The following is a 144,179-nucleotide window of genomic DNA, read 5'->3' on the forward strand; positions in this document are numbered from 1 at the left end:
AGGTCTCTGACCCCACTGGTCAACCTAGAAGTCCATCAGTTTTTCCTTCCCCCTGGAAAGGAATGTATTTTTACAAAACATCATTCTTTGTTTATATTACAATGTGTGAGAAAGCTCCAGTAGAAAATACAAAACATAAAAAGACTGAAAAATCAGGACGACAGATGACAGCCCCTCTGAGAGAACAGAGTATATCTGCATTTGGTTTTATTCTCACAAATTCTTGCTAAAATGCAGAGAACTCTTGAAGGAAACAGTGCTACTTGGGGTTTGCATTGACTTCCTGAAGATCCAACTCAAATTTCTTGACACTGAGGAAACCTGCAAAATTCTGTTTTTTCTGTAATGCAGTAATGAGAAAGAATTATTTAAGTAACTTCCAGGCATTGATGTTTGGTTTCTCTGCTTTCAGATCATCTTTTAACCTTTATTATCTCTTCTTTCCCACAGTCTTCAATCCATCTTGTTTGTAGTTAAAATTTCACACTTTTTCACTGATTCACTTCTGAATGCCAAATGGAAGACTGTGAAACTGTGATGAGCTTATGCAAGTTTTTGGTCAACTTGAACCCTGTGATGTAAGCTGTCTGCAGCAGAGCCTGGCTGCTGGATTTGAAGGGAGCTACACTCTTTTCATGAAGTGTAGTCAGATGCAGAAGTGTTGTTCTGCTTGGAGGGTGGGCTGGGGAATCTGTTTCTAGCTGACACCCCAATTCTGTTCAGTTGGGAAAAGGAAGATTCTGTAAGAGTGGAGGAAAGGTGAGTTTTACAGTAGTAGTGTATCCTGAAGAGTTAATCTAATATGGTCTCTAACGATCACGGGGATAGGAAAACTCTGAGAGGGGAAGGAAAGCACTAACAGAAAAAGACTGCAAACTTTTGTCATCCTGATACTATGCCCTGCCTCTGCTGCCCCATGGACTCAGTCCTGATATCTCTGGTGCTTCACAGGATGGCACCAAGGCTGAAAGACTCATGTTGGCAGCGTGAAGTGGCTCTGTCTGGTTGGGCACTGACTTTCAGCTCATAAATCACATCTGTTTCTTGACACCAGCCCAGCTCAGACAAAGACACTTTTTCAAATCAAACTGAAGGCTTATTCTTTTTGAGGAATGTGTACTTTGTGCTCTAAAGGAAGTGATTGCAAAGAAAATTTTCTGTGTCTAATACTGAAGATTTTTCTCCATTTGTGCCCAAATACAGCCCATGTACAGAAAGGTTCCAATGGCAGTTATAAAGATTAAAGTGTATTTTTGTCAGATTTCTCAGACCCAGGAGTATTCACAGGACAAATTCACTTTCTGATTTATGAATGAGCAGATCTTTATCTTTTCTTATGTACTGCATGCTCACTTTGGGAATGAGCTGCTCCCTGCAGTCTGGCCCTGAATCCCACAGTGTGTGGGTGAAAGTTTCCATCACTTGTTTCTCAGCTGAATCTTGCCCTGGATTCCTAAGGTGGCAAGGCATTCACATCCTGGGCTCAGGTGCTTTTCATCTGGGACACAAAAATGAACATGCAAAGTTTAGTTTGGGATATTTAGCTAGAAGGTACTAAGGGCATTATTCCAAGGGGTAGGTTAGGAAATACAGTCAACCAAACTAACGTTTCAGGTACTTGGTTTAAATGTACACTTACAGCTGCTTCCTTACTAAAAAGTAATGTTGTAAGGCTGTTTTTCACCATGCTGTGCCTTACCAAAGGATAATGCTCTCCCTTTTTATCTATTCACTCTTCTTAACACTTGTCACTGGAGTGCCCATTGTCACGGGCACCATGCAGGATAGCAGCTGCTGGTAGCAGTGCAGGAGCTGGAACAAACAGCTGTGCCATTAATCATCACCCTGAGACATTTTGAGGGGGGGTTCATTCGTTTTTCTTAGAGACAGCATTTTTGTGGTGGCACACTTGGGCACAAACAAGGCCTGGACGTCTTGTTATACATGTGCTACCAACATAGAATGGAGCACACAGAAGTCCTGTGATGAGTTTATAAAAACTGGTTGAACCTACTTTGGCCTGCAGAGACATGCTCCATGTCCCTTTCTACACAATGAAATCTGGGTAAATGCTGATTTGAAGGGAGTGATTTACACTCTTAATCTCCTGTTATTGGCCAGGGAAAGTTAACTTGCGTTACCTTTCTGCAATATAAGTCACTGGCTGGTTTGTCTCCTTTTGGTTACAGGTTAGTTGCTGAATTCACTGTAGGTGACAGGTCACTGATGTAGTTGTGGGAAGCTGGGCAAGAAGCATCCAATTACCTTGGGTAATTCCCTCTGGAAGCATTGCCAAAGCTTTACAGGCAGCCTTACTTGCACACCAGTGATGTGCATTGCAGCTCTCTGATTTGCTCTGTGCCTCTTGCAAAAATCTCTGAGACCTTGGGAGGCTTCCAGGTAAAGGTGTTTCCCACTGTCTAAGGACTGGATTTGGTTGTCTGAGGACTAGGTGGGTTGAACAAACTTTTACTTTCCCACTCTTGCTGGCACAAAGCACACTGCTCTCCCAGCTGAGGGGTGCAAAGCAGTGAGGTGCTGGAAGGTGGAGAAAATCTTCTTGTTGCATTCAATGAACATAACCACAGAACAGAAAGACTTACAGAAGAACAGTTTGTACCTTGAGTAGGTCCTTTAGTTTTCCTTTTATTTTTCTTCCAGATCATCAATGGAGGACAGGAATTATTCCTTTGTCAGTGGAATTCTCTGAGGTTTTTCCTTTCTAATAAAATATTATGAAGTCACTGCTGTAGGTTTGCAGCTGACCTTTGTGCAAGTGCTGACTGTGGCTGGGTACACTGGCCTCTGGTGTCCCTCTGTCCTCTACACTGTCTGTCAGCTCTTCTAATGGCATAGAAGCCATCAGTGTTTAAAGGAGGAACAGCAGTTTTTTGTTTCTCAATGAAGTGGGGAAAGATGATTCTGGTGAGAAAAAAGTGGCACATGGTAACAAAAAAACAACCAAAAAAGCATTGCTTTTAGGAGATGAGGAAGAATATAAAAGACTCTATTAAACCTCACCTTTAGAATTTCTAACTACAGTTAGAAATAGATGTATGTAGGATGCTTATCTCAGCACCAAAAAACTTCCTGTCTCCAAGTTTGCTACTTGATGATTTGGCCTGGTGACTTTAACATCTTATTTGCAGTTTTTGTAATAATGCCATACAATCCAATTCAATATCTTTGCTTTAGTCTTTCTTGGATTGCATACTTTTAAAATCTCCAGTTAATTAACAAAAGGGAAGTGATATAAATGTCATTTGAATTGGTTAATACTTACAGTGACTAATGCTCACTTACTGTGGTTTGCCAAAGAGAAATGAGAGGAAAAACCTGAAGGGATTTCTACGGCACTTTCCATGTTGAAAGATCACTTTCCAGGGCGTGTTCCCCTGCAGACTTATTCCCCAGGCCTCCCATTAGTGGCACATATTGTCCTGTTGTCACAGATGGATATCTCATTTCAGATATGCAAATTTACATTTGCACAACCTGTGTGTGTAGGAAGTTTCAGCCCAGCACGTCCTCTCTACAGTTTTTTATCCTCAAGGTGCATCTCATTACAGACACCATGGGAGATTTTGAATTATTGCAACAGTACAAGCAGCGTAAAGTCCTGCTGGAAGAGCATTTGTCACATTTTTACGAGTGCTCATAACAACCTGGCTGCTTCATTTAATGCTAAACCTCTAATGACAACTGAAAAAGACTTAAAGTAGGTCCATTATGCTGCTAGTGTTTGCTTAAATGTAAGAATTCTTGCACTTAAAATGTCCTGAGTTCTTCTAATACCTTGAATTCTTGCCAGCTCCCAAGAGTTTTGATCATAGAGTTATTAAAGTCCTCAGGGGGTTTTGTGTTGGTTGGTTGGTTGGTTGGTGGGTTTCTTCCATCAAGAGTGTGTTAGGTTTTATCCTTTTAATGAAGAATATTTTCTTAATGTGTTCCAAGTTTTTCTCCATGTGCCTTCATCTTCCTGTGAATTCTTTCAAAGGCAGAGCAGTTACAGAGTATGTGTTGTATCCTGGAGATCTGGCCCTGGTTCCCACATCCCTCGATGTCCTAGGTTGGGTCCAAACATGAATAGAAAAAGGTCTTTGATGTGAGGAAGGCTGAGGACATGTTCTTGTAAAACACAGGTCACTTTGGAATAGCAGATTTCTGTCAAGCCCAGATTGCTTGACTTAAAACATCTTTTCTGGCTTAAAACAGTTTTTCTGTCTCTGTTTTTTGCCTTGTTTACAGGAGCCCCTGATAGCTGTGAGCAGGTTGGAGTGGTTGGAAACAGCCTCCTCAAAGCCCTCACCAAGAGCCCAAGCAGCAGGGCACTTTTGGGGCTGGCTGGAGTTGTCTGGGCTAGCAATAAAGAAAGACTCTGAAAATGGGGACAAGCAAGAGAATGCTTGAAGCAGCCAAGGGAACCCTGCAGAGAGAGAGGAAAAATTACCCTGGCAGATGTCTTCCTTAACAGGAGCTGGGCAAGACTGCCCTTTCTAGGGCCTCCAAATGCCTCTCGCAGAAATCAAGAGGCGATAACCAAGGTCCAGAAAAGGGTATAAGAGAGTAAGAAAGTCAGTGATCTCAGCTGTGTTATGCAAAAGAACCTGTAAGAGTCAAGATGGAAGGGATGTGGTGATGTGGTTTCCTTGGGAAAAGAGCAGGCCTCTTGGAAAGAGGGAAGTACAAGGAAGCTGGTTTGGGCAACTGTGCTTTAAAGCTCCTGACAGGAAAGTCCCTATAACGTAACCGTGTAGTTCTGAAAACCTGCACTGATTGCAGCACTTGCCTTGAGAGGACCTGTGTCCAGAGCTGCTCTGACAGGCTTCCTGACACAGCCACTCCACAGCTTTAATTAACAGCTGTGTAAATCAATCTTGATTGGTTTGTGTTTGGCAATCACAAATAAACAGGTATTTCTGGGTATTTTTAAGCTGGTCTTCCGGTACTACGTGACAAAATCCTGGCTGTGTTAATAATGTACTGAGTAGTCCAAGTAATCACATGTTCTGTATGTCAAGTATGACAGTAAAGCCTTCATGAGTTCTCTTGGACAACTTAAACTTCACCACTTCATGTTATTTAGTTCTTTTTTTCTCTTTTCTTTATAAAGTTTGGATTATTTGTTTTAGATCTTCCTGAGGAAGCAAATAGAACACAAAAAAGCAGCTTCCCATTTTCTAAATAGTTGTTTTTTAATTTTATACAATTTTAAACCATGTTTCAACTGAATTAATGAATAGTTTCGGCCAACCTAAAACTGCATTTTAATGAAAATTTTAAGTCACAGGTTTTTCTCCCCCCTGCTTCTATTCTTGTCTTTTACTTTCGAGATTCAGAAAATGTCACATATTCCTCTATCATGGTTGCCAAGACATAGTATCTTTTTCTCCTCTTTCTGAATTAAGTATTTTTAAAGTGCAAGCCCTCAATTTTTAGTATTGGAAGGTATTTTCATGTTCAGGCTGTGGATTTTGGCTCCAGCAATTTTCCTTTTCCAAATCTTCTTTGGGATCTATCGTCTTGGGGCAATTCTCAGCCCAGCTGGGAGAAGTGGAGAAGCACTGACTTGCATAGAAGTGATGAGGGTCAGGCTCAGTTTCAGCGTAGTTGTATGATCACTCTAGTGCTGAAAAGTTGCTGATAGCTTTTCTTGGTGAAAATTTTGGGATGTTAAACACATCTGTGTCTAACATGTGTTTAACATTCTTGCGTTACATTAATTAATTACATTAATTAATTAATCACATTGCTACTTTTTGTAATCAGGTTTCTGTTTGTCTGCAAATGACACTTGGTGGTCTCAGTCCCTTGAAGGAGGTAGTGTAAAATCCTTTCTTCCCACCTTTGTAGACGTTTTTCAGAAATCCACACTTCTGGACTACTTTAAGGATCAGAAACATCTTAATCAAAATGTTTCTGCTGTTTTGTTTATTATGCCTAAAGGCAAATAGAAATTTAAACTAGAAGAGAAACAGGGCTGTAAGAAAGCAAATATAATAGAACTTAGAGCCCAGCTTGGCAGACAGCTTTTAACTTTTTTTTAAAATTTCCTCTTTTTACTATATGGTGTGTTGACTCTGGCTGGATGCCAGGTGCCCACCAAAGCTGTTCTATCACTCCACTCCTCAGCAAGGTGAATAAGGAAGGGCTCAGAGCTGAAGATAAGGATATGGAGAGATTACTCACCAATTGCCAACACAGGCAAAACAGATTAAACTTGAGGAAATTCACTGCTAAATTTTTTAGCCATCAAATCAAGGTAGGATAATGACAGGTAAGATCAAATCTTAAAACACTTTCCCCCCATACCTCCCTTCTTCCTGGGCTTAACTTTACTCCTTATTTTCTGTACCTCCATCCTCCAGCACTTCAGGGGATGAAAATGGAGGTTTTGGTCAGTTCAACACATGTAACCTCTGCTGCTCCTTCCTCCTCAGGGAGAAAACTCCTCGCACTGTCTCCCTCCTCCAGCGTGAGCTCCTCTCTCCATGGGGCCACGGGTCCTTCCAGGATCCTGCTGCTGTGTGGGCTTCCCAAAGGGTCACAGCCTCCCTGGACATCCACGTGTTCTGACGTGGGGCCCTTCAGGCGCTGCAGGTGGATCTCTGCTCCCGCATGGGCTGCGGGGCCACAGTTGCCTCACCACGGGCTGCACTTTGGGCTGCAGGGGAATCTCTGCTCTGGCACCTGGAGCAGGTCCTGCCCCTCCTTCTGCACTGACCTTGGGGTCTGCAGAGTGGTTTCATATATCCATCCTCCATATACTCATTCTTCTCTCTGGCTGCAGTTGCATGGGGTTTTTTCCCCCCTTCCTAAATACATTATCCCAGAGATGATACCACTGCCAGTGATGGGCCCAGCCTTGTCCACTGAGTCCTTCCTTGGAGCCAGCTGGCATCGGAAGATTCTAGCAGAGAATCCACCACTGGTGTCTACCCACTACTAAAACCCTGGCATGCAAATCCATTGAAAGACCATTTTTTCATTCTTCTTTCCAGTTAAAGGCTTTGCCATCACATTTGAGAGGTTCATTTCTGTGAAAAGGTGGTTGGCTACCCCAAGGGACTGTAGACAGAGTACAGTTAACTTTGCAGAGAGAAATCTGACCTCAGAACACCAGATATTTATCTGCTATGTGTAGGTAGCAGGAAGCAATCAGCACTGCTGGGATGGCTTCCAGGATGCTCATGACAGGTGCACCAGGTCTCCCCATCATCTGCACTTTTGATAGGTGGGAAGTTCATTTCTCTCAACAGGCACGCGTCCATAATTGCATCAAAGTAATGTCATTCAATGGTGTTTCTAGGTCTGTAATTTATGAAGTGCCACCTATAATTAGTGATAACTGGTTTCTTCTCAGATAACAATTTTTTGCCAGTCATGCAAGCACTGAACTGCCTGAAATGACTGGATTGCATCACAGCCTCTAAAGCTCCAGAGATATTGAGCAAGTTATCTCGGGAACTTTTGTGCTTGGGACTTATTACGCATTTACTCATCAGAGATTATGCAATGATCAAATCCCCGTATTTGGCCATGTTCCGTTCAGCTACTGCCTTCTCATGCCCTTTGCTTTATCAAAGGAGTCCTAAACCTTTGGGAATTACAGAAGGGAATTTCCCTTTATCTGGTTCTGTGTTTCCTGGATGAATAGCTGTATTGCTGTGAGGCTTTATTTACATCAATTCAGAAAAGGTACTAATATGCAATAAAACAATATCTCTTTGTGAGGATGAAAATCATGGAAACTGTTGTTACCAATGATTAACAACCGTCAGTATGTTTCTCGTCTTATTGTGGGGCACAGGTAAAGATATTGACAGTGTCTGGCATTCAATTTCTTTGTTTTAATCTTTCATGTTTAATGTTAGACCTAAACCCATAAAGTGACAATAATCAAGTGGTTAATAATGATAAAATTCCTTCTGTCTTTCCCTTCAAAAGTCCATGAAGTATTTTAACCCTTGCGTGAAACCAGGTGGACTGCTCCTGTGCTTTTCCATGATGGGGAGAATGATGTGGTAAGCCCATCCCCTCCCCCTCCAAATTTTTTGCCCTGTATGGAGATGTTTATCAAGGTTGAATTATTAAGTCCTCTTCCACACTTCAGACTTTCAGCAGGTATTTCTGTGAGTAAAAGTCCTTGGGGATATAAGAGAGGAAGCATATTTTCAGGATGCAGCAGCTTGGTGACCAGAGAAAGCTGCCTCTGGCTGTAGCTTTGCAGATAGTGTCTGAGAGCAGTTTGACTCCCCAGCTCTTTAACATTCCCAAACTGCTCAGAACTGTCAGTTCCCCAGTATCACCTGGGAAAAGGCTCAGTTTTCCCTGATGCATTTCTTCTTCCACAGGTCTGACTGGATGGCTCTGCAGCACCGGCACCTAGGCTGTCTTTGCCTCACCTTTTGTTATACACACAGGAGGGGTTTGAGCCTGTTTTCTCTGGCCCCTGGAACAATGGGAGAGGAAGTTTATGAGAGGATGAACACTTTGTCAGTCTGTGTTTTGCTGCTCTACCTTACTATGACTGAAGTTGTTGTGAGGGGATCTGAGGAGGGACAACAGGAGGGAGGGAAGCTGAGAACCTTACATCAAAGTCAAGTCAGGAAAACCAGTCAGGGAACTAAAATAAAACCAAACAGCTAAATGTGAAAAACCCAGAAAAAATAATGTAGAGTTGACTGTGGCTTGGGAAGGAACCCAGTCATGCTCAGGGAAGGGCCACATCCAGCTTGAGTATCTGCAAGGGTATTCAAACTAGGCTTTCACATCCCTTCCTGGGAAACCTGTCCCAGTGCCTCAGCCCCTTGCTGTGGAGAAGGGACTTCCCTATGTCTGATGGGAATTTCCCTTTTCACAGCTTGTGGCTGATGCCTCTCATGCTTTGGCTGTGCCCCCTGAGGAGACTCTGGGCACAGCCCTCTCTACACAGGTCCCAGGGAAATGATGGCCTCCCTTGACCTGGTGGCCCCCTCAATGTAAAGCCTTTGAACTGCAGTAGTATTAAGACACTAAGCACATTTATATGGCACCTGCAACTGACCCAGGAGGAGGTTTGGAGGTGCCACTGGCCACCCTGGGCCTGGCAGCCTCATCTCTTGGCTGTGTGGCAGTCTCTGGCCAGCCCACATGGCCCCACTTGGTCACACAGGTGCTGAAGGAAACCAGGTTGAAAGTTTGGTTGGGTCACGGTAGACAACAGTCACTGTCCCCTCATTCCCAAGGAATAATGAAAAACACCTCCCTGGAACATATAAACACCTCCCTGTTTTTATATATTTTTTGCCTTCCATTTGCATTAGAGATTTGTGAAGGTAAAGACTGCTAAGATACAGTTACGTGTCATATCACAACCAGCAGAGCTTTCTTCAGCTGTTTGTGTTAAAACTTTTTAGATTGTTTTAACTACTTTGTGCAAATAAACAGAAGGTACTTTGTATACACCAAGTACAAAACAAAGTGACAGCAGTCCTGAAGTTGGGGCTGTCCTCGTGGCTCTTGTTCTAAATCTAAATCTTAACCTAATTTCCTAAATTAAGCAAAACATGAGATAAAAGGAACATCATGAGCATGAGTCCAGCTGTGACGGGCACATCGCCAGCCATGGTCAGTTGTGGGAACCACTGGTGTGATGAAAACTGCCTGAGGGAAGGACTACAGGGTGTCAAAGCTCAGATGAGAAGATTCTGTCCAAAAAGCACTGAACTGAAGAAGCAGAGCTGTAGAGCCACAAGGAAGACATGAGATGCAAAGCCACCTCCATCTGGATAACAGCATGGCCCAGGAACTGGCATATGAAATGCCAAAGTTGGGTATAGGTGTAATAGATTTGGGATCCATAAAATCTGCAATTAAAAAAAAAAACCAAACCCTATCATTCTATTCAGCTAGTTTGAGGCACTGCCTAATGCTGACAGAGTCTTTAAAGCAGTGCAGAGACAGCTGCATACTGAGAGCACTGATCTTTTTGTACTCTTGTGGCATTTCACCATGATCCCTATAACAGTTCCAAAAAGCTGCATACATGAGGGCACAGGTTCTTTGTTGCCTCCTCCTCATCCTTTGGCCAGTGGCTGTGGCTCTGCAGAGAAGCACATCCAGTATATATGATGCCACGCACACTTCAAGGTTGCACATACATACCTCAGCCACATGAGATTCCCTCAATTCTCACTATTACGTAGAGAAATTAATTTCTCTGAGTAACAATCTGTTCTAGAGTTCAAGCTGTTTCCATTTCTACAAAGAAATAATAGGAACTCACCCTTTGAGAGAGGTACTGGCACTCTGTGGAGGATAGAAGGCATGTAATTATGCATTGCCTATGACTGTCCATGAGCTCCACCTTAAGAGAAGCCACCCAAAGCTCAGGTTACTCTATAAGCACCTGGAGCTGGCAGCAGCTCCTGTGTACACCAGCTGGCCAGGACATGGCCTGCAGCCATCACAGTCGTTTCACACAGATCCCTAAACAGAATGGGAAAGTACCATCCTTCAGCAGCAGCTCAAGCAGTGTCCTTGGAGTGCTGACAGAGCCTCTCCCTGGTGGTTTCTCTAGAGCTGTGAGAGGCAATTTTAAGATTTTGTGTATTTTTGTTGAATGTTTAGGAGTCACAGTACTCTGATACTGTTGGGGAAAGCAACAAACTACAGCTATTGTTTATGGAGCACATTAATGCACTCTAGAAAGCACAGATTTGGAGAATATTGGCCCCATTTCAAGTTAGTTTCAAGCTCACTCTGTTTCAGATGAAATAGTTGAGATGTGTAATAAACTGTCAGGAAGTCATGGCAGGGAAAATATGGTTAAGGAAACGAAATAAACCCATTTTCATGAATACTCAATGGTCCTTGCCAATACTACAGTCCAGAGCTCAGAAAATAGCAATCTGCAAATCCTGATGTTACTGAGTTGGTCAACCAGGAAATATTAATGGAGTGCTTTGGTGTTGGTGCAGCTTGTGATGCAGCTCCTGTGAGCTTGCTGCACTGAAATGAATCTTTTTGGCTCAGCCCACCTCCCTCTGCCCCCAGGTTAGGTTTATTAACCCAGAGCACAGTAGACACACAGTTTCTCTATGTAACATTTAAAGTTACCTACATTTGATTTTCCTCATTTCACAACCCACACTCCTACCCCTAAAACAACGCATGCTTCACCCACAGAACCATTACCTCATAGCCTTTTATTTCCGTTTCTTTTTGGACTGAATCCTTTAAGCGACTTACAAAAAAAAAAAAAAAGAAGAAAATATTCCCCAGCACACTGTTATCTCTGATTGTAGCACCCGGAAGGAATGCTGGGGCCAAATGGGGCACGATGGAATTTGCTGTGGAGAAACCCGCTGATGACAGTGGAACCCGCCCCTGTGTGAATTTCCGCGGCTCCTGCCACCCCTTTATAAGCAGGTGGAGGTGCGCCAGGGCTGGCAGAGCAGCAGGCAGGCACTCACTGGAGCACAGCTGTGTGTGGAGAGGGAATGACTGGCTGCAGCAGCAAGAGTATGGTCCTGGTCTCCCTGCTGGGGCTCCTGGCACTGCTCCTGTGGGGCACCTCTGAAGGTGAGTGACCTTGAGTATTCTGCTCTGGGAAGGGCTCCAGTGCTGCTCACAGCTGGCAGCAGGATGAGGCTGAGCTGGAAGGGAATGGTTTCAGCAAAATGGGCTGTCTCATCCCGCTCCTCTGTCATGAGGGAGCTGCATGGTTGGGGTTGAACAGGGACTGCCATAGACAGCAGGGCAGTGTGGGCCAAATGGGTTTCATTTACTTTGTTTTGTCCTTCATTCCAGCACAAAGCAACCAGGATTGCTGCCTGTCCTACACCAAAGCGCGTCTCCCTCGGTGGGCCCTGAAGGGTTACACTGAACAGCTCTCCAGTGAGGTCTGCGACATCCCTGCCATCATGTAAGTTACTTTCTGAATTTCTGCTGGTTTTTCTGACATCTATTTACCTTGGGATGCCTCTCTGGGCTAAAAAAAGATTTGAATCTTTTAAGTGTGATTTTTCCTGCCTTTTCAAAAAGCTAAATTAACTGAATATATTGTAAATCACACCTGTAGACAAAACACACAAGCTCTAGTTGATAGGGACTGCTAAACCAAGGGCTATCATACAATGTAAATAATAAATCTGCCTCTTTAGGAATCAGCTGTGCAAACAAAGACAGCTCCAGCTAAGGGCCACTCTGGCCAACACAGTGTTCCCTTGCCAAAACCTGTGAACAGACACATAAGTGACAAGATTTCTTCTAATTCACAGGGATCAGATTTTTTTTCTTACAAGGTTTTGGCCTTGTAAGAAACAGATTTTGATCTGTCATCTTAGCTTGACAGCAGCTACTCTCCTTAATTTTACAAATTGTTTCTGGCATCCAGCAAAGGTCTTTGCCTAAATAGATCAAATAAATTGAACACAATTTTATGGTGCAAAAAACGATCCCTGAGACTGAAGTAGCTATTACATTTAACTTTCTTTTCCTTCATTTAATACTGGAGGAATTTAGAGCATTCCATATCTAATTGGTGTTTACAAAAGCAGTTTCTATTGGTCATTATATAGAGTAAATGCACTCTCCATAGTAATTACTGCAGGGATTTCTGATTTCTTTATCATTATTTCTTTTCCAGTTTCCACACTGCCAGTGGGCTGAAGGCCTGTGTAAATCCTAAGGAAGGCTGGGTGAAGAGACATCTCCTTTTCCTGAGGTAGGAATCGAAACTTCTAATTAACACCAGGCTGATGAATCCAGGGCATGCATGAAAGCCTGTCTCTTACATCTCCTGAATGCCTCTTTTGACAGCACTGGTGAACACATTTGTCTTTTCATTTCCTGACAGACTTAGCTATTCCCTTCTGGAGTCTTCTCAGGGACAGTCAGGTCATATGTCCCTTCTTCCACCTGAGCTATACTCTCAGGGAAGAAGAGAAAACTAAAATTGAGGTCACTATTTATATGTGTTCTCTCTTTCTTTTAACAGCCACAAGCTCAAGAAGATGTCAGCCTGACATGGTTTCCAGCAAGGAGTTAACACAGACATGGCTGAAGAAGCACTGGGTTGAGGCTCTCAGCTGAGACGGTTTGTGCACTGTTGTGTGCTCACTCACCTCCAACTCCGACTTCTTTGGGACTGATGAACTTCTTGAGTTGATTCACATTGCTCTTCTGTTTTGCTTGAGTTAAGCATTTTTTAAAAGTTTCTTTTTTTACTAATATGTGTATGTTACTGGTATTTTTACTAATATGTGTATGAGTACTGTTTAGCAAGGTCTACCTTGAGCTGTTGTACAGTGTGTGAATTTTATTAAGTTTATTGCATGTTGTTTTTGTTTTCTTCAGCGCGTGTAAAGCAGGTTATTTATTCTGTTTATTTTGTTATTGTCTTGTGACAAAATGTTTCCTTTAAGCTGTAGTTAGCATTAACTATTGAACTATTGTTAAACGAAGTCTGTTTGTAGAAAAAAAAAGATAATTGGAGATTAAAAAAAAAAATTATAAAATCAGAACTCTCTGTGATATGTTTATTTCTTTTTAATTGAAAATGTGACTTGCCCTTGAAATTAATTCCTTTATTTAAGAGCCTCCAGCTGAAACAATTGCACAGGTGTGTTGACATCTGTTTAAGCCATTTTCCACCTTGCTCACTATGCTTGCCCTAGGGGTAGCTATGACCTCCATAGGATATAATTCCTTCCCCACCCACAGAGACCTGCTATATATCAAGTTTTTGTTTAGCATGAAGACTTAGCTTCATCTTAATCAGACTTGAGAGGACTCCTTTTGCCAGTTTGCCCATTTATTCAGGAGGATCCTTACACAGCTTACTGGGCAAGCTTCTAGCTTACCCACCAAGGAGGATTCATTGTGGTAACACAGTCTGCTCTCAACTTAAAGGGCTTTCTCTAGAAGAGAAACTTGCAGTTTCCTCCCCTTTTTGTGTTTGCCTATAGTATCCTACGGCTTCCAGCATAATGAGATTTTCCTGATGCAGGAGCTCTTGATGGAGGTTTTCCTGATTCCTGATAAAATAATGAGCCCTCAAGGGTGCAGGTGGGCTAGGGAAGACTGCTCAGCTTTTTATGCACTATTACCTGGCCCATGTGGACTTCAGGGATGTGACCATGTAGGGTGTGCAGGTGAAGTCCTCTCACTGTCAGCACCAGAGTCTCATGGATAAATGTACACCTTGCCTTTTAATACCTTCTAGTCATAGAAATACAAGCACTAACTTTAATTTAAACTTAAATGCAAAGTATTTTTGTTGCCCTTGAGAGAGGATATAAGAGATACCGGGTTTTTTAAATGGTGTTCATATGTGTAAGGCTGTTATCTTCTGGTTTCAACACCTGCTAGAACTTAAAAAATCTGCTTGCGGCTCTACAAATCTGGGAACTGTCAGTTCCCTGTGGGCAAAGCTCTGAAGGAGCAAGGTATCTAAAGGAGCAAAATTAATTAGCCTAGATTTCCTTCAGGTGGATTCCTGACATTGAGAACATAATGTATTCTCCCAGGAGAAGTAGTTTCCCAGCTTGTTCCCCCGGCATTCCCCTAACTCCTGGGCAGAGGTGCAGAGCTCTGTCTCATACCTGCTAGCACTGGTATGGGCTGTTTGGGCTCAGAGAGTTCATAGGCTAAATCAGGTACCAAAAAATGGTACAGACATGATGAATGGGTCTGTGTTAAAAGTGCTGGAAGGTGAGGTTCCCCAAGCCTACCCTGGGAACTGGTGTTAGGAAACAGAGCTGTAAAGAACTTGGTGCAGAAAAGCCTGGAGTCCAAGGGCTGAATTCAAAGCAGGGGAGCAAAATAAAGAAGTGAAGACCAGTGTGTGGAGTTCTGTGGGTGGCTCTTTGCTCCCAGTTCAGGCCTCTTTAAAGTTTTGTATTACTTCTGTAACTCACCCTTCCTCTGGTCATCCATGGTTCCATTGCTACAAAACCCCACAGGCTTCATCCACAGAGCTATGACTTGAGGGATTTCTTTTTAGTTCCTCTTATTCTGGTTGATTTTTTTTATAATCAACCCCTTGGGGAGAAAAAAGATATTGAACATACTGGTTTCTATGCTCAATATCAGAAATATGCTCAGTGATTCTTGTGCTAACTGTAGTATTTCTATTGAATCCTATTTGTGTTTATCCTTTCTGTGTGCTTTTTTGTTGTTTTTTTTAATAAACTTTTTTTGCTTTTTCAATTCCTTTTTTTTTTTACCATGAAGCAATCTCACACCTTTCCGAGTCAGGAATTGCAGCTTTTTATTGTGTTAGGATCTTTGACAGAAAAATTTCTGTCTGTATATGGAATCATAATTAGATTTACCCATTCCTATTTTTTTTAATCCCACTCCAGCAAAAAACAACAAAGTAACTTATAAAAAAGCAAATAGAAAATCTGATGATTTAATTTTGGCATTAAAATATAAAACCTGCCACATTTCATCTGCTGGAGAAGTACTAACAAGTTGTTTATTGCATTTCTCTTCAATTGATGGTAGGTAGCTTCCATTAGTTGAAGACTGTTTTATTCCTTCCTTGTCTCCCGATTTTTCCACCTAGAGGGGAAAAACACAAAGGGGGTTGTAAAGCCCCTGCAAATCCAAGAGACAAATGGGTGAACAGCCTTGTCCTGCAGTGCACAGCTTCCAAGTATATCTGAAACCCAAGCTTCACTGGGTGTGCTTAGTGACAGTGACACTTGCACCCCCCCACAGGGATGTGGATAACTGGTCAGTAATTTTCAGTTAGCAACGAGCCCACGTGCAGCCTAACTTCACTCCTGCTGAACTGGAATGCACCATTCAGCTGCAATTTTGTTGAGAATTGAACCGGGGAACTCAAGAACCGCAAAGGGCTTCAAGCTTATGACACTGTCACTTGATTCTAGCGGCATCCACCCAGTTGGATAAACATCAAAACAATAGAAATGGATCAATTGTAACAAACCTTCTGGATGCTGAGTTCAGCTGTGTTACACCCTGGCAGTCTTGCTCCAAGTATCAGGCTACAGGGAACATCCTTTGCCAAAAAATGAATCATAAAAGAAGCTTTTAGTCTTCAGAATAAACCCACTGCAGTGTGCATGCTAAGTACATTAAGTAATCATAGCCGTACAACTGTACGTAAATGAAAAGTATGAATTATGTTCCCATGATCTTGTGGTTGCTCTATTCCGGGAGGTGTCAGCCTTAACTGAGAAGTATTGCAGTCCTAAGTCTGTAAAGGCTTTTGAATTGCGCTGTTTATTCTTTCTGTGCTGTCAGGTGCAGACAGCTTCCAGCCAAAGCCCTCCTAGAGCTGCTGGAACATTCAAATGTGATATACAATAGCTACAGTCCTGTGGCTGCTATAGTACATTAGCCATAGAGTATTGCTCATAGACCTACCACTGCAAATAAACCCAGGCACTTGTTTAATAGTGTTTTAGCTTTCTTAAATTTCTAGCATTATTCAAAGATTATGCACTACAAAATGTATATTAAATGTAAAAGCAGCAGATGAAATTTAGAATACTGTATGAGTAAAAAGCAAATATGCCACAGGAAAAATAGAGACTAAAATACTATTTTTAATTTCTGTTTTTAAATTTACAACAGCATTTCTATAGTTTTGCTTCCATGACTTCATATATACCCCCAAAATAAAGTAATAATTTTACCTGTAAGCACCTGCATTTACATTTCCATGCTCCTGAAATTTTCTTGCTCCCTGCCTTTAAACTGAAAACTCTCTTATTTTTTACACTTTCGTTGTATCAAGGAAAAAATTTATAATCCGGGTTGAAACTCCCTGAAAAAACAGACACTCTCTAAATAGTGCCCAGGTATGGAATGTGCTGGATATACTTACAAGGCTCTATGAGAGGGATTTCATCCACCTTTGTGGCTACACAAGTGATGTACAAAAGTGACAAGAAAGACATTGCACATGGCAGTTTCTCTGAGACTGATACTGCCAGCAAAGGGATGTGAGCATCCAAGGAGAAAGAGCTACACCTATTCTCAGAAGTGGCGGCTCATGCAAGTGGGAGTTGACTTTGTATAGGAATCTGTTCTACAGATTAAAAGTCGCATCACAGGTTCTGTTAAATTTAGTTCTTTCCCAAGTCTTAATATTCATGAGGTGCAATCAATTCAGATTCATTAAACATATAATTAATTTCTACACATATAAATTTAAAAACCCAACCCCTTGATTAAATTTGTTTGTATCCAATGCATTTCAGCATACCAGGTTTTCATGATACCCCTCCTGAAGTATTTTGATTTACCTAAAAATCTAAGCCTCATAATGATTATTTTTTCTAGCCCTCAAAAATAACCTAGTCAAACCACTGGAAAACTAATGATGGAGAACATCTCAACAGAGCACAAAATATTTTTAATTTCTTAACCAAACTTCAGGTACAGTGATTCAAACTGTAACTGTCTTCTCCCCTGGCCACATGCCCACAAGCCAAGGCAAAACACTTACGTGTAGGCAGAGATTTTATGAGTAGGATGGTCTAGTACAAATACTTGACTCTTTCTATGTCTTTTGGATAATAAAATTTAATCAAAACATACACTGTTTTTGAAGGAGCTTGGTTTGCAAGGGGATAAACTCTGTACCAAAAATCGATTTAAATATGGAGGTGTCAGCAGACAGCATCATTAGGTACCCAGGGCAGAGAAACATTACAAATCTTTTAGGAGCTACAGCCTCAGACTTGTGGGGGAGCAGACAGCGATGCACCAACTGATCAAGCCATCTGATTAGAGTGTGCCAGTGGAGATGTGTTCAAGTAAGTGGTCCAATTGGCAGTGAAATTGTCAATTACAGTGTCAAGATTAAAATAGTAGTTCAATATCCTTGCAGCGTCATTGGTCAGGCACAAAGCCAGTGATAACTCTGTAAACATTCAAAGTAGGCAAATGGGAAATTGAGAATGACAAATTTACTATGGCAGGTAAATCAGAGCTGTAGAGTGGTCAGTGTACAGAGTCACTTCAACTGTTGACTCACATATGAATTGTATTTCATTTACGAATAAGAATTGTTACACAGCTGTGTTTAGGGAACGCAAATCAAAATGCTCACATAAAAATTTGTCATGCATATCTGAAAAATAGTAATGTTTTGGCTCTATGTCCTACTACAGTGATTTCTTTTTTTGTCAAACGTACATTTAATAGAGCAGTTTCAAAAAGATGATTGGGTGTTCCTGTGAACATCTGAACGTTTTGTGTTGTTATGACTAGGAATAAATGGTCAAAATGTCTTTCAGAGATGATGCAAATCTCAGATATCTGAGACATCTGCAAATCTCAAAGACTTCCTCACTCTACAGCATTCCCCAAAATGGTACAAGAGTAGGCAAAAATGTTTCATGAATATGCAAGTGCATAGTGCTGTATTACTGCTAATTACAATTAATGGTTGATGTACATGCACCTTGTTTTGCACATCCATACAAAGAACATCAAAATGATGGTAAAGAAGAGAGGAAAATGTAGTAGGACTACCACACTTAGTGAAGGAACATAGAATCATAGAATGGTTTGGGTTGGAAGGGACCTTAAAGATCATCCAGTTTCCACTCTCCTGACGTGGGCAGGGACACCTTCCACTAGACCAAGTTGCTCAAAGACACACTCAACCCCAACCAACCTGGCTTTGAAACAGATATGGAAAACAGAACTGCTTAAGTGAAATGTTTAATAAATTTCAGAAGTACAGATAATAAATATGAAATCACAAATTAGTTATTTTTGCTTTTTTAAAAAAATTATTACAAACAATGGTTAGATGAACAAACTTCTGCTTCAGTGAGGTCATGTTTTATAAAACAAAGTGGCTTTCACTACTTATATTTTCCAGTTCTATTGCAGACTTACTAGAAATCTTGTTATTTGTCAGCAGTTTTTTGCTGCCTCCTGACTCATGGTTTGACCCAATTGTGCATTATGTACATGTAGAAGAGCTCCTCTCTTTTCCTCACTGGGTGCATCTGGAAAACTCACCGACCGCAGAACACTTGCATTATTACCCGACACAGTCGGCTGCGCCGTCTTGATGGGATGATGAGGAGCTCAACCTAAAGGTCTTCAGCCCCCATGGTCTGGGCCATGGAAAAAAAGATTAAAGGCATTTCTGAGTTCTCAGAAACGGTAAGATAAATATATCTCATTGGGGTTTTTGCACTGAGGAGTTTTTTCTTGTCAGGTTAACTCATAAACTTGGCAAGGTTAAGAGGAAAGTCATGAAGAGCGGACAGCAAGGAAAAATTTGTTTCAGCTAAGTGAAAATTTGACCGAAGCAAGTAAGGATATATGGAACTCCCTGAGTGCATGGGATTTGCAAGCAGTTTGTCAGAGAGGGAAAATGGAACGGTAAGGATGAGAACTGCTGTTCCTTTCTGCTACTTGTTATTACCTCACTGTGTGTGAACATCACAAGCAGCTATTCGTGTGAACAGAAATTTGTGGGTGACACACTTTCTTGGCAAATTGCAACTAGTAAATTTTTTTTAATTCTAGATTTTTAAATTAATGAAAACAGCCATGCAAAGAGGAAAAACAATCCTTGGGAAAGAGAACGCTGTTCTACAATGCATTGTAGAACAGCTCTTACCTAGCAAAAGGCAAACTCCCAGAACATAATGTCCCTTATATAAGTAATCCTTTAAACATTTTTCATGGCTGTGGTATCATAATTAGCATTGAAAATAACAGAGCATAAGTGAGAAGGAGCTCTAGCAATGCACTGAGTCTGTTTGGGTAAGAGGAACTAGAATATGCCAGAATAAAACAACCTTGGGAGAAAAAAAGTCATGCAAATCTGTTTAATTCACCAAACGAGGAACTGTCAGAGAACAATTCTTCTGCATTCCACAGACCTGACAATTATGAGAAGGGACAAAACACAAAAACTCCCCTTGGTAAAAATACACTTCACCCACTACTGGTGTAACAGGAATAGGAAGTGGCTTTCTACATCTTTCCCTCAACTCAGACTACTCTTGGGCTGCCCTTTCTGATTGAGTTCAGCACACCACAGGCTGACCTACTTCAGAACAAGTGGGTCATGATGCAACTTTAAACCAGAAAGCCTAAACCCCACTTTTCTCTGCAAGTATATTTGAGTCAGAAACACTTCCTCCATCCTATCCTTAGGATGGTACATTGGCTCAAGAGGATTTTTCAGAACCTGAGCCAGCAGGAAGAACCCAGGGCTCTCCAAAGGAAGATCTTCATTGTAGCTGCACTGATTTGCTTCACATTGTCTGACAGAGTTCCCTTCAGCACTGTAGATAAATCTACACTGAAGCCTTTCAAAGCCTCTCGAATACAGACCAATGACTTCTATAGTATCTTAACTTTCCGCCTCTCCTGGAAGCTGCTGTCATAAGCAAAAATGCACAGGGAGCAACTGATATATAAATTATTTTTCCAGGCTGATATCATCAATACTTTTGATCTTTGTACATGAAAGCTGATTATCTCATCCTGGATGTCTCAGCATTTAATTTTTCTTTCCAGTGTAGATATTTTTGAACTCCCTACAGTATGAACTCTTTGAAGCTGGCCTTTCATGACTCAGAGGCTGCGTGCACGCTTTAGACACTTAAAAAATAGCAGGGCAACAATTTTGCCCCAGCAGTCTGAAAATATTCCTTCTAAAAGTATGCACTAGTTGCTTCTTTCCATGAACTTGAAGAACGGTTGCATTTCTCAGTCAAAGTTTAATGGCATGGACAGGAGCTCAGCCTGCTGTATCACCAGAATCCCTCTTATCTAGTCTCCAAGTAGCAATGGAGTACCAAGTCCCTCCATCCACTCCCTCCCCACAGTTTTCCCCTTTTCTGCCTAAAGCCTCCTCAGATAATCCTACCTGTGCTGCAGCTCTGTATCTGTTTTGTCAGAAGGACACACTGTTGTCACTGAATATGTATTTTGCACCCAAGCCTTTCCTGGGCAGCAGTGTGGGAGAAGCTTTGTCTCAGCACAGTGTTAGCTCCTTGCCCCCACTCAGGTGGTCAGCAGTTTTTTCCAGGGACTGTACAGGAGTGGAGCAAACAGGGCCATGACACCAGTGCCTCTCTGGGTTGGCCTGGAGGGCAGGCACAGGGCTTAGAGGGATTGACCTCTGCCATGACTCCACTGCTCCCTAATCTTATGCTTAGAGAAGCAAGGAAAGAGTGACAGCTGAGGCCTGATTTATCATCTTCCCAGTGTCATAACTCTATCCTAATAACAGGCAATGGCAAATTGTGAGGCGTCTGTGCTCAGATAAGGATTTGGAGCAAGAAAGTGAGGAGAAAACATACTGATCAACAGGTATCGATGTCATGGAGCCTTGCAGTCTTTCCACTTCCCTCCTCTGTTTTGACTGTTTTGTTTAAATATTACTAAAACAATTAAAGGTAGCGCTCCCACTTCATGTTAAGTAATACTGAAGGTAGCAGAATGGCTGCACGAACCTGTCTTTATGATGAACAAATTAAGTTTTAAGGTAAGAAGCACTGCCCATGCCACAGTTGTTTGTCCATGTCATTTAAGTTAAACAAACAGAAAAATATTTATATTCTGAATTTATAATTTAAATATTATGCTAAACAAATACAAAAGCCTGTTAAGAAACTGGAGACCACCAAGATTTGAGGTTGTTCAAAAAGTTATTTTTGAATAGGGTTGGTCCAAGTAAGTCAATTCAGTTGGAAAGTTATTTGGATTGTTTTCAATAAAAATATTTCTTATCTGCCTCAAGACTTTCCACATACAAACAAGACAAAAGATTTAAAACAAACACATGGGAATGAAAAACTCAGAGACCATTTTGTCCCCCAGCCGTGTCCTGAAGTAAGTCGGGAATTGGCCATTGTATTTTATTTCCTGGCTTTCAAAAAACCAAAGGACTGTCTTCAAAGTGAAGCTGTAGGGAGCCATATGGGTGTTTTTGGAAAAGTCACGTATTGTTAAACAGAGTGGAGCTGTCTTGTATCGATCCATTGTCAACAATGTGGGCTATGAGATCGGCTAAATGAGAATGTGTTTACTGCTTCCCCCTATCGATGCTCTACCGCGTCAGTATCAAAAATCAAGCACAAACCTTGACTCAAATTTTTCGTGCTATTAATGCATTATCTTCTAAGGATTCCATGTTGATTATCTCTTTTCAATTACGTTTTTCCTTCTCTTCTTGATGAAATGCACATCCAAAGAAAGGCAGTGAAACTGATGCGGGGTCTGGAGCACAGGCCTGCGAGCAGCAGCAGAGGGAGCTGGGGGTGTTCAGCTGGGGACAAGGACACTGGGGGGACATTTTCACTTCCCCAGCTCCCTGGAAGGAGGATGTGGCGAGGTGGGGTCGGTCTCTTCTCCTGCGTAACAAGTGACAGGACGAGAGGAAATGGCCTCAGGTTGTGCCAGGGGATGGCTTAGACTGGATATGAAGATTTGCTCACCGTTCCTGGCAGTGATCTAAAGGCGTGTGGCCCTTGGGGACACGGTGTCGAGGTGACCATGGTGGTGCTGGGTTCACGGTTGGTCTCTATTGTTAAAGGCCTTCCCCAGCCTTAACGATTCCGTGATTCTAAACTGAACTTTCATAGTTGTGCTTCAGTCCTGAGTATCTCTTAAAAAACTAAACTGATTAGGTTTCACTTTTTTCTTTTTAATTTAATTAATCGTTGCCCACTTTCCTTAGTAAGTAACTATTCACTTTCCAAAAAGCTTTCATACATTTGCTACACGGTTACTAGTGGCTCTTTGGCACTCCCAATTTTATAGTTTTTCAGCGCGCTCCGTTCTCGATCCGCCCCTCTCCTCTGAGTGGCGCAGCCCAGAAGCCCTGGCAGCTCCGTGTGGGTGAGGCAGCGCCAGCACCGCGGCCGTACCGCAGCCCCGGGGCGGCCCGGCGGCGCGGCCATTGCGGGCGCCCCGCGCAGCGCCGTGCGGCCCGCAGCCGCGCATGCGCCGCCGCGCCGTTGCCATGGCTGCGGGCGGACGCGCGGGGCCGGCCCGGCGGTGGCGGCCATGGCGCTGAGGCGGCTGCTGCTGCGCTACTTCCCGCCGGGTGCGGAGCGGGGCGGCCGGGGCGCTCCGGGTGCTGCGGGGGGCCTGGGGGTGTGGGGCGTGCGGCGGGGCCCTGAGGGCCATGGCGGGTCCCCTCAGCCCGGCCCGGGCGGCTCCAAGGCGCGCCTGCCGCCCGCTGGAGCGGAGGTGCCGCTCTTTGTCCCGGTGCCTGGGTGAGAGGCGGCGGCTGGAAGCGGCTCGTGGCCCGTCGCGGCTGTAATTAGTGACTGACTTAAAGTCAAGGCAGTCTTACTCACATCACAGTAAGGAGTTTAAAAAGTCCACAGTGACTGTAGCTGACACGAAAAAAAAAAAATGTATTTGTGTTTTTAAATGGCTGTCTCGCAAAAAAAGTTGCCACTCTGCAGCTACCTGAAAGGAGGCTGGAGCCAGGTGAGGGTCGGGCCCTTCTGCCGGGTAGCCAGTGAGAGGATGGGAGGACATAGGCTTTAGCTGTGCCAGGGGAGGTTTAGGTTGGATACTAGGAAGAAATTCTTTACAGAAACAGTGAGAAGGGCTGCCCAGGGAGGCGGTGGAGCCACGATCACTGAGGTGTTTAAGGACCGGCACTCAGTGCCAGGGTTTGGTTGACAAGCGGATATTTGGTCGTGGGTTGGACTTCGAGATCTCAGAGGCTTTTTCCAACCTAGCTGGTGCTAATTCTTATTTTTTGTCCTTGATTCATGAATTTTCTGAGCGGAGCCATGCTTTGAAAAGCGGTGCTGTCATTGCCAGTACACGACTGTCACGGTGTATCATGTACTCGGGTGACTCAATGAAGTTTCGGAAGTGGAACAAGCTGGAGATGGCCAGCTCAGGAAGTGTATTGGAAAAAAGGATCTTCCTTTCAAATTAAATACTTTTCCTATGAACTTCATAAAATGAAGAATGACACAGAAGTTCATCTAAATTATCCTTTCCCACAGCAAATCAAGGAGCAGCTGAGCCCTTTATCAGCTGTTTCAAAACAGGAAGCCATGTGGGTAAACATTTTAATACTTCAGTGCAGTGGAAGTTGCAGAGGTGCCAGAGCAAACCTAGAAATGTAAAGTGTGGTATGATTTTTGATACATTACTGCACTCAAGCTTTTGCAAACACTAGAATAAATGTAACAGATTTTGTAAAACATGTTTTCCAGAGTTCTTGGAACATCAGGCTACAGCAAGTATCTTCAGAACAGCTTCTTTGAAATTAATGCTGAGGAAATCATGCAAAAAGATGCTGGAAAAAAGAGCGTGTTCGTTTCCAAGATAGAAAAAAACTCAGAAATAATATTGTTTAATATCTTTTTTCATATAAGCACGTCAGAGTTCTTCATGACCATGCTTACTCTCAGCAACAGCTAACCTCCTTCCAGACCAAGAGCTGGCATTGGGTCTCCTGAAGTCAGTGGAGCTATAAAAGTGCTGCTGTCTACAGTGCATGTTATAAAACTCCAGGAGTCTAATTATGACCTGTTTATCACTTGTTTTTGAAGGAATTATTTTCGAATATGTAGAAGGTGGTGAGTCAAAGACCAGATCCATAGATCTGCTTGATCTTAGACCGGAGTAAGTATGATATTACTTCAGATAACAGCACACTCTACATTTTTATAGCATGTTCATGTACAGCATATTTGACTGTATTAGACATAATTGAGATCAGCTATTATGTAGAGCCTATGTGCTCTACTCAGCCAGCTCTGGTAGGAAGGGCTTCAGAAAAATAACAAAATGCCAGCATTAAATAACACTGCCCAAATCTGTGGAGTTTGTTAGGCAGAAAGACATGAAATAATATGCTTGTCTTAATACTAGTGTTGATATGGAAGAGGCCTTGCATGTAAACCCAAGTCAGTAGACAGTGTAAGCTGGATATGCAGGATGAAAAATCCCAATTAAAAAACTATTAAGTTTTGTCTACCTGAGGCCGCCCAGTATCGTGCTGTGGGTAAAACCTGCCAAGTCTCTTTGTGAAAGAAATAAGTTGTCTGGTACTACTGATTACTGGTATTATATGTATACTGGTATTATATACAGGAGTATAGACACTGACAGGATACTAATTTATGGGATGTGGTGGCTCCCATTTAGAAGACTAATGCAGAAAATCCCCTTTAGGCTTGAATAATTCCCATACTAACAGAAATGCTTGGCTTTCTCGCTGAACTGATGTATGAGTGTATTGTGATTTGACTGCTGGGTATTGTCAACCCTTAGTTTCTCACTGAGAGGCAGAAATCAGTAGTTATCTGATGACATGGAAAGACGATCCGGTTGCACAGCCCAGCTGTGCCCCCCTTGCTGGGGGCTCCACGGACACTGGACCACGTGGTAGTTACTGTCACAACTAAGAGTTTGTAGAAACAGCCAGAGATTCCTGAAGCCACAGCCAGAGATAAATTTAAGACTTTTCATATATATTTTATTTTGTTACTACTCCATAGGCAATTTGTTTGGAATTTATGAAATTCCAGTTTAATTGAGACATTTAAACTGACAGTTTGGGAGAGACATCTCCCATGCCTGATCCTCCATGGAAATCGTTTAAAAAGATAAATTTCTTGCCAAGATACAATTTTTAAAAGTTGAATTTTACTGTAACTTCAGTAAGAGAGGGAAGGATGTATAAAAACCAAGAATGATTCATCCTTATTTCTTTAGGCCTTTACAGAATGAAATAAATACCTCCCATTTAATTGTTTACTTCAGTTTTTCAGCACGTAAATAATATTCTTGGGTTTAAATTCATAATTATTGCCAGAGGATGGAATGGGATGGGTTTGTGTTTGGGGTATTTCTTGAGTTTGTTTTCATTCTTTTCTCATAATTAGCACAGATGTTACTGCCTTAGTAGAAGAAATCCAAAAAAGAGAACCTCTCATCACAGCTTCCTGCTTGGATCATGTCATACATCTAGTACAAAGATTGCAGGAGAAGCTAGGGGAAAAACAGATTCACAAATTCTCTCTTTTTAAGGTCAGAGACATCTTTAAAAAAATTTGGGGGGGGAGTGGGGGTGGGAGGGGTGAACTTGTGATACTGTGAGTATGTTTTTACTGCTGTGTATTGTACTCCATGACTGATTTCTTGGAACTTTTCAATCTTTGCACTTTTGGAGTAACTGAGTCTGGCCTGTTTTTTCTGCCAGGAATTCCCCCAAAAAGGCTGAAGTATAACTGTTCCTAGGCATTGTTTTTACAGGCTTATGCACTAGGGTGTGTTTTGGATGGGAAGAAATCAGCCTTTTATTTGTCAAATAAGAGTTTGAGGGCCAGCAACACCCATAGTTACATTTAAACAAAACCTGTAAACATGCCCCAAGTAAATTAGCTGTTGGAAAGGACCAAAATATTTTCATACATGTGCCTACTTGTTCCTCATTTTGTGAAAATTATGGGATTTATGCTATTATTTTATGGGGTTTAATGCTACATGCAGTTGTCATTACAAATCCTGGTTTTCGTTACTTTCTGTCATTACTGTTATCTTTGAATGTTGATAAATTGAGCTTTGGCTTACAGACAGCACTTGAGATACTATTTCAAACAAATAGGATTTTTAAGAACAATGATTGCAGAGACCTTTCAGAGCTCCAAATCCAGGACTGAGTCTGTCAGATGAGAATAGGCTTAATTGTATTTAATTGTGGAAATGAAAATTTCTTCCAGAGATTGCATGCTACAATCTGACAGAGTTGAACGCTGTGCCTTTTTTGTGTCAGCAGATGGCAATGTGTAGCTGTTAAACAGTGTTGGTCAGTGCTATGGTATTTATTGTTACCTTAAATTAAAAGAGAAAAAGAAGAAGTTTTGTGTTGGTTTGTTCAGCTAAAAAACCCTTATGTGTTTCTAGGTATCACTTTGGTTCTTTTGACCAACAATACTCATCTGGGTGAATTCTGCAAAAATATGTGTATTTAACCTTGGAAACAGAGCTATGTAGCAAGGCATCTTAAATTTAAAAAGTTTCTCTTCCAAGTTATGCTCTCAACTGAGATAATGCCTCTTTCAAAAGCTTTAAAAATTGTTTGTTCGTAACAGAGACTGGCAAATCTTCAAATGCTTGTTCAAACTTGAGTGTAATTAATCTGTTTGTTCATTGTTGGGTGTAGTGCTGTGTCTGAGCTTCTGTATTTGGAAATAATAGAAGCAGGCAAATCCAATCAGTGCTGGCTTATTTCCTTCACTCAAGAGTGGCTAGAAGTGTGTGAAAAGAACTTTTTTGATATTTCAGTTTCATTTAAGGCTTCTAAACGAAGCACAAGTGCCAGGTCCTTCTGAGATACTAATAAAATATAGGGATTGGTGGGTGTGAGATTTTTTTTCTTTTCCCTCAAAAAAATGTTCCGTGTGTGCATTGTTTGGAAATGAATGGTTTTTATTCCTGTTGCACTGGAGTTTAATCTGAAACAAGTGTATAAACTCATCTTTTTGTTATTTCCAGTAATTGTGGTGATGGTGATGTGTTGGGCACCCTGCAGAGAAATGGGCTTTTACAGCAGTTTCTCAGGTTTTAAACTATTCCATGGCATGCTGTAGTGATTTGCAGGTTTTAATCTCAGGTACAGCTGTAGTAGATTTTACAGAACTGAGATGTATTTTTTCTAATATTGCCTTAGGGTTTGACTATTGTATGATTTGCACAGGCAGTTCTTGCTGGCTCAGAGTTCTGTGGATGAAGCAACTGCAGCACTGGGCACTGGAAGAACAGAATTAGTCTCATAATCTGAAATGACATAAAAACCCATCTCATTTTCCTCCCTTTTTTCATAATTTCAAAATACCTTTGTTGCTCAGAGCTGCCTGCATGTAGTCCTAAAAAATGTTATGGGTGAGATTTCCATAAATTTCCATAATTATTGATTCTCCATATGCAGATGGATATTGTGGCTCTCTTTTAAAAACACAATATTTTTGTCATTTCCACATCTTGATTGCTCATTCCCACTTCTGTAGCTGAAAGTGCAACTTGTGTTGCTTTCTCTAGAGAGCAGAAATTGCTGTTTGTGTAACATAAAATACATTTTCTGTTTCTCTCTCCCTCTCAGTCCTTCACTTATCAATTGTTATTTCCAGCTTGATGAGTCCCTACTCTTATGAGCAGAAAATCTATGAGGCTTTCTCATTTTCCTTTTGGAGACAGGCAGCTTGGAAAACTTGAGATAAGAAGAAGAAGTTGAAGTTCTGGTAATCTGTCAGTGATTAAATTTAACTGTTCATAAACAGTTTCTTCTTCATTCTTCACTACAGAAAAGACCTAGTAAACTGCTGGGGTATTTTTAACATCCCTTTACTCCACTGTCAGCAATTGCTGTGATTTCCCAGTTTATGATTTTATTATGCTTCAGACTTGAGGAGAGGGCAGCTTGTAATAGGTGAAATTGTTCAAGTGCAAACCATGTTTTACAGCAGCCAGTTTATTCAAACACCAACCAGATTATAATTTTTTGGTTCTTTTTAAAGTATCATGCCATGGTGACTTCCACTGCAGTATCTGAAAATATTTTCACCTCTGTTTAGTAAACCTTAATATGTATTATAGCTATAGGCTCATTCATATGAGTGATCCCGATTAAAGCACTGTTAGCGAAGAGTGCCCTCCACAACCTCTACAATACATACAGATTTTAAAGTTGAAATTCTGTCTTGGAATTTTGTCTGGCTGAGTATCTTTGTTATGGTTTTGCACACCTTGTCATAACCTCATAGGACAGACTGCAGCTTATATCTCTTCCTGTTTTCTATAACAAAGTCACGTGCCAGCTGGAAGCATCCCATACCCTAAAAGTCTCAAATTGAACTGGATTTCCTGGTTCGATGGCTAAGGCTTAATATTAGTTGGGATTTCTTTCATCAGTGATCTTGCAGTCATGGTCTCCTCTTCTGTTTTCTCCCATTCAGCTCTGGTCTAGGGTTGCCTTGCTGGTTTTGGAGAAGGTGAAGAAAATGCAAACATGGGAGAAAAACCAGTTCATTCAAATAATGCATAAAATCGAAATCAATACTGTACAACATCTTCAGTGATCACCTGATGATTAATGTGGGATTTCTTCTCCTCTAACAGGAGGAGGAGAAAAAAATTAATCTGTTGAAATATTTTGAGCAATTTTATTTATTTTGGTAGGATCAAGTGTTTTTCCTCTCATTGCCCCCACTTCTATTTCAGGTGCTTAGAACACACATATTGCCTCTGACTAATGTGGCATTTAACAAATCTGGTTCCCGGTAAGTTGCTTTCAAAGTCAGAGTATGTAACCATTAATTGAAGTTTTGTACTTGTAAATTAAATGGTAAGGAAACTTCAGTGCTCTTATCTTGCTGCAAAAAGAATTCAGCTCTGCTGCTTATAAGCAGCTTTAGGCGTAATTGGGGATTATTTTCAGGCCTCTGGGTAAACCAGTGGGAGATGCAAAAAAGTAGCAGGTGAGATTCAATTTATGTAATTTTTTTTTCTTCTACAGCCATAGTCTGTTGACAATTACCATATTACAGGGAGAAGCATCTTTATGGCAATAAACTAAATATTGCTAAAAGCTAAATGAGTCTTTGACATAAACTCATTTGGGAGTTTCACTGTAGTGAAAGTGTAGCTTTCATGTTAATTGATTTCACTGTGGACATATGTCTTATGATATTTTCCTTCATGTCTTGAAAGCAGTAGCATACTTTCTAGTTGAAATACATGAAAGAATAGAAAAAAGATGTTTTTATGAATAAGATGTAAAAAAAGAAAGAAAAAAGGGACCTCTGTGGTCATAAATCTGTCTTTTTGAAAGAAAGAGGAGATTTAGGGTCTGAAACAATGCTAACTAAAATCCGTGGAAATAAATAATTTGGCTGTGGATCAGGAGCACTAAGATATTTGCTGTATTCAGAAATGAATTTCTCTTTGCTTTAGCTTTATAACTGGAAGCTATGACAGAACCTGCAAACTGTGGGATACAGCATCGGGAGAAGAGCTGCGTTCGCTGGAGGGACACAGAAACGTTGTCTATGCAATAGCTTTCAATAACCCCTATGGGTAAATAAGTTTCCTCTGAGATTCTTCATAATTGCTAATACTGTTATTTTGCAAATGCTCTAACAAAGAATAGACTATTTCAAATGCTAAGAGTTCAACTTCTGAGTTTGTAGGGTTCAGCTGTAGCTAATCACTATAGGATGTCACTGTCATTATTTGGACGAGAGATCCATTCAAAGATGTTTTCTGCTATCACTTTTTAAAATTAAATTTAGAAATTCTAACCAAAAATTTAATTCGGTATTCAGTCTTGAAAAAATATAAATGAGTCAGTTGAATATATTGAAACACAGTTTATTTCAGTAATATATCCATGACCAGATTGTGTTCTGAATGTTAATCATTCTCTTCTGCCTCCATGTAGTAGTTGTATATGATGTGAGATATAAGTACTTATGACAATCTGTGTTGCTTCAGTTAAGGATAAAGAAGTGGATTTCTCCATTTGCCATTACAAATTCAATATTATTTAGGACGTGATTTAGAAATGTCACAGCTTTTGAGTAATTTTTGTAAAATCCACAAGGTGCTGCTGTGTGAACGTCAGATATTAATTTTTTGCACCTTTTGTTTTCCCCAGTAACTGTTTGCCCTAGGTTGGAATTTCTGCCTGTTAGGTGAAGGGAATTACATGTTAGCTACTGAAGTTTCATTGTCATTGGCTTCCTGAGGAAGCTGTCACGTGTGAGAAAACCATTTTTTCTGTAAAGTAAGATAAATTAATTCTTATTTTTGTATTGAATCACATTAGATGTCCCATTTATCAGTTGAACAATACACAATTAACGTCAGGAAATAAATGTTAAAAGATTTTTCTTACACTATTTGAAACTTCATCTCTTTCTTCTGTATGAAAAGGAAAACTTAGACCCTTCTGTGTCAATGTCTTATATTCTGATATTATGCTTTACTTTAGAAAAGCATTTAATGAAGTTTATTTATGTAGCTTGGTGAAACTAATGACAAAAGTCTGTGCAAAGATCAATAAATAGACTGTAACACGAAAGTGGAGAAGCAACATACAGCAAGACAAAACGTGATGAGAACTTTGAACTACTTCTGTATTAAAAATTTGATAAAAACCACTTTTTTTTCTGCTTATCTTTAGGTTTTAGTACAGTGCCCCATGGTACATTTTCTGGAGACTTCACTTTAGTCTTGCTCTAACTGCAGATGGTCACCACACTTCCACTGACTTCAGTGGGAGTGGAGTTCAACTTCTGAAATTTGGGTGAACTGCATTTATAATTGTTGATAAACAGATGTTATCTGATGAAATGATATAATTTCCTAATAAATCTGTAAGTGCAGCACAACATCATCCCTATAGTAGGTCAGTCATCAGCTGTGAATGTGCTAATAGATAGGCACAGTAGCTCTCTTAGAAACTCACTGTGTCTGCTAATTTTTTGCCTTGCTGTAATTCGTGTTTGTGAAATCCTGCTGCAGGATCTTGTGCATGGGAGCTTCCAAGGCTGGCTGTTGTTTCTCTGGATTCTCTGTCTCTGGAGTCAGAGGGTTTTCTACATAAAAATTATAGGATTTTTTTTTCTGTTTAGTGACAAGATTGCCACTGGATCTTTTGATAAAACCTGCAAACTGTGGAGTACAGAAACAGGAAAATGTTTTTATACCTTCAGAGGACATAGTGCAGAAATAGTGAGTAGTGATGGATGTTTCTTATTCCTTTATGTTTCCTCACACTATCGTTGATGACTGTGAGTTCCAGCTCCCTGTGAACTCCCACTGGAAGGCACAGTTATTGTGGCACATCTCTTCATACATCCAGGTCTTGTTAACATTTCTGCACTACAAGGGAAGACAGTCTGACAGTTCTTGAGATAGAATAAACCCTCATACACAGTTTGAAAATATATTTTAATCTTTACTTTCTTCCAATTTCCCTTGTCTGTTAAATGTTAAAACATTGAAAAATACCATATCAATTGGAATTTTCAGTTTATTGTACATGCTTTTTGTTTGATTACATATCACATGTTTTTCTAGCTGTCTTCATTGCCTCATATTTGAAGAACTAAATACACAAGAACAGCATTGCTTGTGTTGTTGTCTTTCACACAGAGATCTGTACTGCATGTACAGAACTGACTGGGGCTGTAGAGGAATGAATTTCTGAAATGTAAAGTGTGTTAACTGGGAATATGTGGGATGCTGAAATGTCAAAGATCTATGAAATTAAAACAGTTTAAGTGTAAAAATGCTTGGTTTCCTCTCTCATGCACTAGGACCGATATCAGCAATAGCAGGTACCTTGATGCACAAATTTCAGCTTAAAAGATCAGGGCAATGACACTAAAACTCTGAATTTCAATGATAAATGGGTGTTTTGGCATTTTTAAAAATAGCTGTACAATCACTGTTCAATGAGATATTGCTGTGAATTGTTTCTGGAAAAAAGTATTGAATTTAATTGCAGATTGAATGGCCTTAACTAGAGCAAGAAAATGGTGGTTTACCATATTGGGATCTGGGGTTTATTTCAGTGTATTTTTGATTCTCTGGATACTCTAAATTACCCCTTATAATGGAGAACATGTTTGTTCATTGAGAAAGGCTGCCGTGATTTCGCTTCCACAAGTCAGTCAGGTAAATGTTTAAAGGCCTCTCCATTTTTTCTGACTTCTTAGGGGTTATATTAGACCTGGAGTGTTATGAGTTATGCTGACAGGTAATTAGAAGAAGATAATTGCCATCAGGAGATGATGTGTTTCTCTGAATCAGACCTGTTTCTGAAAGGCCATTATTGCCTCTGATACATTGCTGGCAAGGGCATGCCCATAGCTACTCACGATGAAAAAGCTGAGCTACTGTTTTCCTTTTTTCATGGCACCTGCTATTCTTTATTTGCAGAGCAATCACACTGGATAATTACAGAGAATGGGAGGATGACTAGATGATTTTTTAATGTGAAAAATGAATTAAAGTAGTTGTTGAGCTTTTGTTCTTGCTTTTTCTTAAATATGATGTTGTGGCGATGCCCTTGGCAAGTGACATCGATAATGACACCTGATAGGGCAAGAGCCCACAGAGTGTGTTTGTGCGTACACAGAACTGTTTGGATGATCTTTGCCCCAGTCTCATCAAGCAACAGAGAAAACCTGCCAAATGATATTGCTAGGGAGGACTGTCAGACTGGACAGTAATTGGAGGGTTTCAAAGAGAATTTGGAAGTAAAGAAAACAAAGCATGTGCTTGCAAGGTGTCCATTTGGTTTGAGTACTTATCCAGTTATGTGGTAAGGATTTGTTGCTGTTCTAGTAAGCTGTTGGAAGAATTCCTCAAGTTTTCTGTATGCCATAAAATATTATCAGTCCTTTTTCTTATTTAAAAATATTAATCCTGACCCTTGCTTTATTTTTTTTTTTTTTTAGAAAATATGTGTAAGTGGATTCCTTTGAACTTTTTCTATCCAATGTTTCTCGCTACAGGTATGTTTATCATTTAATCCTCAGAGCACACTGTTGGCAACTGGAAGCATGGATACCACTGCCAAATTATGGGACGTAGAGAAAGGAGAAGAAGTAGCCACTTTAAATGTATGTTTGCATTATGTTTTCGAAGGTGTTCCTTGCTATCTTAGTTTGCCAGCTGAGATAAATAACAGTGTAACCATTACAACTGTTTCAAACCTTGCAGTTTCCTTTACCAGGTGATCCCATTGTGACTGCAGTCACAAAACAGAATAAGAAAACTTGAAGGGAATGAGAAAGCTATGGTATTTCATGAGTCCAATTTATCAAAAGACAGATTTTCTCATTGCAGTGACATTACTGCTATAGATTAGAATCACTTCCATCACTTGTTAGAGCCTGCTGCTCCACTGTCAGTTGTGACCTCCTCTGTGTGGAGGAGGTAAACCTGAGGAGAGGACAGCCATCCAGTCACCTCTAGATTGTCATCTCTCTGTGCTCTGCATGGCTTGCTGGCATTCCCCAGGGTCAGATTGGCCTTTGCTGCTTCAATGCATTTCTCTCACATAAATCCTAAATCATATGTAGTGAATACGCTTCCTGCTTGAGTGGTGTGCCTGAATTTTTGTAGTTGTTGGGATATTGACTATTCCACAGTCAGGTACATCTTTCTGTCAAAATTGTGATACACTGGAGAAGACAGTAAATAAAATAATGATGAGTTATGGAAGGATTATGCTGCTAAAAAAAGACTACATGTTCAACTATATTAATGGAAAGGTAATAATTTTTATTCTCATACTCCTTTTTAAAAATTCTCTCAGGGGCACTCAGCAGAAATTATTGCTCTGTCTTTCAATACCACTGGAGACAGGATCATCACTGGCTCCTTTGACCATACAGTCGCAGTATGGGATGTTGGCACTGGCAGGTACTAAAGCACTAATAAATATAATTTTGCATTGTATGATTTTGGGACAAATTAAATAAAAAATGTTGAGCTACACCTTACAGAGCTTGTATTTAATTTAGAGTATATATTCCTTCATTTTGTGATTTGTTACTCCTGCTCTCTTTGTTCTTTTGTAAAGGAATGCTGCTCATGAAATACTTTTGTATGTATTCTTTGGTTTAAATTTCTATCTTATGAGCACTAAAGAGGCAGAAAGAATGGACAGATCCTGTGCTTGTTCCTGGTGAATTCTCCAGACAGGAATATATTTTATCAACATGGAAACTCTTGACTTGCAAGGTGTCTAGGATTTCTAGACTCCTTAGGCAGAAAGTATATTTTATGTTATAGAAAATTATTCTGGTTATGTTATCTTTAAAAACTATAGAGGGTGTATTTTTCCTTCTCACCATCCTTTGTCGATGTAAATTTAACATGAATTCTCCCTTGACTGTAGAGAACAAAATCTCTTGATTAAGATGCCAACAAATAATAATGCAACAGGTAAATGTGAACTTGTATAATACTGACAAATCCACTTGTTTTTTCGGTGGGAAATTCAGGGTAAGTAAATTATCACCCTGATTACTGACAAAGTAATTTGTGAAGATAACCATTCTATTTTGTTTACGGGGTTGTGCCTTTTTTTTTTTTTTTTTTTTTTTTTTTTTTTTTTTTTGTGAGAGCAGGGGGAATATCTCTGAAATTTATATCTAAAAGGAAAGTGTGTGTATAGTGATATCTTGGGATAATAGACAATATATATGAAAGTGAGACTGTGGGATTTATAAGTAGTGTACACATAGTATATCATTTAAAGCTTGATATTACAATCTTTGAGTTTATTCGACACCAAAACTCATTCAGCAAATTAACCTTTGAATTCAGCTTCCTTCGGTCTGATGTTCTTGCAAATATTTTTGTTTGAAAACAACTTTTTCAGCTTATTGTCTGAGCCTTCAGTAAAATCAAAGGGCGGGGGGAATTTTCGTGTTGCATTTATTTTTCTATGAAATCAATATGGACTTTACATCAGGGCCAATACCAGGAATATGAAGGAGAAGTTTCTCACTGGCAGCTCTGGGGATTAGCTAGTGGGCAATAGAATTGTTCCAAGGCCAGCAGTCAGCCTTTCAGATGGCACTTGGGCATGAATACCTTGAGGAATAGTGGAAAGTTGCAATCAGAAAGACTGTGAGCAAATCATAATTTACTGTTTACGGGTTCAGGTAGATTTACAAAAATCTTGGAGGTTTTGTGTGCTTGTTTTTCACCATGTGAATTTGATGAGGTGTACAGCTTTCCAAATTTGAGTTTCTTGTGATTCTGCTGGCTGACCCTGCTGAGCACATATGTTCCTGAGTTTTATTCTGGGTAGGTGTCCTGAACTGCCCTGAGGGAAGTTGATATAGGGATAAGAAATCTGAACAAAGTTCAAGATTTTCTTCATAAAATATTACGATTAAAAAGAAAAAAAAAAAGGGCGAAGAGGGAAACACACTTTTGTAATCCAGGTCTGTATTTCCATGGCAGATACAGTCTGTTATAATTCAGTTGATGGTGTCTGCAGAGCTTCATTTGGCAAATCAACAGCCCAGCCCTGTATCTTGGGTCAGGGGTGCTGGACACCAGCGTGCTGAGAGAGAAGCAGTTTCTCATTTGCATTTCTAGTCAAATACTAGAGCATCCATAGATCAAATTTCACTTGGAAACTGAAGGCTAAGAAAATACTATCATGACTAAAGCTGATTGCTTTTAATAACTAACTTAAGTGGGATTTTTATGGCACTTCATAAGCCTGTCTTCTGTGTTCTTTCTGTGTATCTGATGATGGTTTCTGTGAGATTTTCTCCGCTTTGTTTTTCTGTTTCTTGATCAGATTTTTCTGTCAAAGCTTGAAGCCCACATTGCCTTTTTGAAAATTGAAAGTTTAAGCTTTCAGCTTTTAAATTAAAACTTTTTTCTAGGTATTACTAGGTATTTTGGGCATTAGGTATTACAGTAACAGCAGTCTTGATGGCCAAATAATGTGTTCATAAAATTAAGTTTTCCTCTGTTATCTACTTGTTGATTTTTGGTTTTACCTTAAAAAAAATCTACACAATTACAACAATGTAGACCTCACAGTGTTAGAAAGTAAAAGGAGTAATTCTGTAAAATGCTAAGAATGTAATCAAGTTTCTGTTATTATAAACAAATAGCAAATTCAAATGCTCAGGAAATTTTCTTTGCTGTTCATTTAGCACATATATTAATTTTGCTACCCTTATATGTCTTGTGCAAGAAATAAAAACATTGCAGTCACCTAAACTCATCTAGTTGTTTTTCTAGTCCTTAGTTTATCTGTTATTTACAGTCTGCTTCTATTGATGATGCAGTGATATTAACATTATGATAATAACCCAGTTGGCTAATCCTTTAATACATGTATATCTCAATTAATCTCTTTTAGGCTTTGTTGCCTTATAGGCCATTAATTAATAGGAAGCGGTATTGGCTAATCGTAACCTCTCTACTCAGATAAAGCTGAAGAATTTAATGGGACTTGTATTGCCAGTCTTGTGCAGCAAGAAGTTCAGGATTAGTGAGGATTAGAAATCATATTTCAGTTGGGCTGTCATTTGCCTGTTATTTGGGAACATACTCGCATTAAGTACCTGATTAACTTCCATTTGATCTTCAGTGGATTTTATAAAAGGTTTAGATTATATGGAGTTTTAAAGATGTACTGTTTGCAGTTCATTGAAGTAGGATAATGGGAGAGTAATGTGGAAAAGCTTGCTGTATATGCTTGGCATGTAGACGAATACAAGGAATCTGTCACTGGTACTGAAAATCATCACATTTCACTGGAAATATATTCACTAAAATATTTTTGAAAGAGAAGGGAGGAATTTTCCATTTTAGTCCTTACTGCCTCTTTTTGCCGTAGATAGGAAATGGAATTGATGTAGTGCTAAATGAGCTGCACCACTCCATTTACTTGCTTTAGTGGTGAAGACTTTACACCTTATCTATACCATTTTCTAAACTTATAATTTATATGTGTGCATAAAAATACACACTATAAATGTAAATGATTATTTTAAATTTTATTTTTTTGGTAGGTTGTTACATACTTTAATAGGCCACCGAGGAGAGATTAGCAGTGCCCAGTTCAACTGGGACTGTTCTCTCATTGTCACTGGATCAATGGACAAAACATGCATGGTAAGCTGGTTGAATAGGTAGTGAATACAGCTACTTGACATATAAAATGTATTTTTTTTAAATTGAAGAGCATTATTTTAAAGTAGTACCTACAATGAGTTAGAGAATTTGTAACTAAATGTAAAACCTATAATCTTACTCATTTCAATGAAGTCTAGTTAAGTCTTGTTTAATCAATACACTGAGCTAAAAAATGAATAGGACTTCATTAACTCAACTACAGAGTGACTCATTATTGATTTGTGTTCGGCTTACATGTCAACATCAGAAAGGGCCTCTATGAGTCACTTTATCAATCAGCTAGGTCTCTATAAGGTAAATTAGTCCAGAGAAGTGATCAGTGCCCTGTTTGTGTGTGCAGCTGTGGGACGCTGTGACAGGGACACACATAGCGACACTGGCAGCGCACAGCAAGGAGGTGCTGGACGTGTGCTTCGACTACGCCGGGCAGCGCATTGCAACCGCCTCTGCTGACGGTGAGTCAGGGAGGGATCTGCAGCAGCAAACACCTTTGTCCTTTCCCTTTGGCTCTGCTTTGAACATAGCTTGATGAAGAGGAGGACTGGATTCAAAACTATAGATCAAGCAATGTTTGTTGCATTACAGAAATTGGGCTTTAAACTTTAAAAGTTTTCTCCAGTGACAAAGTTCTTACTCTCGTACTTCAATCACCTCCATGTGTCTTTCCCCTTCAACTTCAAACTTGGCAGGAAATATTTCACTTGTGGCTGGGAATATATTTTAAATGTGTATGTAATTAGATTTTGAGGGGGTTGATATGGTGGCTCAGATTTAGGCTTAAATGAAAAATGAAGTTGGAATTTTACTGGTGGATTTGCTAGCAGGCTTTTCTAATGCACAGCAAGAGGTAGTGAAAGAAGCAATTTTGTTTTGTTATTGGCATGCAGTAGTTTTGCATGTTTACTATTTTTCCAGGAATCACAATAAATAGTTTTCTGTATTCACCTGATCAGTTATTTATATTATACTGCATAATGACAATACAGTATTAGTTTTAGATACACATTTCCAGAAACAGGATACCAGACTGGATGGGGAGGACTATTTGGATCTATTTTCCCGTACTTGCTATGTTAAGACAAAAGACAGTGTAAAAAGCTTCCTGATATTAAATCATTACCTTATTAAATTATTATAGATTATGAAATAAAATGAAATGTACATGCATTCTGAAATAACAGGCTTCAGTAAGCTGTGTTCTATGAGGACCTTTGTATTCATATTTTAGGAATTTTCCAGGAGAATCCATTTCTGATTAGTAAAGGAAGTCAGTCTTTTCCAACTTGATTACAGATTTTTTTTAGCATGCTCTACCCGTGGAGGAAACTCTGTGGAGTTTGCTTCTATTTCTTCCAAAATTAAACCTGAGGATGCGTTCCTTCTGACCTTATTGAAATGTTCTTACTGAAATGGGTGCTTAAGCATAACAATCACATATGGCTCCTACTGCAACAGGGTCAGCAAGAGTCTATAATGCAGGAACGAAACAGTGCATTGCAAAGCTAGAAGGGCATGAAGATGAAATCTCAAAGGTAAGTTGTGTGTGGTTTGCACCTTTTTAATCTATGTGTGACCTCCAATCCATCACTAATTCCATGATGCAGGAATACTGGTAATCATTATACCACCGCATTCTTTAATATTTAAGATTGACAAGTCTGGCTAAGAAGTTATCTTTACTAAAAGAACATTCCTTGTGGCTAAAAGCTATCAATGACCACTTCTGAGCTAAGACAATACTGGATGTGCTACTCCTGTGGGTTCCAAGTGCCAGCTCTGTACTGTCCTGTCATTACCATTTGATTCCTTAGAATGGTGGCAGCCACTTAAGTCCATCCCTCCAAGGGGTGGACACCTGGCTTTGTTGATATTGAAATGACTGTTTCCTTAGCTCTTTTCCTGAATCAGTTGGGTCTGTACACCCACTTGGTCAAGAACAGGGGAGGAAAGAGGGAGATGCTCTTTGAGTGTTCTTTCAGTGTCATATTGTTAACAGAGCTCCTGTCTGACCTGTCCTAAACCTGTGTTATTCTGCCATTGGAGTCCCACATTCTCTGACAGAATGAGCACCAGGTCTTTAATCTCCTGTTGATATCTTGAGGCTGTTGCCTCTAAGACTTTTACCATCACCCCTATTCCTTGCTTCTACCAGATGTGCTCCTCTTTTCACTTTGTCATTTCCCTGCACACCTGATTTATGGAATGGAACAGAAAAAACATATTTCTGTGGAAAAAAACATGGAGAATCTTATTTTCAAAAGATATAAGGGATCTTATATCTTTTATATTTATATAAAATATTTATTTTTATATTTATCTTTGTATTTCCAAATCCCTTGCATAAAGGATTTGGAAATTCAAAGTCTATTTCAAGAATCACTTGGTCATGAGGAGTGTGCTCATGTGCTTTGCCTATCTGGCGCAATTTTGAACACTAAGGTTCTGTTTCAAATACATTTTGTTGCTTCCAACATTGTACATATTTTTCAAAGTTTGTTATTTACTGCTTGCAGCTTTTCATTATTCTTTTAAATAGATAATCTTCCTAGCTTCCAAGCTAGTGTGCTTTGTTTGTACTGCTTTTTTGGATGTATTTTGACTTTGAAATATTAATATTTTGAATCTCGGATGGTTCTTAACGAACAAACCTTAAATGCTTTCTTTCTGATGATTTGTCTATATAATCATTTTGCTGAGAGAATAGTAAGTTCAGAAGGATTGGTCCCAATCCTGAGGACACTCTGAACCCCTGCTGCCAGGAGGGTGGGTTAGAGACAGCTTCCATCAGGGCCTTAGTACTGGCATCATTTCAGTGCTGGAGGAGAGAATCTGCTCCTCTGGGGGCACGTGGAAAAGGCCATATATTTCTGCAGAGATTCTATGGTATGAGATGTGACCACTTAGGAATGTTATTACTTGAAAATTGGATTTCTGGGGAGCAGACATTTTGCCCTCAGTGATTAAGCAATTTTGAGTTATATAATAAACTGGTATTGTCTGGTTAGTGCTCGAAAAATGTACCTGATTGTCTGGAAATGCATGCAGTTATGGCAGTGATTGTTTAACAAATATGAAGACTTACTATAAAATTAATTGTTTCCTGTGCAGATTCTGATACCACAGAGATGTATGTTATTTAATGTAGAACTCTATAAAATATGTATACATTTTACATTGGAATGATGACATTTAAATAAAGCTGCTACATTTGCTACCAATTCTGATTTTGGTGCTTGATGTTTGGAAGTTATGATCCTGTAGTATGGTCATGGTATGTAAGGCCTTTGTAAAATACACAAAGTTTTCAGCCACAGAAGTTTGCCAGCATGACTCTAGTGGAATACTCTCCTTGATTTTGGCTAAAAAAATGGATTGCAAGACTTGCTGCTTTCTATTTTCATCTTTCAATCACTTTGATATGCTTCCTTCTCTAGGCATACTGACTTGCTAAGTAACATAACTCATTTCCCTATTTTTTAAAGGTGTGTTTCAACCCTAAAGGCAATTGCATACTAACAGCCAGTTCTGATAAAACAGCTCGACTCTGGGATGCTGCTACTGGACACTGCCTTCAGATATTAGAGGGTCATGCTGATGAGATCTTCTCCTGTGCTTTTAATTACGAAGGTGATACAATCATTACAGGTAACTAATATATTCTGTTTTGCTTTACTTTTTTTTTTTTTTTTTTTGAGAGACATCTGAAATCTTGCTACAGCAAAACAAAAATAGTCTGAAATCTTTCCTGGGGCCAAATGCAGGTACCAGCAGTGACTTGCAATATAGTCAAGAAAATCTAGAACTTCACTTGAGAACTGAGATTTAAGACCATATGGCCATGATCAAGTTTGTGCAAAGGCACGGGCATGCCCTCCCATCTCTTCAGTGGGCACTTACCAGCACCAGAGCAGTGACTAAGCCATTTTCTCACAATGCACTGCTATGAGAGAGGTGTGGATGAACAAAAGGCAAAGGTTTCTAAATGGGAGCACACCTTTTGTGTATTTGGTACTGAACTCTGATCAGGTTTCCTTCATTTCAGTCATGGGATGCAGCTAAAAATATTGCCTTAGATTCTGCTGCCTGTTGCTAGTTGTGGAGAAAAAAAAAAAAGCATGTGTCTTCTGGGTACACTGTGATGTAGGTATTAACAAAAATGGATAGACTGTGTGATACAACTAAATGATTCTTTCACAATGTGTGTTTATTCCTAGGGAGCAAGGATAACTCCTGTAGAATCTGGCACTGACTGAAGAAAAGGAAGGATCCAGTTTGATGTATGCCTGCCTACTTTGTGAGTTTCAGAGTTAATAAAGTCAGACTTTCAGATGTGTTTTCTTTTTGTCTTTGTTCACCTTCTGTTGAAGTAGAACAGTTATCTAGATTTGGTAGGTTTGACTTACATATGGCATCGTAGAACTGCGGAAGTTGGAAGGGACCACTGGAGATTATCTAGTACAACAGCCTGCCCTGCTCAGAACCCTGTCATCCAAGCAGGCTGCCCAGGACTGACCTGGGTTTGAATATCTCCAAGGATGAAGACTCCACAGTTTCTCTGCACAACCTGCTTAGTGTTTGATCACTTGCATAGTAAAGAAGAAAAGTAGGGGTTTTTTTCTTCCATCTTACCTTTAATGGAATAGTTCCTTATATTTCAACTAGTGCATGTTGCCTCTTCACTGAGTAGCGCTAAGAAGAATCAGGTCTGTTATTTCAGTCACCAGAGAGAAATCATTATTAGTGAGAATGAATGCATAGGATAGCTCAATTTCTTTATGTGTAATTTTTTACTAGTAACCTCTTCAATAAAAAAACCAATAGACCATTATAGTAATCGCAGTTGTGAAAGGAATGTTGGTATGCGCATGCTTTGGGGACTTTTGTATTATTTTTTTGTGTGTGTGTAATAAAGTATTGAATTAAAATGCCAGTTTTGATTTTTGTAATACAATGCCCCATTCATATTGCTGGAGAAAACCAGCAGCCAGTTTTGAGCTGCCTTGCTATTAACTATTACATGGATGGTGCAGTTAAACTCCCCTCTCATACTTGCCCACGTCTTTCCATTCAATCCATTCCTTTCTGCTCAGTCCTCATTCTTTTATTTTGAACTGAGTTAAAAAAAAATATCAGTGGTGAGTTCAGCTTGGAATCCTAGCCCAGTGGTTAAGCCCAGCATGAAGAAACTGCTTACCAAGGATTGGGGGGCCAAGGATCCCGACATAAACTGAGAAGTGGATGAGAAACTCCGGCAAGTTATTTATTAGCATACAATGGTCTTTTAGCCAGGCTTACCTCTCCCAGAAATTGCCAATAGGTTTCACCTGTGCAGAGCTTGCTCCACTTCCAGAGAGCATCTGGAAGTGCAGTTGCTCTTTGCAGGCATAGTGAAGGAGCAGAACTGACTGGTCTCCTCCAGCAGACTTGAAAGTAGGATGAAGAGGCAAAGAAGGAGAAAGGAAGTGTAAAGCAGAGAATGAACTTGGAGGTATTTTGTTTATATTCTATATCTCTGGGTGACTGTGGACTTCTAAATGTTGTTAAATTTAGTAGGAAATTACTAAAGCTGCTGTGTTGTGACTACCTCTGAGTGCTTGCCAGCATCCTTGTGTGTAAATGAAGAAACAAAAGTGCCTGTCATCACTTGGCAGATTTCCTGGTTATTTCAAGTAGTGCTGTGCTGTGGGGAAGTGAGTAGAGAGTTGCAGATGATTTAAAATGAAATGTTCACCAGTAGACAAAGTGGCTGATCCAAATGTCTCTGTAATGCCTGTGGTGCTTCCTGGGTTTTTGTGCAAAACCTTTGGATGTCAAAAATGTATCTCAGTAAGTTGGAATTGGAAGGGCCAAGAAGGGCAGTGCTGTTCTGTGTTGGTTTAGAATTGCCCAATGTCCCTAGATTGATGGACATCTGTGATCTGGGAGATTTCCAGCTGACAAAAATGGAGGAAAATTATTATAATGAGATGTACACGGTTATTGCTATGTAGTTAAAAACTGAAATTTGACTTGCTGTGGGCTATCACAAAGTAGAAAATATTCTTTGGACTGCGATTAGGAACTAGATTCTCCCCCTACGCCCTTTAATCTTTTAGTTTAGTTTTATTCCTGTTGCCTCTTCCTTTATGATTTTTTTCTTATACTATGCTAGTGAGTCAGATGTCTGTAATAGCTTTTGGCTTAAAGTTCTTGTCCTATTTTTGCAAGAAATTGTGAGTTGAGGTTTCATACAGTAAGCATTGGACTGGCAGGCCATCTGAATTCTATTTCTGATTCTTCCTAGATTCTTGAGTGTGTAGAAGTGCTTTTCAGGCTAAGTTATCTAAATTTCCTGCTCATATGTGAAATATTTTCACATCTGGTGTGGTTCACAGCACTTCTGGAAAGGGTACTGGCTTGGCACCTTGTAAGAGCTTCAGTAGTACTCTAGTTACTCTCTGTGAATGCTTTGATGTTCGGTTCTTTGCACCTTGGTTTACCCATATGTGGATTTAATAAATTATAGAGATATGTATTAGGAATGTATTTCATAAATGTATCTATCTTCCTGAAACCATTCTGTGCGTCTGGAAGCAGCTTTATCCCTTTCTTCGATTCCACTTTAGTCCCTCAGCCAAAATGGTGAATGTGTAGGTTCTACCTCTATTACCTGCACTTTTAAAATCTGCATCCCTTTTACTATCCAAGTGCTACTTTGATCACTGTGTGGTTGGAGTGAGATGTAACTTTCAACATTACCCTGAAATGCTGACAAACTTGGCTCCCTGTGACCTTACTGGAAAGGATTACCTTAGGAGAGCCCTGAAGTGCTTTAGTAGGGCTCATCACTGTAAAAACTTATTTGCTGTATTCTTTCTGTCCTTTAGATCTTAGAAATCTTTTCAGAATAAACCTCTGTGAATATGCAATTATGTTTTTCTGGGAAAGAAGTTTGTGTCACGTAACTGCTCTAGGACAGAACATACATTTCACAAGGCTGGGGATTTCCATGTAGGCACATGATATGTACTTGGACTTGTGACGTGTGAGATGCAAATTCTTTCTGAATAGGTGATGACAGTAATACACCCACTCATGTTTCAAAAGTGGCATTTTGTGTGAATTCCATTTTTTGTCTCCTTCAGTGGATTCACTCACATTTCCTGGGTAGTTAGTGAAAGGATGTGGAAATATATCCTGCTTCTATTTTCCAGTTTGCTGCACTTCACTGTCTAATTCTCAGCTGAAGCTGGGAGGAGGATGCAATACTATCAGCCAGCCCTGTCTTCACTGGAAATTGTTTTACTGAGTTTGATAGTCCAGCTTGTGTAATATAACTGTCTGTCCTGCTAAATGCTGCACAGCTGCAGGTTGCCTTCTGAGGGCCTGTTCCTTGTGATGACTGGGGTCAGAGTGGGTTGGGAAAACTGAAATTGTGGCATTATAGGTCTGCTCGTATGTGGCAAAGGCTTAGGAATGGCTCTGACTCAAATTCTTAAATTGGCTAGTATGGATTTGCTTTCCTTCTGAGCTGCATTTTCTTTTTTATTTAAGTAGGTCATGTGGGTTCTTTATTTCAATGGACTGGTGGGTTTTTCCCTCTGTCATTTTGAAATGTAGTCCAGGACTCACAGTGACATTCCCGTGCTTGTCTGTCATGCAGCTCTGCATGAAACAGGGCAAGAGCAACTGTAAAACTGGCCTCTTTAGAAAAGTTACCCATTGAATTTTACAGGTCACTATTTTTATCACAGACCATAAATAGTTAATTTACTTGACAGTAAAAATCTTCAGAGGTATGAACAAAATTGAGGTATAGTTTTTCAGCTTCTAGTAACCTCAACATGAAAAGAACAACCCTAAACACAGCAACATTAAAAATGACGTTTTAAAATATCTCATTCAAATACAGAATTGCTTTTTGAAGAGTAGCAGATCTACGGGCCAAATGTTGCTCTTCATTATGTGGGTGGTAGAATCAACCCTGGGGTGGTAATCACCTGCCCCTGAAGCCACCTCCAGGAAGGGGAGCACTGCAGCTGTGGCTGTGATGGTCAGGGCATCCCCCAAGACATCTCCTGCAAGAGATGTGTGTACAAGTCTTACACCCTCTCATTTGGTAACTTCTCATCTCTTTTTGTTTGCTTTGAATCTGGATCATATGATTTTAATTTGTTGTATCCTAGTATCTATCAGGAAAGATAGTGAGCAACCACCTCTGATGTGGTTAAAAACCTGCATCATGCTCACGTAGATTTTCACTTAACGCTGTATGTTGTTCCCATTAAGGTGTATTTAATACCCACTTTTTAAAAAAATGAAAAAACATTAAGAATGGACAAGTGCTTTTCTTATTTAGTCAGGGAAGTGATGGTTTCCTTTTCTGTGTAGCAGTAGGAACACCTGAGGTATCTAGGCAATATTGCAGTAAATGCCCCTGCAAACTTACACAAGGAGAGGAAACTCCTGAACTTGTGTCTCCCCACCCTCTTGCTCACTTTTGCAGGTACTGAAAGCAGCCAGCGTGAGCACTAATAGAGGTTTGTACATTGGGAATTATTCTGGGCAATCAGGGTATCACTTCTCTTTATTGTGATGCTAAGAATGTTATGTTTAGCCTTTTATCTCTTGAATGAATTGTGGAATCCAAGTAGCTTTGGCACTGAGGTAAGACCTGGACCTTGCTCTGGCTTGTTTTGGTCAGAGCCATAGATCAGATTTGTCATTGAGAAGCAGGGTTTAAGAAGCTCCAGGGATGGCAGGCAAATATTTAATAGGTCAAAAAATCCATTGCTCATTTGTGAACTTTTTAGGAAGACAAAGAGGACACACATTATAACATAAATTTATTTCTGAATAAATTGCAACATTAAGAACTACTGTACAGAGAAACTGCATCACACTGTTACAACTCTGTCATGATATTTGTGCTTTGTAAACATTTATTCTATCACAACAAAAAATTGTATACTGACAACTAACTGCATTTGGTTTAAAAATAAATACACTTTCCCATTTATTAACTCAAACAAAGCACTTTAATTCTATAATTCTCGGTGCTTTTCATTAGCTCTCAGCCTCAGAAATGCTGAGCATTCAGAGTTGCCACTCATGTTAGCGGGAGTTACAGATGCTCAGGAGTTCTTAGGGGCTGGCCCAGTGACTCCAGTTGTGTTCAGTGTTTGCAATAAATTGGCCTTTATTTTAACTGTCTAGCGATCTCTCCTGTTGTTTTACTGCAGAGTAGATTGAGAAATACTCACGTTATATAATGTTCCACATTAGATTTTGATTCACTAACAGTTTGTATTTTGTAACAAATAAGTGATGCAATCATGCAAGTTCTGTAATGGTTTTAAAGATAAAACTGAGAATATGGCTCTTTTTCATAAATTATTTAAAACTACTTCAAAATTTTTAAAAATATTTAGTGCAAAAGGATAGGTTTTTTTTCAAGAAATATTACAGAAGCATATACTGTTATATGGAAAATAAAACTTCTCTTAAATATTTTTTCTGGGAAAAGCAGGCAGGTATTCTATTCCTCTATTTGGGTAGGAGAGATGAAAAGTAAGTATGTTCAAAAAAACAAATTGCAGAAGAGCTGTGATGTCACAAGTTGGTTTTACCTTTAAATTCACACGCGGTCTCTTTGGCAGAGTCGAGAGAATGTATTCCTAAGTGCATGATAGCAACAGATCATCTCAACAGGACAACAGCAGAGTATATCTTGTCAACAATTATAGAAATGTTATAGGAATGTGAACTCTCACATGTATTCCAAACAGTTATCTTCAAAATGAACACATACGTCTGCTGAAATTTTAACAAACATTTTGCTTTCTTTAAGTTAAAAAAATTAACATTGAGAGGTTTAGGACAAGATGGTGCTCTTTTCAGATATGCGTTTCTTCACCTCATTAACAATTTATTCGATTACACTAAAATTAAAATAGTACTTTTTTCACTGCTTTTAACTGATATGTAGATTGTTACATAGTGCTTTCAACAGAAGCACTTTAGGTAACAATTGTACTATCATGGTTCCCTTTTGCCAAGCAGGGACACTGAGGCACAGAGGTGAAATGACTCGCCCAAGGTCACAGGGCTGGGGCAGGACAGGGCTTGAGAACTGCCCTGGCTCACAGAGCTGTGTGCAGGAATCTACCAGGTGTAGCTGTACTGAACTGCACTGCTTCCCAGGGAAAAGGAATCAGTTTAAGGATAGTAACTGAGAGACTGGGTTTTATTTCTTTGGGAAGGTTACAGGAATCAGGAACAGCTATGGAAGAGAAATAAAGACATGGGAAGAAACTCAAATATGTTTTCAGCAGCTTTTTATTGTGTTGTCTAACTGCAAAGGTGTTAAGTGTTCAAAAGCTTTTATCCCTTAGGAGATTACGGGGATTTCAAAAACCCATACATATTACTTATCGAGGGACAAGGGTGTCTCTAGGCATTCTGAAACACTCTCTGCTTCTAACAGTTAAACTGTACAAGTATCAATGTTCTTTTAAAACCGAATGTTAGGGTACTATCCCATTTTACCTGACTGAATTAATCAAATCAATGAAAATTGAATATATTAGATAATTAAGCCTTTACTGTGTAGTTCGTTAATTCAGAAGGCTAAAAATCCATCCCCTCATAGTACAGTGCATCACTAGAGCACAACACGTTGAGTCCCTCATGACACAGAAAGACACAATAAATTCGGGTTCACTTTGCTCCTGGGTCAGTTGTGGCACGGACTTGTGCTGTTCTTGTAGAGTTTGTACATCTTTGCACATTTTATTCAGTGATGTTCAGAAATCAGAGCATTACACAAACCACTGCCTATTTAAACTGGAATAAAACAGAAAAGCTGAACCAGCCAACTTTGTTAACCCAATTCAAGCAGCCAATCAAACAGGCTGGGTGTGATCTCTCTGCCCTCCTCGCTGAGCTTGCAGTACTGCACCACGGCTTGGAAGATATCCCCCACCTTCCAGGACTTCCTCTGGACCAACTGCACCACATCTAGAAACTAAATAAAAATAATCACAATCAGATACACTTGGGATTTGGCAAACATTTCCTAAGGTTTTATGGAGTGCATACACACAAACCCTTGTTAGCCCACCCTTTGTAAATACACGGCTGTATCACGGAGTGGACACCAGTCAGTGCACAGCAACATCAACATTCTTGCTATTTATAAAAACTTCATTTCTCAACTTCCATAGCTCCCCAAAGACTGATGGGCTCTCATGACATTTTCTAAATTAACTGCTTCTGTCAATTATTTCTTATTTATTGCAATGAAAGTGAAAACAGACAAAGTCAGTTTGATAAAGGGTTACTATTTGCCATGATATCAACGATTCATTGTCAAAATAATGGAAGTGTGATTATCCATCTTAAAAAAATATTTTTGCATTACCACTAGCTATATTTTACTTTATGTTTAATTTTCTGTATTTCCATATATACATCCCACAGTATTTTAAATATTCAAATAGTACTGGTGAGAGGGAATTCTGTGTAAAATTTTGTCACATGAAGACATTTATCACAGTTGTGTTTTAAACATAGATAGTATCTGTATTTGTCTTTTTTTTTTAATTTCCAGAGAAATCAGAGGTAAAATATATGTTCTTAAGCAGCTGTAAAAAAAAAAAAAAAATCCTGAGTTTTGTCCACTTGGTACTTAATAATGGGCTTCACCATGGGTCATCCATCTGGTCCCTTTTTCTTCTGAAGCACATAAATGAAAATCAAAGCTTTTCACTTCTTTTCATTTCACAATAATCAGTTTGCTCCTTCAGTTTCCAGTTTTAAGCACAAAAGAAAAGATTGTGTCTCTAGTTAGTGTAGCTGTTTGCTACTTCCATACGGCAGCCTAAACTTTTAATATGTATTTTAATGTTATTTAATAGGCACGTGATTTCCAAGAACGCTGTTGTAGGCAGGATGTGCTTCATTATTCTCTAGTGTTTTTTTGCAATTGAATTAACTGTTTGCCAAAGCACATGGGTAAAGCTGACAGCTGTTTCTTTAATTAGATGCAATTTGGACTGTTGCTGTTGAATGCATTTTAAATTATGTTTATGATTCCCAAATGCATGTACTCAAGAAAATCAAACAATATCTCTGCTACTCAAAATGATCTTCCCATAAGAGACCAAAATACTGATTTGTAATACTTTTTTCATTAATTGACTTAAATACTAACATGTTTTTAAGTCTTAAAGCTTAAGCTCCCTTGCTGATCTGGGAAATGGGTCTCTTTTGGTCTTTCCTGAAATGCTGTGGTTGGTATGTGGTGGGGTTTACAAATACCAGCTATCATTCAGGAATAGAAAGAGTTTGCACTTCTTGTGGCTGTTTTGGACTAACACCTCAGGAGGTTTCTCAGTGATCTGTGTCTGTCCACTCTCTCTGGAAAGAGACTTCTGCTCTCAAAAGCTGTATCCCCAGCTGGAGCAATTTATGAACAGCCAGGCACAAGTTCAGACTGAACTGAGGCTGCTGTAATTGGTGTTACAGGCAAGGCAGAACTAGCATAAGGACAGAAAATCTTTAGTCCAAAAACTGTCTCACATTATAGTGACCAAGTAGCAGAACATTGTACATGTGATGTCTACACACAAATGTGTTTTATTGTTATTTTTTAAACCTTTGTACTTAAACTCCATGTAAACCATGTGCAGCCTTTCAAATGCAGCCACATAACGGACTCTGTTAATTCTGCCCTGGGCATTAGTATTTAGTATATTGTTGATACACTAGACAGAACAGAACATATCATTGATATGAAAAAATGAACAGATAGAGACTTTGGAGAAGGTCTCATGGTGATATTTTCTTATGCCATAGATAATCTACTACATATTGCACATACCTTAAGTTCTGACACACCTGTCCTCTCATTCCTTTCTCTCATAAACAGTAGTGCTGTCATCTTGCTGTAACGAAGATGTTTTTGCATCTTCTTTTAGGCTCAATAACTTCAATAAATCACAACTGCTACATTTATGTAGACATTAATAGTATGCTCAATTCTGTAAACACTACCTTTTCAATTCTGTTTTCCTGAGATTTCTTAAAATAGATAGTTGGAATTCCAAGTTCAGAAGCAGCTATCCACTGCAGGGTGGCTCGCAGCTCCACATCAGGGCACTCTGGTTCCAGATCAAAGTTTATCACCAGGAGGTCCTTTTGACAGTTGGCTGTTCCCACTGAAAGCTCAGATGTAGTTTCTGGAAAAAGAATCTCACCAGTTACTGTGCAATTACTAGTGTTATCTTCAAACTGTATGATTTAATTGATATGGTTCAACTTACCCTCAGTGTTTTCTGTCTGTTCTTTAAGGAAAACTTTTTCTTCTACTAATTCACTTAGAAACAAAAAACAACAAAGCTTATTAGTCATACTTAGGAACAGTCTACAACATTGCTTCATGATGAATAAACTTCTCCCTCAATGCAAGACCTAGAAAACTGCAAGAAAAAGGTTACATAGGATGAAACAACAAAATGCTGAATATATTTCATTATTTAATCTGTGAATCAGGAAAAACTGAATTGCAGCATTTTTCTGTAGCAGAATGAAGTACCTGTATTAGTTATGTCATGTACTACATTTCACCAGGATCCATGTATCTTTACAGTTCACATTATGACAAGCAAACGACATTATGGTAAGACACAGCAAGTCTCATGACCTGGGTGGAAATGCTGAATTTCCAATGTCTGTATTTTGCTGCGACAATTTGATGATGTCACTGACTTCAGAAGTTCCCGTGTTTAGTACGTGATGTACAGTGTGTATGTTTGTGCAGTGGGTGTGTCCTGGCTGCATAATGACATTCACCAGCTGGCAGCTTGTACCAGGATCTTTAGGCAGGATGTACTCGCACATCTCTTGATAATTGAATTGCACATTCAGTAGAAACATTCCCAGAAACAATAGGTAAGTTGTACTGTGGGACAAATTATTATTGTTTTTATTATTGGAAAGAATGCTATTGAGTTTTTTAAATTGCTTTTAACTGATCCTTATTTGTTTGACCTTCCTTGGTATTGCAGTAGAGTTTTGATAATATTTGAAGTTATTCAAAGAAGAGGATTCAATGAGAGCAAACTGATACCACAGAGAACTGTCTTTTAGACAGGCTGGTTGATGGATCTGTGTTCTGAAGAGATCCACCTGACCGGGTTTTTTGGTCATTTTTCACTGTCTGGTGCCCTCACTCTGCACAGACACCTGCATGTGCTTTTTTCTGAAACCATGGGCAGGCACAGCAGCAGGTGCAAAGCAGGGCTTGGCACAGTTTTGGTGGCATAAATGATTTGCAGTTGAAATCGGACTAAACATCAAGTCTCACTTCAGTGACTACTTACTTAATCATAGGAGAAGATGGCACGTTCTCCTGATAAATTTCCAGGTCCATAATGCCAAGACTGCTAGTTGTACTGCTGTTGCCATTGCTGACGAAGTAAAAGTTTAAGTATTAGTGCCAAGCTGTGCTGAACATGTCTCCATACATCTTCTAAAAATTTATTTCTGTACAAAGCAAAGCGGGGAGGAGCCCTGTTCCATAAAATCAATCGTGCCCAGCAAGTGGTTCCCTGAATGAAGCACATTAGTTGGCTCAAAGTAATGAGGCTTTTATTAAAATAGTGCTAGATTGAGCATGTATCAAGTGCATCAATGCATCAAGTGATGCTGTAAATTGGAGGAAAAAAAAAGTGGACTCTCTTGTTGTGCAATGAACACTTGGCCTCAAACAAAAACTGAGTCTACCTGAGCCCTTGAAAAGAAGGACTAGCAGGTACAGAGATGCCCTGCAAGAAACCTGCAAAGATCCAGCTTCCTCTGAACTCGGGGAGTTCAAGCAAGGCACTGGCTGCCAATCATACACTTACCTGTAGGGTGAGTCCACACTGGTAACCAGCAGCAGTTTCAGTGTATTACATCATACCCCAAATAGTATTTGGGATCTGATGGAACCCACAGGCACAGAGATGGCCCCTCATGTTTCTGACTACCCTGAAAGACTGAGATTTTAACCAAAGCCAGTGCTCACTGGGACCACAAATACACAGAACTATTCTCTTTGGCTTCTTCACGAGGATGAAGTAGCAGACTTGAGGATATTTGGAAAAAATATTACCAGTTCACTTTATAACATCATTATAAATGTGACAGTGAATGTTTATGCAGATATTGTAATAGTCTCATGGACAGGTTGTGAATTTGCTGGCTGCAAGTCAATTACCTTGAACAAATTCTGTGTGGCAAGTCACGGTGAACCACTTAGTTTTTACTGAAAAACCAACTAACAGTATTTCCCCCTATGTTAGAAGGATTGATTAGACAGTTTGTTTCCCCATCAGGGTGTTCTGAGACATTGTCAGCATGCCATGCATTCAGACTTGCTGTGGCAATTTCTGTTCCAGTGCAGAGCTGAAAGGTGCAATACTTCAGCTCTCTCAGACCAAGGACTTTGTTAAAGGCTGATACTGTAATAACAGGATGAATGTTCAGCTGCACTGACAGCCATGTTTTGTGCAGTAATTTCAGCCAGCTAACTGAACTCTGCACTCTGACAGAGACTCTTTCTTTTCCCTGCTTCATTACCATAATGTCTTCCCTCCTTGTCATCTTAATACTCAAGAGAAAGATGTAATTACTTGATAATATTTTAAAACATAGTCTAAGAGCATGTGAAGGAAAAACCTTACTCAATTTGATGCTGTAAAGGGGCTGAAGTCAAATTACCATTGCTCTATATGAACTCCAAGGACTAAATAACACTTTCAAACATTTGTCCTGACTTGAATTGGAACAAAATCAGCACATAGCAGTAGGAGCTCTTGAATTTATGCCTACTCAGGGAAAAATTGGTCATCCTCTGTTAAGTTGCACCCCTGTACCAGGCTAAGCAGATCAGGGCTCAATCTTTGTTCTCGGTGCATGGATTTCTGGTGGGAATGGCAGTCTTGTCAGTCTTGATAAGGAGGTGCCAAAACAAAACATTATGCAAACAACAGCAAATAAATCAAAAGAAAGACTGTAGCAATTAATTTGTCCAATGGTCTTTTTGCTGTAGGACTGGGACACTTCAGTGGTGCCAGGAGGTTTTTTTTTACTTTGTCTAAATTGAGCTACACACCAACAGTAAAAAGACCTGGCTGAGAATCAGCACGTGGGTAATTTTTTTCCCTTATTAAAAACCAAAGGGATAAAGTGTGCCATTAGACATTCTTTACAGTGTTCTGAGCAAATCTTGAGCTGTTGCCTCTCACTGCTGATGCAGGGTGGGCTTGGAGGGCAGACCCCACTGTACAGTGAGAAGAGACAATGTGGGTACCTCAGGGAGCGCTCGCTGAGCTGCAGGTAGCTGCTCGTGTCATCAGGATTGTCCTCATCGTTGGCAAGCTGGGACCAGCTGCCAGTGCTTTCTTCACTGCTGCTGAGATGGGCTGGGAATTCTTCAGCTGTTTTCGTCTCTCCTAGGATTTCAGCATCCGATCTGCTCTGAGGACTGTTGCTGGCAGGGTGATAGGGAAGGCACATTGATATTGTAATATAGGCAAACAAACTGGTGCCATCAATCTTCAGACAATGCTGCTCATTAAAGTCAACCAAGCTGCAGAATTACAGACATGCAGAAGATTGGACAAGCTTATAATTTATACATAGAGTCCAGTAGAACATATGGCCTGAGATGCTCTTAAAAAAGGACTTATGACTGCTATAAATAAACACAATCCCTGGATTTAAGTATACACTGAAAAGTTTTAGCTTGTACAAAAAATTAGCATGTGTAAAAAACCTGATCATTGTAAAGGTTTATTGCTAAATGCACTTCAGTCAATCAGTGGTTGAAATATGTGGTAGATGTTACTGCAGAATGAAAATATTTCTTGTAAATATATATTGGAAAATATATATTGATGCAAAATCCCTGTCCTGCTAGTGGGTGAATAAGTTTCTTGACAATGTTTTCTACTTCATTAAAATTGTAGATCCAAAAGAAGTGAAAGTAGGAAAGCATTGTGGGCTGGGAATCACTGATGACTCTGAGCATGCTGTGTCCTTAGGATCTTCACTGCATAGGCTGGGGAAGGACAAAATATTGCAACAGTCAGAAACCAGACGGAAGGTGGAGCCCAGACGGAATTTAGAAAGTACAAGGTTAAGGGAAAAATGCTTTCTAATTCTGCACACTTGACATATGTCCCACACGTGTATGCCATATATGTATACACATGCTCCCAACAAACACACGCAGAAACAAAAATAAAGGAACTGTATTTTTTCTAAGTTTTTAGAGATAAACTGGGATTTTGATACAAAAAAAATAATCAATCCTTCCAATAATTGTATCACTGTAGTGCCCAAATAACAAGTAAAGCAAAACTGCAGTTTTGTTATATTCACTGGACAGGCTGCATTCAAAATTTAGGGATTACAGCATTGTTATGTTCTATACTGACAATTTTCTGCAGGATCTCTCTAGAGAAGTTCTTGCCTTCAGATCTTTATCTGTAGTTATGGTTAAGGCATCTGCCTTCAGTTAAAGCAGAAAATCACACCAGAAATTCTATTGCTCCTGAGTAATTACCTTGATTAGGCATATACTGAGACAGAATCATTGCGGGTATCCCTTTTTGCCAAGCTCTCACTCTCAGAAGTTGCTGCACTAATGCTGGATGACAGAGATGCAGCCTGTGCAGGGAGAAGGGGACTTGTCTGCCTGGGGCTCTGCTCCCCCTGGCAGTCAGCTCTGCCAAGCCCCTGTGCCTGTCACCCCTGAGCCCAGGACTTTGCCCCCGCACTCTGTGACACGTGGGCACTGAGCAGCCAGGCCACAGGGCAGGGGTGTTCTTCAGGTTCTTAGTACAGGACAGGCAGCTCCTGATACCTGGTCCAAAACACAAGAGATTTGTGTGGGTGATGTTTCTTGGCATTTTGGGTTTTGTTTGATTCATTATGCAATTACATCTCACACCAGCGATGCTTTGAACTGACAGTTCCCCACTTGTGAACAGTCACTTGGAACAGTTTCTGTGTAACTGCGACAGGACTGCCTCTCTTGCACTGCCTACGTACAAGAAACAGCTTTTTTTCATTGCTCAAGGCCTGCATGGCTTTTTTTTCCCCCTAATTGACTCTGTGTCTGCTTGATATTTTGCCTGGAGTCCTATCTGCCTGTATCTGAACTAGCAAGTAATTTCATGCAGTAGGAGTGGATCAAAGCAATTTCAACTGATGCTTTTATAGCTACATTATATGTATTTTTAGGTTTTCACTTCAGCCTAGACATAGTCCAGATAGCCATGCCACAAATGGTTCAGATCTGTGTGAAGAACGACTGGAGGCTTTGCCTTCCCAGCAGGGATAAGAGTACATCTGGAGAGCACTGGGCAGCTTCTATTTGAGATGACTTTGGAAGAACTCTGCATTTCATGCTGTACATGAGGCCAGTGGACAGAAATGGAGGCAAGAACCAGAACTGCACGGCATTGCTGAATCAAGATGCTCAGGCGGGTGTAGCCTCTGCTTACTAATTCTGCCCTACCAATCCCGTGCCTTTAACCATGTTACAGCCGTGTTGGGAACTCTGCTTCAAAGGCAGAAGAAAAGTTATGAAAGGGCTCGTAAACTGCAAAAATAACTTCATTTTCAAGCAGTCAAGATTCCAAATAGGTGGATTTCTAAATTTATCTTACTAAAAGCAGGTTGTATTTTAAGGAAGAGGAAGGTTAGTGCAGGAGAGTCAGTATGAAAGACTAGCGACATCATGGTAATTATCCACCTAATTGCTGCAATACACAGGAAAGTACCTACAATCTATCTACTTTCTCACTTCAAGCAGAGCTTTGTCAAATGCCAAAACACAGCACTGCCTAGAATAAAATGAGCTACAAAATGGTTTCTGATGCCAGCACCTGCACTCTTTCTGCCACTCTGAGATAATGGGGTGCTGCAGAGCTCCAAGAGACTGGCAGTTCAGATACCACTAAAGTAACACATACAATGAAGTACAATAACAAAGAGGCAAAGCCGAGAGAGAGAGTATTCCCTTCGCCTCACAGCACCCACAGCAATCCTCTGCATTTGCACTGCACTCTCATGCTGGCTCACACTTCACCTTAACAAAAACAAGCTGCAGATTTCCTTACAAAAGGAGTACAGCTGTAAGGAGAGGGTGGTAAACTGTGATGTAAACTCCATGAAACGACATTAAAATAAAATACTCTTCTTTTCCCTATCTAAATTCTACCAGAGAAGTCTTGAAATAAGAGGTGAGGGCTACTTTTATTTCCTTCACTAAAGAGTTTTTATTACTTGTAGCTCCAGACTGTAAACACAAAGTTAAACTTCCGGCACTCAGAAGTCTGGTCTTGTTTCCAGCTACACAAAATGTTACTTGCAACAAGCATAGCAGAGAGCTACAGGTCAAATCCTGCTATCTTCTGTTATACACTAGCACAGATTTTTATTTCTCTGTTTTTTAGTTCAGATATCAGCCTGTGCTAAATAAAAGTTTAAGTCTTTTGTCCATCTTTCCTGTCTTATGAGAGACTTCAATGTCTAGCAACTTCAATGTCTGTGCAGCATTAGATTTAAATCTTAAAACCATAACGTCATATTCAATGTAATTTTTTCTCCAGAAAGTACCACTGTGATGCAATTGGGTGATTTGATGCCAAAAGAAACCTGCAGTCAAAACTTAACCTGCTTATTTCTTTAAAAGTACCACTCTTATCTTCTTCCTTTATGAAAATAACTTTTACTGGGAAGATAAACCTAAGACCAAAGCAATGTGCTGATTTGCTGTTTTGTCACTTACCTATTTACCGGGGAACTGGAAACCATTTGTTTCCCATCCAAAGCTTCTGGAGGATTTTCTTTGCTTTGATGCCCCTTTCTAGATGGGCCACATGAAGTTAAGGACTCTGAGTCTTTATCTGGCTCATCTCGTTGATCAGTTTCTATCTGAATTAAAGGCACTTCCCTGAGCTGTCCTGCAGGGAGGCTTCCAGGGCTCTTCACATGCTCCTTTTTCTCATCCAAATTTACTTCCTCCACTTTGGGTTTCGGCTGTATCTGGGTTGTGCTTTGGGGATGTTTGCCTTCCAGCACGTGTTCTCGGCTTGCATTATCAAAAGAATCCTGCTGGACAACAATTAAACTTTTACCACTTTCAACAATATTTGCAGCCAGTCTTTTTGCATATTGTTCCACGTGTGGTGGAGAATCACTGTAGAACTGGTCTGCCTCTGTAGCCTCTGCCTCATCTGCTATGATTTTGTTCTTGCGCATGAGGGACTCGATAGAACTGGCCCATGTCTCGTGGATCAGCATGTCTGTGATCTGGTCGGTCTTGCCTCTCTGGTACAGGCACGAGTCAGACTTGCAGAGCCCCGCAGAAGCCACGGTGCTGACGGGCTGCACGCTTAAGGAATCTTGGCGATGGTGGGCGAACCCATCCAAGGAATTTGCTTTAATTGGGACGTTCACTGTAAGCCTAGAGCCTGAGGATCGACTGTCGGGCATCGACGACTGCCGAAAGCAGAAAGGTGACCGTAGAGAGGGCGCCAGCAAACCGCCACACCAGTCCTTTGAATTCCGAGAGGATGACGGATTATCTTTATTTTCCTTTTCGATTTCTCTTAGCATGTACCTATAAAACTCTTCCGTTATACTTTCTGTGCTGGACTGTTTAGATGGGCAACTTGGCCTTACATTAAGATGGCCATTTTTCTTGGCTACCTGTTGCAAGGCAGAAGTTAAGATATTGTTCGCATTTTTTCCTGCATAATAATCCAGTAATAAATCAAAACCTCTTCCTTCGTTTTCCATCTGGTTCACCATAAATCTTGAAAATTCATCTGTAATGCTTTCACAACTAGACTGCTTTGAGACAGAACTTGTCTGGCTCAGAGAGTGACCGAAGCTGCTCATGAGGCCCAGGGTATTGAAAGAGGCTTTGGAATCTGAGTCCTCCTCTGGTATGCTCTCACAGCTTGAGGCTTTGGCTCGGCTCCACCTTTCACAGTGCAGTCTGTTCCTGGGGTGGTTCGGACCTTGCCAGATGCTGTCAACCATGGAGAGTTCCGTGAGGTTCATGATCTTGGCAGCCACTTCATTTGCAAAGAGATTGACTGAATCTGGTGTGTCCTCAAGGTTGATAGATTCATCTACTACCCGATTCATCAATTTTTCCTTTAGCTCAGGGTGCTCATCTGTTTTTCTTTTGATCTCACTAAGCCGAGGTGCCCTGTGCTTCCGAACCACAGAACCATTGGTATGGGTTTCCTTCTTCCTTTTCATGGTTCTGCATGATAAACTCTGGGTCACCAGATATTCATTGCCTCTCTTCCATGCACAGAACCAGGGTTGCTTGCCATTTGAATTTTCTAGACAAATGGCAGCTATTTCTGTTGCCATAGAGACAACTGTTTCTGCCAATTCTTCTGCAAAGTCTGTTATACAGTATTTGTCCCTTGAATTTTTCACCTGTAGCACAGGCTGAGAAGGAAGCAAGACATGGTTTCCTAACAAAGATAAGCTAAGTTGAACATCATTATTTAGCACAGAATCACACTTAATCTTGGCTTGGTTTTCTGTATTTATGGTGGCACTGGGTGACAGCTGTTCTTGAACACCGTGCCTACATTCACTGTTTGCAAAGGTATTTTCTCTGTCTGAAAATGATCTGTAGTCTTTCTTCTGATGATGACTGTTACTCTGATTTGGGGATTTGTAACAGTCTCGTGCAGTTCTTTTCAGGTATCGCTTCTTGGGAGATGTTTTTGCACCAAGCGTGTTATGCCCTGTATTTCCACCTGGTTCTGAATTCAGTGTGGAACCTTCGTTGCTATTTACATCTTTGATATTACTCTTGCAAGCGCTTGTGACCTTTTCAAGATCTTTGCTAGTACTGCTGCTGTAGGATGCACCAAATGACTTAGCAGCAGAGTGATCAAGGGGGCTGTGTGAAGTTTCACATGCTGTCGCTGCTCTTGTTATTTTCTCTGCTTTTGTGTCCTCAGAAAAGAGAGGAGAACATTCTTCAACTTCCCTTATGTCGTTCATCTTCTTGCAAGTGAAATATATGATATTAAAAAGCAACTCGTTTGCAGTCTCTGTGAAAATGTCTTGTGTACTTGAGCCATCCTCTGAATGGGCTTGTAGCTGTCTCTTCTTCCTAACCTCCTCCATAGAATGTCGTAGAATAATATTGGATAGGTTTTGCGCAAGTTCGTCCCTGATTACTCCATCAGCACGTGGAATACGTGGTCTTGCTGCTGTTTCAATAATCTTCCCATTTATGGATTCCATAAAATGCTCTACATTTTTGTACGTGTTGGGTTTTGTCAGAATTACGGATGCCTCTTTGAGTAGCGCCTGTGCAATGCCCTCATTCAGCTTCTCCATGCTGCTTCCTACAGCTAAGTTGCAGTGCAGAGTAATGGCTGCAGAGGCCTGAGCAGCAGACAGAAGTCCACTGGAAGTTGCAGGGTACTTCTCCTCCTTTGTTTCCCCCAGGCCACAGATGGCTACAGCACTTGCTACTTGAGTCATGCCACAGAGCGCAGACGGGAACGAGTATTCCGTGCCGGCACAGTCGTCAAGGAGCTGTGAGGATGCTGTGTGCACCTCTTCATTAGCAACCGCTCCACTTCTCGAGTCTGCAACTTCCTGCTCCCGGCAGAACTTTTCTGCAGCCTGGGGACTGGAAATGGTTCCAATGACAGTGGCTGCACAAGCCAGAGCCACTTCCAGTGCACTTTGGTCATGGCCATTTGAATGCTCTTCCTCAAAGTAATCTGAAACTTCAGCAGAGCTTTCTGCCTCAGCCCAGTGGCTCAGGCTGGGGAAGGCAGACCCTGGCCAGTCAGGAACATTCTCAGAACTGTCCGGACTTTGCACTATGACAATCTTTGGAAGTTCGTTCCATGATCGGGAAGCAGATACATCCTCTGACTTACAGGAGCTTCCTACAGAGATGCTGACTGCAGCCTCCTCACTGAAACTTGGTCGAGACTGTGACAGTCTAATGAATGCATCCTGCAGAACAGATTCTGCTAAATTGGTGGCGTACTGACCTGTAGTCGCCTGCTCATTCTGGGAGGGAGGATCAGTTTTCCTGATACCTGCACACCCTTCCCCATCTGTCTTGCTGCTGTGTTTCACTGCGGGGTCACCCTGAGGCTCCAGCTCCTCTTTAGCCATTTTGGTTACAGATACATCTTCTAACATGAGTGCGGAGTTTTCAACCCCACTAGTCAAATCAGTAGTACTAAATGATGAAGTACCTTTTTCAGCTAATTCCTTCTGCCACACTATTTCCTGGTCTGACTTATCTTCAGGTTGTGAGATGCCATCTTCAGCCACAACAGTCACAGTTTCAGAGACCTGAGCAGCTGCATTGTCTTTATTAATGCAGTTCCCTTCAAGAATAAATGGCAACTTGGCTTTTCTATAGTGAATGTTTTCAAATCCCTTTCCTTTATTTTTTTTGACATCTGAAGGTGCTTCTGAAACATTTAATTTTTCATGACCTGTTAAGAAAAAGAGAAAATTAGTTTTTTCAGAGTAACTTGTGACTTTTAAAAGAAAACTGCACAACTTTGCACTCCATTACTGCTCTGTAAAAGTACTGCACAGCCATGTACTTTGCCTTTGAACAAAAATTTAAAAATATGAATGGCTGTCCATTTTCTAAATTACATATGCATGAATCAAGTGCAGTTTCTGTAAGCATTGCTGTAGCTGTTTTGCAGTATGAACAACAGCAGAATTATGCTCAGTCCCCCTGCTTTTACCAGCTTTATATTCATCAGCCTCGTTGTCATCCTCAAGGTGCTCGGAGGCCGTGAGGAAATCTTCTTCTATTGAGGACACGGAGCAGTTTGTGTCATCCTCAGGCTTTAGGACATGAGTTTCTATCTGCAGCTGCCTCTCCTGAACGAGCTCAAGTCCAATCAGAAACTTGTTTATTTCAAAAATGATGCAGCTTGCGCTGTTCCTCCTGTCCCCCCTCGCACACTGAACCAAGCAGACATCTGCCAGCCAAGGACACTAGAGGGGAAAAGAATCTCAGTTATTCAATTAAAAAATAAAACTTATTTTAAGCTTCCCTCTCTATAAATATCTCGGGAATGTTCTGTTGCAAAGATGCAATACGATTTGTCATCTCAATGTTAGTAACAGTGTGCAGTTACATGTATGCCAAAATAAGATTTCCTGGACTGACAGCTTTTGTTATACAAGTGTTTTAGTAGAGAACCCAGCTGTATCATAGGGATACTTGGCAATTTTGTTGAAATTGTCAAGTTGTTTGTTTTCAATCAATTTGTTGTTTTAATGAAAGAGACTTATTTGATGTTAGTCATCCAACATGCTGTTATTAATGGCCTCACACTACCTGGTATTACCTCTCTGGAGGGAATTGTTTGTGGGCATGATCATTTGTGTTGCAATTCTTGTTTGAAGACAGCCCTGTAAATACTGAATGATAAGATTGTCAAGAGCAGGTCACCTTTAGAGGTTCCAACAGACCATTTTTAAATAGTGTTTTATTTTGTTTCTTTGTTGCCCTTCCTCTCATTCCCTCTTTGTCCAAAGCCCCATTATTTCAGGCCAATACAACCTCCCACTGAAAATAAGGCTCCAGTGCACAATGTGCTCAGACTTTATATAAACTGCCTTCTCTAGAGAAACTGTAAAATTAAGTTGAAAGTTGGACAGAAACTGAGAGGAAGGAACGCTTGTTATCCTCATTTTACTGATATTAAAACAGTTGGACATATATACAACAGAGCTGAGCCGATGTCTCTGCGTGGGACCATGCTTGTTGTATGCATGTACCCTGAACCAAAGCCAAGCTTTTGCAGCTTGTGATGTTGTGCTTTGAACTCAGACTCCCAGGAAAGAGCCAGCTTGGGTGGGACCAACTTTGGATTGGATTGAGGCAGAAGTTTTAGGCTGTGCAAAAGATGCCCTGGACCCCCTGGGCATTTGCACAGTATCTAACCTAAGGTGACCATCCTGGACCTTTTGTCTTTAACTGTGAATGCAAATCAAATATCTACTAATAGAGAGAGTGGGATGAGTGTTATGCTGGATTAACATGTTTATTAGCTTGCTCTTCCTTTCCACCTAAAAAATATGTCTCAACAGCAAACCACATAAATTACTGGGTTAAAACAGAAAAGATAGATTAGATAGCTGCTACGAAATTGAATCAGGTTTGAGCATGCACCACATTGGGAAAAATGTTATGAAAAACAGATGCAGCATTAGATCAGACATTCCCCTGTTTTTTTTCCCAATCCACAGTTTGTAGGGTTGTACTTGTGAAAATGGCTTGAGGGGGAGCGGAATAAAAATCCTTTTACAGAAACTCTGCCAGTTACCTTACAAATGAATTTCTCTGAAAGCCAAACAATAGGATGACTTTGGCAATAAATCTCATAGTAATCTGGGCAATAAATCTCATCCAGTCTCAATGCAAAGCTTTACTTGACAGAAATTTATTTAGATCCTGTTTGTCTCTTGCCTCCACTCTCTACGAGAGGGCTGCCAGTCTCAGTGTCTGTGGGTTGGTGGAGACAGGGATGACTTGGGTATTCCAGTTACCTTGTTTGGGTCTCATACCACCCCTGTGTATTGCAATATCTTGGGATGTGGGGTTTGGAGCTCCATCCCTCCCACCACAGCCTTGCGCTTGTTGTTAAACATTTCTAAATTCAGCCATTAGTCATGACTGGCAAGAAAGCTCAATAACCAGGTAATTACTCTCTTTAATGATCAGCTTATTGGTACACCGTAAAATTCAGTGATCTTTGCACTACAGCTGTCACAGGGTCTGCTTCAGGAAGGCCTTTGTACACAAGGAAATTTCAGTGAAAGTTTCCTGCTTTTCTTATCTGCAGCAGACAAACCTGGCAATACCTGTGCATGTTTTAAATTTGCTGAGTGAGGTTTGTACTCCAGGGTAACTCTGCAGTTTTAATGAAGTTGAGAGGTGAAGATGGATTGGGAATGAAAGTGGGAAGTGGCAGGACCACTGGAAAGGGAATCTGTAGGAGCTGTGCCCTAGCCCAGCTCTATGCACAGAAGCGTTTCCTTTTTCCTTTCCCCCTCTGCTGCCCTTCTGCTACTCTTGAAATCTGGGTTTAGGAATCAGTCGTCTCTGCCCCCAGTGCCTGCCTCCTCTGAAGGATAAAGTGCTGATGTGGCTTAAAGCATTACCAGCTGCAACCCAGACATCGTCAGGGTCCAGAGGGAATAGCAGGATCTCCCAGCTATCTTTGTGTACATGGTGTGTGTCCCCCCACCATGCGCCACACACTTAAATCAGTCTGATAAAGGCTGTTGTTTGCAAACGTCCACTCATCTCAAATTCATCTCAGGTCTTTGCTTTCAGGTTACTTTTTCCCATTTTCCAAATTCCATCCTTCACAGGCATGATGTGATCTTAAAGACGAGTTTGACTCCTACCTGGGGAACCTCATAATCGGGCTGAAGGTTTCCTGATGTCAATCCACTCAGCAGGACTATTTCATTTTCCTTTGGTGGCTGTACGTTCATTGAACTGATGAGTTTGGGGAGATTGGGAGAGACGCTGATCAACTTCTGCAGCATGAAACAGAGATTTTGCTCTCAGGTAATGAAGTCTGAGTTGCACAGTTATAAATACTAAAATGAAATATCACTTATAGGCATCCTTTTTGAAAGCTCACTTGGAAGTATTATTTCAAGTAGATCAAGGATAGAACTGGCAGCATTAAAATGCACATTCTGTCTTTTGAGACACCAGACAAGGCAAGGATGACAGTATAAACTTTTGCTCAAGTGTCCAGCAGGACAATCTGCCATCCCTCACATTGTCATGTGCTAAAAAGCTTGATTGGATTGGTGCATCTAAATACTTCCTATTACATGTGAGTTCCTCAGACTGTGAAAACAGTGTCTCTCTCATGGTCTGAAACACAAGAGCTTCAGTAGGTACAGTGATGAGAACAGGGCAGAGATTCCTGTTTTCCTCCACGCATATGACTAGCAAGAAACCAGTAGAAGTTACCTGGAAATTACCAACCATATCCATGCAATGCTAAACATGGAACAGCAAAAATATTGGAGATACATGAAATATGCCTTTCTTTGCTGTTACACTGTGTACCTTCATGACCTCCCATTTGTAATGATACAGTCACTCCCTATGTGTTACATATTTGTTAAAGGCAAAAGCAGTAATAGTCGCAGCATCAGTGATGCCATACAGGAGATCTGAATTGCTCCCAGCACGTGAGGGGGACCTTTGTGTTCCTTTGTGAACAAAGGCCAGGTCAAAAGGACAATACCTACCCTGAGAGTGCAGCTCTTTCTGCTAAGGATCTTGGTGTCCTTGTTCGGTGAACAGAGAACCAAGGCTGACCCCTTAGTGCAGAAGCAGAGTAAATACCACTTCCATTTTCTGCACCACCATAGCACACGTGTTAGTGCAGAGCATGTGGCAAAGCCCTTCAGGGAGTGCAGATTTGGACACCCAGCCATCTGCTTTAGTTACTAACCAAGGCAACAATACTTCACTTTTTTTCCTTTTCATCCTCAAAATATTAAGCTTGCAGTACTGTTATTTTTCCTTGGATTGAATTAGATATAATCAAACTTTCTGGCTTAGAAAAGCTAAATCAATATTGGGAAACCGTTCACTTTTCAGGGGACTGATCTTCAGATGAGACTAAGTATTTTTATGTGACATAACTGAATTCAGTGCTTCAATTCAGTTTGATGTTTCACTGTAGCATAAAAAAGTTCTCATACCTTTTCTTTTTTTTTTTTTTTTTCCAAATTATAACCTTTCTGTTATCACAAACACTTCCTGCAGTATCTCTATTTTTCTACTGCCTAAATTGCTAGATTTTATCAGATTTCTTAGGCAGGAAATCATGGCATTTTCTGTATCTTTTACTCCACTTTTTTACCTTTTCTTCAGAAAAAAAGCAGTCTGGAAGCATAATTATTTTACATAAACCCCCCCAATTTAACCCATTCCAATCAGTAATACAAAATCCTAACAGTGCCTATTAGTAAATCAAGTACCTGCTAGTAAATATATATTTCATATGAACAACAGCTGTGCTATCATCTTCAAAATTCTTCTAAGAAATGCCTTCACCACACCACACGTGTATTGTATGAAATTCTACACCACTGAATGCTAATTTACAAAACCTGCTTATTATATACAAAAATGAGAATGAGAAAGTTTCCTCTTGGAAAAGAATGCGTAGCACCTGTGCTAGTAGGGAATTTTTATTACCTACACTGAAAACTGAAAACAGATGTCTAGTTTTAAGATTGAGGGAGAAACTTTTGGTGTTTCCTCTTATAGCTTTTGCTCCTCAACAAACACTGTAAACAACAATAAAACCACGGCATTTTAGAAAACAACCAGTGCTTCTGTGGCTTCAGTAAAGTAAAACCTCTCAAGCTGTTCTGCACAGTTAACCTGCTGATTCAATAGAAAAATCATTTTGCTGCAAGATGCCGTATTTATTTTTGACAACTGAATTTTCACAGAACCAGGATGCAGAAAACAGCAGAGAAAAACTGTTCCTGCTAACAAATGACTTGCAGGAGCCATCAAGGTGCCAGCACTGGTTGTTCTATGAGCTAAAAGTGTTTCCAGCAAATGAACTGTAATGGTTTCACCAAAGAACTCCCTGGGTACTGTCAGGAGATCCTACCTGTGTTCAGTCACTACATATTGCTTCTGTATTGGTGTATCAAACATGGGCACCAAGCCAGGATGATGAAAAGGAACTGATAAAGGAAGGTGTAAGCACAAAACTGACACCAGGCCCTTCCTTTAAAACATGACTTCTGCAGATTTAAGGGGTTTTTTTCTGGAATGGTATGTGTTTTAAATACCATATCATAGTTTGTCTCAGGACTTGTAAAATAACCAAGGGTTTTTATTGCTTTTTAAAAATTTCTTTTTTCCTACCCTTGTAACTTTCAGTTAAACAGATCAAACACACCTTTAGACCTGTTTTATCAACACCCCCTCCTCAAGAGCACATAATCTACCTACGTGGAGTTTGAGTAAGACAGATCAGCTGAACAAGACTTAGATGAGTGGAAGATTTTTGGAGGCTTTTTTGGAAGTAGGACAGAGAAAGAAATCAGAAACTGTTGGCAGAGCAGGACACCAGAAACTCTTTTTATGTAGTAATAAGCCAAAAAAAAAAAAAAAAAAAAAAAAAAAAAAAAAAAAAGGACGAATGACATGTCCATGCTCACTTCGCTAACAAAAGCAAGAAATCTACTCATGTAACTGCTTTGAATTCAGACTGCAACGATCCATTACAAATTTCTGGGATGGGAATACGAAATGCTATGTAACATAGTCTAGTGTTGAAACAATTTTAGATTCCTTATGCATTGCTGTCTCTAACACTTAAAAATCTAGGGTTGGCTTTGATTTGTACATAGAATTTTAATCTGTATTTTTACTGGAGAGTCCTGGTGGACCTGAATAGATCCATTGTGCATGTTTTTAAGACCTAAGCATTTACCTGTTTCACTTGCTCATCGCTGCAATCATCTCTGTTGGCATCTAAATTCACAAAACAAACCTGTGATGAGAGAGGAAAAAAAAAGCACTTTATAAAGTTTAATATTAGAGTGGTAGCAACCCTTTTAAAGCCACTATATTTTCATTTTCTAGCCTCGTAGCTGAATCTGTGAATCCTAGTACAAGAAAGGTAGAAAGGTTAGTAAAGAGAACAGCGGAGTAGATTTTAAGAAAGGAGGAAAAAAAGGAATGAGTCATGACTTTATCTGTGCTGACAATTGGCTTGCCTGACGAGTGAGCAAATGTTGCAAATAAACTGTGACACAGAGGATATTAGTAAAGGTAGAGGAAATGTTAAAAATACATTTGATTATATATCTGATAAATTCTTCATGTCTTGCTTTTCCAATGACTTCTCAGGCACTTGTTGCTAAATGTTTTGTAAGTGCAATTGTGAGTTGCTTTCAGAATTTTTCTGCATACCACATAAATATTGGAGTATTTTTCCTAACCTTCCAAGACGTCTATGAGAAGTTAAAAACTTTATCAAAGTAATTTTTTAAACTTGGTTCATGAGCCAATATTCAACAGGAAGTTTTCAGCACCGCTCTCTGGACACCACAAGTGCAGAACAGCTTAACTGCCTGGTGAGCACCTCATGCACCAGAAAGTTCCACTTTTGATGAAGGGTTTTTGTCACTTCTTTGATTATTGTGAGTCTCAATGACTATTTAATGGTAGTGAGATTGACTGAAACAGAAACTTCAGATCTAAAGACCATTTAACTGCTGAAGACTTTTGTTTTATTATATACTTACTGCAAGGCCATTTTCTAATGAGAAAATCCCTCCTCCAGCTCTGAGTTAGAAGCAGGGACTCCAAAGCTAGGCTGGCTGTGAAGTTTATGAGAGCTTGGTGTTGTCCTCATCTAACCCAAACCTAACACAAATTCAAGGCACAGCTGAAGTCAACACCTGATTCCAAATAAACTGCAGATCCAAAATTTAACATAAAAGAGCTGAGTGGCATTTTTTGTTTTTGTTTGGGTTTTTTTTTTTGCTTATTTTTCAGTGAAGAGGAAGTACTTTCCCTAATTCCATGTAAATATCCCATAGAAAATGAAAATGGTCTAAATTATCCCCTTCACCAACACTGTTGTGTTAGGCACCCAAGCTCCTGTTGTGGGCCTGCTTTTACACCAAGATAACCCTGATTTCAGTTTATATATGCACATGCCATATGTACAGATTATGACCATCTGCAATAACAGCCAGCACAGCAGATGGAAAGATCCAGCCAGTGCTCCCATTATAAAGCAAAAAAACCACCCAGTGAAGAAGAAAGCTTTCTGCCCTTTTAAATAGTTTAATGTCATCTTTACATGAACTTAAAAACATATTTTCCAGCCCTTTTACAATTTTAGCAAAAATATTTCTGTGCCTGAATATGACAACAATCAATATATGCTGCTGTCATCTGCTGAACTTTTGAGAAATAGTTATAAAAAATGTCTAAGCTACAAAATAGTAAAAGTACCCTCTAGCAACATAGTATGGTGGTTATGTAATGTCCTAAACATGTTACAGTTGATTAGACAAACACTTCTCTTACTTTCTACTGGGTTTTCACGTGCAGGCATTTCACTTATCAACAATAGGTAGTTACCAAAAAAGCATTAGAAAATTACACTCTTGATTTGCACATGGGCTTGCCCACAAGAATATGAGATATGAGTTATGAGTCTGCAGCTGCACAGAGGTGTGTGTCCTTAGGGGACCATTATTTGGCATCAGGGTAGGAGTGTGGGAAGGTGTGGGGCCAGTTTCAAGTCCTCTCCAGCACGGTCACCCCATGGTGAAGGTAGGGCTGTTACTGAGGAGTGTTGAGAAAAAGCTGCCCAGTAGCAGTTGTGTCTTCAGGGACGTTCCAGCCAAACACCTGATTCTCTGATAAACCTTGGTTTGCACTTTGCTACCTCCATGGGATGATGGCTCATGACTTTGCTGTGATGAACACTGGCACTGCTTCCAGTGACACTGACTGCCATCCTAAAGCCAGGCCCTCTCCAAGCAGCCAAAACAAACACCACCTCTGGTTCAGGTGTGCATGGCACATAACTCACTAATGCCTCAACAGAAGATGCCTCAGTACAAGCAGGAATATCTAGTATTTAAAGTCACATTATCTTTCTTTCTATTTTTTTTTTTTAATTGAACTTGCACTATAAAACCCATGGCAGTACTGAACCCAGTTTCCAAATGCACTTGTCCAATTCCACTGACATTGATACATTACACTGCCAATTCAGTCTTTTAGCATTTCCTGTTCTGTGGACTTTGCAGTTTTAATTATAGGCGATTTTTGAACAAAAACAATTTCACTGTAGTGAAAGACACTGATGAATTCATTTACTTTTTCCCTTTGCTGTGGGCAGGAGGCAGGACTAGACGGGGAGGTACTGTAACCATAAATTACCTCTACAGTTCCATCCTGGCCTGCTCTGCACTACTGCTTCCTTCTAGGAAGTTCACTGTGAGGATAATTTTGTTGGAGATACTTCACCAGTGCAGCTCAAACAGAAAATGATCCATTATGAAAAATCTCTCCCTGTTTTCTGCTTATGTAATGTAAGTTTTAAGCTCTCATTAGCTTGCATTGCTTGATTAACTTCTAGTAATTATCAGGGACACCTCCACCAAAACAAGGCAAAACAACACTAGAGAACAATCCATAAACTTTAGGATGGAAATACTGCATAAATTATGAAGAAAGAGCCAAGGTCACGTCAGGATTTGCTAACCTCAATTTAATTCTGATTTCTTTCTTTATATCAGATGCAGCTTAGTTTAGCTGTAACCCAGCCTTCTCCTCATCATGGTATCTTTAAATGTCAGTCCTTTCCCAACCACTTCTTTACACTTCACGTCCTTGACTTCCCACAAGCACCTTTTCATTTCCAAAGTGTGTCTGTTTTCCACTTACACTGATCTACTGTCTGGAGACCATACAGAAACTTCAAGATATTGCCTTTTTTTCTGTCTTGAGAAATACTTATTTTGGAGGTAGAAAACAACAAAATTTAAATGGTGTCACATAATACAAAACAGAAACAACCTAACACCCAAATTCAGGCTTTACACAGTGAGATAGTCACCCACAACTCCTCGGGTAGATGCCAGAGCTACTTTTGGTTCAGTAGTTTTTCCAAGTTTAGAAATCCCATTTGCTCGAGAGAGAAAGTGCTGTTCTTTTGGTGAACCTGTACCACTGCACTGAAATGTAGAACAAAGCAGGATGCTACATGTCCCTAAACCATTTAATGCACAGGGACACTGTAAATAGCAACTCTTGCACTATGCAGAGTATTCTTGTAATCAATAGCAGATATTTGGGTCTGACCCCCAACCTTCCTCTCATCAAACCCTCCAAGCATTTCTACTAGAATAGTTCCAGGCAGGTTATCATCACTAACTTGCTGAGCTCTTGACTTCTCTGCTGAGAAGAAGTCTTTACTTTCCAGGATCATATAAAAAGCAAATAGAGAAACTTTGTTTTTGCTTTTTCTTCTGTATTTTGCATGCTAATTTCTATGACTGGTAAGAGCTGCATGTTATGAATTCCATAGATCAGTGAAGTCCTAAAATCTGCTCTTGAGTTGGTGCCAAAAGTATGTAGACACCTCACTTCTTAAAAGAACTATGTATTAAGAAATTCTTTTTTATAAAGTGTTTAAGAATGTAACACAGTAAATTTTACTGTTTAAGCACAGTATATTTTCCTCACTGACAAATGACCTCAGGATATAGTTAACCTGGTAAGCAAAGTGAGAGCCACAGTCTTGTGTTCTGTGCTGTGAAGGACTATGGTCAATACTTGAAGTGCTGCAGGAGGTGGGCTTTCCCCCCCCCCATAAAATCAAATACATCTACATTATACCACCCTCCCCAAAATTTCAATATCTATTTTAAAAGAAAGGAAGTTAAACTGAAGAGACAAGACTAAAAAATGAGAACTATATACAGATGGCTTGTGCAACCTGAATTTTACCTCATATGCCCACATTTATGCAATGCACTATTGCTGCCTGATTCAGTGAACAGGAAGCCTGCAAAAAGGGGGAAAATTATGTAAAATCAGAGTACTGTGTATCTGCCATTTTCTAACATTCAAGCCTATCACTTTGTAACCTAAAGGACACTCCTAAACACAGTTTCTTAGTTTCTAATCCATCAGTAGCTGGATTAGGACAACACAGAAATACAGACTATCCAGATAGTAGCAGGTCTATATGGAGGTGACACAAACTGCTTCATCACTGTCATTCCACCACTGCACCCATCCAACTGATCCTCAGCTTTGGCCTGGGTTTCACCAGCAGGCTGGGTTTGGTGCCATACACCTCAGCAGAGGCTAAATTTCTGTGCAGATGTTTGGATTTGCAGCAGAACTGTGTAGAACTCTCCATGTTCTGTGCTGTCCTGGTTGGTATGTCAGGATGTAAATGCTTTCTACCAAATGAGATTATAGAGTCTTTATCTCCCAGGTCTTTATCTGCTCTTCCCATCCTCTTCCTGACACATCACTGAGTCAACACATGCCAGGTGCCAATTCAGACACCCCAAGAGACACTTAGAGACAACAACTGGTTTGGGACTGCTCTTTTATCTGCCCATAAAACTCATGTTTAATTTCCTACAAACAGAAGTGAAAAAGGTAATTAGCCCCAGGAGAGATCTCAGGAGAAAGCAGTTCCGAGCAGGCAGCACCTGGGTGCCAAGTTAAAAAACGTAAATGCCTAAACCTGAGGATGTGCAGGATACAACTGTGGGATAGGAGAAGGTGAGCAGCTGCTCTGCCCAGGACTGAAGTTTTATGTAAAAAAACAGCTGAAGTGCTGGTAGGAATGCAGTTCTCACAGCAGAGAACAGCAGCAGCAACTGCAGCTCCACAGCAGGAAAGGCAGGACCAGCCTGTGCTGCCCCTCACAGAGCTTCCCCCATGCCCTCACCAGGGATTTTGTTCCCTTTAGATCTTACCGTCTGTTGCTGACCAGAGTGCAGTGGCAGAAGCAGAAGGCAGCTGTATGTCAGGACAGCCAGCTGTGTCCTCTCTGTCCTGGTTTGGGTGACCACGTCTGCAGCTCTCCCAATGTCACTTTTAAATTAACATGCACCTTGCTGTGCTTCTTTGCATCTTGCCTTGTTGCTTGTGAGTGACATGCATCTTAACAACAGTGCAGAGATGTTCTGGTTATCATTTAGCATTATCCTTTGAAATACTAAAGGTCTGGCATTTTACTTCCATGTTCTTTCCCCTCCATATTTTGGGTAGGTATTGTTTATTCTCAGGGTGTGTGTTGTTTCTTATACACTATTATTCTAAATACTTTATCCCTTTTTAAAAGTAGGACTGTGAAGGTACAGTTTGTGAAGAGGGTGATTGAATTTTACATCGACTGTGATTGCTGCGACAGTTGTCTTAAGGATTTAATGAAGTGTTTGACCACAATAATTTCTGCTCTTAGCAATAACTCTGTGATGGGATGGCAGATCTGGAATTCTGAGCCTATTCTCATCCTAATTTCCTTTCTGCAAAGTAAAAAAACAATACAGTTGCTCTGAACTTCTATTAGACCTAAGTCTCCTGGCTTTAGAAAGATTAGATCACTGTAATTTCCCCACAGCACAATAACAGAATAGAGCTGCTACAAGGCATTGCTCAGTGAAATGGTGACTATTCCAGAGAACCTACAGCTGCATGATGGGCTCCCTCAGGAGCTGAAGTCAGCGGAAGCCTGAGGAAAAAATATTGTTTTACCCTGTACTTCTGAGCCAAAGTAAACTGTAACCCACAGAAAATATCAAAGGAGTAGCAATGTACCAGATTTTGTCCAGAAATTTGCTGTGGGCTTTGTCTCTTTGAAAATGACCAGAATCACTCATATATTTTTTGACTTACATTAGGATGTCATAAAATGCCTTTTCCAACAGATTGTATCCATACAGCCAGTTTGTGTGACAGGAGCATTTGTTTTGATGGTTAGCAAAATGCTGATCTGCAAAGCTCCCAAACAGAACTTTGCATTTATTTTCACTTGTCTTATTTATGCTAATATAATGGCTAAATAAAACCTCTTGGACTTCCTGCGATATATAGATATAAATGGGTCTATATACACACATATACATACATACGTATGTCTGTATATATATGTGTACTGTCTGTAAGGTCTCCTAATCATTGACCTCTCTGTTCTTTAAAATTGAGATTTCTTAAATCTTGTGTTCCCAACAGAGTTTCAAGTACCATTTTTTTTGAAAGATAAAAAACAAATAGCTGTGAAATGATGAATTCTAAATAAATGGTCTAAAATGTCACATAAGAACATCTATTAGCTAATAAGGAAACAAACTAATAGTTTTGAAGCTCCTAGGAATTTTTTTATCATCTAGGTCTGGTAGGATCTGTGTGAAAGAAGGCTGACTGCAAACTTACTTTGGAAGCTTTGGTCACTTCACCACAATTGTTTACTAAAAGAAAATTTTCATAACTGATACTTGAAGCTTCTATGGCTCTAATTTTCACAATAAGTTCTACAGTGTAGCTCTGATTCGTGTGCTGAAAAGCTGCTGTCAGGTTTTCCCTGTAACTCAGGTTTTGGAGAACAGAAGTCTCCCTACATTGCGTCTTCAGACATTTGCTCTCTTGGGCAACTTCACTGCATTTGATGGGAATCTTGTTATCAATCTGTGACTGCCCCAATGAATATGTGCCTGTTGGGTGTAAAACTTCCTTCACAGAAATGACTTTGCATCCATCAGGGCCAGGAGCAATAGCCAGCCTAATATTTCTACCCCTTGCTCGTCTCTCATTATCATTACAAAGTTATTTTTTTCTGTCACCACTTTTATTTATGGACTGGCATCAAAAGGAGTTTTTACTGCAGAATGAATAGAAAGTATTACTGTTTGTGCAAGACTAAAGAGTTAATGTACATTTCTGTAAAACCTTACATGCCTACATTAATCTTCTTAAATTTTTTGATAGGTCTTATTATGCTTATTTATTTTCTTTCTTTATGTATCCATTAAAATGCTAAATAGAATCTCGGAGGACTAGATAATATAACTGTGACAGTTATCTGATTTCAAGGCCAGTCCAAATAAAAAAATGATGAATATAAACCAATAAACCATAATTGATACCATCATTTAGCTTTGTTCATGTTAATCTTGACTTTTTCCACTTCCTGTATTTGAAAATTGTTGGAATGGAAAAATTATGGTTCCACCAGACCGGAGCAGGGGGTGGTATTTTAAAGGAGAATTTGCTCATGAGCAAAATAATAAGTAGTAACCTGAAATCAGTTTGTGGGTTGCTCAGAAGCCAGTCCTGCACCTTATCCTTTTCCTGCCTCCTCTGACCTCTTGCTCAGCAGGGTGGGCCTGTTTCTGAAATACAAGCACAGTCTGCAACAATGGGTCAGTGACCAGGCTGCTCCAGAAAGAAAAAGACAAAACTTCAAAAAACAGTACTTTTGAATTTTATACACTTCCAGGGAAAAGGTTTCATAGAAACTGTTGAGACTTTAAATTGCCAAAAAGCAATGATGCAATAAAATTTTAACTGTTGTGGTTAATTATAGGCCAGACTCAGCTAAACAAAGCAGCAGAAACAGAGGTCAGTCCCAAAAGGTTTTGTTTAAAATGACTGAAATCATCACTGGCTAAGAACACTGTCCCAAATACACCAAAGAATATAAAATATTTAATGGTTTCAAAAAACAAGCTATTTTACAATGAAACCAAGGTGAAATACCGACTTCCTGCAGCCCCAAATTCTGATTGTTTTGGCAATCTCTGCTCAGGCTGGTTTTGGTAAGCCAAGAAATACAACTGCCTGCAGTCTACAAAGCCAAACAGATGAATTCTTTAATCCTATAAGCAACTGAAGCAGGAAATTAAGATGATGTTTGATTTACAGAAAAGAGAGCATTGATGGTACATTATTAAATGAATGCTCAGATTTCTGGGCCAGTTGAGTATTTGCTTACTGTTTTCTTTAACACACCTAGATATTTTTATTTGTACAGCATAGATCTAAACTACTATAAAAATCAATTATTTTTCTCAAAGACATTGGTATGGCATGTAGAAGCACAAAACGAGATTAAAGCGTTATAAGTACTTAAATCCATTCTGCTTATCTGTGCACAGCAAACTGTTCTGTGGTGCTCTAAAGGATTTTTTAGTACTTGAGAAAGATGAGGAAGTCAATGTGGCTAAGCCTAATTAAAAAATGCAAATGATTTTGCTAAGCAAAGATGTCAAGTGAAAATACTCCATAGCAGTGACTATGAGAGACTGATCGGACTCAAGTTCCGCCTGCTCCAGTCTCTGGGGTGTCAGGATGAGCAGGTATTACCTGGGTGTAAGTGCAGCTACCAGCAGATAGAAAGAAGCAATTGTGCATTATACAGCTAGATAGAGGCTGTCAGATCAGCAGCTAAAACACCAGTACCTGGAACAGAGTATTTGGTTTTGAGTTTTTAAACTGAGCTACTTCTTCCTTACTTGCCTCTACTACTCTAATTATACTTCTCACTTCATTATAATACACAATATGCTGCCCACCCCATCTTTTTAAGTAAAATGTTAGTATGCGTAATAGTTCAGACTATGTAGCTCATTTTTGTTCTGTTTTTCACACAGTGGGGCAGGTCTGCTGTAATTTGCAGTCTCTCCAGGCCTTTTGTTCTGGACTACACTGAGGGAAGAAGGAAGGGGGAGGTGGCACTTTGAAGGGCAGCAGGGAAAACCAGCAGCTCCATGGTTGTCACACCTTATGAAACTCTTCCTGATAAATCACTACTCAAAGCTTTCTGTGAAGGGATTTCAGGACTGTATCCCATAAATCAGGAACTGTTGTCTCTAGATGAAAAACAGGCCCCTTTTCTCCTCTGATAAAAAAATCTTTACTAAAAGCAGATCATTCTGTGAGTTCTCTCTGCTTTTCAGAGGCTGGGGTGAGAATTAAGGAAGGAAGCACGCAGGTCTGATGATGGGTTTTGATTGAGCTCAGTCATATGATAAATATGCACCATTATTCACCATAAGAAATTAGGACTGTAAAATCTAACTGATCTGGATAGTTTCTTCAGCTCTTCCTTTTCTTCACCAGGCCCATCCTGGCCCTAAGCTTCTTCTTGCTTCCTGGCTCATAAAATTAAATTTTTAAACCAAGACCATCGTGTTTTCTCTCCTTGAAAAGGATTGTCTCATCTTTCCATTCACGGAATTTACATTCAGCATACAAAATATCCAGCTACTTCTGAGCACTGTTAAAAGCAACAGATATTACAGCTTTGTGATGGATACAGTTTGGTGACAGCAATGGTTTCTGTCATTTTTAACCACACCTTTTGGGACTGACCTCTGTTTCTGCTGCAGCAAACGTGCACAGCATCTGTCTGCTCAAGCACGCTCTACAAATTGCAGGGCAGCTCTGCCCCAGCTGTTAGGTTAAAAATAGGTAGGGCTCTGAGGCAGCAAGCTTACTTGAAAAAGGTACAGGTTCCTGTGCTTGTGAATCAGTGTGGAAAACTGCTGGCTGGCTGACTGGCTGTGTGAGTGCTGAGATTAGAAAAGCCTGCTTATCTATGTATTAACATCTTAAGGTTAACTTTTCAGCACGTCCATATGTGAGCTCTGCCACTGCCGCTTTCCTCTCAGTAGACTTTATTAAAGTGTAGCTCTCTCTGGTTTCTCTGCTGTATAAGGAAGGTTTGAGTTCACATCCTTACAGTTTCTCAGTTTCATCTGTATTCATGAAACCTGTAGGAACTCTGGCTCTCAAACCTCTCGCCCATTGTCAAATTAGACAGATAATCATCCAGTAAGCTCAAAAGTGAGCTTGAAATTATTTCACTTGAGCCTGAAATTATTTCTGTTGGTAAAAAGGCAACCAGAAACTCTAATCATGCATCTTTACTGAGGCTGTAATCCTAGGTGTTCTCCTGATTCTTTAAAAAAAATTAATCAAACTAACTGAAATCTAATTCAACTGGTTTGTCAAATTTTTATTCACACAAACCCACAGCTGCTTTGGGAGAATGTTTTGCCTAATCATATGTATTTTTGGACAGATTTAGGTCTTTCCCCAGTAGAGTTCTACAAGCACTTTGAGGGAACTAAAAAAAAAAGGCTGTAGGGTGGATGTGTGGATCTGGAAGAACTTAGCTTACCCTGTTCAATACACTGTTCAAGAAGCAAATGGGGAAATTCTTCAAACTCTTCATAGTAAATAAAGTTATTTTAACTGGGAAAAAAAATTTGGTGGATTTGATACTAATTCTTCCCATACACCTGGAAAAAATTACTTAAAAAATAGGACTACCCATATCTGCAGACCGTCAGTTAAAAAAGAGCGTGGAATATCTCAATTAAACATCTGCTGCAATCTGGAGGAGGTGGCCATGACATCAGAATTATTGAATCCATCCCTAATGCCTGTGTGTCAGGCAGAAATACCTGTACTTATGCACACTCATCCATTCTCACAAGCTCTGCATTCCCAGAGCCAGACCACAGAGCTCCTGTAATCATAGATGTTTTTCCACTAAATTACATAGCAGCTGACAGAAATAAAGATTTGTCCATGAGTCACTTGGATTATTAGTTTTATCGTTACTATTTTTAAGCTCAGCAATTTAAAAAAAATTACTTGTTTGTTCCACGTACTTAGTTGCATACATGGTTGGAGAAAAAATACCTGAGTAACATTTCTGAGCAGTTTAGAACAAACCCCTGGAATAAAACAAGAATCTCCTAGCTTTCATTTTCTTGCATCTGAAATAGCAGAGTTGGGAATTAGAAAGGTATTCTGGTCTACACTTCTTTCCCTAGACAACCTTCTACCAGGAAAACATCTGCTTTCTTCATGGCCACCTTAAACCTGCAGGTCCAGAATCATATTACAGAAAGGGGCCCTGAACTCCTATAGTGATGATTAAAGTCAGGGCTTCTGTAGTTCCCAGTCTCTTTGCAGAAGACCAAAGAGATGAGAAATCTTGGCATCTAGTTGAGGACTGGATTGGATCTTTTTGGAAAAGGAACTGGAAATCTCAGCCTGAGGTAGGTTCCCGCAGTACTATAAGGAGAGGAGTTTTTGGTAGTTTCAGTGACACTGAAATGTGTGGTGAGTTCTGTTTGTTCTCTAACTTACAGATGTTGCGTGGACAGCTGCCTTGCATCTCTCAGTTCACAGGGCACATGGACACACCCTTTGTCTATACAAGGTTCTGAGAGAAGCTCTCTGGAGATGAGAACACCTGTGGCAAAACACTCAGCTGCAGTTAGGTGCAACCTACAGGGGAAGCTTAGGTTCCACACCAAGAGCACAAAGCTGTGCACAAGAACTTCCGCCCTGGTATGTTCTTCAGGTTCTCACACTGTCATGGGGCTTCTGTGTTTATCTGTGTGATAAACAACTGCTCATTTCACTCAGGAGGAGCTCTGCTGCCACAGCCAGCACAGCCTCAGCTGGAGCAGAGCAATTAGACAGCCTGCCTAGGGGCACACAGCTCCTGCACCCACTCAGCCCACTCACAGATTCCTCAGCTATTTAAAGATACAGTTTCATGAGTGTCTGTGAGTGCAGTCACACACAGACACTCATGAAGAGGAATGAGGATTATCTGAAGCAGGCGTGTACACTGGCTTTCTTTTGCATTTGGTTTCATAATGCCCTATATGTCACCTTCATTCATCTTCCTTCTGGTTTTATAGTAGGCTTTAAAATGCCTCCATTCAGAGGAGTGAGGCTTGTGACACTGCCATTATAAAGCACGTAATGGAAAGACACTTCCTGTAATATCTGGGAAAGAGAGATCTCAACCCTTAACAAACTAGTAGCTGAAATGTGTGGGTTTCAGGTAATATTCTTCAGGGTGTTCCTTCAGAGTGTTCTCCCACCTTTTTTTTTAATCATTACTATTATTTTGCCTCCTGTTACTCCACCTTGGAGTAGTTTTGGCAAACAGGCAGGATTTTCAGGATTTTGTTTCATGCCTTGATACTGAATTGGTGTGCTGTCTTGGGATGAAAGAATGCAATCACATAAAGTGTCTCCTTTTCCTGAGCATACAGAAAAGTACCTACTGAAGAAGTATATATAGTGTATATAGTATATAGTGCTTTAAGGACTGGCATACTTTTGTGAAGAGCTGAAATGTTATAAGAAATAAGGAAACTGAAAATCACCAGCTGTTGCTTTTCTGTTGCAGGTATTTGGTTTTAGATTACAATTTCCTTTTTTTCCACTGAACAAATTCTGGTGACTTATTTTCACTGCCATTGGGTCTCATCACTTCTTTTTGGGGTCATTAGCAGTTACCACTAATATGCAGAGAGCACATTTTTAGTAGATAGGAGACTGGGAATGGTGTAAGAGATGTAGCTCGCTCCTCCATGCACAGTAAAATCTGACCTTTCATATTTAAATGGTTAAAGAGGATCTTAAGCTGGAGTATGTCTTATATGAGGTGTTTGAAATAGCCTGATAGTGACTCAGAATTAAAAAAAAAAGTTTCTGGAAGACAGAACTAATCATCCATTAGCATTTGGATGCAATGCTTGTCTCACAATAATTTCCATGCTTGCCAAAATGATTCTGGCAGAGGAACCAGCTGTGAAATGTAGAAATTAAAATATTAGTTTGGAAGTACTAGATATGCCCTTTAGCTGCTAGCAAAATGATTTGCATGAATGAAAATGTAAGGCAGCAGTATTATACAGGTGGGAAAATTTCTGTCCCCCCTTTTCTCCTTGTCTCCCCTGCTTTCAGTGCTGAGCACAATGTCCCATCTATGGAACATCCTTTGGGCCAGCTGGGGTGTGCTGTCCCAGCCTGCTGTGCACCCCAGTGAACTCTCTGGTGGGGGCAGTACAAGGGAAAAGGACTTTATTCTGTGCAAGCCCTGTTCAGGAATAGCAAAAGCATCTCTCTATTATCAACCCTGTGCTCAGCAGAAATCCAGAACATAGCTCCATACCAGCCACTGTGAAGAAAATTACCTCCAGCCCCGCACACAGTGGTAACCTCAGAGTGTGAGGCAGCTCAGGCCCATCTTCTGTGCTACAAATAACTCAAAAGGCTTCATGACAGGCATCCCTCAGTGGTATACAGCAGTATGTTCCTTATCTCACCAAAGTCAGATCAGGCTATCATAAAAAAATCCATTTGTGTCAAAGTAGGACCATGGCACTCTAGTGACAGTTTCTCTGCTCAAAAATACAGCAGGATGCAAGGCAGATTGGGGAAACATCAACTTGAAATGAGGTCTGAGCCTTCCTTCTGTTGTGCGGTCCTTTGCATGATTAGAGAGAAGCAATTTCCATCTCTAGCTGTGAGTGGAAGAAGTAGTTTTCCCGTTCTTGCCCTATATTTTCATTGGGATAGCCACAAAAGCCACATTATTCCTTTCAATTTTCATGTAAAAATCTCTCCTGTGAGATGCACAACTGCTATCTAACACGAGATGAGGTTTGCAACCACTCTTCTTGCAGGCCCTAACGGAGTGTTTCCAGAAGCAGACAACTCAGTGCATCTCCTGTGAGTCACTCAAATTCACCTAAATAAGGTCCTGACATGACTTTCCCTTGTCTCCCCAGCTCAGCCCAACCTAAATTCTCTTTTAGGTACACCTTGTATGTTGTCAGAAGGATGTGTTATACTGCTCTCCTTCCAGTATTTTTAGCAGCAATGTGTTTGAAATTTTGTCCAAATTATTCTTCAGAAGGTGCTTATCTCAAATGACTTGGCGAATTTATGGTTCTTGATATTTTAGAGACTATCCCTATTTTAATGGCTGAACTGCATTAATGAATCTTCCCAAGTTATCTCTTCGTAACCCATTGCTTCAAAACCAGCTGTGAATATTTTCTTCTCATTAAAGCTTATTCCTTTGGGTTTGATATAATTAATTGCCACTTATGACTTAGAGAAAATATTCCAATAAATATTTATGCCACATGCACCATCTACTCTCTCCAGTGCCCTGTACACTTAATGTTTAACAAATTTCTGTGAACCTCAGCCTGCAATTCATGTTAGAGGGAGCCTGTGGTTATAACAGCAACACAGTCACAGATGTCCACTCTGGAGTTAGCACAAGAATCTAATTTCTTGATAAAGCAGGTCATGGAGGCACAGAGAGTATGCCAGAGTGGAATGCTGGAGAGGATACAGCTGCAATGCCATCCTTGATCCTCCCAGGGCTTATTTATAGCTTTGGCAGGTTAAGCATCTGCTTCTCTTAAGCACAGATAGAAAACCACTGCAGTGTTGAGACTGACATGGAGGGACGGGAAAGAAGATGGCAGATCTAGACAGAAAATTAAACACTGTCCCAAGTCTGAAGTGACAGGAAAGAGAAGAAAATCTATTGTCAATCTTCCACACTCTGAAATTCATGAGGCAGCTTTTGTCTGCTGTATGATATATGTGTGGTACTGAAAATGTGGAAATAAGGGCATATTTGAATTTAAGGGCATATTTAAATTCTGTCTTAACACTAGCTCATATGTGAAGACATATTTTTTGGAGCCAAGTACATACAAGAGCAGAAAGTGAAACATATTTTACAGATTATACAAGTAATCCTTTCAGTGGTCTTTTAAGCAAGTTCTCAGTCTGCCTGCACTGGGCTCCATAAGGCAGAGAGCAATTGGTGAAGAGGAGGGGTTTTATTTCTCTGTGCAAGCCAGAGAGGGGCTCTCTGGAAGGTACAATTCCTTACCACAGCAGCATGAACACCCACACACTCCTGAGAAAGGACACCTCAGCGCCACAATTTTGCCTGCTGCTGTTGATTCCTGCACCTTGTCAGGATGTAATTATGGTATCGTCAAGCTGAATAGGAAGATGAGACTTAAACCTAAAAATATCTCCAGTAATTACGGTTTAGATCTGGAAAGAAACGGATGGATTTTGATTTCTGAAAGAGACAATGCTGTTCCTGAAGATGGTTGAGTAATTATGAAGTGAAAGGTAAAATAAACAGCCTTGTAATTCCCTGTCTATGACATAGTGCTGAGGTGTGCAAGCAATCTCGTGAGGGAGGAAAAAGGTCTTAGGACGTAGGTCTGGTGGTTTTAGGCAGAAAAATAGGGCTTTGCCATGTTTGCTAGCAAATGTAAAACTTCATTCAAACACAGTAAAACAAAGTACTTGTTTCAGCTGTGCATGGTCACTATTCAGGAACACACATGGCTTTGTTTTAAAACAAGCCAACTAACAAAAATCTCCTCCTTTGAGATTCAAGACTGCACTTCTGTACTTGCCTGTGTAAAAAGCCTTGTTGACTACTACCAACCCTGGGAATAATCCTTCTTTCTGAGCTTGTAAGACTATACTGTCACTCTTCAGTGAGGGCATGCTCTCACTCTTCGGATTCTCTGAAGAACATACTGGATACAGGGGCCCTGACTAAGGGATAGAAAATGTCCCTGAAAGAGTGTCTGCACAGTGTCTGTTGTTAGAAAGCTACCCGGAAGTAATCTAGTATCAAAGACTGATCAAAAAAAAATCTGTGTATTTGTACCTAAACAGCCAAAGATATGTAGTGCCTTATCTTTAAAAAGACTTGGGTGAAGAAAAGAATGAAAACCACTCATAATCTACTTTAATTCAGTTGAAAGCTTCTGTCCTCTGTTTCATCGAAATACACCTTGCCAAAGATTTCTTCCTTTCTGCATATGTTATCATTCAGTTCGAATTAATTTGTGGGAACTGTTTCCTGGATGTTTTGTTCCATCCTTTGAGTGAGCACTGGCATTTATCTGACAATATGGTGAGATGATTCAAGGAAGACTTGGCTAGAAAAACTAATTTCTTAATTTCATATTTACTTTTTTCTCTGAATTGATTTACTGCACATTTGTACAAATGCCAGGGCAGTAAAGGAGACTAATCAGGAGCTGGAGGAGGAAGTGAGACCACAGAAGCCCTGATTTGACCAGCTCAAATTAGTGCATAATGGCATCCTTAACCTCCTCCAGAAGTTGTTTGAAAGCTGATGGCTAAACTGCAATTAACGAGATAATGCTGAAATACCTGCTCAGGACAGCAAAGCTGTGCAGTTGCAAGGCAAACAGCCAGTTCTGAAAATCCAGCTGCTTTGATAGCAAAATGACATTCTTCATTATCTCAGTTAACAGTGACACCACAGACCATGTGATCCATCATCACATCACCTGTTTGCTTTGGTAATGATCTGGTTTCTCTCTCACTTGTCACTTCACTAAGGTAAGCATTGCTTCCCTTCTTTGAAGAGCTCAAGTTTGTCTCCTAGGCTGGGTATGTTCTCCTGCACTAAACTAAGCAGATTATAACCCTAAACTGTAATCTTTCTCCTGTGCTGCAGATGGATTAGGGTTTTTCCACACGGCATAAAACCGCTCAGTGGTTGCTGCTGTCTCCACTGTCCCACTCCCCCAGCCATGCTGTCTTCCACTCTCCTCTGTGCTTCCACCATCATCATCATACCACTTCCCAAAAAGTGCCAATGGCACAGGGGCACAGAAGAGCAGCAAACAATCAGACAAGAGGGCGTTTTACCATGACTGAATTTGACTGAAGTTTGGGTTGCTGTCCTTGTGCTTTTCCCTCTGCTCTGGCCATGTGTTCCCACCGCTCCCTTGGGCTGGACCTAACCAACATCCAACTGCCTATGTCTATGCATACAGCCTGCATTACATACATCCCTGTATGGAGCTTTCTGGAGTGAGCATTTATGTGGTTACAGAGTAGGGGCACTTGCAAATGGAAAAGCTGCTGGACTATTTCAAGAATGTTTCAAAACCTTTAACACTTTATTGAAACTGTTCTCTCATCCATCTGCCTGCAAATTCAGTTTTTTTCTCAGCTTTAAGGAGATCGAAAACAATTTAAAATGAGCCCTTGTCACACCCTGACTCTTTAAAAAGTGTTATCTTGTTATGCTAAAGTAAGAAATGAGCACAGTTTCTTAGGGCTTTGTTTTAATTGAAAGGCAGGTATTTTCCACCTTCCATACCTATCACTGCCATTTAGGTGTGGATCGTTTCCCCTTCTCCAATATACCTGAAAAGAAGTTTGCAGGATTTCTGCCAGTCTGGAAATCCACTGCCCCTCACACAAAGGCACACTGCTCGGGAAGGAGAGGTTCTACCTTCCTACATCAGGTTCTCAAGGACAATTCCCTGTTAGGCTGTGTGGAGTGGGAATGTCTTTCTCCCAGCCTCCCTGTTGGGACAGAACGGTCATGCAAGGAGTGATGGGGTGTGATGATTTTGCAGGGAGATCATTGCAGCCTGGTTCCATTTTGAGAGGATTTTTTTTTTTCCAGTGCAAATATAATTTCTAATGGCTTTTTGCTGGCCTGGAGCATGAAAGGCCAGAGAATTTCTTGAGAATTCACTTATAAGCATCTTGAACTTAATGAATGCCAAATATCTTGCATGACTATACCACCATTTTTTTTCCTTTCATTTAGTTTTGTATCTTGCTTTTTTCCTAAATAATAGTTTCACCACTATGTTCATGAAGAATTCTTAAAAGAAAATTAAGATACATCTTTAGCAGTGTGGCAATACCACCTTAAACATGGAGCTGCTCTAAAGCACTGCAAAGAAAAGTGTTAAATCATAGCAACTGCTAAGATAAAGTCACAATTGACATTTCTGTGTGCAAGATGAAGAGACTGTGCTTTAGGAGAGTTCAATGCTAGAAGAAAATTATAAACCATCTAATTAAGCAAGAATTTAAAATTCTTAACTTGTACTAACACAAGCCAACCACAAATATTCACCACTGGTAATTAATCTAGATCTAGATCTTTGGAGAGAAAGTAGGGGCAAAGTACCTATCAGTTTTTTCTTTTCCAAAAAGCTCTTCATAAAAGCATGTCCAAAGCAGGAAACATTTGTTATAGGTCCAGAGAAAAAAAGCTGGCAGTAGTGGAGTAAGCAAAAGTACATATTTTTATGTGAAACTACTTTTATTTTATGAGGTCACTCCATGGGGTAAGAAGAATGTCACATTACAGAAATTTAATTGCATTTATAAATCATTATGTGGAGCTTATGTGTGATTATGTCTCACAAATCCATGTGTTTTATTCTATTAGGTGGATTTTGATTAAGTTCTCATTCAGTAGAAACAAACAGAACAAGACATCCATATTCAACTACTTGCAAAATACTACCTGATTATATTAGCAGGAAACTATGTATCCTAATCTCAGTGGTAAACTGCTGCTCAACAGTACCATTGTCAATGGCAGTAAGTTTAATGAAATGTTTAGCAATTAGACAAATATCCCCCAAAGAGGAAAAAAACCCACTTATAATATTGGTGTAGAGGAAAAAGCTCTTTGAGGTAGTTTAACCTTTTAAAGCAGACAGCAGGGCAAAATCAGAAAATGTTGCCTGAAATAAGGAGGTTAGCAATGGCATAATCTTTCTACAACAACTTACCTTTGCTTGGTATGTCCAACCTATCAGAGATAAATATAATTTCCTCTAAGAGTCTATGGAAAATTAAGCAAAAAGTCAAAGCTCAACAGGTCAAAAAGCAACCCATAATTAATTCTTATATTATTATTTGAGGTAATAATTTCCTCTGAGAAAATAAGCTTTATTTTTAAGATACTAAATTATAAATAGTAAAATTAAGTGACTGTAGTCAATAGGTTTTGCACCAAAAGTAATCCCTTCCTGTAGCAAAAAACAAGGATACCACTGATTATCTGCCTGATGAACCTGCTCTGGTTAAGAATGTGTTCAGGTTCTCACCATGTAAGGTTGCTCACTTGCACTCTGGGATTAGGTTGTGTAGTTCGCTCCCTCTGCCTTGTGGAAACCGACAGACCAGTGCTCAGTATGACTGAATTAAGCCAAATAACCGCGGACCATACTCCCAAATGTCATGACTGCAGTGACACTGCTGTGTCACTGCTGCTGCTCTCAGTCACTCTGCACCACCCCAGGCAGGACGCTAAGCTCCGGCCGCCACCTCCATGGGGTAGAGGTTCAGTGTCCTGGCAGCAGCAGCCTGGGTTCATCAGCTGGAGCTGAATATTCGTGTCCTTGAGGAAATCCCAGCAGACTCCATGGGAGCCCTCAGCTGGTCTTTAGGTTGCGTGCAGCGCAAGCAGTGCTGGAAACCTTTTACCTGAGATAAAGAATATCTTCTCTTTGCTCAGTGAGACCAGGAAATAGCATTCAAATGGGATTCTGAGGAAAGATCTGCTCTTCTGAGTTCTCCATCAAGTAAAAAACTATTAAAAACACAGCCATGTATTTCCATCCAGTTTCATGTGGATAGTTTATAAAGCAACATAACTCCTATTTATTCATGCACATTGTTAAACAAAGGTGATCTTAATCGCATTATAACCCACAATAAAGAGACAGAAATTTAATTTCAAGTGCAAAATAATTTTGTTTGAGATCTTCAGCAGCTTCCCCTCATCAAACATGGAAAGAGATTTTTCTCTTTATTTGTGTCTCTCTGCCTTCAGGAACACTGAGCAGCCTTTTAAACATCTGCTCTTTCCAACCTGCCACTTAACAAGTTATGGTTCAGCATAATTTTCTCTTTGGCTTGTTTTTCTCTCTTGTGAGTTGCAGATTATGAACATAAAAAATACAGAGAGCCACCAAAGTCTGAAAGCCAAATGTGGGGAAACCTCTGCAGTCGTCTTTATTAATGTGCTCTGTATAGAAATCGGTATTTTCAGTTTATATGTTTGCTTTTGAAAGAAAGCTGGAAATTACAGACTTTTTCAGTTTAACATGTACTGCTGTCAGCCCCACACCCTACCCAAATAACTCTCAAGGAACTTTTGTCCAGAGGAGGTGGCAGTGAGTACTTACCGAGGCACAGTTGCTTTCCGACTTGTCTTCTAGAAAGCCAATTTGGCATGGTGTCCTCTGATTCTGCAGCCAGTAGTCTGTCGATTCCAGCAAACTGTTACTGCACAGAATCTGTTAAAATAGTTAAAAATAGTTAAAATAATTACAAATTTTTTCTGAGCCCTATCGTGCTTTGGGGGCCTGAACCCCATTGTTGTAACTCAATGGAAATTTTGTTGACAAAACTGGGGGGAGGGGAGTGGCAGGAGAAAGATGGACAAGACAGACATGTTTGGTTTGGACCCATCCAGTTTTTGCACCTTTAGTCAAATCACCGACATGTCCTATGTACGAGCCTATTTTCTTCCAGAACTGAGAGCCCCTGGAGACAGACACTTGAAGGAAATGCCCAAACCCAGTATTTTTATTGGAAAATATAGCTATGAGTTTTGTTCTGCATTAAAGTGATAAACAGGTGTGTTAGGAAAACTAATTATTCTATTACACCAGAGTACACAAACTTGCAGCCTTTATTATGGACTGTATCTCTCTCCATAGTAGATCAGTACTAGCCATTCTGCCAGCAGCCTCAATTCTGGGACTTCCAAGGCTCCAAACTCCTTCTTCTCAAACAAGTTTTTCTGTTTCCTGAGAAGCTGAAGTACTTTGGACGTTTTGTAATGAGTCCTGAGGTCAGTCAGCACCCTGAGACCAAAACTTTGGGTTCAGTCTCTGTGTTGACTCAGCCCCACAGCTTGTGCCACAGACCCCACTCAAACCAAGCCAAAATGGGGTTACAGAGATCTGTAGACTTCAAAGAGGCAAAGCCAGTTTGCAAATCTGATGCTTAGATTAAACAGAATTATTTACCTTTCTGCCTCTGTACTACTATTCTACCATGAAAAAGAGGGACCACTAGTATCTTTAAAACAGCTACAGAACAGCAGGAAAAATATTGCTACACCATTGGTGCTACTTACAGAACATTTTCTTATGGCTCATCATCTTCCCTAGGCAGCAATGTTAAGAAGTAAGTTTGTGAAATAGATGTATATTTTATTTGTGCTTCTTGCAATTCTTGTACTACATGGAAATAGCCTGTACTCTAATTTTTTGACTTTTAATAATGATATTTTAAAATACAAATTTGCTGCTATACCTAGGGAGAGAAAATCTATCTACAGTACTCTCCGTTACCTGAATGCATGTTTTGTATTGACACACATCTGTCCTACTTCAAGAATACTTGATCTCTAAGCCTAAATCCCTTCTTAGGAAGAGAAGTGAGAATAACCTGTGAGGTCTTCTCACTTCTCAGGGAAGATGAATGTGGACAGCTCATCTGGCCAGTTGACACAGTTTTCTAGTACTTGGGGGCATCCAGAAGTAAGCTTATTACCACCCACAGACTAACACCCACTCTAATTTTTATCTTTCTGGTAGAAAGTCAGTTACACTTAATATTTCACTCCCTGTATTATACTTCAATTGATTTCTGAGTAAAAATCAGCAGGAGAGGGATGAGGAGGGAATGGGGAACACCAAAGACCCTGAGCTCAGCCTGCTTCAGTGCCTTTTGTTGGTGCCCTCCATGGAGACTTTCCAACTTTGTGGATGTTCCTCAGTACACCAGCTCTGCTATGGGTTTTCCTCCAAAGAGCTTTAAAATACAAATGTAAGGTTCACAAAACACTCAGAGGAAGGACTGTGCCCAAAGACTTCCTTCTGAGAATGCCAAAGGCTCATGAATGCTTCACATGAACACCAGCCTCTTCTTGGGGGCTGCTATAGCTGATCTTGTTTATCAGTGCAATGACTCTGCACTCAATAAACTTTATAACCTCCCATCTCAGTGCAAAAAGATTCCTGCCATCATAACTAACTCTGAGACTAGATGGAGAAAATAATATACTCCATATCCCATAGAAACAATTTCCTGTTAGTGTAATAAACTGTTATGTGGGCTTGGGTTTTTTTGAGGAAATGCTGAAGCATTGTGAACTGGTTGGTAAAATCTAGAATTAAGCGTTCTTTTCCTTTCTGAGAAATTACCATTCTCTGGGGCTTTATGAAGACAACAGAGAATTGAACATACACAAAAACACACATACACACACACATTGATACATATGATTTCAGATTTAATTAGATTCTAGACATTCTCATCCTCAAGGGCGGAAGTTCTAATAACCTCTTAAAACATAATTTTGCATACACAGGAAACAGGTTTTCTTAGCTCAAACAGCTTTTGCTGTAACAAGCAATCTTGTTTCATTTCTTTAAAGATCACAGTGAATTTTTCTTCCACCTTAATCACTTTAGATTTTTCTTTCCCAAAACTCAGTTTCTGAGAAACTGTGATAGGCAGAAATTTATCATGCAGAAACAAGCTGCAGATATTCTTGGTGCTGCTCGTCTTTGTCTCAGAAGGACTTGCATTTCAGAATAGTTTGATCATACCAGATGTATATTGTACATGAAAAACCCATGAACTGATCTGGGCAGTCCACACTTTACCCTCTTTGTCTCCTGTGGGATGTTAAATGACCCTTGGTAGCTTTAAGTTTCTTTCAGAGGATGTTTTTATCAGGAAGCAAATACTGGTAAAGCAGCCAGAGAAGGAATAACTCCCCTGAACAAATGTTTTGGTCTGGTCAGGTCAGGTCATGGATGCCAAGCTTGAGTCACTCCAGGGTGGCTTATGAGTTCCAAGGCTTTATATTGCATTTATTTTTTTGTATGCAGCTTTTCCTAACATACTTTGAAGTCAAGGGTAGAAATTACTACATGAAAGTTTGTGATTTCTAAGTAACCTCAAGTAGATGAAAACCATTAGCAGGATTCCATTTTTCCTGGGCCAGATTCTGCTCTCCTGTGCAAAAGTAGTTCTGCACACACACTTGAGGATGTATCCAGAAGTGTAAAGAGGGGTGAATAGGTGTAACATTTTTAGTACTGGTGGTTGGGGAAAATAATTTACCGCAATCTGGATTTGAAAAAGACAGGTAAGAAAAAGAAAACCAGATATACTTGAGTCCACACAGCAGAAATTGGCAGAGGTCAGCTGATCAGATCTAAGGAACAGAGGCTGGCTCAAATCATTTGGAAAGGCTCCAGAAACAACTCTGAAAAAACAGTGCTGTGGGAATGGGGAAATGCAGGAACGTGTGTCAGAGGTGTCCTTGCACATGGTCTGGTTTTACACAGGTCTGAGTGGTGCTCAGGAGATGGAGGTGACACTTGAGGCAGTGGTGGCAGGAGTGAGGGGTAAACCTTGGATCAGTTCAAACTCCATCTTGTGAAACACAAGTTCTTGCATTAGGACCATGATGCACTTGATATTGCTCCGAGCTTTCCCATTAGTACTTCTGTGGAGGAAGGATAATTTGGGCCACCCTGCAATGCTGATAACAGGTAGCGTTACACACACCTGCTGTGCAAAAATGGATCTCTAGGAAGCCATGTGAACTTTTGGGCATGTTTCTTTGGTAACGGACAGTATAATGGTGGTCAAAGACACGCATATGGTAAGAATAAGTGGAGTATTTCTTACAGCCTGTTGCTATTGTAAGGCAATTCTCCCTGTTAAATAGGTTCGTGTGTTTAGACAAAGTGGGAGTTTGCACATGCATGAAAACTTGATGGGATATTCATGATTTTAAAGGAACATGGTCAAGGCCTTATACTAAAATAATATATGACTGCAATGATCAAAAGTGTATAAGCTTGACGGAGTTGATCTAAATTAACAGAGCTAGTTAATTAATCAAAAGCAATGTGAGAACTGGTATTCTTTGTATCTCTACCAGCATATCACCACTGCCATTTAAGTTTTTTTTCCAAATATACTGAGGTGATCTGTACCAAATGAGAAGAAAATGAACCCTCTTCTCCTTCAGCTGTCAGTCTGCAGTCCTGCACTTTAAGTCAAACACTACCACTGCCAAAATTTCATCCTCCTGTCTTGTACTTCTCTTCATTCTTATTTAATTAAGACAAGTGCAGGGCCAATCCCACTGACACATTGTTAAGATTTTTGCTATCAGCTGAAAACTGAAAGCAGAATTTGATTCATTGACCATACTCATGTGACAGCTGCACACACTATACGGCTGTATATCTGGTTTGGAGCAGGATCATCACTCTCAGAAAATAATTCAGGATGAATCCGCATCATGCACTAAATGTGAAATCAGCAGTAATTCATGGTTCTAAAAAAAAGTTTCCCACTCTCATCTAGAGACTCAGCCGTCAGCATTACTCAGTGTGTTGTGAATCAATGAACTGAATCAGCCTCTAGCAGAGGGTGGATTAGAAAAGTCACTCTTTCCCAGAGGAAAATACTGAGTTTAGTGCAACAGCTTCCTGCTCCCTGATTTAGATCACAAGACATTAAAATACAGTAAATATCTATAACCGAGACAGCATTAAAAAGGCTCTGCTCCACAAATGAAACATCTGCATCGTTGTGACTGAACATCTTAATTGCTTTGGTTAATTACTACTCATCAAAAAAAGATAGGAAAGTGGGACCTACAGAATAAAATGAGATATCAAGGGGCACATCTTCTGGACTCGTTTAGGTTGGTCTGTGTAGTAACAGACTAGATCTCATATGGTTCCTGACAGGAGCCATTCATGCCAAATACAACTGTTTAAACTGATCCTTGCAACAGAAACCCGCAGAATTTCACTCCACCACCAACTACACATCTAACTCCAGAATCACCTAACACAGGCTAGAAGAGAATTCTTATCCTTTTACACACACACACACACACACACACACACACACACACACACACACACAAGGTAAACTTTCTCTGACAGTGGTGTAAAGAAGCCCAAAACATCCTGCTGCTCGTCAGAAGTATTGTCAGAAGTGAATAACTTCTTTTACTGTGCTGACAATCATAAAATTGACTTGTTTTACAATGAACAGCTCAAATGTATGGGATTGGACAGGTGAAGCAGCTCTCATCCATGTGATACAGGCTACCCTTTAAAAAAGAGTGATACTTCTGAACGTGACCAAGCAGAAGCCTTCTTTGTAAAGGCAGTGGCACTTAATGTTGTGCCACTGTCCTTCACTCTCACATAAAGTAGACAACTCTGAGATTAAATGAAAATTTAAGATGTTTTCCCACACAGTAGATTTTCTGTCTATTAGAGGATTCCAATTACAGTCAGCAGCATTTTTAAAACTAAAGTGTTATTTTGCAAATGAGCCCTTTGATCAAGTGAAATATTGACATTTTATCTTTTAGCCATATTGGGGTGAGGATGAGAAGCCCAGTCCCAGCATACACATCTGTCTTACCGAGTTCACTTTTATATCAATGATATTACATCTAACAAAATTTCTGTGCGTGGTCTTCAGCATAAGGAAAATAAATCTTTAGCATCTACATGTTTTATCCTTCACTTTTCTTAGATAAAACAAACAAACAAAAAACTCCAAACCCAAAAGGAAAGCATTATTAAAAGTCAGAATTATGAGAAGACTGAATGAACTGTGAAAGTTTAAAATTAATGGTATCTTTTCAGCCCTAGAATTATGCCTGTAGGAGACAGTAGAGCTCTGAGGTTTATTGCAAGGTGAGAGGGAAGAGACAGCCTGTCCTCCTCAGTAGTCTCCGGTTGTGCCCCCTTCCCTCAGACTGCACTCCCATAACAAGTTCTTAGGAAGGAGGAAAAATGTCTTCACCTTTGTATTATCAGTTGTACTGAAATTACCTACATGCATAAAATGACATTCAACCCCTCCTAATGACACACATACACACACCGGTGTCCCTTTTTCCTCTCACATGCTCTAAATTAAATTATTACAATTAAACCTGGTTTTAGGAAACAATAACAGCAGTCTATACCACTTGTAGAAACCATTCCAGTCAAAGTTTTTTCATTAAGGTCTCCCCATTGCATTGGCCTGAGAGAAGCAAAGCTCCAGAAACTTGTCATTTATTGAAGAGCAGTCCTGAAGGTATTTGTGCTATGCACTGGTTTTATTTCATTTAATGAAATGTCAGATAATGGGGTAAATTAGAAATGTTCAATGGGAGTTTACCTCCCATATGTGTATAATATATTTTGGGACCAGACAAGTACAGATCAGGCAGATCCAGCAGCAGGTAACAGCGCCACTGAATTATTTTTCTGCATCAAACCTTTTCTAAGTATCACTTAAATTTTGTATTTCCCACTAAAGCTAAAAACCAAAGCTATATACATATTGGACTTTGAATATAATATAAACTTAAAAGTTACCTTCTTACATGCTGTGACAGAGCTTCCCAAACTGCTTGCAGAACTGTCTGTGCTGCTGCCTTGGCGCTCTGGGACTTCATGCATCAGTGAAGATTCAAAGTTGCTGAAGAACAAAAAAGAAACAAACCCCCAAAAATCTTTCCAGTGACTCAGCTACATAAATAACTCAAATAATACCAAAACACATATCAGTAAAGAGATGTAACTTAAATACAAGATGCTGTCCGTACTCTCCTAGCTGATGTTACTGTCTATTTATTGTTAATTTTCCTTTTTTAAAAGACTATCCTGAGCTATACACTTTGGATATAAAATAGCAGACTGATGTCTTTGGAAGACTAGAGGAAAGCATAAACTGCCTGCAACCAGACCTGTCTGTCTTGAATGCCACTGTGAAAAGTGGTACTAGCTTGTTTTCATAAGCAGGAAGCTTGGAGCAGCAAATAAAATACTTGCTGCATTAATTCTGCTTGGTAAACAACAGAAATATTTGCTGCATTTTTACCTGCCAGGATGGAAGTAAAGGGGTAGTGATTACAAAGAAAAAACACAACGGGAGAGGCAGTATTCTGTAATCCAGATGGAACAGCTTGATACACTGTAGGTTTGGAGCTAAGGTAAATCGTGCACATATTCTGTTTTGTGATTCAGTGGTATGCAACAAATATGTTTACTTTGGGACTGTGTAGATGTGAAGTACAAAACCATAAAAACAAGGTCCACTAGCCAAATTATTTGCACACACAGCAAGAGCCAACCCTCATATTTTTCTTTTGGAATACTTCAGGCCAGTCTTCAAAGATCTTCCATTGTATAATAATCACATTGGTCCAAGACTAATGAAGCTTCTCCTTCTGGTCATGACATGGTAACAGTTAAAGGCCACACATGTAAAGGACTATTTATTCAGGAGCATACTAGGAGAAAAGTGTCCTACAGGATCATGTTCTGCTTCCCAGATTCAACCTTTGGAGTGCTTTTAATTATTGCAAGTCACCTTTGAGAATATGAGGAACATGCTCTGATGGACCATAAAGAGTGACCAGGTTACCATGGCTTGAGTAATAATCTCTCATTGGTTCCAGTGGGGAAACAGACTGTGTGTAACTTCCTGCTGAGCCCAAACCTAAAGTGCATTTTCCTCAGTCACCTTTACTGCAGAGTAAACCAGTATGTTAAGAGGAGGCCACTCACACTTTTTTTTCTGAACTCTAGAGCCAAGCATGTCTAAGGCTACCTTTCCCTCAAAGATTCACGCATGTACCTTCCACCTGATATTGCTTAGGACTAGCTATGAATATATGCATTCCACGAGTAAGGAACTTCATCAGTGAGAGTTCTGCTGATGTGTGTGGTGCTATTCCATAATAATATTAAAAAGTATCTAGATGTGCTGGAATTAGAAGAATGAATAAAAATATTAAACTAATTTAGTACTCGTTAACTGCTAGCTGGGGGGAAGTTTCATGAATCACATGGGAGTACTGAATATAGATGCACAAGAGAGGTCAGAGTGTTACTGGACTTCACTTGGAAAGTATGTTACCACTTAATACTCTGGAAGGTATCATCATCATCTGTACTCAGAAAGAAGACTTTTGCCTCTTTACAAGCATTTTATAGGCCTTATACTGAGTTCTTTAACCGAATGAGGGAAATTAAACACATGAACTCTGGCTTTCTATCTCCATTCAAAGTAGGAACCTCATATTCAGAGGGTCAAACAGTTAAATCCTTCTTGATGAGTCCACATTGAGATGCAACCTTTGGACAAGGTAAAACTCACCACTCCCAGCAGAAGTTGTGCACTGACACTTTTTATAAGATGCATCACCTCTGCAATTTAATAGAAAATTACAGATCAAGGCTGACCTGCAGGTTGAAGTACAAGGCCTGCTGTATTGTTTTCTCCTGCTCTTCACTGAGAGGAAGACTGAGGGGCTCTGCCACAGGGAGCTGATGGGCTGCTAATGACTATTTGCTCTCAGCTCCACTGTGTGCAGGGAACTGAATTGCAGTGCATGAAGTGTGCTGAGTCTAACAGCAACAAAGATAACAATTTGGCTACTACCTGAAGGCCTTCTTTGGAACTTAATTTAACAGTACAAATAGAATATCAAATTAAAGCATAGCTGGAAAATGTGGTTGAAGAGTCACATTCCGGAGTATCAACAAATCTGTGCTATCTCTGGACAATATTTCAGAAAGGGTTTGCACATGACATGTCCCATACAGAAGTAAAGCTCTCCTCCAAGTCATGTGGAAAGTGAAATGATCTGTACAAACTTCTTAATCCCTTAAAATCTGTGTTCTTTTCCAAGAAAGTCCAATTTCATTTGTAAAAATAGAAAACCTTGTTAAAAGCACATGATGACTGAAATAAATGTAGAATGACATTAAATATTTTAAATGAGAAAAGCCTTTCACTCAGACTAAAGTTCAGACAGGAAACCCAACTGTCTTTGGTGTTCCCAAAATTTGGTAAACCTAAATCCCCTTGTCATCTATCCCAGTCTTCAAAGTTGCATTTCACATCCAGACGATTACTTGGAGCACAGGAAAAATCAGCAGCTGTGTTTCACAGGACAAAGGACAATGCTTCTACAAGTATCTCTAACTCATTCAGAGCTTTATTTTTGTCTTAGGTCCATGTCTCCTGTTCAGTAACTGCAGAGCAGAACCCCTGTTCTCAGGCTGCACTGCAGCTCAATTCCTGAACTGTGCCAGGGACAGGAACTCTGGGCTCCCACTGCTTGCAAACAGCTTCAACCGGTCAGAGTTCACTCACTGAAATGCAAGAAAATTTTAACAAAGAAGTGTCAAAATAGGAGAGCTACATTCAGTTTGAGACTTCACAACCTTTTCCTTATTGAGTTTGTGGCTACACAATTTCTAGAAGACGCACGGGAAACCCCCCTGGCCACTCTTGCTGGTCAGTCAGGTACATTACATGAGTCCCTCTAGGTATGACACAAAGGAGATTTGCAGCAATGCATGCCAACTGACGGGAAAATGAGCACCCAGCTGTGCTTCTGCAGGCTGGGAATTCAGCACCATAAATATGAGTCTTCCGTAAGTCAGGGATGAGGTCGTGCATAGACCCCTTCAGGGGCACAGGTCTTGCTTCCAACACAGAGCATGGATTTGGCTTTTCAACATCTCTTTTTCAATTATCTCAACTCTCAGCTAGGGAAAAGTTTCCTCTTCTCTTTATCCCATGGGTACCCTTTCTAAGCTTTCATTCTCAACAGGTATCTTCTCAAGAGACCCTCCTCAGGCCATAAAGCTCTGCCACCCCTGCTCTGGTAGCAAAGGCAGTAATAAAAACCTATTTTTCATTAACTCTCCAGGGAAAAACTATTCTGGTTTTGAGAAGCTTCTGTTCTCATTAGTTCCTCAATAGCAGGAAGCCAAAGAAACTCTTGCAGAGATGTAGCCAGCTCATCATCAAGTGATAGCTCGGCATTCACATACTAGCTCGTTACTTCACATTAAGAGCTTACATGAAGTGCTGGACTTTCAAGACATCTGGCACAGATTGGAGCCTTTTCACTACAAGATAAAGAAAGCTGCTGGAGTTTTTAGGTCTCAGTTCTCAAGTTTTCTTGGCTCCCTTGTTTAGTATGTGATGGAGAATGCTAATGTGCGTTAGATGTGCTCATCTGACTTGGAGGTATCACAAAAAGCCACAGGCATAGCAAGCAATCTCTCTGTTAAGGGATGGCTCATTTTGAGAGTTTTCTTTGGTGTGGAAGATCCTAATCTATCCTAAAATCAGCTTTTGAAATGGAAGTTGGGAACCTGGACCTAAGACTTGGTGTTAAGTGCACCATTTTCACTTTGGTATTTACATCAATATAGAAGTCTCCACACTCATCTGCCACCAGGTGCTGTCTTACTGATTCATGAATTGTAACTGATAATTTTTTTCCTATAAGCTATATGCACTCACAAAGAATACAAACAAATTTCCTGGAAATTAGAGGACTGTAGTAAATAGCTACGAGGTTTATATCCCTAACTGTAATAATAACACATCATGCATTACTGTCCAAAATGCAAACAAATTGCTTCATCTTTCCTGTGTTGAATAATTCAAAAATACTGACCTCAATGACTCAAGACTTAATCAAAAAATCCACAGCTGCTCCTAAAAATAATTATCTCCTTTGCAGATGTGGCAGATGGTGCTACATCAACTAAGATGAGGTAATTTAAAGAATTCCCCAGGTTACTACTAAAGAAAATTAATCTTCTGAAACAATATCAAAAACTTCAATTTCCTACCATCTTGAATAAGCATAACCAGCTTCCCAAAACTTGCTGTTCAACAATCATTCCTAAGGAGCAATCTCAATAAATAATAAATGACCATTACATATATATTTTTTGAATCAATCATATTACAGCATGCTGCCTTTCCTCTTTTCATTCTGACTCCTAATCTTGGCATTTTGAACACAGAAAATGTACTGATCCATGAAAAAAATAATCTTGAAGGACGCAAACTGAATGAACACAGGGAGGTTTCTCAGTGCAATTAATACCAAGCTATAGTGAGCTACATTTCTGGTGTTCTGTTAATATTTGTAGTGCATATCATGAACAACAAAAAAGGGATTAATCTCATTTTGAAATAGAAAGATGAGAGAAATGAAAGTAGAGCAAAATACCTTTCGCATTTTCTTACTTCTACCTTCCCAAATAAACTGGAAAGCTACTAAGCAACTGAGGAAGGCAGCCAGCTTAATCCAGATCCTAAGTAAGAAGCAGTTTTGAAAGGCATGCAGTGTTCAAACAGCATCTCTTAACTTCAAAGCCTTTTTGAAGTGGACAGACAAGTCATACTCTTCCCTCATGCTACCTTTCAAATTTTACAGTTTTAAAATTTACCTTTGCAAGTGAACAGGTCAGCAAAGTCATTAGGAGCAAAATCTTTCGATGTAACGGTGTCAAAGTTACTATTTTAATCCATATAAATGGTTTTTATTCAGTCTGGACAATGTGTATACTTCAATCAGAGCGCAGATGGTTAGTCAAACAGAGGCTCTATAAATACCTCAAACAAATGTCTTTCTGATTTTGCTATGGATTTGGAACCCAAGTACAGAATATAATCACTGGCAATATCAGGATCGCATCTTGTAAGGTATTCATAGACTTGTTTCAGTCTTCCATGGCTGCTATTGGCTTCACTGGAAACAAAAATACTGAATACTTCCTTTCACTGTCTGTGCACTCTAACAGGTATAGGATTGGGTTTTACAGACCAGCACACTAAAAAGGCTAGAAGTTTAAATGCTTTATATGCAGATTGCTTATTTCATAGTGTCTATCGGGTGCTCTTGATTTATATTTCATTTTTATCAGTGACACAGCTGCCAAAAGACCAGGTCTCTAGCTACATGCTGATGAAAAACGGATGCAGAGAAAAGACAACCCATGCTGGGGTACACTTCACAATGCCCAAAGAGCCCTGAATGACCTTTATTCTGATCCAAATTACACCAGTAAATAAATCTGTAAGTCTCTGTAAGCAGTAGCAATCATCAGCCTTATTTCAAATCATGTTTTTAAAATACTATAAAAGAACAGACAAGTTTTACTGAAGAATAAATGTAAAGAAAACGAACTACATTTTTTATGATCTACTTAGAAATATTCCTTCCTTCCTGAGTTTACTGATTGAATTACTAAGGGTAAAATAACCAGGCTTTATGTACCAGTCTGACAAACTCCTCCACATTCAATAGCTATGGCAGGATGCGTTCAGCTCAGAGAGCTGACAATCAAATCAAAGAGTTGGCACTCAGGGGCTGAACGACAGATGACTGGGTTGGTGGGTTTTGATGGTTAACTGTATTTCAGTAATTTACTGACAGAGAGCCAACCCAATATAAACTGGCTCTTGCACACAGCTGATAGGCATCCTGCCTTTTCCCCACCTATCCCTAGATTTGACATGGCTTTAGGACAATTCTAGACTGACCTTTGCTGTGCTGGCAGAATGGCTACTTACTAAGGAAACCTTCCAGAAAGAACAGGCATGGACCTTAGTCAGAGGAAACTACAGAAAAGAACAGGAGGAACTGTGAGATCTCTTCCGGTGGGAAATGCCCACAACAATTCCCAGGTAACAGGAACTTCTGCTGAGCTCCTGAGGTGAAGGGTGTTTTAGAAGTACGAAAAGAGGACCTGGATCAACAGCTAGGGACCAGCAAAGTCTGATGAAGAAGAAATTACTGACTTGGAAAAGATTATGGAACAGACCCTTAAATGCAGGGAAGGCTAAAAGACTTTACCTTATGAAGATGAACTGAAAGACAACTCAGACTGCTTTTCTGCCCCAAAAGCAAGGAGTCTGTACTCAGGTCTGGAGTGCCAGCCAGTGGGAAACTAAGGCTCTGCTGAGGGTTTGACTGCAGGAAAGATAAGAAATCTTGTTAAAGGAAGGATTCTTTGAGCAATCAGTCTGCATACACATAACTTAAGTGAGCAGTGCTGATTGGGAAGATGATTTTAGAGAGATACAGGCACAGGTATCACAGAAACATCAGAATAAGGCAGTTTCATTTCCTCTACAGCAAAGCAATAGAATTGCTACTATTTAAGCCTACTAAGGCAGCAAAAAACAATATAATATCTGAAATATTCTTGAAAAGGTGTCCCACAAAAAATTTCTTATTCACTTAGCTTATGTAGGTGTACTGTACAATATTATTGGTCCTTTTGCTGTGGAAAGGAGGAAAAAAAAGGAAATAATTGCTTTTCCAAATGTTCACGACTGTGTATTTATTAAAAAATTTATATAATTTCTGCATTTTTGATGGCAATGCCTACTCTTAATATAGGGTATGTTGTTAATGCACCGCAATGTAACAGTCCAAACGTATGATGTTATCTGATCCTCTTTTAAAAGAATGGAAGAAACATTATGACACAGCTGGAAACTGGTGAAATTTGGTCCAATTTAAATACATAACAAATGTGCAAGCAGCTCCCACAGATTTCATCTAGAAATAGAAATTCTCAGCACTTTTCAGGATGAAATCAAAGACATTGAAAATTAGGCTTTCATGCCATAAACCGCTGGGTAATTTTTCACAGCCTGTTTTATATGATTCTTGTATCTAATAAACAACTTGTGTTCACTGCCTGCTCCTCTCATCCTTTTGCTGTGCGCAAACTGTCAGCTGGGCATTTCAGGACAACCAATGCAACACGACACAGGAAGACACCAGTGTTTTTATATGGAGGATGTAAATCTTGCCTTAACTCATTCATTAAGTATTTTTGGCATCCTATTTATATTCTATAGCCAAACATCACAGTCAAGCTTCTCAGCCAGCTTTTTTCATCAACAAATGTGATTCTCATTCAGAGCATCAGAGCAGTAACAGTCAAGTACTGACAAAACAAGCCTCAAAGCACAGCACATGCAAACAAGTATTTCACTATCTGACTTTTTTTTAAAGCCATCCTCTAAAGATCTCAAATTTAATTTATAAAAGCTTTTCAGTCATTATGTTCAAGACAGATATCGAATACTTCTGAAGAGTAATGTGACGAAGATGTTCATAACTCACAAGTAAATGCATATGTCACGATTTTATTTGAATAGAAAATGCATGTAGCTAATCAAAACTTGCTAGCTGTTCGTGTGTTTTCCTTTTTAGATTGATTACAAATCAAATAGGCTGCACAAGTGTAATTGAAATGTGGTAGGTAGTCAGGATTATGTGCGTGATCAGAAGGTGAACACCACTTTCATCTTTTCAATGGCATTTTCCTAATGTTCAGCAGACTTTCTGAAATTCTTTGTACCACCTCTCCAGAGAAATAATAAGTCTGGCTTTGGAATTTTGGGATCAAGAAAGGGGTCCTATACCTAAACACAGATATTTAAAACAGGATCTTGGGAACTTCCCACTGTTGCAGCATCACTTTCAGCTACTTTTAAAAACATAAAGGGCAAAACTGTTAGTGAAAAATGGACTACTGGTACGGGAAAACCAGATTTTTCAACACAGAATTTGATTTGTTCCACAGAATGGAACATCTTGAGGTCTAGGAAAGAGAAGAGTATGAGTGTGACAAGAAAAGTATGAGTATGACAGTATCATGACGTACAGTGTTTTTTATTACAAATGAGAATTGACTGCAGTGTAGTGAAGATGCACCTTTCCATATCACAGAAGTTAATATCTCTGAATACTCTAGGAAATTACAACAAAATTACAACAAAATATTTATTCCAAATGCCTGAAGACTCCCCAGGCACCTGTAAGCCACAGAACTGATTGGTAAAGCAAGACTACTTCTTTTTTCTTTCCCCCCCCCCCCTTTTTATGGGGGGAGATGGAGGAGAGATGCATTTCTGTGACCTAAGTCAATCAGACCAAAGGGAGAAAAATATGGTGAGGGGTTCAGGAATTGCTATTATCAGGAATCTGTAAGGCATGCACTAGCTGAACCAGCGTTAGGCCATGCCTTTCATAACACAGGGACAGTGACACTGCAGAGCCATCCCTCCTACCAGCAAATAAATAATCAGGTCAGACTGTGTGGATGTTCTCAGTCATGAAGGAGGGAGTGCCTCAAGTGAAACAGACAGAGCAGCCTCACCCTCAACACAGTGGTGGCTTGCAGGTATTTTGGAAGCCACCACAGACATTTTGATCTCCTGTTTGGCAGAACAGATGTAAGCAGGTGTTTTGAACCCAAATGCTTGAGTTTGTCCCTTCTACTCAACCACAAGAGAAGTAAGATTTTGCTGCTGTGAGCAAGGCCAGGAGATTGGGCTGATATTCTTCTAAGGAGAGTCTGCTCTTCTTCCTCTGTTCTCAGTAACAACACTGCCCAATTGTAACATCATTTCTACAGCAGTAAAATCAAGGCAATTTGTAGCCTATTGTAATTAGTTCCTTCAGTCAGGCACCTATCCCAACACATCCATACATGAAAATAGCTGGTCAAAAGGACACTATGTAGTTGTGATATTGGTCCCTACTAAACTCAATTTAATTATGGAAAATATTTCACCTTAACCGTATCTAAAGTACTTTCAAAAGAACCTATCCAGCAGAGGTATTATTTCTAGTGAATGTATTTCTTTAACTCCATTGTTTCCCAGCCCTTTCAATTTGCAAGAAAGCCAAGTTAGTTTAGATTCCTGCTAAACCTTCCAAAATATTGTCTAGGATTATAATAGAGTTCAGAAAGCAGTATGTTTTTACCTTGACTAACAATACTAGAGAAGTAAAACAATAGTCTAAAAATAAGTGTTTTCATCTGAAATATTCACAGAAATTTCCTATTCTCTTTAATCCAGTATTGTTTCTATGACCACCTGCAGTTGCATTCATAAACTATCTAGTTAAAATGTCAGGGTACATTCTGCTTATTTTGATGCCAAAGAACACATTTTGTCATGGCTTATTCACAACAAATCTTATTTTAACATGTTTTACATACCCGAAATATTCTTGAACAATTCTGATTTGCTACCAATATCCCAAAGAAATACAAATCTTACCAATTTCAATGCTGTGTGAATTCAATGAGTACAATTTGTGATTTGACAGAAAAAAAATCTCAAAACTAATTTGCTTAAAAGTATTTTTTAAAAGCATAATGTTGTCAGAGATGTGAACAAATGAAGCTGCTTCTAATCAACTTGGCTTTTAATACGATAAAACATGTTTTTGTGCCATTCTGTTAAGAAACTGCAAACATTGTATTTGGTTTAACTTGCTTCTATTTGTGAAACTTTTTTTTTTTCCACTGATTGTAACGTGATTAACGGGATTGAGTAGTAGGTGAAGGCAACATTCACAACTTTTTCTTCACTTACACCTGCCTAAAAAAACCCAGGAGATTTCAGTCCAAGAAACTATGATTGAGCTTTTTAGGCAAGATCAATGCTTCTTTCTACCCTCTAAAATCTATAGCTTTTCATACTCTATATAATGAACATGAGACATGATTTTTGGGAGTCTAACAGTGAATCAGGTGGATGCGTTATTAATTTAATTAATTCCTTGGTGGTACAATGTAGATAAATTGCCACTGCTTTGCAATGAGCTTCAGATTAATTATGAAACTGTTGTGATGTTTGGGCTTGACATGGTTAACTTGTTCCCACTGGGATGCACAAGGTCCAGGAGGACCATCTGCCCCACAGACTGAGCTCAGATTAAACTCTCAGACAACTTTATCACTGCCTGCAGTGTGATTCTGTGAGTACCTGCCAAATGAGTATTCCTACACTTACACCTAATGAAAAAAAATATAAATCAGCTCTTCTAACTTCATTAAGAGTAGAGGTTGCCACTTGTTTCATGCCTTTGGGCGTGTTTAAATTTCACTCCGACCAACACTAAGCTCTTTCAATTCAGAGGAACAAAAAAAAAAAAAAAGAAGTATGCACTTAAATCCAGGTTTCACCAAATTCCTGTTGTTTCATTAGTGGGGGTCACTGTAACAATTGCTACAGAAGGACACAGGCAACACAGAGGTCTGGTTCTGTGTATGCAAAAGCAATCCATGCAAAGTAAACCCAGCCCTACAGCCTCTTTGTTTGTCTCATTATTGGACTTGGACCAGTATTTGTATTTATATTACCTGTTTATGGTCTGTCACTATTTTTTTCAATAGTTGATTATTTTTCTTATAGTGACACCTTAAAAGCCTTGCCTTCTGAATCAGAAAATCACCTGTTGCACTCAACAAATACGTACTTACCTATGAATTAATTTTTCTTGTATGAAATAAAAACCTGCTACTGTTACTAGTACCAAATGATGCCTCTTTCTTATAGTCATATGCACCTGTTCCATAATGCAGAGATTTTCAGAATCTGAGAAGTATGGGTATATTTGTTAAAGTACTAAAACTCTGTGTTTGGTACCTATACTAACATTTCAATTACATCATGCTAACACTGATACAGGTCATATATGCTACCTTTGGGAATGTGGATAATGTGACCATTGGATTTCACTGAATTTATGGCACGTATTATATTTAGGATTGAAGGTCTTGGCAGATACAGTGTGAAGACATAACTAAACTCCCTAAGAGCTGTGCTATTACTTCTGTATTTTTAAATATTCAAGAAGCAATTTTTTTTTATTCCAGTTGAGGGGAAGGTCTTATTCCAGAGTTTATGTGAGGATAACGGGTTTTTATGTGAACACCACAGCATGCAAATCTTTTCCTTTTAAAAATAAATGACCTGTTCATCTTTATTAGATGTCTACAATGGTAATACACATTTTTCACTGAGGAGGAGGGCATTGCCCTGACAACATAGAACAAGAAGAATCTATAAGTATGTTGTTGAAACATTACCCTGCTGATTTGATCTCTTCCCTTTTCAAATTGAAATAGCACAGATAGTTATAAATGTGTCTTAGGGGAAACGGATTGGGACCTAATTTAAACACAGTTCTGAAAATTAAGAGACACCATTTCTCTCTTTAATATTCTGAAGAGCTGCTGCATGTAATGAACAGCTCCACTGCTGACAAAATGCCTGTACATGAAATTCTGATAACTATGCAATCTCACAGGGACTACATGAGGACCACACATTTTTCACTGCTGAAAGAAAATACAAGTCCTATGTAGCTCTGTGCATCTTTCTGTTTAAAGTTTTAAACTACAATGCAACAATGTACTCATTCAATGAATTTCAGTTTCCCAGCAAATTCACGTAGCAGATCAAAACTTTTCCAGAAAACAAAAAGCTCCCATAATACTTGGAAGATAGATATTGCAAGTGCATGGAGCCAGCACAGGACAGTGCATGAAAGGTATGTTCCAGTCTTAAAAATGACTGCTTAGGGTTTTACAGGACCTGTTGACCAGTTCTGAATTTTACTAGCAGTGAAGCATGTACTCCAGCATCAAGTTCTGTGTTAGCTGTTTTAGAAAAGAACTTTTTCTTTCAGTTAAAAATTTAATCAAGACTTACAAATGAAACTTTCTCACATAGCACTCAAGAATAATTAGATACAAAAGAAATTGTGATGCCACAAACAAGAAGAAACATAACTTTGATAAAAACCACCTACCTATTCTGTGTCATGGGCACTTGCAGTAGCCAGATATTTAATAATAAGCAGGAAAGTCCTGAAGTGAGGAAAATTACTGAGGGAAACTAAAGAGATTAATGACAACAACCCAAAGGTTGACAAGACTGAAAAAAGAAGTTTCAAAATTCATTCTGGGCAGCAAATAAATCCCAGACACCATAGTATTAATCTGCACATGCTAACCTTGTAGTTCTGGTTAAAAGAAAACCAGAAATAGGCAGTATGGTTTTTTTCTCTCTGTTTCAGTGAAGCAGGAGGAAGGGAAGCTGTACTGCACACGCAGTCTGAAGCACGATTGAATCCACTGATAAGCAAAGATGTAGTTTAAAAATCGGGAAACAACCCCCACAAATTTCTGACATTGAGCTCCTGAGAGATGTGAAGTTTTTCAAAGTGCCTCATCCCCATGAGTGCCAGGCAGGTTTCCCCTCCATGCTTCTCCCCAGAGAGCACAGCCAAGAGCCTGTACAACACATAAGGAGAAGGGGAGGTGCTGCTGCATTTTATCCAGTGAGTTGGTAACTAAAGCTATTGTTTTGATGTAGAAGTTTAATTAATTTTCCTTCTTCTGAGAAAAAAACTAAAGCTGCCTGCTGCACTTCTGAGTAAATGCTCAAAACTACATGGCTGTTAGTACCTGCATTTCTGGGTCCTTCATATTGAAGATGCTTCTCCTGTGAAATAAGTCAATACTGTGTCTGAGAGCAGCTGCAGTGAGTGTAATACAGAGCAGTGAGCCTGGAGGGACCACTGCTGGGATCCTGCCATCCCAGGCTGGTATCCCCAGAGGAGGGAGCTCTCTCAGCCTCCCTCTCAGTCTGCTCCTGCTCATCAGCACCTCCAGCACACCTCACTGCTGTCTGACTATGTGACTTCTGGCTGTTCAGGTGCCAATCATGGCTTAGAATACTGTTCCTTAGAGGGTGTTCTTACACTAAGGTTTAGGGAAGGACAGTTGCATGAGGAGTGACCAGGGTTCATTATCCACAGTGCAGATAAAGGATCCCATGAGTCCACACCTCCCTTCCCCCCTGCCTTCTCAGGTAGTAGCTGAACCAACCACACGTAACAAGAAAGAGTAAAGTGATTAATGTAGGGCTGAGGAAGATGACAAAACCCTGATTAATTAGTGAGTGTGCCTACAAAGATTACTGGGAGGAGGTCATAACTTAAATCATATACAAAATGAGCAGCACAGTAACAGAGTTTGGATGTTCCAAATTATCGCTGATAGTCGTTAGTATTTTTCAGGTCTGTCTGGAGAGGGAGAGGACTGAATGAAGGCAGAGAAGGGTTGGTACACGTGGGCAGACTGTGAACAGAGTGACGGACACTACTGCAACTACTGCACTCAGAAAGGGGAGAAGGGATGCAAGGGATTAGAGCCAGAGCTGAAAGAGGAGATTAATGGATATTTTCAGGAAAACAGTGAGAAATTCATGTGGGAGGCTAGGGTAGGCAGGATTAAAGAATTCAAAACAGATGGGATTGGTTAAATAAGGAAGAAGTGGAGATGCCAAGCCTGGACATAAGCAGTATGGTTTTGCTGCTGTAGTGTGCAAGTGGGTTAATGAAACAAAGCATGGAAATTCTATAGTTAAAGTCTTTACTAATTCTACAAGTCTCCCTCCTCCCTTCACCGACAGTCCCATTCCTCAAGGGATCAGATTCCTCATGCACAGACTTACGACCTTTGACAATTTAGGTTCCTTCTTGTTTTAGCTGATTTTTTTTCTCCCTTGACCTCACTGAAGGAAAGCATCTCTGAGAATTTTGTCTGTGTTTAACAGCACAGGTTAGCCAGGTTAGTGAACTGCTTAAAGTAATTGCCCACGAAAACGGGGCACGGCATGTCATTTCAGGAATTCCCACCACTGAGGCTCAAACTAACATTGGAAGAAGTTAGTGATTATTGAAACTTATCAGATAAATTTTCTGGCTCCACTCATAATATCTGGTACTTTCATCTGCTAATTTGCATATAAAAGGCATACCCAGCAAATATTAAACTGATTCCTCTGGCTGGGCTGCAGTACTGGTTCTTGCATGAGTGCAGAAAAATAAATTTCATCCTCAAATGTGACATCAGCTGCTGCTCTTATGCATGTGGTTTCCTGATAAAGGGAGTTCTGAAATTACTCACTTGTTCGGGGGATTTATTTGCTCTCTTTCATTTAAATAAGAGTTGTAATACATTTCTTTCTCCTTTACTCATAGAGGTGGAAAAATATGGAGAACAGACCTGTAAAATGTGGCCCATGTGGTCAGTCCCACCAGATACTACCCCTTGCTCCTTACACTTATATCATTTCACTCATCACTGGTAATTTTTCAGAATAAATTTTTAGTATTTATTTCTGTTTATGTGTTGCTTTTCTGTTTATTTTATTTTTGTTTGCATTCTCTTTTCTTCAATGATATACTCAAACTAATTGTTATCTGTAGCTTAGTCCCATGGCCGTTGTGGAGTCTTTGCCTGCAATCTTGTCTCCTTAAAGGATCAAAGTTTTATTTCACTCATTCCTAAAAGCATCTTAGTTCAAAGCCACCAAATCTGTTTTCTCTGTTATACAAGATCCAGGCTGCTTTGCTGGAGCATGAGAGCAGCTGTCAGCTCTGTCTGTGACAGTGTTATGGTGTAAGTTCCAGTGGCACTGAGCGTGTGCCACATTCCTGCTGCCTGTAAGGAACCTCTGATACAGCCACTTTTTGGATCTCTTCTCAGTTTTAAATATCTTAACTTACCTCTTCACATCTGTGGTCAGCCCTAGCATGTTCATCAAATGTCAACAGTGCTTGGTTTCCCTCAGGATCCTGTAAAACCAGAAAGGCTTTTCCTAGCCATTCTTTGTGCACTATGTGCCACACCAGGTATTTCTGAGATAAAGCAAAGATATTTTGTGTTGGTGATACAACACTTTTTCTATTACATGGAGAGCAAATTCTCAGAAATAGCCACACTTTCTTTGGGCTTGTCTTTTCACTTTTTAAAACGTAGAACATGCTACTTCTCATCTCTCTTGACTGTCCAGGCATTTTTATTTTTCCAAATTACTATTCAGTCTAATGTTGCTTCTAAGCTCCACTGTTGTTTCCAATTCTGAACTGAAGAACACTTTTAATTCCTCCATTTCTTTCCAGTATTTACACAAAAGGTGTGTTGAAAGCAGGTGCGAGTCCAAAAGACATGTCAGAAGACTTTTATTTGACAGCCAATATTTCTTTCAGATACATGACTGGCCAAAAACTGCATATCTTTATAGGTTTGATTTCATAAGCTTGAGCAGAGAAATTGCAGTTTTACCAAAGAGTGGCTGTATGTCCTTAAGCAGCTGTGCAGCAGCATCCCAGATAGTCACTAACACAGGGGCCAGACAGAAGGAAGTTCCTGCCTCAGATGTGAAAAGTTCAAGCATTTTTTCTCCTGTCTCTCACCTGATGACAGCTGTTAAATTTAAGATTTTAATGTGGGGGTGTTTTTCCTCCACCATAAAAAACCCCACCAAACCAAAACCAGCCACCACAACAAAAACCCCAAACAATAAATCCTTATAGATCACATTTCCACCTTCCCAACTGCAACATGCATCCAAATTGTCTTTTGGCTGCTTGAAGGAAAAGTAGCAGCTACCAGTTCTGTGCAGTTCTCTGCAGCTGTTTCATTTGACCCCCAGGCTAAATGTTCACTGCAAGAAGCTGCTGCTGGAAATGTTAAATTATCAGTGGAAGCCTGAAGGCCACTAGCCTGCTCTGCAGTGACTGCTGGCATCCCAACCCAGGGCTTATGGTTTTGCCTTCAGCTATGAAAGCCAAAGGAAGGGAAGGTACTGAGCAGGAACTGATGTACACCCTGAGGTTTTGTTGAACTCTGGGAGTGATGGTGATGTGTGATAGTCAGCAAGTGGGCAGAGATGTGGCCTCGGTTTAGGAAGATCTGTGTAGATGACTGAGATAAGGCATGAACAGCCACAGAAACAAGTTAATGCCTGAAGTGATTCAGTAAGGAAAATTTAAAATACCTTTGAATATAACAGTTTGATAGTGAAAACTTTGGTGAGGTCAGTAAGCTAACTTCTAAATGCTAACATTCAAAGTTTGTATTACTCAACAGCTACTATAACTACATCTCAATTAAAAGTTGCCTAAATATTGTATGGTGGGCATAATGAGCTGAAGGTGTATGATGACAAGTTATCTGTCCCATGGTTTCCCAGACGTGCTTTCCCCCCCCCCCCCCCTCCCCCCACAAGATTTCCTGGTGAAGACAGGAATGACCTGGACAAACTATTTGCTGTTCTGGTCACCCTTCCTGGAGTCCTGTGATCCTTACTCACAGACAGAAAGCTGACAATTAAAATTTCAGCAAAGAAAGTGTTACCTTGATTAACAAATACCAAGCAGGTGTCAAAGGTGAGCCTCAGGAGATAAAAGAGACGAAAGAGAGAACAGTAGTTCTTGGTGTAGGGAAGTCTGACCTGCTTAAACTCTGGAAAGAGAATCACTCTTCTGGAAGATAAAAGAGATACCTTGCTCACATGCCTTGGCCTTGCTACAGAAATAGGCAATTTTATCTGGGTTAATAGGCCTATAGCAGAGGTGAAGAGATGACCAGATGGCAGAGCTCTAGAATGGAGTAGGACTGGTTTCCTCAGTTTCTAAACACAGTGATGAAAATCTTACAAGTAACAATCATGGAGTTGGAGGATGGCTGTAGGCTTATGAGGAGGTAAATTTGTAACAATGAGAACAAGACCGTAGGGAAGGAAAGCAGCAGCTTGTCCAATTCTTGATACCTTTAAGACTGTTCTGTTGGAGTATCTGTTTATCTTGGGGTTAAGATTGCATTCTACCCAATTTTTGTAAAGTGAAATACAAGATGTCACATCAGATAACATAAAAGTCCCTCTTGCCTTAAAGTCTGCATCCCTCTCTCTTTCAGATTGTGACACTAAAGTTATTACAATCTTTGTTATTCATAGTGTAAAAAATGCATTTAAAATTACTCACCATGATTAATAACAAAAAATAAAAAGCTAAATACTTTTCACTTCACCCCGAAAAGCCAAGGTAAAAATTAGGAAGGACTATTCCTAGATCAGGCAATTCAGATCAAAGTGCAAAAGCATTATTAAGCTTTGGCCAGTAGATATTTCTTGATAGGAAACACTATTCAATCCAGGTTCTCTAAGGGATTGTGTTAAAGCTTTTTGTTTCCTTCTAGTAAATAGAAACAATTTCTCCTCCAAGTAATTATCACCCACTCAGGTGTCATTGTCCCTCCCTCCCCCAAGTAGTTCCTCTCGTGTGTTTAGGTAGTTACACATCGTTTCACCGTCTTTCTTTTAAGGCTGTGCGTTCTCCAAACTTTATTTCTATCGGGTTTTTACGACTCATTTAGTTACATTGCACTGGGAGCAACTAAACCAAAACAAACTGTAATAATTGACAACACAATGTTTTTTTTTTTTTTATCTACGATAGCCTTAAATGGTACAATGTCTATAAAACTTCTGTCTGACTGCTACTATCAAAATGCAATTTACTAGTGATTGTTGAAAATCATGCTTAACCACATATAGCATCTCCGGCAGGCTCCTGCTATCCGTGTATCCATTTCCGTCTTGCAGGAAGTTTTGCGCTAATCGGTTCTTCATGACCGCTATAAATGCGCGTTTGGTGGAGCCAGGATAACCAGAACTACTGTCATTTTTAGGTTTTTCTTTCATCGTGAAACAATCTGATTTACGCGGTAGAGGACATGCGTCGAAGTGATTTAAGCACAACGTCCTAAAGGTATCATTAAGCGCTAATTAACTTACCGACTCTCTCGAGATGCTACGGCATGAAAACCAGCTGTTAGAGCAAATTTAGATGACAACGTCTGTTTTTTCTTTCTATTGTAAGAAAAGCCCTCTAATTCCTGCTCTAGGCGTAGGGCCAAAGCCGCGGCGAGTGACCGGCCACCTCCTGGCAGGTGCAGCGCGTCGCCCGCCCTTCCGCAGCCGCCCGCGAATTCCCGGAGCCCCTCCGCGCCCGGCAGCGGCTCCGCTCCGCCGCTCCCCCGCGGGCACCGCGGAACCCAGCGCGGCACCCCCGTGACCCTTCTCAGGCCGGGGACCGCCGCCCGCCCCGCGGGCTCCCGCGCCGTGCAGAGCCCGGGCGGGGATGCCGGGCAGCGTGCGGGGCCCCGCGGGCGCCCGGCGCCGATACTCACCCGGCGGCACCGGCGGCTGGGCGGCCGCCCTCACGCGGCGCGGCCCGGAGCGCGCAGGCGGCGGCGCGCGGGGAGGGGCGCGGGCCCTACCTGGGGGCGGCGGGCGGGGGGCGCCCGGCCATGGCGGCGGCGAAGACAGCGGGACCCTCCGCTCCGGCCGCGTCGGGGCAGCGACGGCTCGTCCCCGGCGCTGCGGCGCCTCCCGGCCCTGCCCTCCGCCTCACTCCTCCCCCGCCCGCCCCGCCGCCTCCCCCCGGCCCTCCCCCGCGGCCGGGCCCCGCGGGGCCCTGCGCTCCCCGGGGCGGTGCGGGCTGCGGCGGGGCCGAGCGCGGCACCCGGGGCGCACGGAGCCCCGGCGGGCGCCGTCCCCCCGCGGGGCAGCGCCGTGCCCGGCGCTCCTCGCACCTGCGAACCGCTGCCTGGCAGCCGGAGCCCGGCAGGGACATGCGGGAGGCGGCAGGCGGTCGGGAGCTGTCCGCCGGAGCGATGGAGGGAGCGGCTGCAGGAGTTCAGGACGGCTGCAGAAGTTGCTGGCGTTGTGCTCTGGCTGCGGAGTGGGAACAGGGACGTGACAGCGAGATGCTCGTTGACTACAGAGAGAGACGGGCGATCCTTGCTGAGTCCTCGTTAGGAATGTCATCATGTTCTTGGAGCCCCAGCCCCGTAAACCATGTGATTTAAATGACGGGGACTTCTGTCTCGCTGTCTCAGATGTGACACTCAAGCATTTGGAGAAGGAGCCTAGAGTTAACTACAAATTAGATCGTGTTTTGAGCTCATTCAGACTATTTTATTTGGTTACTTTCAGCAAACTTTTCCTGGTGTGTTTGCCTTTTCTTTTCAGGAAAAGACCGTGTGCATTGAGGTTCGGCTCTGTCGTGTTTGCATAACCATGTCAGAGAATCTGTGCAGTGCAAATGATTAGAATGAGTCTCTAGTCATGAAAGGAGAGATTGCAAGCACTTGAATCACAAGTGATGGATGAACGGTACAAACACTCTTTTGAACCTAGAGCCTCCTGGGTTCAGCAGGACTCCTCTTGCCTCAGATGTGATATTTGGAAGGCTGGAGACAACTGGTATCACCTTGTAGTTGCTGGCAAGATTCTACTTCTGCTGAGATTTGTTTTCAATAAGTTTAGTCTCAAGATCAAAGCCCAAGATCTGCCCTGTCCAGTTAGCTGATGAATATTATGCTTCTGTTAGTTACGTAGCAAACACTGCTCAACAGGAATTCAGCTGTAAAACCATGGGTAGAACTTATACAAATATACAAGTGCTGCTGAAAGCTTCACTCACGTATGGTGAGCCCTGCTTTCTAGTCACTGCTCTGTTCTGAGATTTGTTGAGTGAATTCAAAGACAAAGAGGCAAGGCAGGGGGCAAGGGCAGTAAATCCATGTTTTGGACAACCTTTTTTTTTTTTCTGCAATACAGACTCAGTGTTTCTCTTCTTTAGATACATCATTCCTTTGCCTTTTCTACACCTTGCTATTCCCTTTAGTTGGCACATGGTTATGAAATTGTGAAGTTTAATGAGTTTTGGAAGGGCCTGGGGCATGTGGAGAGAATTATTTTATATATTAAATCAGGTTTTGTTCTCTATTCCAATTTACAGTGCAGGAGTTTCTTAACCAACTTTGGCCAGAGGCACAGTATCATTTAACTACTGAATGAACACTTTCTGTTGTTAAGAAGGGCTACCTGAGACCTGAAGGGTTTGTTCTTGGTGACTTCCACATAACCAAGAGGAAGAAGTTTCATCTTAATTTTTAAATATCTCAAGATTTTGTGCTAAGGATATGGATTACACCTTCTGTCAATGTGTGAAGTGCCATAAGGGACAGAAAGGCTAACAGCTATGTCATGATCGCTAAAGGTAAAGCAAAGGGAAGTATTAGGTTTTAAATGTAAAGTGGAGAAGCTGAGGAAATAGAGACACAACAGCCTATCAGGGGAATTGGACTAGATAGTCTCCACAGGTCTCTTAGCCCTTGATTTCTGTGATGCTATCTAGGTGTCTCTTAGACTACATTTAGGCTACTGAGTAAAGCCAGTCAAGGCTTATTTGCTTTACAGTTATGGTTTTCACATTCATATGCCTGGGTTTGCAGAACAGTTTCTTCAGTATTTTAAAATGTTTTGCTTCTTTTGTGAAGGGGAAGGACAGACAGACCTTCAGTTAGGGACTGAGAAAGGAAATTACCATTTTCTCTCAGTGATGTTGTCACTCCAGAAGTTCATAACAGGTTTTCTACTCTCTAATTTCAGATTTTTTGCTCTTGTGATTTGATGAAAGGGAAGAGCTCTGAGACAGAAGAAGATAGGGGAGGTTTTTTCCCTCATTAGGGATGGCACTATATGTTGCTCAGTCCCACATTTATGTTTGAATTTTGTTCCCTGATGTGATAAGGCTCTGAACCGTCGTTTTTCCATCATAAACACTGCCATTCATTGGTCCCTTGCTCCAGCAGATAGCAGCAACATCACCAACGTATTGGTTCTTTATTTGATTTTTATCATATCCTTGTAGATGATGTGAAGCCCTCTGATTCTTTCCAGGTAATTTGATTTCTTCTCCTTTTTGTTTTTGCATTGCTAAATCTTTATTTTCTGTTTCTGTCATCCTGCAAAAACTCCACAAACCTGTTGCACAGACTCTTCTATTGCTGCTTCTCACTATTTCCGAGCCCTTCTTTGAGCCAGCCATTACAACTTGACTTCTTCAAAATCTACCAGAATTGCCCTTTTCTCAGGTAGCCACAGCCCACTTCACTGAAAGCCTGGAGTCTTTATTTCTGAGGGATTTAGCCAAGTACCACTTTGTGCCTTTGTTCTTATTCCTTGACAATGTTGGCACATAGCCTAAAAAAACTATTCTTTTTCCTGGAATCCAGCTTGACAGAAGAGAACTGATTACTGTCACACACTGACTTGTTTCAAAGCTGTCACCAGGAGTGTATTTTTCTCTCAGCTTTTAGATATGAATTGGCAACAGGAAGAGAATACTGTGGCATTTTAGTTAGCTGTCTTTTATGTGTCAGCCTAGGACATCGTTCCAATAGTGGATGACAGAAGGTTATGGGCAGAGAATACAATATTCTTATGTTTTAAGGGTACAGACTATTCCAGTTGTTAAGATTTTGCTGATTTCAGCTTTTATAAAAACCCAAAGTGCTGCTTAAAAATAATTAGTCAGCCCTTCTGTTGGGAAAAGAAGCAGAAGAAACTGCTGCAGATGTTAGTTTGAACTGACAGGAACTGAAACAATAGCACCAAACCGAGCTGACTGTCTCCTATGAAAATATGTCAGTAATTCTTGAAAATCAGAGGGAGCCAAACTTACACTAGGACTTTGATTAGACTTCAGCCATTCTTTGAGATATTCCAAACCCCATCTGGACATGGTCATGCACAACCTTCTCTAGCTGAGCAGTGAGGTTGGACTAACTGGTCTCAAGAGATCTCTTTCAACCCAGAAGAATCTGTGCTTTGTATGATTCTGTGCTTCAGTAGATTTGAAGTTTTGTTCACTTGCAGTCAAAAACTCCCCAGAAACTCAGCTTATGCATGATTTGGTTTGTCTCAGGAACTCTAAAACTGTACTGACCCTGTAACTGGAAAACTTTTTCAGGAAAAGACCAAAATTGTAGGGGACTGGAGGAAACAGCATTTTTGTTTCCTCTTCTCTTTGTTTGTCCTTTAACTGCTCTGTACAAAACTCTCCTAATTAAAAGTACAGAGGTGGAAAGCTTAGCATGTTGCAAAAGCAGGATCAAAAACCTATCAGGATTTTGACAGTTTCTGGACTTAGGCATAATATTTCCAGAATAAATACAGCATTGTCAAATCTTGAGTACAGGGACCATTTCTCTTACATAACAAAAAAAAAAGGTGATGCAGTTAGGACAAGCAGCACCTAATTCTAATTGGGGCCTCTGGACACTAGTGTTAATCAACAAGTACTATAGGATGAACCTCTATTTATCCTCCTCACCCATGTTTGCTGTGTAGTTGGCATTACTGCAGACTAATGCAGTAATGCAGTTGGCATTGCAGATTACTGTTTTGATGGATATTTAGTTAGTCCTTCACAACTAAACTGTATCTGTTTTCCAATGACTGTTAAAGGGGTTATCCTGTAGTTACTGAAAAGTTTTTTAAATATAAGCCATCTAACATGGTTTTAAATTTGTCTACTAGATGTTTGTTTACCAAAATGGATATTACAGTTGGTTGTATTACCATGTGTTTGGGTATTGTGCATAAGCAATGACCTTGTGCAGTCAGGTTATTGATGAGGTTGCAGAATTCTCTGTTGTTGCTCAGTAGATTATTTGAGCACTGAGACTGTAGAGGGACACCTCTTTTACCCAAAATACCAGATGTATTTTTCTTGTGAAGTTGCATTGGTTAAATTGTTTACATTGAATATTAGGTTGCTACTTTCTGTATGTCAATATGTTTCTGACAAAGTTTGTTGTCCAGTACCTTGTTTGTTTGTTTTGTTTGTCGCTTTGATTTGATTTAGGTTTGTAGTTTTTTAGTTACAAAGTTTTGTTCTGTCAATCAGTCCTGTTCCCTTTGAGATGGGTACCTGGGCTGTGACTAAAACACCCTCAGTCAAGAAGCCAGAATTGAAGAGGTGCCGTAATATGTTGCAACAAGTAGAGTAGCACAACTTGCTTTAATTTATATCAGAACAGATCTGGCTGACAGGATTCTTGCTGACAATGGCCAGGAGCTTTAGAGAAAGATGGTTTGACCAAGATAGTTGTTGAATGTAGTCAAAAGAGAATGAACAGTTGTTTGTTGCTTCACTCCAGCTGGTGACACGGCTCCCCATTTAATAAATGCAGCTCATTGCCATGGACGTCGGTGCAAGATGATTTCTTTTTCATCTATGTACATATCTGCAACTACAAAGAGAATTTTTTCTAACATAACCTATTTTTTTTTTGAGTTAATAGGCAAGTTTAAATATTAAACCTACTCTCTCTATCTGCCTGTCTCTCGTCTAGCTCCCAAACCTTCACTCCATTTTCAGCCTACCTCCACCCTGGGTAAGATGAGGGAAGAGATGGGGCTGGGAGACTGCATTTAAATTCTGAAAGATAAATCAAGAATAATAAGTTGATCCCAGATTTTTGAAATTCTGAATAGTTTGTTGTCGCTCTCATTCCGGTAAACTAGAGAGCTCCAGCTAATCTCAACTGTATTATTCCACAGGGAAAGGAGCTGGTGTTTGCAATAAGCTCAAACTGAGCCATACAGTTCCTCTTAGGTCAAAAGTAATGCACTCATTTTATTCAGAACTGGGCTAGAAGATGATAATAATAACCAGCTGGTAGGCAATGAGCCATCATGTGTAGCATTAACTGAAATCTTTTAGGCATCTGAAGGTGATGATGCATATAGAGTAGACAGAAGGTGACACATTCCCAAACACACTCTTTGAGTTCATCTATGCTGCCCTAGGTTTTTTTATAAAGATGAAAAAAAATGCTTTTGGCTTCCCTTGTTCTCTGAGCATCCGAACCTAATGTCCCATGAGCTGTGAGAATATATTGTATAACTGCTGTGTGCTTGCTCTTGCCCCTTCGTACAGCTTCAGAGGTTGTTTAGAATGCTGCTGCTTACTTAAAAGGCTGCAGTGATAAGGGTCATCTCTGTTTTCAGAATACATGTAGAGTTTTTAGATTATTCTGAAAAATTAATGAAAATGGGATCAAGAATTCTGCGTCTTCCTGAAAGTCACCAGCATTTTTCATTGCTAAACTATTTTTGGAAATTTTATCTAAATTCTAGCTGCCATCCTCCAATGTAGTGTTTCCCTCAGGCTTCATATTTTTGGCTGTTCTCCTGGGTGAAATTTTCAACTGCTGGGAGCAGTTAAATTTTAAATAGGTATTATATTTTGCATGTCCCTAGAAAAATAAGTCAAAAGATTTACTAAACAGGTCTCATGGTAGTTATCAATAACAACTGTCCATTTTTCCTTCACGTCAATAGGCAGGTAGAAAACAAGTATGAAGAAGGTCAAAAAAGAGGCTGAAAAAGAAAATTCAAATCCCAATGTAACTGATCATGCAGAATGTTTGATTTGATAGGGTTGTCTATAGCGTTCTGTGCCTTGTAAGATTGCTATTGAAGCACAGAAATTGCATAGGTGGTATGAACATACAATTAAAATGTGAAGAAAAAAGAAGGCTTTTGGTAGGTTTTTCATCTAAGAGTATACCAGCTGCTGTGTGCTAATTTTCTGTGTGTGTTATATATTCATGAGATGCAATGTGAGAAATTGCTCATGCAATGCATTTGAATAAATGACAAGATATGCTGACAATAAAATGCAGGTGTGTGAAAAGAGCAGGCCAGTTACTACCAGTGGGGAAAAAAAAAATCTTCAATCCTTCAATCTCATTTTAAAATCTCTGTCTGAACTTGCAAGAGAATAACAAAAAGCTAGCAACCTTTTTACAAACCAGAAGGACTTAAATAAGTGTGAAAACCTGACCTTTCATGTTTTTCATACTTTAGGCTGCTAAATTACCACGTACAGTTGTTTAAATAGCTGCAGGAGGGGAGACTGTAAACAGATGCCTACTGTCACGTACAAAATCCAATGCAGTTAAAAGTTTCAAAATTACCATGAAATCAATTTTCATCACCATAGTAGCTAATGGTATTTCTAGAATCATAAATACCAGTTGTTAAACTGAAATGTGTATTTCCACTGTATCAGGTACACAGGCATGAAAACCCCTCTGCACAGCCCTTTTATTATAGTTCAGACCTACTCTGTGTTCTGAGGGAATTTAAATAACGTGACCCCAGCACCTGTAATCCTCCATATTTTCTCAGTAAGCTTGTTAAAGTTACAGGATAAATTTTTGAGATATCCATGAGGCCCAGGATTGCTTCAGAGCCTAAGTTTGTAAGGGCTGTAACACTTTTGAATGAAATTTTGTTTGTAGGGAAACCTAAGGATAAGACGGATAGATAACTGGAAATAAGGCACAATTTGGGAAGGTTTCAAGCAGGCAAAGGCAATTTCATTTATAGTTCTGAACAGAAAGAGCTTATCTAGATCTGGGGAGAAGACAGGAGTGTTTACAGCTTGATGACATCCTGAAATAATTTTCTCATTTGTGAGAAAAAAAATTGAAATTAAGATCCTATAACTACATGTGAAGGCAGGCATTTCATTCCACAAATCTGTTTTTCAAGATACGCTTTTTGACTTCTGTCAGTGAATTTGCACTTCAGTGTTCAAGTTATTTACATTTTGATATAGAAACAGTAATAAAAATGAAGAAAGCTACATGTACTTCTGCTATGTGTCTGACTTCTAATTCCTTAAGTTACAATTAGCTGGAGTCGGAGAGATGCCTCATTTAAAAAGGTAATTGAAGATTCATCTAGGGAATGGTATATTTGAGAAATAAATGAGTGTTTTATTTGGATATGTAATGCAACTTCATTTGAATTGAATGAATTGCTTACGATTGGAAGAGGAATGGGTAAAATAAAAACATTTTCCTTTTAATGAAAAATTTTGAAACATATAATTCCCACCCCCCAGCTTTTTGGAGGGTTTTTAATATACAAGTTGTAATAGTTTGAGAGACATTTTGTTCATGGTGTATGTTGGGAATTTGTGGAGGACAAAATTCCAAATATTTCTGGCTTGGTTATGCATACCCAAAATGAACAAACATGCAGTAAATATTTAAAGAGTCCTAGTTTGGTGATAATTGAGGGTTTTCTAGGTCTGGTCTAGTTTTATATTTTCGTATTTTTTATTTGTGGTTGCATTTAAAGCATTATGAAGGTCTGCAGTCATGGCAGACCACAGTACTTTGGAGTTCTCAGAGTCTTAAGAAATTTGGTTTAGATAACAGCTGGAGATTTATGGACAGTCAGTCACTGAAAATTACTGAGGGATCACAGGATGCTCTTGGGAGTGGCTGGGAAGTCATCAGTAAGGAATGAGTTTAGCTACACTGAATGAGTGTATTAGTTACACTGATACTACAATATAGATTTACTGACTTCTTTAGGTTCTTGCCAGTACCAGTTTCTGTATGAAACATGAAAAAATTTGAAATTAATTTTGTTTGTTTGAAGAAAAGCACAAGCAAACCAAAGCAAACAAAACCCGACTATATTAGCAGAAAACCAGATCACACTTCAATGATCTCTCCCATGAGATTATCTTCTCATGCTGCTATAAATGAAGAGTTTGGTTCTGACATTGCGCAGTAAACTAATGTGAAGGAAGGATTGGGCTCTTACTGTGTAGGTGTTATGATCAAAATTGGTCCAGGTGAGTAATGCTATTAAATTTTTATTATGGAAAAATATCTCTGCTACTAAACTATTAAATTATAGAAATATATTTTTTACACTATTTTGATTATGATATTCTGATGTGAAAATCAGGAGATGGCAATAAATGTGGCTTTTTCTGCTGTAAACTATAGTTCATATTTTGTGGTGTAGTAAAATTTTATCTGCAAATTTTATATGGTTTCATACAGAAAACTGTTCTGCAAAGCTCTAGTATTTACAGGTTGTTTTGCATTTGGAGTATATTTGTGTCCATATTTAGTGTAGTACTCAATTTAAATCTGATAAATGAAATTTAATTGAAAATTCATCACTTGGCCTCATGGACTTATAACTGTAGGCTCAAAGATACAATATATAAATAGAAACATTCTGTGAATAAATTAATGATTAGCATAGGAGTATGGAGTGCAGTGAAGACTGTACTTTTTCAGGTGAGTTTTGTTCTCTTTCTGATATTTTTGTACCTCATTTATTCTCAAAATCTTTCATACAAAAGAGTAACTTCAGCATTGGAACGTGGAGTTTGCCACCTGAGGCTGTCTGGGGTGACAAAAGCATCACCTTGACAGATTTTTTTTTTATGACTCTGAGCCTAGTGAAGTATATTAGACCCTGGTCTTTATTACTGATCTAATTAGCAGGCTATCGTATGTTCAAAGATCACACTTGTTTGTTAAGCTTTACCCACTAGGTGTGTAGCTGTGTTAACAGCCACCCGTTGGCTTGGAGGAAGCTGTGCACAAATTCCTCTGTCTGAGTCCCTTGTCAGAAAAGTGTGAAAGGTGCCTGAATAGATCAGGTGAAAGTGAAGCCAGTCTCATGGGTGGTTGGTGTGGTTGGTTTCCCTGGAGCATTGCCAGGACTCACTTCTAGATGTGTGTGCGATGATTTTTGCCTTGGACTCTCCCCAGACTGTTAATTCTGTCTGCATGGCCTCACTATTCGTCTACTATCTCTGTATATTAGACTTGTCAGTCCATCAAGAACTGCTGTACTGAGCCTCCCTGTGGCTTCTGACTGCTGGGAACCCCAGGTCTTCCTGCAGTGCCCATGCTGGGAAACCACACAGAGTGTGGAAACATTTAAGTAACTGAAAATGCACTGTGCAGTTGATTACTCCATGCAGAATGTATTTGATGCATGGCAATGTTAGATATAGAGAGTGCCCAGACTGTGTGCATAGCACAAGCAGGGAATGGTGGTTCTCACTGGAAGGGTTGCATTTCTGCTGCCTGCATCGGGAAATTTCAGCTGGAAACATCACAAGCCTTATCTAGCCCTCAGTTCCCACAGGTTACTGAGAGAACACATTAATGCAGGTCCTCCTACTTCAGGGATGACAACTGCAAGAGTTACAGCCAATATTTAGCCCTTTTTTTGTTTGTTTTTGAAGTGAAGTGTTAATGTTAAAAATAGCAAAATTTGTCCATTTGCTTACAGGTGAAGTTTTTCTAATTGCTGAAGATAATGTGACCAATTTTTTCAGTGACTTATACTAGCTGGTTATTGCTAGTCCGTGTAAAGTAGTTATTGGACCTTGGAAGTTTCTCTAAAGCTATTTAAATACATTGGATTAGATTCTGCACCACTGCTTTTCTGAAGTGCTATGACCATAGCATCTCTGGTCCTAACCATGAAGAAACTATTACAGAATTTACAAAATTACTGTTGCTTAGAGGTGAGAAAATACATATGAAGCTTTGTTTTCAAGAGCTAATCCTTTTTTGGTTGTTGTCCAGAATGAATTTTTATTGTCAGCATAGAATGAATAAATATTGGAAAATCAACATTTTGTTTAACATCAATGACCTCCGGAAAATGAATTTCTGAGTTCATATTCATAAACTATTTATTAAGATGACTAATTCCCACTTATGCTCAAGAATCAAATTTTTATTTAGTGTTTTAAGAATACAGTAATGCTAATACCATTGTTAATGCTAATACTCCCCCCAGATGCAAATGTTAGAACTTGGTGAGTCTGCATTGGCAGACCCTGGTTAGTGTTTTCTGTTGCTGCAGAGAGGGATCTGTCATGATTTTGGAGAGACTAGTTTGCTGTAGTATGAACAGATAAGATAAGGCCCACAGCTGGAGAAAATCTTGAAAATGTTGTGGTATTTTATTGCACTTTGGAGATTTCTGCAGTGCAATAGGATTAGCTTGTGTGAGAAAGGTTGAAGAAACAAAACTCTGAAACACAAAGCTCTTGGAAGCCCTCTTCAAAAATTCTTGTTAGAGATCTATAATTTTAAAGTAATTGTTTATTTGGGCTTTTTTTTATGCTCTGTGGGGCAGCGTCCTGAGCAATGTGTGAGTAACACCCCAGGCTTGGGCAATATTTGCTGCACTGTGTCTTTAGAGAAGGAAGTGCTAATCTGAAACTTTACAGCTACTGCTTTTATGTACTTTTAGCACTACTGCTCTCTTTGAAACAAATAGATCTGTCAGCTCGTGGTAGTCTCTAGAGACTCATCACCAGAGTAGCCATGTCATTAAACTTTAATCAAGCCACAGTAATTCAGTGACAACAAAGATGTGTATAAGGATAACTGTTCAGCCTAAACAAATGGACACTGTCTCTGTTCAGAAATATGAAAATTATTATTAAGAATTTTCTTATTGCATGTAGATATTCTGACAATGAAAGTACATAATATGAAAAAGGGTGTGACAACATGAAAAGATTTTATCATACTGATAGGGATTTCTTATATAGCTTAGATTTCGTGGTGCATGTTACTAACCTTTCAATTTTTCAGAGCCATATTTACTTACAAGTAGATAAGTAATGGCTAGTTATTTCTTTTATTTTGGAACAGGAAGTATTAGAGTTTAGATTATTTTAAAAAAACCCAAAAGATTAATTACTAGATATTTGTTCTTGACATGAAAAGTATTTTGCAGAATTAACAGAAGTCAAGACCAGAAATAATAGTAGAATGAATTTGTAATAATATCTGTCATGGACATCTCATCTTAAGTCTCTTAAAGTAGGGCAGAGGTTTTGCCAGTCTTTAGTTAGCGTGAATGTAGAATGTTGCAATGTTGCTAGTTATTGAATTTTGTAACAAGTTACTGCCTAAATAAATTGAAAAATTATGATAACTTTATATCTAAAAACCACTGTCAAGTCCAGTTTGCTCAGTTTTAATGTCTCAGAAGAGTTGTGTGAAGATCCTGTGCAGAGCCACAGAATTCTCCCACACTCACATTTTGCACTGGGCATTTATCACTTGTACCTTTGGCTTTTTCTGACATACCTAATGACACTCCCTACATTTCTTGGCAGTATTTTTCAAAACCCATCAGTGTTATCCATACTGAATGTCAGAGTGCACCAGTGGGATTTTTAGGAGTCCCACTGTCAGTCAGTAATTGATAATTCAGTAAACTTAAGAACTGCTTCATCTTTCTTCATAGATTTTTCTTTGCCATTCTGTCATACTTCCTCTCCTGATCACCTAAAAGCAAGAAAAATACTGTGCCAGCTCCACTCCTTTTTGCAGAGTGAAGCTGGTCTTTAATTATAATCTTCAAACTGGAATTGCCAACTAGTTTGGAATCTGGAAAATGTTATATTCTGTGCAAGCCTTTTCATAGGCACAGCAGAGCTAATTTTGGTCCTCTGTAGGATTAACATTTTTCTTCTTCATAAATTTTACCTGTTCTCTCTTCTGAGTGAATCTCCAGCACCATGAGTTCTCTGTGTATGTGTTTGTACTCTGTATCTGTACAAGAGCACAGTGCATGCATGAGAAATGTAACTTTTGCCAGATTTTGAATTTATTCCTTATGTGTTCTGCTACACTCATGCCAGCAATTCCTTTTGAACTCTGCATTTCCCCAGGAAAGAGGAGTTTGGGAATTCTGGAGTTTTTTTAAGGAGACCAATGTATTTTTATGTATTACCAATGTAACAAATGCAGTCTACATCTTCTTCCCTGAGTGCTCTTGAGATGGTCTCAGGAAAGAGAGCTGATAAAAACCAGTCTCATTTCTGATTGAATTCTCTTTGCACTTTAAACCTGTCCTCATAACAGCCACAGTCTGGGTTTGTGTGCATGTACATAGATGTGATTTTGGGCTTTTTGTGCTCAGCGACCGTGTCATCTGCTGGGGATATTTTGGCCAAAGTAAAACTTCCTTGAATAGCCCTTGACGTTAACTATTGTGTATGATTTTTGAGATTTAAATTGTGGTGGTATTGCAGAAAATTTTGCTCTAACACCTCGGGTCTCTGAGGTACCTGTAGTCTTTCTAAAGGTATCTGTTGCTGGGGGTGGTTGAGCAGGGACAGTGCACTGATACAGGGCCTGTCCATTTATTCTAATCTTCAATGCCATTCACAACTCCTGGAAAGAGCTGGTATGTACAGTAGGAGTGACCTTCTAGTTGATTTTTGCAACTTTTTGGCTTGTTTGTACTTCACAAATCAATGGTGTTTCACTGTGCCTTTACAGGAACCCAAATTTCAATTCACTGGTTAGAGAGGGAAATGCAGGAAGCCTGGATGGTATTATAAAAAATGCAGTGTGAGTAGTGGTCTGAATTCAGACTGGGCACCTCTACTGATCCCTGATCTCTCAGGTTGCATGTTCTCTCTTCACACTGGAGTCAGTGGCAGTTTCTTCTGTTACTGTTCAAGTTGCAGTGTACCACCTGCTTTCAGAGTCCTAAAAATCATACCCAATTTTAAGCTTTAAATTTACTGCCAAACACACCAGAGATTCCACTCATGCAACTCTGACATCTGCCATGTCAACAGCTCAGCATATTCCTGGATGAAATTCAGACAATCTGAGCACCCACCAAACAGCTCAGACCTCCAGCAAGCCACAGTGGAGCCCAAGTGAGAGTAGGCTTGAACTGGTATTTGGGCTTCAAGTTTCTGGTTTAGGGTTCTTTGGTTTCCTTTTTAATTTTTTTAAAGATCTATTTAATCAGCCTTCAGCAAGATATTATACTGCATGTACAGACCTCATTAAGGGCATTCCATTCTAACAACAGAAGTATATTTAAATAATTTCCTGAATGTAAGCCATGCATTTCAATTTTGTTTTTGGTAATAAAAATTTAAAATGGAATAACAGTAGAGACATACTAAAGTAGCTTTGTCAAACTGAGTTTGTAGTTCAGTAATTTAAGTAAAGTCTGATAATATTAGACCTACTTTGATGGGGGTTTCCCACAGCTCTCAATTACAGGTTCTTAAACCCTAAGGAAAGGCAAAGCTGACAGTAATTGTATCGTGACTTGCTTCTCTGAATGCCACAATTTCTTATTTTATGCCATTCTGAACTGGTATAACTTTGGTTGAGCTTTATGTGTGCATAAAATATTTGGAGTAGACTCAGGAGTATACAATCACTCACTGCTCCATGGTACATGTTCAAATTTCTTCTGTCAGTCTTCCAAACCTAAATCCCTGCAACCATTCCCTTACTCTTATATAAAGCTGAACACTGCATAATGCTACCAGACCCTGCATTTATTAGGATTATTTTCCTGTTGTTAAATCTACTTTAACATCCAGTCTTGCTCTCTACAGCAATTATGGCAGAACTCTCTTGCGTCTCCCTACTGCAGTTTGAGTCTTATAAGTAAATACTACCTGCTTGGGTATATTGGACTGCTTTATGAAGTGTTTGGGACAGCTATACTAGTCATACTCCATTGGCGAAGTTTAAACAAGTGCTGGGTGAGGAGGGAGTGGACAAGTAGGGTAATGGGTGTCATTTCCTTTCCTTCAAACACCGTTATGATTGCACATTAATATGTAGTACTTTAACTGAATGTCATGCATTAGTATGTCTGTAAGATTCTGGATAAAATATAAATATTTGAATGTAAACTAGTACATATATTCTATCTGATATCTTGCATAGTTATCTTCAAATCCAGAATTTATGCAAGGACCTTATCATCCTGCTTGGAACTAATATTTCAGCTTGGTTGCAGTTTATTGATCTTGTTTCTCAGTGGAACATCAAAATGTCTTGTGCATTGCCTAAACCCTTTTAAGTTTCAAAATTCTTGTGTTGAGGGGTTCTCCCTAAATATTTATGCAGAAAAGGTCTTGATCTTCACCTTTGATATGATGTTAAAGGGTGAGATATTGCTCAAAGCATGTTAGCTTGGGTTTTGGTGGGTTTTTTCCATCTAAAGGACAACGGGGGAAAATAAAAGTCCTCCTTAGATTCTAGGTGTAAGCCAATGGCTTTACTAAATGTTGCATCAGGAATTGCCATATATATATATATATATATATATATACATTTTAAAAAATCATCTTATTTAGAGGATGGGAGAATTTGTTTGTTTTTAACTTATTTTGGTTTAGTTTATTTTTATTTAAGAAATCTAAAGGCAAGCACATTCTTAATTTCTGGTTGATTTACAGGAAAACATCACAAAATAAACATAAGACTAAGGTTAAGTTTTATACTGTGTGCACTTAGTTGATTTATTATTGGAATACAAAGACTACTGATGCCACGGGATTTAGAGGGAACTCCTCCTCTCCTCCTTGTCGTGTATAAACAAGGTCATATGAACCTCTTAATCTTGACAGAGTTCTGTTTTGTATGAAGCATGGGGTTTTGCATGGTTTTTATATCTCATCTTAGTTCTCAGCATCTACAAATTGTTCTTAAACTAAGAAGTACGATACCAGAAATAATAATAATGATAATGAGGAAAAAAATGACAGCTTTGGAATATCAGCTATGTAGTCCTTAAGTTAAAGGGGAAAAAATTGGATAGCTTTACAGCTTTTATGGTGTTTTGGATATAGCTAGTTTTTTATCTGTCACCAGAATCTTCAAATATTCTTGTTCTTATGGAGCCACGAAGATGTTTTCTACTCAGAAAACACTTGCTAAGGAGCAAATTCTAGACAAAGAAATAAAATTATTGTGTGGGTTTATAACACGCTATAAATGCATGTCAATTGCACCATGGATCAAAAGCTCATTTATACTAACTGGTAATGAAGCTAGTTATACTGAAGATTGAACTCTAGAACACTGAATTTTTTTCTAAGGTGATAATGTCTGGGGGTTTGTTTCTTTATTTCTATGTTGAGATCTTAGGGCTGGCTCAATGTATTATATACTTCTAATCCATTATATATAGTGAAAAGTGTTCACTGCCTCACAAAGTTAGTTACATAAAGGTTCATTGGCTGTAGCAGCCAAGTTGTTACTTCTGCTGCAAATTAAAATCTGAACAATTTTTTTTTTTTTGGTTGTGAACATTCATCTGTAAATACAGTTCAGTGAGATGCGAAGATCTTTCAGAATGGTGAAACACTTTGGACAAATTCTGAACACATAGAAGTGTCCACCAAAATCTTCAGAATGTGGTGCTTTCCAGAGCAAAAGAGTGCAGCTGAGAGAAATAGAAGGGGAGTGCAAACAGATCATGGTATGTATGCACACACCAAGATTAAGGGTAAGAAATGTGTAGTACAAGAATCAGGGTTATATGTAAGCATGTTTGTCACCAGCCTCCTCTATAAATTTCCATATTTGATGCTTTGACCTCTAAAATCACCATGGGGCACAGAGAACAGTGGATCCATGGCAATCTATACAGCTACCCAGGGAATTGGGATAAGTCAAGCTGGAAGGAACTTCAGAAGGCCACACAGTCATGCCACATATCCCAAGATATGTGAACTGCTGCTGTTTTATAAATTTGAACTGTGGTTTTAATGCTGGTATGCCATGAAATTCTACAAAATAGGTCTGGAAAAACCCGTGAAAGATAATCCCCTTTTTTGAAAGTAATGTCAACTATACTTAAGCAACTGTCAGAAGCAGTTAGTCCAACATGTTCTTAAAAATTCCCTCTGCTAGACATTTCCATAGGCACTGTAGGTAATCTATTCCTGTGCCTCAGCACTATTGCAGTGTCAGATGCGCCTGTAGCACAGGTCACAAGCACAAGAGCACTCACTGAATTAAAACAGCAGGAGACGGATGGGCTCAACTTCATTTGTCTAATTACCAGGTTCAAGATACTGTCTCACTTTTGGGTTCCAGACAGATAAATTCTGCTACCTGTATACGGTGCTTTGAACTCTCAATTGTCTTGGTAGTCACAAGAATGTTTATCTTGGGATGTTTCAGCTGGAAGCACTTAAACTGAGCCTAATTGAGAGAGACTGAAAAAAAATTGCAATAAGAGGACTGATCTGAAAACAATTAAGAATATACTTGGATAATTATGAACCTACATCAATTCAAGGACTTTAAGAAGAGGAATTGAGTGGAATTGTCTGGAGGATTTGCTGGGTTGTGATACAAATGCTGTTATGCTTGTGAAAGTTAGGTAACCATTAGCTGAAGTAGTTTTCACAGCTGTGAAAAAAAGCTCAGCCATGCAATTTATGTTTGATCAGAAGAACACAAGGCAAAGGCTGCTGAATGATACAAAAACTGGGAGAATGTCTGCATGGAGGCTTGGATTTTGGGAATAGAAGTGCACAATTTAGACCATTAACCCCTGTGTAAATGAGCCCCTCCAGGCTTTCCAGAGTAGTTCAGCTAACACCAGCATTTTGCTGAAGGAAGGTTGCTCTATTATGCTGAAAAATGCCAACTGATTTCTACAGTGCAGCAGTGTAATGATGTCAGTAATGCTCCAAAAGCCTCTATGTGAAAGTCTCATCTTTAGTCCTTGTTGCTGCTAGAGGTTATCACGACTTGCTACTTTGATGATGTTCTAGGAAAAAATATGCACTACTAGATTATCTGTTATCACTGTCACAGCCCAGCCCTCTCTGCTGCTAACATAAAATGGAATTAGAAGCATCAAAGGGAAATGAAAAGTCATATCCAATTGCCTACTGAGTGACTCAATTGCATTTTCTGTTTATTAGATGTGATGACAAGATAAAATACCATCATTCCTGGGCAGTTCAAAAGCAATCACTGGCAATTTATTTGATAGTTATCTCTTTAGGCTCTGCCTTTATTTCCAATCTGCACAAGAAGAAGTATTTATCTGCCTAAATTTAGCCATTTTCCTTGGATGTCTGTGTTTGCTGGCTTGTCTTCTAGTCTGCCTAGGAGAGATGGAAACACCTTCAGAGGATTTTTGAGTGGGTGTAGAAGTCTGAATCACTGTCTGGGAGAGCCCACTAAAGCCTCTTTTTCCATATTTTGTTGGGCAAGTTGCCTCCTTTATGTAACAGTTGCAAGTTGACAGTGACTAATGTGACCCCTCTGTGTGAGCTGAGATAAACTCCATGCTATGCTTCCCTCTTCTTCCTTGTGCTTGGGACTAGGGTGGATATTCGAGAAGAAAAGTCAGTACAGGCCAGCCTTTGGGAAGAATAAAATAAGATGATTCCAAAAAGGACCCCATTACATGTGCTCTGTCTGATTGAGGCATTTTTAAAATCTCTGTGACTTCACAAACAGACATATTACTTGTTCTTTGTGGCTTACAGTTACTTGAGAGATAACAGCATGGAAAAAGCTGGTTTTAAGTTTTAATTTTTTAAAATAAAAACCCCTATATCCCAAGGCCCTGCCTCCAACAGAAATCAAAAGCAAATATCTAGGATTGAGAATGAGAACAGGACAAACACAAACATACATATATCTATATCTATATATCTATATCTATCTCTGCCATCCTCTAGTTCTTTTCCTAGCCCCAAGTATTTTTAATACAGAAACATGTTCAAATATTATTATGTGAAGGGTAACTGCTGGCATGTATCTCTTCCACAAATTTGTCTAGTTTCTCTTTAATTAAAAAAAAAACTTATAAATTTTCACTGTTATATGCAAGGGGATCCACAGCTTTACTAGTTTTCTATGAAAAAAATAACCCTTTTTGTTTGTTTTGAGTTTGATGTTTCGTGACCTCATTTGAGGCCACTTGCTTCTTGCAAGGAAAGAGATGGTGAATGGGCATCAAATCTTACAATCTCTAGGACATTCATAGTGTTGGAGATCTGTTTCATTTTCCTGTTTGCTTTTCTAGATTTCAAGTCTTGGACATTAATGACAAGCATTTTCCTATCTTTTAGACAACGTTGTAGTCTTCTCTGTGAGTTCTGTCTAACCCTAATTTTTGAGAGGAGACCAGAACTTTCCACAATATTTCCCACTGCTCCCTCACCCTTTTACCTTGTCTGACACGTCCCAGGATTCATTGACATGACATTTTTCAAAGTTGCAGTATTTTTTCAGATTTAGAACACATAGCACAGAACATATGCACAAACATGCTACTCTTCTAAATTTAAAGCTCCTATTCTAGATAGTTTTATTTTAATAGCTATTAGACATGTTTCATATTGGGATAAACCTTGAGAATGGTTGAAACAGAAAATGGAAAATTTCAGCTGTGTACAGAGTTTAACAAATTTCTGTATAGCTGAATGGAGGTTGTGCACTGAAATGTGCCACCAGAGGCACTTTGCTCACTGCTCTGACAGGGAGCTAGCTGCATGTAGGGATGAGTTGCCAAATGCAGGTCTTCTGCTTACTTTGTCGAACTTCTTGGCTGCTGTCTTTTTTGCTCAGTGGGCCAGGAGGCTGGTGAGGCAGTTTTCATGCTCTCCCTCTTTCATGTTCCTGCAATGCAATTCGAATTTGCTACAACACATGCTTTTTATTGGAATAATTATCATGTTGATATGACCTTATGCAAATCAGTGCTGAACCTGGCTAGTCTTCATGCTTTTGGACATGTATTTGAAGGGCACTGCAGTGAAGTGATACACCACCTCATTTTCCTTTAGTAAAAGCCCTCTGGGCTGAATTTACAGGGCCCCTATGCAAGCTGCAGCAGAAGAGTAAATCCTATTAAGGGATTTCTGAAGCCAAACTGAAGAGCTGACCAAAAGATGGGTCAGTTCAACTAATCAGCTTTGTAAATGTATTAACATTTCATTTAGGAGAGATGACCTAGAATGGTCAGTTGCCCGCAGTGTCCGTAGGACTGAGGACCAAGCTGCAGAGCCTGTCTTTGCAGGGGTGCGGTGTTGCTCTGTGCAGATAAGCTGCCTGTTCACATCCCTGGGTGATGGGCATGAGAGGTGAGCACAGTGACTTCACCGTTCAGTTACGCTTACGTATCTTGCTTTATGCCATGATTAATCTGAACAAGCATCCCCCAAAGGATTTTACCCAGTGATCATCCTGCAGAGGGTCTATGTGAAGAATACCCAGTACTTGACAGATGTGTAGCTGATGTTGCTAATTGTAGCACAACTGCAGCACAAAGCAGGCAGCAGCTATTGTTTTCACTGGGCAAATTTTAGCATAAGATGGCTACAAGCATTCTAATGGCTCTGTTGATCAGACCTTCTCTGGTGAGGTAGCAGAGGCCCTGATCAGGCAAATTTTGGTGGTAATTACCTGTGTCAAAACCAACTTCATTGAAGTCAGAACAACCACTGTTTGAAATGAATGTGTTTGTGCAGAGCTGGAACCCAAGTGATTAAAAAACTACAGGTTTCTCTCCTAGTTGTACTTCACTGTCTAGGCTACTGTCCATGAATTTGAACAGTCGTTTATTAGATTATAGTGGCTATACAAGCTGCAGAAATGCTTGCAAAAGAGCCCTGATCCTGTTATTTAGAAAATGGGAGTGCCAAGGGTTAATGAAAAAGGGTTGCTTCCTAGAAGCAGCAGGTGACACGCAACAAGCAAGTCCTGAGCAGCAATTCCCAGGTGCGTAAAAATGGTCTGGTGCCTGTAGTGATGATGTGGCTCAGAGAGAGCAGAAGCTACTTCTGCTAGCCTAAATAGAGATGTCAGTGAGACAATTTGAGTATACGGAGCGTTTGTTGGATTATTATCTGTGTAACAGAAAGAAGGTCCTGGATTTCCACAGCCATGACATTGTCCTTTTATTTAGGCTAATAGTAAAGCCAAAGGGAAATATGAATTATGTGAACAATAACTAATCCTGGGCAAGAACAAAGTATGTGTGTGTGTTTGGTCTTTTTGTTTATTTTTTTTTGGGGGGGGCAGGGGGGTGAGGGGATTAAGTATCAAGTATTACATAATCAGACATTTATATAATTGCATTGGCTCATTGTTTTTGATGCACTGAGGGTTCTTTCCAAATGCCTTGAGAGGATCAAGGTATATTATGTAGCAAATAGAAGTTACAGTGAGTAAGGTGTAGTGAGGTGTAGCTCTGTAGAGTTCACTGGTCTTGGGAGAAATAAGGAAGAATGGGTTTATATTGTAGGCTAAATCTGGTTATAGCTCATGTTAAAAATCTGCTACGTCAACATCATAAATATTAACATCAGTCATGTTAGTTAGATACCTGGGGTGAATGTGCATTTCCAATGGATTGTTGATGCCAAGATCTCAAAAGGATTTCAGTGCAGAAGTACCATTTCTTTCTTGATTCATCATCTCCCCATGTATTATTCCAAATAATAGGAAGCCATTTCACATCTGCTAACATCACAGCTGCACCATAGAAGATGGTTACAACTAGAAAGAAGTTCTATTAGGGATACTTGAACTAGCATTGTTTATATGTTGTTACTTTGTATTGAAAAGTTCTATTGAGCAAGGACACCAAATATGATATTTTTACACTGACAATGCTGCAGATTCCTATGTATGTGGAGTTTTGTACATGTTCACAGTAGCAGATGAAGACATGATTATGCAAATACTTGTCTGTTAAGTCAAACAATGCATAGATAAATATAGACCAAGAAAAGAAATCTAGTAAAACATTTGACTTAAAAAAAAAGCTATGTAGGGGAACAGCAAGGTCACAAACTTAGCAGTCAAATACAACAGAAACAAAAATCCTAAAATTTACTTTGTTCTCTTGGTCTTCCACCTGCAGCTTTCTTGTTTCTGTCCTTGCTTTTTTCCAACCTCTCATCCTGGATCTTGTTCCACCTGCCAGTCTGCTTTGCTTGCCATATTGCCTGGGTGAGAGGAGCAGAAGCATTGAAACCCAGGAGTGAGAGAGTGTTTCTGCTTCGGTTTCTCTGCCTATTGCCTCAACAGCCTGGGCCCTCTTGCTGGTGCCAGGAGGCTGAGCATTTGTGAACTGATAGGAACAGCTAAGTAATATCTTTCATAGAAATGGTGAAGAGTACATTCCTGGTGACAGGGAACACACATACATAGCAAGATGGTTTTTTTTAAAAAAATGTTGTGGATATTGTTAACAAAAGAAGAAGAGAAGTTTCTACTAATGCAATTTTTTACCAATAACTGAAGTGCTTCTGAGACAATGTCCAAAAGAAAAGGCCCAGTAAACCCAATATGGAACAGATAATGTGGGAACTCTTCAGTTCCATTTCTTGGAATATGAGAAAATTCCAAAACTGCCTAATATTTCCATTATAACAGTTATGCATTATAATGGTAGACACTGTAATTGTGCCTGTAGGCAACATTGCTTGCTCTGATTATTTTCATTTACACGTGTCTTATGATTTTGCTCATAGGCTTTCCCAAAGTTTTTCAACTGCATGAATAGCCTCTGTCTCACCTGGCTGTTCCCAGGCTGCCCTGTTTTTTCCTGTTGAATTGTCTCTACTAGGGAAAATTTCTGTGACATTTCAGTTTGTTGCATAGGTCTGACCATTGATGAGAACATCATGTGTTACAGTATTACAAGTAAAACCTTAGAATAAATTAAATAGGTTCTTAAAAGGAGTTATTTGTTTACTGCTGTTTACTGACTTGTTTATAATCAAGAATTTTTGGTATTAGAAAATGATTATGGTTATGTCTCTTTTGGAGTGTTTAAGAACATAGATTACTCTGTACATGTGACCATATCAAACTATTCATTGAAACAAAGCAAGGTTTATTTGCTAACATTCTCATGAACAACAAGACAAAAATAGCCAATATGTTTTTGGTGTAGAGTCTTGCTTTGTTTGGGTTTTGTGAAAAGCTGTTGTTTTTGGCAGTTTAAACTACTCTATAAACCTTCCTTTGGGTAACTGTTAGAGTGTGTTGTATTCATAACATAAAGAACAGTGCAAAATGACAAAACTGTTAAATTTCTGCATTAAGGTCACCTGTGCTGACCAGTGGATTGATCTGTATTCATATTAGTTCTGATGGAAAGGATCTGCAATAAAATTGCCAAGTAAAAATTTCAATATTAACTACTCCAAGGATTAAAAGCCCCCACATAAGTAAACAATGTGTGAACAATGGCGGGTTTAGAAAAAAACAAAGTGGTTTTTTTTCTTGTTATGTTTACCTCTAGATTGTCTTTGTCTTTGACATCTTTTTTGTCTCAGTCATGAGTATTACTGTGGTTTTTCTTTTTAATGGAAACCGAGCTTCTCAATTAATGCCTCATGTCAGTACTTGACCCTTTCAGAAATAAACTAAATAGCACAAAACTTGAAGCAAAATAGAAAATAAACAATGCTGTCTTGACATTGCACAGAAATGTTTATTAAACAACTCCATCAGTATCATGCTCCCAGGCTTGCTTTACACTCCTGAGTTACTGGTGTTGTTTGAGACCTGGAGTTTTGAGCAGTTCAGCTGTATTTATGTTTAATTTGTATAGAATTAGAACAATCTCGCTTGTATTAAATGACTGCAGTATGAATTGAGGATTGCAGCAACAGATGTTTAGGAAAAGAGATATTTTAACAAAAGTCTTTTTCGCTCTCTTGCCGCCAACTGAGGCTTGTCTCTCTAAGTGCAGAATTCTATTCTAAGAAATGACAATTAAAATTCAAAGCTTTATATTTAGATAACTGGCCGCCTCCCTAGAATACCCTCATACACAGGATTTAGTTTGTTATTTAGATTGATTTTATAGACATCCAAATCCTGTCAGGCTGAGTTCCAGTCTCCTCCAGCTTTATGGAACATTTCCAGAGCAAGTATTGAAATGGACAGGTTTCATGTCTCAGTTGCTTCTACCATTACCTGGTATCAGTGCTCAGTCATAAATTCACTTGGCACTTTTAAATATTTAGGTATTTCTTCTCTGATTCTTTTCTGAATTCTTGATCTGACTAATATTTTCATAGTCTCTTTAGGTATGTAAACTTACAGAATCAGAACCAGCATCTGCTACAGCCAATAGCCAGAAAAATAGCTGCATATCTCTTCAAAGCAAAGTAGTTCAGTGAATAATTAGACTTTTAAGCTAAGATGATAAGTCTGGGAGCTGAGTAAGTCTCACCTGTAGTAAGCTGGGCTACCCAACCAACTGGGCAGTAGAGACAGTAGGATTGAAGTTGTAGATAAGTTTTGTTTTCAGAGGAATGCAGAAGCTGATTGACTCTGACAGTGCTAGCATATATGTTTTAATTTGTTAATGTTACCATGGCATCTGAGTTAATAAACATTTAAAAATTACTCCAGAAGTGTTCAGCTTTTAATTGTCATTGTTGTGTGGTGCTTTTCAGAGTGATCAAGATCCAACACCCATCTGGGGTCATGTCACCTAGAGAGTCAGAATTTCTACCACTGTGCTAAATTCCCCTTACTACAACCTTGGCTGTCTTAGAGCTGGGATGTGGCAAACAAAAGTACTCCACAGAAGCCACTCCCAGCCCCTTAACGCCCAACATTAATGTATGTGAAACATACATATGCACCTTAATTCCACAGCAGCCTGATGGCTGCCCTGCTATGAGGCATTTCCTGACATGGTTGAACTAAAAAATTTGGGTTTAAAAGGGCTTTAATTAAAACTATTTGTTTCAGAGCCTCTTGCTGACTGGAGTCCTGCAGTGCTAAAGGTGGACTATACTCTAAAAGCTTTTGGATGTAATGGAAAAACCCCCATGGTTTGCAGTCTGTGATAGATCTGGTGTGTGTTAAATAAGGTATAAAATTAATGAATTTAAGGTACAGTGTTCTTACTAACTAAACTAGTCTGAAAGTCTAACTGACCTATTTAGAATGTTTGAAGATGTATACGTCCGTTTATTTTCTTAGCAATTTCTAGGGGGCGGGACTATTTAAAATGCATCTTGATCCAGTTTTCATTTAAGGTTTGGTGGTAGGGGGTTTTTATTATTTATTTTTTTAATCTCTTATTTTCAAATGAGCTGGGCCATAAAACAAAACTCAATTATTTGCATGGCCTTTCCCTCCTTGCCCACCACCCTCCTCCCCAAGGCCCTGCCCTCAGTAGAGCCTCATGGCACCACGGTGGAAGCGCAGGTCAGTGGGGGGGGCCAAAGTTCCCCGGCACAGCCCTCAGTCCCCTTCCCTGTGGTGGGGCTGGGAATGGCGCATTCCCAGCCTGGTCCCATGGCTTTTCTTCAGCAAAGGTCTCAAAATGGGATCCCATACTCCCAATTCCCTGGGATAGAGGGCAAAGAATGACTGTGGCTGGCCATGTTGGAAGGGGCACCTTCATCAGAAACCAGCACAGGCATCACAGAGGTTGTTTATAAGTTCATGACCAAAATTAAGGGACAGAATTGGGGCCCTGACCCTCAGTTCCTCCCAAGGGCCATGTGGGGCCTGAGCTCTGAGAGTGTCCCTTGCTGTGGGTCTGGAGGTTGTGCCTCATACATCCCAGTTTATACATTGATTTCTGGAATATCAGTCTTTCTCTTCCCTAGAAATGAGTCCCTGATTGCTTTCTTTGAAACAACATGTATTTCTTGCAAAAATCCAATTTAGAATTGCCTATCCAGTTTCATGGAAACCTGTGAGGAAGCCTGCTTTCCCTGAATCGCCAACAAATTCAGTATGTGGGTGAAAGGCATTATTTAGGCTCTTTTGTAAAACATCAGGGGAAAAACCATAGAACATGACATTATCAGAAAAGGCTTAAAATCTGTGGGATTTTATTGCAGCTGAAGGAAACATGGTTGAAAGTAATGACAGAAAAGGCATTAAAATGCCTTTCATTGTGGAACTATTTCTTCTTTTTGTTCCTCCTTTGTTGTGTAAAGCTTGCAAATATCAGGCAGTGTCCTGGTGCGGAAGCAGCTGCGAGGGGCCTCAGGGCTGTGGCTGCAGAGCCAGCAGGAAAACATCATGGCACACAGCTAAAGGATGTGGAGCAGTAAACTAGGATCCAGGCTAAAGAACATCTATCAAGGACTGCAGCTTCTGTAAAACTTCTCTCAAGTAATTTCAAGGGCTGGGAAGGCAGATGTCTAATGCTGCAATGAGGTAAAAATTCAGCTTTTCCACTTCAGAGGACCCCAGGGATTCAGGTATATCCTGGCAGGTGTCAATACTAAGCTGATAACTTAAGGTTAACTTCAACACAAAAATATTTTAGACTCCATTCCCTTAAAGCTTAAGGGAGATTTTTATCTCTCATACTGGGGCCTTCATCAGTAAGCATATTTACTGGAAGTCTTTCATTTGGAGGCAGAAGTTACCTGATACAGGTCATACACTGAAACATCCCTCAGGCCCAGCAGTCACCAGCCTTGGTGCCTGTGGCAAGCGTTGCTGTAGAATCTTGACTCTTTTTTTTTGAGTTCTATAAAATTTTTTTTTTGTTAAATGTGTTGGAGTCTTATCAAGGAAATAGTCTTAAAGACAAAATAGTTGTTATTTTCTTTGTTTGTTTTTTAATGGTAGGTTTTGGCAGAAAGTTACACAATTTTACAGCCTCAAAAGAGCTCAGTAGGCAGACTTTAATTTTTTTTAATGTAATTTTGTTGCTGTTGCTGCAATAGGCAAATCTGTTTTGTTCCACACAGAGAGCAATAGTACGCTTATCCAAAGCATGGCCTCCAGCTAGCATCTGAATCAATGTCAGTTTGGGATTTCAAACCTGACTTCTTGTTCAATGTCTGGAGCTACTTTATGAAAAAAAATCTTACCCGTACATTCAACATTCACCTGTGAGACCCTTCAGTCCTTTATTCCTCATTATGCAGAAAACCACTCTTTAATAGAGACATTTAGGATTTTTTATTACTGTAAATGATGGATTTGTCTCTGTGTTCAGAGTATATCTCAGTTGAAATGATCCTAGCCAGCTGCTCTAAGAATACTTACCCTTTCAACTGTCTAGATAAAACCACGGTTTCTTTATCTTGATGCAACCCACACTTTTCATGAAACAAACTGATTCCTTTTTGGGACTACCTAAAAATGGGCTATACCCAAAAAATGGATGATGGGTTTTCATAGTTTTAGAAGTTTGGTCTATTTGCGTATTGGGGGTTAATCTTCCAATTGCAGCTCCAGGAAATGAAGTCTTTTATCCCAAGTTTGCTCCACCCCACCCCCCTCCCCCCCACTTTTGTTTACATTTCTTGGGGCCTGAGACAGTAAGGTGTCCTTGATTCCCAGGTCTAGAGAGGAATTTTTAGTCTGACCGAAAAGTGAAAGCAGTAGCTAACAGTCTATATGGAGTTTAGAGTTATATACTAAAGAATTGCAGGATTACAAATACAAGAAAAATATAAAAGCTAAAATCCTAAGGCTTTAAACTAATTATATCCCATAATTACATAAACACAAAGTTTATCGCTTATTTTGGGGCAGCATCTCAGACAATGTTTGTCATACTTGCATATTCAGTTCTGATCATGCACTTACTGGGTATGCAGGATGATCTTCAACAGGCAAATGAAGGAGGTCAGACACACTGAAGATTATTCATGTTCTAAAACAAGAAGCTGCTTCAGCAGAACCCCTGACAATGGATCAATATATGGGAATATATCATGTATACAGGGTTTTCCAGATAAAAACCAGTATTTTTCTTCAGAGGTTGGACACTGACGGATTGAAGAAAAAGCTACAGTGATGGGGATGTGTGATTTCTAACATAAAGGAGGGAATAGTCTTAATATAAAGCTCTCTAGCTGTATGCAATGCATGCTGGTAAAATTAAGAGACATTTTATTGCTTTATCATAGAAGAATTGGATTTTGGCATGCACTAGAGAAATGGGTTTAGCTGCATCAAAAAGAAAAGTGGTTTTATGGGTCTAAAAAAGGTTTCATATATTCAAAGGCAAGTACCATTAGAAGAGCAGAAAAAGAGAATTGGGGAAAAAATCTCTTACCAACAGGCTGAAGCCACGGTCTTGGGCCATCTAGGCAGGATGGGAAGGAATCTTGGTGTAGAATTCTTCATGGCAGTCAGGCATCCCATATTTTTATTTCTTTGCTCAGGTATGTTCAACTTGGTCCTATGTCAGCAAGGTCCCTAAGTGCCTTAAGAGCACTCTGACAATAAATGGAAGAAGTGCTTGAAAGGATCTCACAAGCAGTCTTGGAGATTATTTCCATAGTGTACCTCTCTTTTTTTGGAGTGGTATGGTGGTGAGACTAGGAGAATATCTTTAGTGCTTCTCCTGCAGAATCAGATGTAAGTTCCTGAAATGGCTTGTGTGACTTGAGGAGGAGGACCTGTGTTTTACGATACTTCTCTCAGTTTTTCCATTTCAGCCTTTAACTCTAAGAATGCAGTGCAGAAGGAGATGACCTGTTAAGCATCCCCTGGCTTCCTATCCTATCCTGCTGGGGATTGTTTTAAGAACTGCATCAAAAGGGAAGCGATATGTTTAGCCCATAAATGCTGTTGAGTCATCATTAAGTATCAATTGCTTCTCCATATTGAAGGTTCTACTTTTTCCTATTTTAGTTAATTTAATTTACACATTTTCTACTTGGTTTAACTGCACTTACAGGTGCATTTTAGGATCTCTCTATGCCTAATGACTGCAGGAGAATTTATATGGTTCTTGTTACAGCTTCAAAGAAACAAGATAATACAAGTTGATTTAAATGAAAATATTATTCCACTAGAGAGTTGCCTGTACAGAATTTTCAGTGACTTCTGTAATCCCTGTATTTATTTTTTCATACACCTACTTGCACATCATTTATCAGCATGTTCAATGTAATCCTCAAATGCTATAGTACTTGGATTTTTGGTTGCGAGCGTGACTTGTGTTTCTGCTATTACTTGGAAATCAGTCTGTACACAATTTCTTTAAATTTCTTTCTGTCAGAATCAAATGTATCATTTTAAAGGAACAAGCCCAAAGGGCTTCCATATTTTTGTAAATGTGCAGCAAGTAATTTCATGAGAAATATTTTTAATATCAAATCTTGGCATTGGTATTTTAATACTCTCAAATTTTACTCTATGACACAATAATGTTTCTGACAAGAGTGATTACATCTTTTGCATTAGGGCAGAAAGGAACAGGTTATATTTTCTGCACTATTTATCTGTTATTCCCAGCCCAAAAAGGACTTTAACATGCTCTGTAAGACCACTTAGGAACTTACTCATTTACTTGTGATTTTTAATTTGTAAGAATGTTAAAAAAGTACACTTCTTCCATGAAGACATCTGACTTCTGCTGGGAATTTTTGCAGCAAATACTGCAGATACTCCTTCTGAATCTTTTTCTATAGCAGATCCAAAGGGATCCCATCTGTCATAGCTTGCATGATAAAGATTTGAGCTTTTTACTTTGACTATGCAAAAAAAAAGCTTGCAAAATAAAAAAAAAAAAATTAAGACTAAGTGGTTGAAATGCTTTCACCTACAGGCACTCAAATTTGGACTGTGGGTCTTTGGTTTATTTTTTAGAAAGTATCCAGTCCCCTGTGGATGTCTTTGGAAGATAGGACTCCACAACTTTTAGATCCTGAACTCCCTTCCTTTTTTCTGAGTTGTTAACCATACACTATTGGTTATAATACTAATTCTAGACATGTACCTACCATTTATTTTGCCAGCATCCAGTTTGCAAAATATGCTTCAATTCATGCAGAAAACTACTTGTTGAGGTAGCTAGAAACTTTGGGGTTCCTTGTGTCATGTCTTACCACCGTTGAGACAAAGAGAACTGATGCTCTGCTCTACTTGCAAAATGTTGTATTGAGGGCTAAGACCTTATTTGAGCAGAGGAAGCTAACAAAGTTGGACAAGTCACCAGCATGGAGGAATCTAAGCCCAGCTGTGGGAGAGTCTTGTCAACAAAAGGCTGTTTTGAATTAATGACTTTCACAGGAGAACTCAGGTAGAAATGCTGCACAAGACCATTTATATCTGAAACACATAAATGCTTCAAACTCTCCTACAATGTCCTTGCACATACAAGATAAACCTAACTAATGTGTTTAATAATTATGAGACCAAGTCCATCATTTGGCACTTGTAATATTGATAGAGAAGACTTTTAAACATAGACAATGTTATAAGAGATTCCTACTGTTCTTTCCTCTTCCTGCAATATTTGAGGAACTCAGTGCAGGGCAGATGGCATGAAGGAAGTTGGAGTGTTATTTTTCTATGAAAAAGGTAGAAATATGTTCAGTATGTAGTGCAACAAGCTGTTTCCCTACTAGATCATGTGCCTCCAGCCACATGAGCCTGGTGTTTCCTGTACTAATATTCCAATCAAGTGCCCATTCTAGCCCTTAAGGACAAAGCAGGTCATGTATAATTGTAGTGCTTCCTTGAATCACAAAACACTGGGCACAACCCCTTTTTTTTTTTAATTTGCATTTGTCTTTGTCGGTCTGCTGACTCACTCATGTATTTTGTTGGCATTTTGCCTCTCTTCCATGTTGCAGGTAGGAGTGCTATAAAAGTTGCACGAAGATGGGTGCCCAGTTGACTTTGTTGGCTAGCTCTGTCACAACCTTCTTTTCTTCTTAACAAAAGGAAAGCAATTGCCTTGAGTAATGCATGAAAATTGGCAGAAGTTACAGATGGCACTGTCAAATAGCGAAAGAAAAAATAATGTCCCATCTACTGTGATTTGTCTGGCAGAATTGAGGATGCTTCTGTCATTTCCCTGACACGATGCTATACTTATCCATGGCACATGGACAAGACTTGTCATTTAGATAAGAGCTGAAGTGAACAGAGAATGCAGAGCCACAGTAGATTTATTAGTTTGGATTGAATTCAGAAGAAAAACTGCTATTGAAAATTTTGATATTCACTTTATGTGATTCTGCACTTGCTGTAAACTCTAGCAGCTTGACCCAATAAAGATGTTCCTGTTTTTTAAACGTACCTTTGTCTGAAGTTAAAGTGCATTATCTCTCTGCATACCCTGTAAATGGCTCATCTATGCTGGTGATAAAATTTATGCAAAACTGCGGTATCAACCTTGTGTCATTTTTGGTTTTAAAAGCCACCAAAATAAATAGAGCAATCCTAGCAACTTGTATTTTTACATGCACAGAGTCAGTTCCCCAGCTTCTAGCCTTTTAATGTTCTACACTGTGTTCTGTACAGCAGCCATATGTCATTTGAAACAGTGTGTTGCCTTTTCAGGTGTAATTTGGTTTACAACATGTTTATTCTCAGCAGGCTTTTCTCTGGTCTGTGCGTGACTCTGAAACCACTTCAAGATGACTTGCACAGTGTGATAAACTTCAGTAGTAATAATAATAATAAAAACAACTTAACTAAAAAAAACCCCAGCAAACAAACCTAAATCAAACAGAAAAATCCCCCACCCACCTAACTGAGAGTAAAGTAAAAGTTTGCCTTATTTACATTGGAATGGATCCAGAATGTGGCAGTGGAGGGAAGTATTTAAAGAACTTGTGAAAAAGAAGGGTTAGCTTTGGTGAAGGAAATGAGAACAGGAAATCCCAGAGATAGGCTGTTAACACAGGTGTGAGGATCCACTCCTCGTAACTTGGATTCTGTGCAGTCCAAGCAACCTTAGGGAACTCACTAGTTCTCTGTGCCTTTTGCTGCCTCCCCTCTGTGCTCTCTGTATTTCCAGCCTGGTTGTTCAGATGCCCCCACAGCGTGAGGTCCTTGTGGCACTGCTGCTCTGCTTGCAGCAGGGTGGGACGAGCTGTGCATGTCCTACAGGGCTCTGCTACGGCAAAGCCAGCTCAGCTCAAACTTGTCTGACAGGAGAGGAAAGGATATGGCAGTGCCCAGAAAATGGGTTGGTTTGGTGTAAAACCTGGCAGCAAGTCTTTGACATGCAGGGCTTGGTCACATGTTTGTGACCTTGGCAAGGTCTGTTATGAATTACCTTCATGTTCTGCACCCAGGATATTGACAGGTGTTTTGATTTAGAGGATAAGTTCATGAGAATTGTGTCTTCAGAGGCATACTTCAGAAAATTGAATAAGTCACAAAGCCTTGGTTTCCCAGCCTTGAATGGCTGGGAAAAAATGGTTTGGAGAGGAAATGGTTTGGTTAGTAGTGGAACATACTGAACTGTTGCATGAAATTTCTTAAAAGTTTTCTTGGGTTGACCCAATGACAGTGTCTCTCCTAGGAGGTACTGCTTAGACACAATAACCTTGGATGCCATCTTGTTAGAACCATGTATTTAAAAGGAGTAAGTCACTTAGACAGAGTTCTGAAGGCTCTCCGGGGTGTAGGCTGTTTATGCTGTTCTGGAGTGGTGATTGGGGAGAATTTCCTGGGTGTGAGAGGTCCCTGTACTGGTGCAGAGTGTGGTCAAGTGGTGCATCTCCCATGTCTGTATCCCTCCATGAGGAGGAGGCAGTCTTGGTTGGCTTGCAACAACATCTTAGGAACTTTATAATGTATGTTAGAGGATGTAGGGGGAGAAGGGCACTGGTGTAAAGAAGCAATGGAAACCTTCTGTGCTTCCCCACTGTGTGTGAATGCAGGTGTAACTGGTATTTTCCTATTTTCCAAAGAACTTGCAGACTGTCTTGATGTCTTCCTTGCTTTTTAAATTGTTTTTAAATTTGTAAAATACATTCTAGATAATAGAATAATTCCTGAGCTAAAAAGGAGTGTGTATTGGTAGGTTTGGTCATAGCAAAGATGGGAGCTTGGAGAAATTGTGTAGTAGGGGTGGAATTCAGTCACTATAGTTCAATATTGCAAACAATAAAGGGAGTACATATGTAATGGGACTTATCTTGGGACCACACCACTAGTAGGAACAAATATAAAATGATGAGGATGCAAATCCAAAAACTTTCAGAAAATAGAAAGGAGGCTTAAATCAAGCAACTTAGTTGCTAGATATGACACTACTCTTTTTTCTTTTACTGCACTCTAAAGGACAATGAACGTAGTAAGCAGCTGATGTGCGGCTGTATCTTTCTTTAGAGTGCTCTCTCTGGAGTGAGAGTAAAATAAAATGTATATTAAAGGCAGAATTTGAGATAGAATCCTCAAACCTTTACTTAGATTCATTGGAACAT

The 144,179-nt window shown here is 39.8% G+C and overlaps 3 protein-coding genes across 5 annotated transcripts; 2 read left to right on the forward strand and 1 right to left on the reverse strand.

Moving 5' to 3' along the window:
• The first annotated feature begins 7,979 nt into the window (after window positions 1-7,979).
• CCL20 (C-C motif chemokine ligand 20) lies at window positions 7,980-13,474 on the forward strand. 2 transcript variants are annotated; one of them, XM_066193819.1, is made up of 5 exons: window positions 7,980-8,024; window positions 11,225-11,565; window positions 11,794-11,908; window positions 12,632-12,709; window positions 12,983-13,474. In XM_066193819.1, the coding sequence occupies exons 2-5, from the start codon at window positions 11,484-11,486 to the stop codon at window positions 13,008-13,010; spliced, it is 303 nt and encodes a 100-aa protein (XP_066049916.1). In that variant the 5' UTR covers window positions 7,980-8,024; window positions 11,225-11,483; the 3' UTR covers window positions 13,011-13,474. The 2 variants fall into 2 exon arrangements, with proteins under 2 accessions (XP_066049916.1, XP_066049915.1); XM_066193818.1 differs by lacking the exon at window positions 7,980-8,024 and having other exon boundaries at window positions 10,491-11,565.
• A 9,500-nt stretch (window positions 13,475-22,974) lies between these two features.
• DAW1 (dynein assembly factor with WD repeats 1) lies at window positions 22,975-42,590 on the forward strand. The gene is made up of 13 exons (XM_066193820.1): window positions 22,975-23,053; window positions 24,531-24,603; window positions 25,869-26,013; window positions 29,203-29,261; window positions 29,935-30,057; window positions 31,617-31,716; window positions 33,507-33,614; window positions 34,313-34,419; window positions 37,548-37,650; window positions 38,012-38,126; window positions 39,127-39,203; window positions 41,154-41,316; window positions 41,886-42,590. The coding sequence occupies exons 1-13, from the start codon at window positions 23,014-23,016 to the stop codon at window positions 41,918-41,920; spliced, it is 1,248 nt and encodes a 415-aa protein (XP_066049917.1). The 5' UTR covers window positions 22,975-23,013; the 3' UTR covers window positions 41,921-42,590.
• Window positions 42,591-46,490: 3,900 nt separating this feature from the next.
• SPHKAP (SPHK1 interactor, AKAP domain containing) lies at window positions 46,491-99,796 on the reverse strand. 2 transcript variants are annotated; one of them, XM_066193219.1, is made up of 12 exons: window positions 99,708-99,796; window positions 93,406-93,508; window positions 87,157-87,267; window positions 67,242-67,301; window positions 64,159-64,293; window positions 61,479-61,734; window positions 57,497-61,214; window positions 54,008-54,187; window positions 52,035-52,121; window positions 50,976-51,028; window positions 50,707-50,891; window positions 46,491-48,676 (listed from the first exon to the last, which is right to left on the reverse strand). In XM_066193219.1, exons 2-12 carry the CDS (start codon window positions 93,487-93,489, stop codon window positions 48,533-48,535), a joined length of 5,013 nt encoding a protein of 1,670 aa, XP_066049316.1. In that variant the 5' UTR covers window positions 93,490-93,508; window positions 99,708-99,796; the 3' UTR covers window positions 46,491-48,532. The 2 variants fall into 2 exon arrangements, with proteins under 2 accessions (XP_066049316.1, XP_066049317.1); XM_066193220.1 differs by lacking the exon at window positions 52,035-52,121.
• Window positions 99,797-144,179: the final 44,383 nt, after the last annotated feature.

The sequence above is a fragment of the Chamaea fasciata genome, unplaced genomic scaffold, assembly GCF_029207755.1.
Source record: "Chamaea fasciata isolate MVZ Bird 193981 ecotype frontalis unplaced genomic scaffold, bChaFas1.0.hap1 SCAF_11, whole genome shotgun sequence".
NCBI lineage: Eukaryota > Metazoa > Chordata > Aves > Passeriformes > Sylviidae > Chamaea > Chamaea fasciata.

What these genes read in the sequence shown, in the direction of transcription:
- CCL20 (XM_066193819.1), top strand. Translation starts at nt 11,484, where the DNA reads ATGACTGGCTGCAGCAGCAAGAGTATGGTCCTGGTCTCCCTGCTGGGG. An exon ending in TGCGACATCCCTGCCATCAT is followed by an intron (nt 11,909 to 12,631) that starts GTAAGTTACTTT and finishes TTTCTTTTCCAG; the next exon opens with TTTCCACACTGCCAGTGGGC. An exon ending in AGACATCTCCTTTTCCTGAG is followed by an intron (nt 12,710 to 12,982) that starts GTAGGAATCGAA and finishes TTCTTTTAACAG; the next exon opens with CCACAAGCTCAAGAAGATGT.
- SPHKAP (XM_066193219.1), bottom strand. Translation starts at nt 93,489, where the DNA reads ATGCATGAAGTCCCAGAGCGCCAAGGCAGCAGCACAGACAGTTCTGCA. An exon ending in TCCAGTTCCCCGGTAAATAG is followed by an intron (nt 54,188 to 57,496) that starts GTAAGTGACAAA and finishes TCACCCTGCCAG; the next exon opens with CAACAGTCCTCAGAGCAGAT. An exon ending in CCATCTTCTCCTATGATTAA is followed by an intron (nt 51,029 to 52,034) that starts GTAAGTAGTCAC and finishes TTTGTTTCTAAG; the next exon opens with TGAATTAGTAGAAGAAAAAG.
- DAW1 (XM_066193820.1), top strand. Translation starts at nt 23,014, where the DNA reads ATGGCGCTGAGGCGGCTGCTGCTGCGCTACTTCCCGCCGG. An exon ending in TTTAACAAATCTGGTTCCCG is followed by an intron (nt 29,262 to 29,934) that starts GTAAGTTGCTTT and finishes TCTTTGCTTTAG; the next exon opens with CTTTATAACTGGAAGCTATG. An exon ending in AAGAAGTAGCCACTTTAAAT is followed by an intron (nt 33,615 to 34,312) that starts GTATGTTTGCAT and finishes AAATTCTCTCAG; the next exon opens with GGGCACTCAGCAGAAATTAT.